Source organism: Triplophysa dalaica, chromosome 9 (genome assembly GCF_015846415.1).
Source record: "Triplophysa dalaica isolate WHDGS20190420 chromosome 9, ASM1584641v1, whole genome shotgun sequence".
Taxonomy (NCBI): domain Eukaryota; kingdom Metazoa; phylum Chordata; class Actinopteri; order Cypriniformes; family Nemacheilidae; genus Triplophysa; species Triplophysa dalaica.
In genome coordinates, this window is record NC_079550.1 from 8,114,146 (window position 1) to 8,220,861 (window position 106,716).

At 38.7% G+C, this 106,716-nt stretch overlaps 4 protein-coding genes across 5 annotated transcripts in view; 2 read left to right on the plus strand and 2 right to left on the minus strand.

Moving 5' to 3' along the window:
* The window catches only part of arhgap35a (Rho GTPase activating protein 35a), a 72,808-nt gene extending 64,632 nt beyond the window's left edge, over window positions 1-8,176 (plus strand). Inside the window, exons 5-7 of the mRNA XM_056755949.1 lie at window positions 254-385; window positions 5,102-5,207; window positions 5,290-8,176. Coding sequence (XP_056611927.1) covers window positions 254-385; window positions 5,102-5,207; window positions 5,290-5,710 — 659 coding nt within the window. The 3' untranslated portion in view covers window positions 5,711-8,176. The remainder of the gene's footprint in view (window positions 1-253; window positions 386-5,101; window positions 5,208-5,289) is intronic.
* Window positions 8,177-32,347: 24,171 nt separating this feature from the next.
* Window positions 32,348-68,230, plus strand: npas1 (neuronal PAS domain protein 1). The gene is made up of 12 exons (XM_056757772.1): window positions 32,348-32,830; window positions 39,662-39,837; window positions 42,870-43,108; window positions 52,545-52,612; window positions 55,173-55,262; window positions 60,717-60,891; window positions 60,997-61,109; window positions 61,211-61,407; window positions 62,000-62,106; window positions 62,368-62,515; window positions 64,351-64,463; window positions 64,541-68,230. The coding sequence occupies exons 2-12, from the start codon at window positions 39,743-39,745 to the stop codon at window positions 65,470-65,472; spliced, it is 2,277 nt and encodes a 758-aa protein (XP_056613750.1). The 5' UTR covers window positions 32,348-32,830; window positions 39,662-39,742; the 3' UTR covers window positions 65,473-68,230.
* A 6,674-nt stretch (window positions 68,231-74,904) lies between these two features.
* On the minus strand, window positions 74,905-78,409 carry tmem160 (transmembrane protein 160). 2 transcript variants are annotated; one of them, XM_056756931.1, is made up of 4 exons: window positions 78,168-78,409; window positions 76,411-76,435; window positions 76,062-76,154; window positions 74,905-75,616 (listed from the first exon to the last, which is right to left on the minus strand). In XM_056756931.1, exons 1-4 carry the CDS (start codon window positions 78,381-78,383, stop codon window positions 75,309-75,311), a joined length of 642 nt encoding a protein of 213 aa, XP_056612909.1. In that variant the 5' UTR covers window positions 78,384-78,409; the 3' UTR covers window positions 74,905-75,308. The 2 variants fall into 2 exon arrangements, with proteins under 2 accessions (XP_056612909.1, XP_056612910.1); XM_056756932.1 differs by lacking the exon at window positions 78,168-78,409 and adding an exon at window positions 76,798-77,091.
* A 1,390-nt stretch (window positions 78,410-79,799) lies between these two features.
* On the minus strand, window positions 79,800-102,777 carry egln2 (egl-9 family hypoxia-inducible factor 2). Its single transcript, XM_056756326.1, has 6 exons — window positions 102,565-102,777; window positions 100,732-101,906; window positions 84,797-84,916; window positions 84,463-84,599; window positions 83,260-83,327; window positions 79,800-82,356 (listed from the first exon to the last, which is right to left on the minus strand). The coding sequence occupies exons 2-6, from the start codon at window positions 101,809-101,811 to the stop codon at window positions 82,304-82,306; spliced, it is 1,458 nt and encodes a 485-aa protein (XP_056612304.1). The 5' UTR covers window positions 101,812-101,906; window positions 102,565-102,777; the 3' UTR covers window positions 79,800-82,303.
* Between the last annotated feature and the right edge of the window lie 3,939 nt (window positions 102,778-106,716).

Consider the following 106,716-nt stretch of genomic DNA (forward strand, 5'->3'; position numbering starts at 1 on the left):
ATGTTTTATAGCTTTATCTCTGTCTTGAGATCAAATTGTCGGAAACTGAGAACGAAATGGTTTGGTGGTTTTAATCAGCGCTTTGTGTTTATGTCCCGTTACCTCAATGCATCTCCAATGCACGCATTCTTCAATTAGATACACTTTTCTATGGAACACAATAGCAGGTTTTTTTCGATCATTTGTTGGGGTTTATTTCTTGGAATGCTTTCTTCCCTGAAACTCTAACTGTAATCTCTCTTTCACTTTGTAGATCCAAACATTGACCTGATCGAGAAGGATATGTCCGTGAACACAGTGGCTGGAGCCATGAAGAGTTTCTTCTCAGAGCTGCCTGATCCTCTTGTACCCTACAGCATGCAGGTGGAGCTTGTCGACGCCTTCAGTAAGTTCACAAGGAAAATCAATAAGATGAGATACAAGAAATGGGCAGATGTTTAAAGCAGTACGGCTTTGGGGTTTGTGGTGAGAGGCGAATGCGGAAAGTCGAGTAGAGTTCATAGAGGTTCCTCTGAGATCTGCTGTGGTGGACCTCCTGTGGAGAGAGAAAGAAGGAGAGTACGAAAAACAAGACATAAGCCACTGAGTCTGAAATGATCCTCTTTCAGAAACATGCTGGCAGAAATGGATTGGATTTCTGCTGTGTTTTTCTGCTGTGGAATTATAGACTCCTTTCTTGAACGCTCTCTTAGTGTGAAGTTTAGCATTGTCTGATCTGGGCATCGCTCCAAACTTGCAAAGCATCGTCGATGAGTCTAAGCCTGAGATTGTTGTTAGACGCACACTCCAGACTGTTTTCCGATAAACACCTCCTCTTCGGCACTGGGATGCTTTATATAGCTTCACAAACGGCAGGTCTGATTCAGCAGAGAGGAAGCACGCAGCTATTAAACGAGCGTTGTTGCCAATTACGAAAGAGCTGCTTTGATTGGTCCAATTATTCAATATGATCCAGTCGATGTTTCGTGTCATTGAAATGGCAAGTGCTCAAATTTTATGTGCCATAAACTTCAGTTTGCATTGCGGACCACGCATGGCTGTAAAATGCATTAATGAGTAACCAGCTCATCGCTTGTTGGAATTTGTGTGAATTAAGTCAATAAATACCGACGTAATTGGGAACAACGGGCTGTGAAATTTCAGCCTTCGTAGGCTTTTTTAAGTGCAGGAATAATTAACTCGCTACAACAATGCTAAGGGTTGACTTTAAGTATGTTGTTACGCGATCTTTAAAGCCCATTATTAAGGAGTCCACGCTCAAATCTTTTGCAGAACACAAAAGAAGATATTTTGACCAATGTTGGTAACGAGGAGTGTCAAACGATAAATCGCGATTAATCACATCCAGAATAAACGTTTGTGTCTACATAATATATGTTTGTACACAGACACATTATGTTAACACAAACATAAGATATGTGGACCGTCATATATTAGATAAAATAGGGTTCTGACGAAATATTTTGATTCACACTGTCGCTACCCGATCCGTCCCGGAAACACGATTTGTTCCGCGCATGCGCAAAAGTGCGTCTACTTCCGGCCGAAATAATTTACGGCAAACACGATTTGTTCCGCGCATGCGTGAAACTCCGTCTACTTCTGTTCGAAACAATTTACGGCAGTTTTAATAAAAAAGTTGTTTGTCCATACCGGAAATATTTTTTAAAATAAACTCTATATAAAAAAAGAGCAATTAACATCAAAAGACATCAAACATATTACAAATGATAATGGTTTGGTGAAACGTACGGAGGGATACACAAGGAATCCTGTAAAGAGTGAAAAGTAGTTTTTCTCTAATAATCTTTATGTTTCTTTTTATTATATTTTTTGATTCCAAGAAAATACAATATGACAAAATATTATATGTCAGGAGTGAGAAACTGATTTTTATATATAAAAATACTGCTTTATTTATAGAAAAACTATAAAACTTAAAATGAATATGTTTATTAGTGATTCTCTTGAAACCTTTTTTTTGGCAAAATATGTCAAGGTTAATATGTGGCACAAATTGATAACCTAATTAGATTATTGAAATCCTTACATGGTTGCCCTTGACAAGCAGGATTTTCAGAATTCATCCAATTTATTTTTACATTTGTTCCTTATTTTCTTTAGTAATTCACTAAATCTCACCCCCCCACCCAGCCTCTCTCAGTCACACAATCAAACATCTATTCATTTACTTAAATTGCTGATTAAGGAACAGGGCATTGACCTTACTTTTCTAATATTTTAACAAATGTCTGCATTTAAGAAACACACAGAAAAAGTTATTTATGTATTTATTACATTTATTTACACATTTGGTTATTCCAAACAACCACCCAAACCCCACCCACCCACCCACTCAGTCAACCTAACGACGCTCTGAAGGACTGACTAGAGAAATTTCTGAAGTCGTTCATAAAACACAAACGAATCAATAGCGCTGTCCACCATTTTTGTACTCTCCAACATCGCCACTAACAGACTGTCGTAAAACATCTAAGATAACAGGAAGTGGCGCCAATTAGAACGCATCGAGTCGACTGTCGTGAAAATGGGAATTACCGGAAGTAGACGCACTTTCGCGCATGCGCGGAACAAATCGTGTTTCCGGTACGGATCGGGTAGCGACACACACTCATAGAATATGACCAATGGCATTTCCTTGAACTACGTTTGTAAATGGTTCTTCTTGTCTGTCCCATTTTCAGAGTTTCTGCGCGAGATCGCCCTCTGGCTTTCGGATGTTGCGGCATTTAACCGTAATTCATTGAGAAACTAGGCATTAAAAAATACACAATTTAACGTCCCAGCCCTATATAAACACAAACTTTTATTCTGGACAGGATTAATCTCCATTAATGGTTTGACAGCCCTGTTGGTAACCAAACAACACAGACCCCCTTTGACTTCCACTGTATCGACACAAAACCACTTCTCACAAAACTTTTGTGTTCCACAGAAAAAGTGTAAAAAAATGATGATTTATTTTTATTTGCAGGGGAACCATCACTTAAAGACCTGTTCACACCAAGGGCAATGACTATAAAAACAAAGTTTTTAATATGGTTCTAAATTTGGGAGAATAGCGGCATCCACACTACAACTATAACAATATTGATACAGAGAAACTGTATTGTTGTGTTCAATATAAGAGCATTTTTCTCCCATCGGATGAACGATAATACAAACAGCCAATCAAAATCTTAAGTCTCTCAAGAGCTTTAAATTGAAATAACTTTTATACATCAATGTGGATGCCAATATTCTTTGTTATAGTTGTCTTTATAGTTATAGTTCCTGGTGTTTAAAGCAACAGTATGGAATATTTGCTCTAGGGTTCCCCCATGTGGTTTTTTATGCACAATTGTCTGTAACTAGTGTTGTAAATACTGTCACCTTATAAGCTTCCCTGTAGGCAGCGCAATACACGTTGTCAAAACCATTCGTCTGTCACCGGACGCCAGGGCAACATGCCAGCAGGCTTGTTTTGTTTCAGCCCCCGAAAACAAAGAAAGCACCTGCACCAATTTACCCCTTCCTAATATTCTTCGCTTTGTTGGCCTGTCCTCTCACATGGGATATTTAGATAAATGCATTTTCTGATCAGTACAGACAGCAGTAGTTTATTCTGATTGATTAGATGCCATTGAACATTCAATCTCAATCAACAAACTCCACAGGTGGGGAAACGCGTGGCCTCCTGGTGTTACAAGATGGTCGCTACAGGATAGGAATTGTTCAATTCACTCACCCTGTACTGTTTGCGTCACATATAGTGTGACTTATTGAGGGTTGTTCTTTTATTTGTCTAACCAATCAAACTTATCATTTTCACTAGGATAGGTTGTTTTAAAACCCCATAGACTTGTAATAGAACATAGAAAAAAGTCATGTGGTGGGTTCTTTTGAGCCAATACGCAACCACCCTGAAGTGCTGACACCCCCCCAGAACATGTTAGAAACCACATAGCAACAAACCACAGCATCCTGCGGCGTCAAGCATCACTCAAATCAAATCTAGTTTCTGCGGTTATTGTGCTGATGAGCATCTGGGGCCACAATGCATAATGCTGATGTCAGTGTATGTACCGCTTGGGAGGAACACATCTGCACATGTTCTTTTATCTCGCAGCGTTTGAGAGTGATGTAAGCTATTCTGACTCACCACAAACAACCTGGGTGTGTGTGTCTGCGAGAGAGCGCACCATACCATCAGTTTTGTAGATGCATGAAACTGTGTTTGTGCGACTGTGCCGTATTGAACAATCATTCTGTTATGCCGCAAGAGACTGGGAAGTGTACTACACACACTTTTCACCGTAGCCCCTGCTGTTTATTGATTTAGGTGGAGTGTGCTGCTTCCTTTGTGCATATCAGAAGTCATTATTTCTAAATGACTTCCTCAAGCGTGCCTTCCAAACAATCTGAGGTCTCTGTGCCAAATGATGTGTCTTAAGGAAAAAACTAGGTGGATCTGGAGTGATCCGGTTTTTGCACACACACATGCACATGCAAATCCAAACGTGCGTTCAGCATTCCGAACGACACAATGAGTGTTTGGTACTTTCTACAGATTCAGTACAAGGCGGGACTAGAAATTTTTCAAATGTTGTTGGGGTTTTTCACCCAAAATTGAAAATTCTGTCATCATTTACTCACCCTCGGGTTGTTTAAAATCTATATAAATGTCTTTGTTTTGTTGAACACAGAGAAAGATATTTGGAAGAATGCTTGTAACCAAACAGTTCTTGGACCCCATTGACTACCAGAGTAGGAACATTTACAATGGTTGTCGAAAGTGCCGCAGAACTGTTTGCTTTCATACATTCTTCAAAATATCTTCTGTGTTCAACAGAACAAAGAAATGTGTAAAGCAATTTATGGTAGTCAATGGGGTCCAAGAACTTTTTGGCTACAAGCATTCTTCAAAATATCTTTCTCTGTGTTCATCAGAACAAAGGAATGTAAACAGATTTGGAGGGGTAAGTAAATGATGACAGAATTTTCATTTTCGGTTGAACTATCCCTTTAACAATTTTGTGTATTGTGGCACATGTGAACATCTGTGAAGCTCTCAATCCATTTTCTCCCGTCACTCCTGCAGAAATCAATGACCGAGAGCAGCGTCTCCACGCCATGAAGGACGTTCTCCGCAGGTTCCCTCGAGAAAACTACGATGTCTTCAAATACGTCATCTCTCACCTAAACAGGTGAAAACTAGACCAGTCTCTTAGAACATATTTGACAAATTCTTGCTAACTTGCTAACTTTTTTTTCATCGTTCCCTCTCAGGGTGAGTCTAAACAGCCGTCTGAATCTGATGACCAGCGAGAACTTGTCCATCTGTTTCTGGCCCACCCTGATGCGGCCCGATTTCACCACCATGGACGCGCTGACGGCCACCCGCACCTACCAGACAATCATCGAGACCTTCATACACCAGTGTGCTTTCTTCTTCTACAATCAACCCTTGGCCGACACGCCCAGCGGCCTGCCTGGACAGCCGGCTTCCCCTTCCACCACCTTATCTTCCATTTCCCACGCAACGGTCTCCGCCTACTCGGCCTACACCACACCGCAACCCGTAATCCCTTTCAGCCCCATCCAACAGTCCCCGTCTCATTCTCCACCCCCAACCCCGCAATCCCCAATCCAAAACCTGCTGCCTCAGATACACCCCCACCACGCCCCCACGGAACAACACATGCTGTGAACCTGTTCGGGAGCACTGAAAGAGATTAATGGATGAGACTTCAGGGATTTTAAAGGAGATTGCACGGCCGTTCTTGACTTACTAGACGCGAAAGACGTAGAGGAGACGATTAGAGGGTGTTGAGAGGTCAAGACGCCACTTGAATCACGCTTCATCAACTCTTTCTAGATCGTTCTACTACTTGATGAATTGCAGAACCATGACATTCTCCGCCCTCAACCACATGTAGACGACTTTAACACGTTAAGTTTGGTAACTCGTTTTTGGCGCCCCCTTTATATTACAGGTCCAGTTTTGCTGGTTCCAAAGGCCACGCCTTCTCTTCGTCGATTGGCCAAGGATTTGACCAATGGGTGGGTGTACGGACCATCATGACCGAGTAGACCGCCCTACGTGACCTCTTAAGGATAAAGTCAAGGGTGGCTACAGGGGGGCCTATATATATTTGTTTTATAGCTTTTGACCACTGTTATAATCAAATAAAAAAATCCCATCTGCTTATTTTCAAGTACAGCAACACGGCCACATTCCTCCTTATTTATCCTGTGTCGCTCGTGACAACTATTCAAAGACGGACAAAAAAACACGGAACTTGACAAACTGGATCTGGTTTTGGGAGTATGTGGTATGCTTTTGCACAGCATCGTGGGATTTGAAGTCTTTCCTGATTGCTCAACTCTGTTGTCTTCATGAGCCTCCAGAACATGCTGGAAGACCAATGCTTCTTTTATGGCAGAATGTCCTCCCTACCACACATCCCTTGTTCTCATACATGGTTCAGAATTGACACCCGTGTAGTGTCTGTTATACTTCTGTAGAATGGTCTTATTGTACCCCCTGGTTTTGTGGATTCATTTACTCTTTGCACAGACGAATATAATGCGTGGTTATTGGAGGAGGGATGGGCTAGGTGCATTTAGATGAGGAGAGGTGTGCACCAAATGGAGAGTTTAAAGGTAAAGAAAGTACCAGTTCACATGGCATTGAATACAGAGAGTCACGTAAGCTTTGATGGCTTTGCTGGAACCTGAGGTAAATAAGACCTTTAATATGTTAAAATAAGAGTTCAGCATGTGGCGCAGATGTCTTTTTTTTGCGTAGTGGTGTTTGTGTCCTCTGTCGGGGTCAAGTCGGTTACATTTTTAGACTTTGGTGACCCAAGAAGACGAAAAACAATAAAAAAAATCAAACATAAAATCAGAGGTATCCTGTCAGACTGGTCTAGACTAGCCGTTTGTGAGCTGCAGGAGCTCAACGCCACCACCTAGTGGACTTTGATGGTATAGCACATTGCAAGTGATCGAAATTGCTGGATGCACTTAAAATCATATCAATTCACAGTGTAACAAAAGCGAGAACGACTAACTCGATTGCCATGCAACATTTTAAGTAGCAGTTTGTGCCACAGCACTTATACTTTATCTTTACCCAGGAAAGAGAATAGATCATTTTCTGTGAATTAATCTGCATTGTGTTCGGATGTAAAGTTTGTCAAGAGCCAGGATTTCTGAGTAGAGCAGACGTTCAAACTGTGAAACAATCACACCAATTCAAGTTTATGAATGTTTTCCACAGTAGCTGAACTGAGCGACTTTATTTGTGCATTTCTCTCCTCTAAAACATTTGGATAAAACCGCAACTGCCCTGCCCACTCGAAACTGTCAATCAACCCTCACTTCTGATTGGCTGTCTGATGAGCCACAACTCTTTCTCCATCATATCCATACTTGCTTATACATAATGTCATTTGCTGTTAGTTCTTCAGAGAGCAGGTTAAATGGTATATTTTGGGAACTCGGGAGCTGTGTGGTCTATACACGCCTGGTACTTGGTATGAATGCTGCAATCTCTGTGTGTATTTTCAAGTGTATTGTTTCTGAAATGAGTGACTGCGACATAAATAAAAAGGGGACGGGGAGATACTGAATAGCAACGAAAAACGTATTAAAAATAATGTGACATTGGTTCGGCGATCCTATTTGGCTGCATCACTATTATTTTTTGATTTGTTCCATTTTCGTTTTGCAACAATAGTGACAGTTTAAGTTAAAGGAGAAATGAGCAAAACTATATTCAAAATGGTTGTTTATTTGTATGTTAGGGGGTCTTACACTTTGCCCTATAGTCAATGGTGATAGAAAAAAGTTTTCTTTTATGTTTTCTTTTAATAATTAAAAAAATAAGACACATTTTTTAACAGTTCTTTTGTGAATGGTGTAAAAGGCCACAATGTAGTGCATGATTCAAGACCAGGTCCGGGAGAGGGGTCTGCCACTCTCAGTATTAATAAATGGAAAAAAATAAACAAAGAAAAAAATAGAGTGGAAATAAATGAAGTTACATCAACAAAAAATCATGTCATTGTTTGCCAAGACTTTGGTAATTAGTCTCATTGGGAATGGTGTATAAACAGTTCAAGGCCTTCTGTGACCTGTATTATAGTTAATAAATCAATCTTGTAAAATCTGTGGTTTTGTCTTTATTTAATTTCACAGCTGCACAATGTTCATCTCAAAACTAAAGTGGATTCCTTTAATATGTTGATCCACAAAAAATTGTTTTTTGTATCAGGCTCAATACTTTTGCCAAAGAGTATTGTCAAGGTTTTTAATATTGGTCTGATTCTAAGTCATTTTTTAAAGATAGAAATCTATTTTTATGAAAAAAAAGTAAACATAAGTAGAACTATACTAAAATACATGATTACTTTCATTGTAAACATCAATCTAAAGAACCAATACACATCACAAAGAACCCTTTGGGAAACAGAAAGGTTCTTCGGATGTTAAAGGTTCTTTATGGAACTATTTTGCCATAAGTGATCTTTATTATTTTTTGTGTCACCGGCCATCATTTATCACTGGCCATTATTCATATAAAATAATTCTGGATAATTTTGGTAAGTTAAGAAAGGTTTTGAAAGTTAAATATTGAAAGCAATCTTTAAATAGAAGCTCCTAAAATAGCAAATAAAAAATCTCTTCAAATTGTTATTTATTCTACTAATTAACAATTATAGGTAATACAAATTAAACTTTCCTAGGAGGCATAATAAGAGCGTTGTATGCCAAGATGTGTTTATGCAGTGTTATAACAACGCAAAAGAATATACAGTCTACTTAAGCTTGTTTTTAGAAATGCAGTTTCGTCACAACATAAATTATTATTTTCAAGGTAGTTGTTTTTCTTTTCAGATGAGGCTGTTTTATTAATGACTGTAACGTTTTGTGTTGCTAGTAATCTTGTGTGTGCTTGATACAATCAAATGCAATGACAAGCTTTGTCCGCAAGGTGTCGCGCTTGTTGAACTTTCAGTGTTGAACCTGTGACATTCGCTTATAGGTGAATCTTTTCGACATGACTCACCCCTGTCAACGTAAGTGAGTTAACGTTACTTTAATTAGAAAAACAATAGAATTAATCATTGCTCCCATTCATTTTGCCTTTTAAGAATGCTATGAACAAATAGCAATTTAGCAACGCTCAATTCAATAACGCCAATATAGGCAACTAATGAACCTCATCTGCACGTCCTGGCACGACGCTCGTTTGAGCTCATTTGTATGGGCGCGTTCATGAATCTTCGGCCGCGATAAGTCAGAAGTCTCGCCTGAAACTTTCTGAAAGTTTGAGAGTCTGAAGGTAATTCTGCTCGTCCGGCTGCTCTTATGATCAGTCGAGGCACGTATCGCTGCTCATCTGTGTCTTTCCGAGCTTTGAATTTAGATGCATCAGACTCAAACCATTCGCACCGCCACAGGTGGAGCTGCTCTTATCAATGCCAATACACCCACATCCTAAAACTGCTTCACTATTAATCCTATCAGTACTCCTACTACATACTCAAATATGACCTATCGGCCCCTCGCAGGGGAGACCGGGGCTAGTTGTCACAAAGCCAGGAACTGCACTAAACGTTTTAAATGAATGTGTTTTATTTCACCCTTTAATATATTTTTGTTTCTGAAACCTCAAAGCTTATAAAAGTAGATTTTCACTGAAAGGTTGAACTCAGAATGAGGGCCTTTGGAAAGAAGATGGAGTAAATTGTCCTCTGTATGTTTTATGTTGCTAGATTGGATTATTTTAAATAAAATAAAAACATCATTTGCATTACAAAACTGGATTCCCATAATATATTGATCCACAAAACTGAGTTATCTGTATCAGGCTCAATACTGTAGCAGAAGAATATTGTCAAGATTTAAAACAAACACGTTTTACCTAAAATAAAAATGTTTTGTTGTATGAGTTGTTGTGTGCGTGCCTGTGTGTGTCATTGGCCTGAAGGGATGTAAAACAAGATTTCACATTTTTTCAGCACCGATTTTCCATGAAAATCCCATTGGAGATTTAAAGGACTGTATGTTTTTTAACCAATAATGAAGGGGATATTTTACAGCTTTAGTAGCTACGTTACACCGTAATTGATGTTCACAAATAACCCCACCCTTAGAAGTGTGACAACTAGCCACAGTCTACCCTACAGCATGTAAGCAAGAGGTCCGTGTTTGTCCTTAGACTGGACATTGATTGTCTGGGTCACTGTGGGTGTTTCGATTCGGATACCTCGATTGATGGCGTGGCCGGGAGAATGGATGCTGTTATTGATCATGTTATGGTTGATGAATGCTGCTGTAAATGGCGCTACTGCTATCAGCCAAAAACAGTCAAATGTAGCTGCCAACACCCACATCATTTGCTTTAGTGTGAGTATTTGTCATTGTTATTTACTTCTTATTTCTTTTTCCATGTCTCTTTTTCTGTGTTTAAAAAAAAAAAAAACACTCGGGATAGTATAACTTCAAATTAAAATTCTGTCATCATTTACTCACACTGTCATTTTAAACCTGTGTGATTTTCTTTCTTTTGCAAAACAAAATGTTGGTAATCAAAATCCGGTCCCTATTCACTTTTATTGACACAACATAAATGCAAGTCAATGCGTACCAACAGTTTTCTGTTACCAACAGTAAAAAGGCCCTAAGGCCCTAAGACTCTGTCAAATATCCCATAAAACGGTAATGTTATGACAGCGGGAACGCCAGAAAATGCAGTAAAATAACAAAATATATAACGTTAAAAAAAATAAAAAATAACGTTTTTCATGTTAACTATACACCCGGCTTGCAAATTTGCATTCTATTTGCCTAATAAAAGTGTTTCAACAATACTTGAAAGTTCTGTAAAACAAAACTGTAAAATCCATAAAATTACAGCGTTACCAATGAATAATTTAAAATGGTTGAGTGGCTTAAGTGTCTTATTGTGGTGTATAGTGTAGTAACTCCAATTTAGAAAAATAACTAAAAGCTTCTTAACTTTCTAGGAATTATGGAGTTACTTTCACCTAAACTTCATTTACAAAATCAGCTTTCCCATACACAGTAGTTGCTCATGTCTGGCAGGTCACTGGTTTTTGGCGCAGAAGGCCAGGCAGACGGCTGATGCAGATGAGCTAGTCAGTTCATGGTTGAACTGATTGTATTTTCTGATGTGGAAAAGCAATGCAATTATTATTACGTTTATTAGCACCGCGTTTGTTTTTTCCCATTCTCCCCGTCTTTTTTCACTATGATTAATTATGCGGTTTAATTCTGAGATTCACCATTGCTCTCCTGTAATTTCCCCACGGCCTTCTTGTGCTCGCGTGTTTCTTTCACTCTCATTTTGAAATGCGTCGTGAATTCAGGCGTCGAGTTGGGTTTCACCCCCGGGAGCTCGAAGTGAAGATGATTGCATTGACCATTCAGAATCAATATGGATGCCTGGCATGATTCTACACCGAGTCGGAGGAAGTGAGTTCTTCTCAAAAGCTGCTTTTTTTCAAACTCTAACTTTGTGTAGCTCCGTCTTCCACGGAATATCCAATGAGTTTGCCGCGGCATTGTGAATACACGCGAGCGACCCCGTGCATTGAAGCGGGCCTGCGAATCTTCCTGCCTGGCTTTCAGAAGCCCTTCATGCGCACTTGACAGTTCCAGGTTAGATCCTCTCCACTCGCGCACCCAGCGTTCCCCTAGAGGATAACACCGAGATTCAGGTCTTTGAGCCCAAAACCCAACTGTAATCCCTACCATCGATTGCCCTGAGAACTTCCTCCAGTAGCACAGCGGCATCCCCTCGCTCCAGCCCTGCTGCGCCCCATTCAGTTTCCTTTCCCACTCAGACCGTCTTGACTCGCGGAAACATCTTGACGTTCAAAACCTGTATGTGACTCTTTCTTCTGTGAAACACGAACGGAGATATTCTGAGAAATGTCTCAGCGGTTTTTTGTCCACACAATGGAAGTCAATGGGCTCCAGTGTTGTTTGGTTATCAACATTCTTCAAAATATCTTACTTGTGTTTTATGTCATCTTTTTAGCAAAATATGACATAAGACAAAAACATAACCAATGGTGACCTTGAGCTTCATCTCACAGTCCTACTAAAAAGCATCCCAAAATGTAAGAGCTTGTTGTGTTTCAATCGTACATAATAAACCACAATAACACACTTAGCTCCATATCTCCACATTTTACTTGGAAAAACATTACATTATGAAAGCCAAATGGACTATTTCACTTTGCCTTACATCATCAACAATTTGTTTTTGTGTATGTTTTCTGTAATCATACTTACATTACGGGTGATCATATGATAGGAGACAGTCTGAGTCCACCACAACAGGCTTCTATCCAAACAGCTTCATCCAGGTATAAAAAAAACACATTGTCTATATTCCTGTATGCTAAATTATAAACAAATGTATAAATCTACAATGAATTGTAACCTAAATGATCAGTGTTCTTGAGAACGGCAGCCATGCAACTGTACCTAATTAAATGCGATCTGTATTGCAAACTTTCCTATAGCCGCCTTATTAATTTATGGTGCTGTTATTCAGGCTGCGTGGTGCTGCTAATGAAGGCTTGTATGCAGATGAGGGGCTGAGGTCGTCTCTGGAGCAACGCTGCTCAGTCTGACCCCGTGACCTTTAGCGTGGCTTTCTGACTGCTGCAGGTCAGTGGCAGCTGTCAATCATTACGAAGTAGACACACACGCAACGCCGGGGTCACGCAACAAATACGCTTCGATTTCAACTCTGTAGGGGAAACATAACTGCAGTAAGAACGATGGAAACACACACCTTGGTGAATAAAAATAACAAGATACTGTTAACAATAAACACTTTAATGTGAAGTGTGTTGTTTTCGGCACCACACAAAGGTTTTTTCTAAAGGAAAGGATGATCATTTTCCAAACGCTACCCCTGAGAAACAGAGTGTCCCTCAAGCATACCGAGACATTTTAACAATGTAATACTTGTTTTTGACATACTTCAATTGATTAGGTAACATTATTGACATCTTGATTTTGATTGGTTTACAACTCTCTGTATATATACCTTTCCAACCTGAAATAATTTATGAGGTATGCTAGTTGTATGAATTCCTACGTTGTATATCGTACCAAAAAACGTAAACGTAAAAAGGAAATACCGAAGATCCTCACCTAACCCCGCACCTTAACCTAACATCTGGCTTGTAAGCAAATCGTACTAAAATGAACAAATTAAATCGTACAATGTATTTGCCTAAATTAGCCACATCATAAAATAGTCACATTAAAATCATTTTGTGCGTAAAATTTTACATTTATAATCAAGCTTGCTTATTTCGAAGAACTATTTTACATTTTGTCTAGTGATTAGTTGCTGTTACTTATGAAAACATGTTGAAATTGCTTAACTTATTTTGATAAATTAATTTAAAAGCATTTGTCGTCTTGTCAATATGACAAGTTGAATGTATTTCTATAAATTGCTGGTTTACTTAAGTACGAAAAATTATTTTGCTAGTACTGTACAGGAATGACATTATCATGGAGTAAACTTCCAAATTCTCCTAACTTTAAAGAGATATGGAAGCATATGTGGTGCAAAATTCAATTTGCTATGTAATATGCAAAATGGCAATGCAGTATGTAAATTGACAATGCAATTGTGTATCTAAATATACATTTCATATAACGTATGTGCAAAATGAAAATAAAAAATTCAATTATATAAATTACATTTATCAGTTTCTACACTAGTTTTAATAAGTTATAAATGGATATTTTTAACGCTCTTTAAGTTGCAAAATTAAAATGAAAATGCATTCCCGGATTGATTATACATATTTAAGATAGTCAAGCAAAACTGTAGCAAAAAGAAAATTCTAATGTCATTTTCCCTTAATGCATTAACATTAACAGGTTGAACATTTGGGATTGCATTTTCATTGCATTGTCAATTTACATACTGCATTGCCATTTTGCATATTACATTGCAAATTGAATTTTGTACCACATATGCTTCCATAATAGAGATGGTTCACCCCAAAATGAAAATTCGGTCATCTTTTTCCCCTCATGTCATTCCAAACATGTTCTTTATTTCTTCTGCAGAACACAAAAGAAGATATTTTAACAATGTTGATATGAACAACACGGCCCCCCTAGACTTCAACTGCATGGACACAAAACCACTGAGACATTTCTAAAAACATCTTTTGTGTAACACAGAGCAATGACTTACACACAGATTTTGAATGACACGAGGAACAAATGATGACATCATTTTTATTTTTGGTTTGAGTGGCCCATCATGGATATTAATATTGACATTTCTGGTCTTTAATTTCTCAAATTCTCACAGTATGACGATTAAATGCTCAAGAGGTGAGTGTTTAGAAATGGTGTGTGTTTGTTCTTGCTTGTGTTCATATCGCCCTTCATATCTCTATAAGCATTGGAGTACCGCACCCCTCATCTGCTGCTCATATCTATGCAAAGCCGGGGTCCTGCCAATCAGTTGCCCCGGTGACACGGGGCTCCACCTCTCCAATTAGACCTGACAGGGCAGGATTAGGTGCTGGGCGGGCGTGCGGCGACCTGCCAGCGTGTCAATCACGCGCAAGGCATCCGCTCGGCTGTTTACTGTCAGATCCCATCTATGTCTGTCAGGCCGCGAGAGACGCCGGGGGAAGTGGAGGAGGAGAGAGATCTGATCGGAATTAACTATGCCGCTCCCTGCAGACTGTTCTTTTAATTCGTGAAAGGGGGAGTGGAGGGCGTTTAAAATCTCTGTGTTGGGTTGTTAGGTCTGATTGTGCGGTCTGTTTCTTTTCGTTTTGACAGTCGACACACAATAAACACGCAGATGTAAGCACAGTGAGGAAAATAATTATTACTGTATATACTATAGTTTATTTACAAGGTTTGTGCAGAATAAATGATGTACAAAGAAAAACGTTTATATATTGAAATATTATTAAATGATTTATTATCGATTATTATTAACGAATGATGCGCAGCTGCAAACACAAGTTGACACAAGCAACATTTCTTGGCTTAGCAACCGCCACTATTGTGTGTGTTAGTCTGTATATCCTTTCAGTCAACTTCAGATTTCCCATCTCAGCATATATTTCTTAGCTTGCTCTCACTGTGGGGGCCGCCCGGCCACCCCAGAGACTTGGTCCCTTGCCCCCCTAATCCCAGAGCAGACCGAGGCAGACCCCCATCAGCGAGGATTAGAGACTGATCACTGTGAGGGCAAACCGGGGGCAAACAACACCATCACTGTCGCCACGGAGATCCACTAGAGACCAGTGACAGTACATGCTGATACACACGTACTGTAGACCTACAAACACACACACACTCTGGATGAGTGAGATAGAATGAACTGATTATTGACAAAGAAGAATGTACTGATAGAAGAAAGTACTGATCACAATTTTTTATTGACAAATATATTTTTGTTGTGCCCCATAGATGCAAATATGCAATGCTTCTCCAATGAGGTGTTCATAAGACCATAAGAAGTACAAAAGTGTTTGAAAACTCTTTATTAAACTACTGTTACATACAGGTATTATGAATTCCTCTGTTTTCTACAGAGTTGTCGATTTGAAAAACGCTAAAGAAAGAAACTGGGATTTGGCTTATTTTACTACAAAATCTGAATATTACCAATAAATATAATGTTCCTTGTCATATTAAAATCAAAATGCAATTATTGATTATAAAAACAAACGACAAATAAACTGAAAACTGTATACTTACTATAGTAAAATCATGCTATTATTCATAAGAGTAAACAAGGCTTAAACGGTTTCGTTCTTTCAGCTCCCCGTTGCTTTTCATTATAAGCAACATAGCGACAGTTGAATGCATGGGCGCTTTCCAAACTACAGTTTCTCGCCTTTTATTGGCACATGAGGAACAGAGGTAATTTAAACTGTTACCTGGTTTTTAATTCCGTTAAAATCTGAAGAGATACAACGACGCATTCCAACAAGCGCTATCAATCCCACAATCCACCTTGAGAGTTATGTGCTCGACATCCGTGAATTGAAAACGCTTGACTTCTGCCATTCAAAGATTGGCAGGTGATACTCACTTTCGACGGAGTGTATTTTGGGTAAGAATAAATGAACATAAAGAAGTAGTTAACTTATAATTTGGGATGTTCTCAAAATGGCACCTGATATTTATACATCATCTTAAAAGTGAATAAATAAGCTTTCCATTGATGTATGGTTTATTAGGATAGGACAATATTTTGCCGCCGTAGCAGATCGTTGCTAAGAAGAAACAGGTTTATTTTAGCACTCGATTGGCTTACCGCTGTAATTATGTTTTTGGCAACAAAAAAAATCTATTATTTACCCATACAATGTTTTGTTGGTTATTGCTATAAATATTGCCATAATACTAATGACACACATCCAGCAGCACAAATATCAGTACAATAATTAAAATCCATACTGGTTGATAAAATGTAGACATTTTAATAAAATTGTTTTTATAATAAAAAAAATTAAGAAATATTTTATTCTTTTAGCACAAGAAAAACTGTCAACCCTGTGGGTTATTATTGAAGCCAGCATTTGTTTGCTAATCATTTTCGTTGTTTATATGTTTAAACATTTTAACAAATTATGTGGAGAAGGCAGATTTCAAATGAATTTTTCCATACCTTCCATGTTTTTCAGTCTTGGCATGTAACCTAGCCCGACCGGCTTCATGAATGAGTCAGAGAGCAGGAGGCAGGTTTCATCCCTCAGGATTCGCATGTTTTGTGTGCTCTAGTCTCCTGTTTGTTCACCGTTTGTTTGTCGGCCCCTTCCCTTCCCTAACTAGCAATGTGTTTTGCATGTAATTGTCGGTTCCTGCCGTGGCATATTTTCTCAGTCGTTCATTCAACCAAACAACGGTGGGTGATGTCTCATTTTCTTGCCTGGTTGTGTGATAGTGTACTCTCAAAGCCCAACCACAGAGCTGATGATTTTCAGTCATCTTCCTAAACATGCTCTACGCAGTGTCATTTTAAGGTGTCATTTTGTTGAAGTGCAATTTTTGTTAACAATCCTCTTTTCTGGGTTTAATGTGCAGAAAGGATAGCCATAAAATGACTTTCTGAGGAGCGTAAACATGTCAACTTTGGTTTCAACCAATGGCATGAGCCTGGGACACATTTCAGTTGAACCGGTAAGCAACCACCCCAGAGCACCCTAACAATTACAAAGCAACATGCTAAAAACACACACAACACTTCACTTTTAATGTTCTATATACGCAGTTCAATGCCATTTTGAATGCGTTGGGTAGACAAATTGACCCAAAGCAACTTACAACTTACTTTGCTAGCCAGCATTTATTACTAACTTTTCTTTTCAGCACACGTAGCTTTAGCACCGGCAGACGGCCTAATGCCGTATTTCTTTGCGTCTTCATTTTCCCGCACAGGCCGGCAGTGTTAGTCTGAGATACGGCAATCAAGTTAATTGCCTTGTATATTGCTGAGCAGTCAGCCATGTCAATGTAAATTCACAGCATATTACACATAACCGGCAATCACAGCTCCATTCCGCACACAATACGTACGGCAGCACTAATAATGACTGGAACTCGCTCCTATGTCCCATGCTGTCTGCACTGATAGTGTGCAAACTATGTTTTTAAGGAAGAATGTAGACGCCTGGAAAGATGAAGTATGCTTTAACTGAAGCATGATCAATGCACAGACATTTTTGTGTTTCATCAACGTGACATGTTCATTCATTGTGTTAGCTAAAGCTTGTGAGTCTGACAGAGAACACACATACTGATCAAATGTGTTGTATAGATTGAGTGCAGTGTATTTGGCTTTGGATTTAGCATCTACTAAATGTGTAAATTTACCTGCTTTCACGATATAGTTTAATTTATTGCAAATTATGTCATTGCAATTCTTTTTTATCACAAACAAGCCTCCTTTAAATAGGGGTTATTATAAATAGCACTCTTCAAAAGTCAGTGCTAGTCGCTTATCATGTTAGCACAACAAAATTTAAACCAAAACAATCGTTGAATTCAAATATAGAGGCACATTGATGACTTGAAATCTTGGTGTACTTGTCATTTGATATGTTGCCATGAGACACACAAGAATCAATGATATTTGAAGTTATCAACGTCTTGCCATGTTTTGTTTCAGATTTGCAAAATACAGCCATGGAAAATAAATGAACAGACCATTCCAAAGTTTCATTTAATCAGTATTGTGACCACAGATTGTGTCTGTTCAATTTCAACAAGATCAAACCTCAGGTGTGACAAAAGTCATCCAACAGCAATGTGAAATACTGACAACAGGACACATGACAACTGTAAAAAGATCAAGGTTATCATTAAAAAATGATTCATAATTACGTGTACAAATGTTACTGTTGCATTACTTAAAAGTGAATATGAACTTATTTTCTTTGCAGTTTTAGAGGTCTGAAAAAATACAGAGCATCTTTTCTGTTATCTTGACCTGTTTCTCCAGTTTTCATTTTCTAAAATAAATGCAAATAGAAACAAGATTTTAATTTGAAATTTGACATAAATATTTTTAGTAGCTCACACAATAAAACAAAAATTATGATTTTAGCTTAACACAAACCTATAAATAGTAAATTCAGAACAACAGAAATAAATTTTGAAAGTTTTTTCCATGGCTGTATGTTTGAAACACTCATTGTTTTCTCGCACACTTATTTTTTGCATCATCTGGATACATTTTATGATGCATGTATGTGTTTTTTTTGGAGGTTCAACATTTTGGGAGCTGTGCTGTATATGTATTTATAGTGACATATTTTTAAATACAAATTGTGTTCAAATGAAGAAAGTCATAGACATCTGGCATGGCCTGATGGTGAGCAAATATGAGAAAATTGTCAGTTTGGTACTGACCCGAAAGATCAGGAATTGCGTCGTGCAAATTGCATTTAGCACAGATTCTGTTGCGCTGGTACCCGATTTGCATAATTCCTTTAGTGAATTGGGTGTCTAAACAACGCAGACAGCACGTGCAAACCCAGTAAACCACGCAATCAGTGGCTGCGATTCATTCTTACCGAATTCCCCTGTGCGTTTGCGTGTCTATGCTTCCGTACAACCCTGCTTGTGTGTTTGAGTTTGAGGGCGATCTTTGCCATTATAATTCAGAGTGAGCACACACGCAGTCGCCCGGCGAGGGTGTGTCTGGGATGAGCGTGAGAGTGAGGAGATTCTTATTCGCCCAAGCATTTTGATGCCTTTAGTTTAATGGCTTTGGCACAGGAGGGGAAAATCTGTAGGAAGTTATCATCCATCATGGTTTCAGATGTACTCATTCTGATGATGCTGAGGCCCTGTGATTGATGTGCGTGTGCAGAGAGAGAGAGAGAGGGAGAGCGAGAGAGGATAAAGAGAAGTGAGGGAGTGTTTAACGGCTTTTATGACAGATTAAGTTGTTTTCTCTGATGTGCCGGTTCTTGTGGCATTGATCAGCAAGTTTGCTAGCAAGCGAGGGTTAGGTATTTAAACAAACAAATAGTATCACAGTTAAATGCATAACTCATCCATATCTCAAATCACACCTCTCATTGTCTTGAGTTGTGCTTACTTTTTTATACTGTAAACCTTACGTTTTTTTTGTGTCGTGACTGATATAAAAGACTGATGACAAATCAACACACAAAAACTGGCACATGGGCTCTTTTGACTTGCTGTCTTCACCATCACCGCTGATGGAAATCAATCCGAGGGGACTCACAAATCATGTCTATGGATAATGTAATTAAAAAAAGTTGTTATGCAGTTATGTTATAGAGTAAGCCAGCAGAGTGGCTTGTTTTAAACAACAATAGATTGGCATTGTTAGAAATATATGGGATAATGTAACTACACAAATGTACAAAATATAAAAACACTGGGATGTCACTACGGTGGCTGACACAGAACTATGATGTCGTCACGTTTTTTCTTCTTTTCCGAAGGAGAAAATGTATTTAGCACACAAGCTCTATAGAGCAGTTTGTCCATTTTCGACTACTGTAAACAACATGGTGAATTCCATGTAAAGGGACACGCGGTAATAAATTTAAGGTAATAAATACATAAAGCTTCATAATGTAAGGTCTTTGCACAACTCTGAACACATAGTGATGTATATTATATCGCATTTCTGTCAATAGATCAACCCAAAATTACACACAGCTCCTTTAAAGTAAAAATCTTACATATCGTGCCTTTAACATACTGTATTCAATTCATTAGGTTGTTAGTAGATGCCAAAGATATTAATATTAACAAGATGTGCACTGCAAAAGATGACTTTCTAACTTAGTCTTTTTTTCTTGTTTTCCGGTTAAAATGTCTACAAATTCTTAAATCAAGATACATTTTCTCGATCAGTAAAATGGCCTAAGAAAATAAGTCTTGTTTTTGGGGAAAATTAGAATTAGAAGAATTAGTGATTTAAACAAGCAAAAAAATCTGCCAATGGGGTAAGAAAAATAATCTTGAATTAAGGTTGACCTTTTTCTTAGTCGCTCAATTCAAGGTTATTTTTCTTACCCCATTAGCAGATTTTTTTGCTTGTTTTTAACAAAAATTCTATGAAATTTCATATATTTTTACTAAAAACAAGATTTATTTTCTTAGTTCCGTATGCTCATCAAGAAAATGCTTCTTGATTCAAGAATTTTTAGACATTTTTACTTGAAAACAAGAAAAAAAGTCTAAGCAAGAAAGTAATTTTTTGCAGTGTGCCACTGCCATTAGAATGAATAGGGAGGAATGCAACGCTCAATATTGTCGATCTAGCGAAGGAAGTCCTGCCTTCAAGTGAGCAAGCCAATAGTGAATCAATATTGACTGAATATTCTCTAGGGCGGCGCTCTCGTGAGGCACTTGCCAGCCTGTGCGCAGGCGCAGTAGATGAGGCGACCTTGAAAAAGGGGATTTTTTGCGCAATTTAAGCACACCAAAGTTATGGTTCAGTTCATGTCATGTTTTACTGATCAGAAACGTGCTGTTTAATTAGAAAAGTCAACACCGTCTCACTTGCAATTTTTAACAATTTTACATTTTAGGCTAATTTGAATGAACTCATATGATCTCGTCCCCAATAATGGTTGTGTTAGGGGGAGAGTTAGTGGTTTCATGCTATTTGTTCTATTAAAAAAAATTTGTATGACATATTTATACAAAATCATCCTCTTATAAAATAGTTATGTATTCCCGATGAGATGCACAATGAAAACGTATAATGTTGAGGGTTTGCCAGCCATATGTAATACCTTAGCAACAAGCACTGAAGTAGCACCATTCATATGCAGCTAGCAATACATTAGCAACCATTTAAACACCTTCAGAATTTGGTTTTGAACCACAGGTGTCTGTGTTCAATTTAAAGGAGTCATATGGCACGACTAAAACGAATATTATCGTTTGTTGAAGATGTAATGTAATGTGTATACATGCTTTAAGGTTCAAAAACACTGTATTTTCTCTTTGCTCCGCCTCTCTGAAACGCGCAGATTTTTTACAATGCTCATCGCGCTGAAATGCCAGGTGTGCTATGATTGGCCAGTTAACCAGTGAGTAGTGATTGGTCGAATACTGCAAGCGTGTGACGGATATGTAATACCATATTTGGAACATCAGGTTCCACAGTAATTGTACTGACAGGTACGCCCATCTCACTTGCGTATACATTTGGGCGGTCTTAGTCAAATCATACCACAAACTGACGTGAATTTGTGGGGGTGTGGTTACATGAGGCGTTTCAGGCAGGTCTGGGTGAGCATTCGTTTTTAGATAGAAGGCATCTTTTGTTCCGATAGGCTACTTTAATTTTTGAAATTTTAGGTGTCTAATACATGCATGGGCAACTTATACTTTGATATAAGTATAAGTGAGTAATGATTAGTCGAATACTGCAAGCGTGTGACACCAAAGACACATATTCACACAATATGACCCCTTTAACATTTTTTACGCAGAGAGCTCTCCGAATTGATGTATGTACTCTTCCCTCGTGTTTCTTGTGCAAGGGGTTTTTAAAAGGAAAGGTTAAGTGTTGATGAAGTCTCTATGAGCTCATGTTATGCTGTGGCATGTAGGTTTGCTCATGGGTGTGCTCTTGTGATTGTGTCTGAGTGAGTAGATTCATTTGTCTATGTCACTTCACTACCCTTAAGCAGGACGATACACACAACCCCATTCTTCAATTAACATGGTCTAGATATTCAAAAGAGATTGGAGGGCTCTGACAATCAATGTCCAATTAGAAAGGGCCTTTCTCTGTATGCCTGTGTGCAGGATGGAGTACGAATACCAGATAGAGACATTCATTTAAAGCAAAACACTGATTGTGTAGATGACTTTGGGAAGATGTTTGAGGTCCTGACCCGAGAAACATTTGTGCTTTGTTGTGTTGTGTTCTCCAGTGTAATGCGTTTTTACTTTAGCTGCGTTTTCCACCCTTCGGCTATGTATTCCTTCTTTAAAGGGATGATTCACCTTAAAATAAAGACCATTTACTTACCCTGATGTTGTTCAATAACTTGATTTCTTGTATGGAACACAAGTACAGTAAGTTGTTTAGGTAAACTTCTTCCCTGAAGATGGCGTATGTTTTACCTCGATTATCTAAAGCACTATCTTAAGACCTTTCATAATGAAAAGGTTTGAATATTTGTATGCATGAAAGAGCTTGTAGTAAACTCTCCCATAAATCACCGGAAAATATCTGTTGAACTAACATAAAGTATGTATATTGGTTGCACATATTATTACAGTTATGATAACTCGGTATTATTTATATTAGGGCTGTCAAACGATTAATCGCGATTAATCACGTCCAGAATAAAAGTGTGTCTTTACATAATATCTGTGTACTGTGCAGTATTCATTTTGCATTTATAAACACATACATGTAGCCTATATGATTAAGAAAAATATAAAAATTATTAAATATTTATTAATAATTTCAATTATTCGTAAATCTAAATACATTATTTAGATGTATGTGTATGTTTTTGTGTTTGTTAAGACAAAATGAATATGCACAGCACACAAAAATATATTATGTAAACACAAACTTTTCCGCGATTAATCACAATTAATAGTTTTTTTACAGCCCTGATATATGTTTAAATTTCCAAATGTATGACTTTAACCTTTCTTTTCCGACTGCAATTAATCTTTTCCAAGACATTATGATAACAAAAATTATAAACATCCTCAAGTCTAAGGACAAGCACCGCCGCAAAATGCTAACCACAAAACTCAAAAATATACCAAACTCTTGTAAATTTGTCTACACCGGTGTAGACAAGGTGTAAGATAAATGAACATTTAAACACTATCAAGTCTTTTAACTGAAAAACATAAAATACATCTTTAAAAACGATAGACATAAATGAGATTGATGTTACTTCAGTCCCAATTCTAAGTAAGTAGCATTGTTGTAACAGGGAACCTATCCTTCAGTAACAGGGTCAAATTGTGTGGCACATTTAGACAGTAAGATATCACTTTTAAGTGCTTTAACTTTTCATTTTAGATTGAACCTTGTTTATCCAAACAAAAAAACGAAACATGGAAGTATCAACAGGACACCAAAGAGTGTTGTATTTGTGGAATTAACATTAAAATGGACATACATTAACATTACTTTGTCTTCCTCGGCATGTTTGTGTATTCATTGTGCATGACTGACAGCAAACTTAGCATCTCCAGAAATTGTTCTTATTCATCACCATCATCCACGTAAAAAGTCAGCCTCTTGGCTAGGATGACACAGACCCGACGAGAGAGAGTAGGAGGGAGAAACAGGCAGAGTAAAGCAAGAGTAGGTGATGGTGTGGTGGAAAAAGACAGAGAGCCCCTCTCTCACCGCTGCCAGGGGGCACACAGACAACCCTTACGTTACGGGAATGCTAATTCTTTTGATTCACTTTCATTTTTTTATGGCTGTCTGGGAAGTTAAAGCGATCATTGGATATGGCACAGGCGCTCATGATGTGGTCACTGGCACATAGAACAAATGTGTGTGTGTGTGTCAGTGTGTGACCGTCCCCTCCTCCGGCAACCCCCCTTCCAAATATAATAGATGACATCACATATGTCTGTGAGTCAGTTGCCATGGTTATAGCCTTTTTGCCTAGGCAAGGTCAGAAGGGGCCAGATGGGGATGACCTCTTTGACCTTTCCTGTCTCTGTTACTGGCGTTCACCTCTGATGTTTCATCTCAACCCTTTCCTCTTCGCTGGAATTGCAAAATATCTCACATTTCGTGCCTGTATAAAAGAAATAAATGCTTTTAATCAGATGCTGTTGATCATTTTTAGCTTATACTGGATATAAAGTGTTCTCGCCCTCTCGGGTCGGGCATCCCCGGCTCTTTGGTCGTGCTGTATGGACAGAAATACCTGCAGGGTTGAAGTGTGATCTATTTAGATTATAGCGTCTGTCTCTTTCTCCTTCATCTGACTGTCAGGAACGATAAGCTTGAATGACGGTGAGTAAATATTTTATGTTAACAGTAGCCCTGGCCGAAAATGTTAGAGAAAAGCTTTGATCATAGCTCTGTTCCCCTGCTATTTTAAGGGCGAAAAAAACATGGTAAGGAAAAATATTTAAGATGTTCCAAGAGGCTTTTGAAAATCTTAATAGTCAGCGGCGTACAGTACAATGTGTAGGCACTGGACAACAAGACATCTTACTATATACTTTTTTTGTGAAAAAAGGGGGAAAATTGTAAGGTCAGTGTTCCTTTCTTTCTTATTAATTAAAGTGAACCGACTGCTTAGTGATTATACAGAAACTGTACATTGTGATTTTTCCGTTCTAATTTAATAACCATATTTGTAAAGCTTCATATTCAATTCTTCTTTATAATCCACCAAAAAGACATTTATTAGGAATTCCAGTCCTGTATACCATCTCTCTCTTTCTTTCGCCCCGTGTCTCCTTGCTCATCCCTCTCTCCTCTTATCTGTTTTCTTTTCTTCCTCTCTTTCCTAGCACCCCCTCAATCTCTCTTCCCCTCTCTCTCTCTCATTCTCTTGCGCCGCTTGCTGTCCCTCTGTGGCTCACCGTGTCGTGTTCCTAATTTATTTATAATTAGTGCTCTTTGTCAGAATGCGTGGAGAATGTTAAAGTACAAGATGCTCTGGTCTGGGTACAAATGGGCCAGTGTCTTCCACTCTCATAAATATGCTCTCTCTCTCTTCCCACATCTTTGTTCTTCCCAAATTTAGCGGTGAGCAGAAATGTTGACATTCTTTGGCCTCGCCCATTCAAATGACCAGACCTGCAAAAGGAACCTTATATTTTTTATTTATTACTAAATGAGCCATTTGCTTGTTGCCATTCAAGTGATACCATGCCATTCGATTCCAAACCTGTATGCCTTTTTTGATTCTAGAGACATCAATGATGATGTCGGGACAGGTGCACACGGGACAATTTTGGACACAATTGTGCATTCTAAAATATAACAGACTATATTATAATATTGAATATTGGCAGTACTCGAACACTTAGTGTAACATGGTCAACAAATAGTCATACTGATAAATGTTTGGACAGTTACTGCTTCTATGAGGGACAGACAGCTGTCAATGGTGCTCAGACTGGACGATTGAGATACAGTGTTTCACAAAGAGTCCGTTAAAGATAGAAAAGTTAAAGAAAAGAGATTCAATTTGCACATGATTTAAAGCATACGGTCCAAGCTGCCTTGATATATGATAAGGAAAATAGGAAATAAAAAGAGCGAAGACATGTTGATGATAGCAATGCCAAATGTATCATTGCTTCATTGGTTTTCAAATGTTTTGATTAAATCTAACACACCAGTTTTGAATATGCAGAAGCACAAATGAGATTTGAAAGCTACGGCACACTGGAACAGTTACAGTGAATTAAAACTTCATGGTCTATGGTCGCAAGGAGGAGACACAACAGGTAGTGTTCATATGTACAAGATAATTTTTATGGTATTAGGCTGTTTTTAATCATTTTATTCAACATTCTTTGTTTTTGATCTTGAATCTTTCAGATTGTTTAGCAGTTACAATTTCCACACTGAGAAAAATATTTCCAATGGGTTTCTGAGGTGTAAAACCCTGTTATCGGTCGGAGCCCTTTTTGAGCCTACACATGAAAAAGCATGTTGGATCTAAAATGGCAATAACTCATGAATTCTTGGGAATACAGACTTACGGTTGGTCTCGTTTGAAAAAGTGGCTGATTATTGCTAAAAAAAATCACACACACACACAAAAAAATAAAGCTATGTTGTTAGGTTTATTGTAAAAAATAAATAAAAAAAGTTTGTTTTTCGTTGATTAAAAAATACATTTAAAAAATTTGGGTCGCATAAGGATAACAAAAAATCTAAGCACACTCTTTATAAAAAAGAATCAATTACTCTCCCTACATATGTATTTTTTTAAATACCAAAGGAATCTGTATTCTAGAGTCTTAGACCTTTTCAATGATATATAGTTTGTCATGATTCGATTAGAAATTACATATACTATATTGACGCAAACTTAGGTGTCCCGTATACGGAACGGGTGTCAGTTAACAGGCTACACAGAGACTGTGGGAGACCGTTTGCACTAAACCAAATGTTCCCTCAAACACGTTTGGATGACCAGGCCTTGCTGTACTGTCTGACCCCATCTTGCGATCTCTCTGTCCTTGGACAGATGGACAGACATCTTTCTGTGATCTCTCCATTTCCACCCATGCGGCTTTTTTGCTGTATATCCCTCTCTTCCTCCAGCTCTTATTCTCGAATCCCTTATCCCTCTGCTGCCCAAGGCAATGCTGTCCTGCAGGCTTTGATCACAGGGCCAGGGAGGAAATAGGAAGTGGGTCGGAAAGTTGTGCTGGAGACTGCAGGGAAACAAGGCTGGAATATCGAGTAGGTGAGCAGAGAAAGAGAGAGGGAGGGACCGGAGAAAGAAGAGATCTCCGACCCTGGCAGAGCAGATAAAAGAAAACAAGGATTTGATCAACAGGAGAGATCAGAAAAGTCAACTTTGTAGTTGAAAATAAAATTTACTCTGTTTATTTAATATTCACTTGTGCACAATTCACTGGCTTACGTTGCCAATTTGCACAACATTGCAAAATTTTGTCACCCTCTTTACAAACCTGTATGACTTACTTTCTTCTGCAGAACACAAAAGAGGATATTTTAAAGATTGACCCACATTGACTTCCATATACACAAAACCACTGAGACATTTCTCAAAATATCTTCTTTTGTTTCCAAGAATAATACACATTTTAAATGACATAAGGATACATTAATAATAAAAGAATTTAAATTTTTGGGCTGAATTGTCTCTTTAAGCATGCATTCGTGTATCCATCATGTTCATTCATCATTGCTCATATAATTAGTATTCAAAACAGCTCATTAATATTCAGATATCAGTAAGCCCCCCTGACGTTGTCAGCTCACCTGGGATGAGGGACGGGAGGAGGGACGGGAGGCGGAGGTCTGGCCGGTCAGGGAGAGGCGTGGCGGAGCGTCCCACCAGGGAAACGGGGATTTGGGGCCGAGTGTAAACCAAAGAGGTTTAGAGGACGAGGAAGGGGGTCGTGCGAGTAATTGGACCAAGGGGAGGCTACACACACAAACGTTAAGACCCATATGAGCACACACATTTAAATGCACATACAAACATTTCCATATTCTTCCCACAAAACAGTATTTCTTCAACACACACACACACACACACACACACTACAACCGCTGTTGCAGTGACATTTTGCTGACACAGATTGTCTCTCATTCAAACACACACACATACATACAGACATGTTCTGTTATTGGACAGGGTAAATTAGAGAAGTAATTACTTTTTGTGCTGTCAGAGCTGCTAAAGGTTGAGAGATTTGGTTTAGGACAGAGAGAGAGAGAGAGAGAGAGACAGACAGGTAAAGAGTAAAGGAAGAATAGAGTTTATATTAATTGAAAAAGTTCAGAACACGCAGTCACATTCCTGCTGTATCAGACAGCAGATCACATGATTCTGCACTCCTATTGGCTGTCACCACATGACATCACTACGGATTTAACTAAAGTGAAACCGTCCCTGTCGATCATGTCACCTTAAATGTCAACTCTGGTTGAAAATGAATGACTTCTGGTCACTTTAATGCTGTAAATCACTGTCAGTGTAAACAGCACTTGAACAAACTATTAATTAAACAAACTCTTTGTTCTTTAGGGTTTGCTGCTCTGTTTTTTGTTTTGTGTTATTCATAAAGTACATGAGTTTTAGGAGAACTATTGATTTTTATTACATATTAAATACTATAATTGGGTAGTCCAGAGGAAAGTGTCTGCTTGAGCCCTCCACCACGATAAGATAAATCAGTTTGCTTTCATCTCAAGTTTAATTTCTTTTTGAGTAGAAGGGAATTTCATGACATTTATATAACAGTTCTGAGGCTGAATACTGATCGGATGAACCAAATTTAGCCAAAAGTCGAGCTGTAATGCAAATGCTATGGCGAAGCAAGTTCTGTATTAAAGGAATAATTCACCCCAAAATTTTTTTTTTTCATAAGTGACTCACCCTCATATCATACTAGATGTACTGTATATGACTTCCTTTCTTCAGCTATTCAGTTCTTTTAATATTTAGTTTGTTCAAATAATAGTTTGTTCAAGTGCTGTTTACACTGACAGTGAACAGCATCAAAGCGACCAGAAATCGTCCCTTTTCAACCAGAGTTGACATTTAAGGTGACATGATTGACAGGGATGGTTTTACTTTAGCTAAATGAGTAGTGATGTCATGTGGTGACAGCCAATTAATTTAAAATTTAATTTAAATGTGCTTGTTTTTGTTTATATTTCAGGAAATACTATTTTAGTATTAGTATTATATTTTTACATAGTAGAGAAAATAAATGCTTTGGGAGTCAATGGGGAAGGGATCTGACATTTTTCCAAATATCTTTCTTTTTGTTTAGCAGAACATATACATTTTTAGAGGTTTGGAAAAACATGAGGGTGAGTAAATGATGACAGAATTTTCATTTTGATATGAACTATCCATTTAAAAATCTTCTCTTAAAAATAAAGGTGCTTAAAAGTTAGAAGAATTGTTTCTGGTCCACAAAGAACCATTCAGTCAAAGGTTCTTTTAGGAACCATCTCTTTCGTACTTTTTTATAATCTAAATAACTGAATTAAATTCTGAAACGGAAAGGTTTTCAGAAGATAAAGGTTCTTCATGGGACCAAAAGGTTCTTCAATGGCCTTTTAAATAACCTTTTTTGAGAATATACTACATGTTTTATTCCGAGAAAACATTATTTTTAAACATTTAAGTAGGTTAGCTGTATATTTGTAAAAGTGCTGAAATTGTACTACACTTTTATCAGCAGGTTCAGACTAGGCTACTGTTCATTAATTTTTATAATAAATGTTTATAAAACGAAGCACAGCTGTATTGTCTCAGATTCTGATGCTAATAATGTGAATAAATGCTGTTTTTTGGAAAATTACGAATAAAAACTCAGAGGTAAAACAGTAGATATTAAAGGGACAGTTCACCCAAAAATGAAAATTCTGTCATGAATTACTCACTCTATAGTTGTTCCTAATCTGTATAAAAGTCTTTGTTTGGTTGAACAGAGATAAAGATATTCATACTTCATGGACCCCGTTGACTACCATTGAAATTAGTCATAAGTGCCCCAGAACAGTTTGCTTTCCTCCATTCTTCAAAATATCTTCTTTTGTCTTCCACAGAAAAAAGAAATGTAGGAAACTTTTCCCTACTAGCCAAGAACTGTTTGGTTACAAGCATTCTTCCAAATGTGTCTCTGTGTTCATCAAAACAAAGATATTTATATTGATTTGAAACAACTCAAAGGTGAGTAAATGATGACAGATTTTTTATTTTTGGGTGAAATGTCCCTTCAAAGTGAAAGTTCACCCGAAAATGAAGCTTTTGTTGTTATTTATTCACCCTCGTCACTTCAAATCTATATGACTGCAGAACGCAAAAAAAGATATTTAGAAGAATGTCGGTAACCAAACTATAGCGAGTTTAAAATGACAACAGGGTGAGTAAATTATTACAGAATCCCTTTTTGAGTGAACTAAAGTTATGAAAAAGGAGATAAGGTGCTTAATAAACGTGACATATAAATGATCCTAAAATGAAAAATTTGTTAAGGCTACTTTTGAATCAGTCATGTGGATGCTTTTGTGAGATATCGTATAATAGAGAATATGTTTTCCTTTGGACGGCTACGTATACATATGTGCTTGACAAGTTTGCAGTCAGCTGTTTAAACTACCAAAACCTTGCCTCTCTCATCTGGACCATCCTGCTGTCCTTTATCCCCTCTCTTTCTCTGTCTCTCTCTGTCATTCTCTCTCTATCATTGCTCCATTCCAACAATAGCAAAAGTAAGAATGAAACGGCTCTTTCTCTTCAACATTTCCCACACGCTTCTTTGTTTTCTTATTATACCGTCGTCTCGGCCGCTCGCATTCTTTTCTCCTCCTTCGTGAATGCTTAAGCCAACTTTTTAGCTCGACGTAATCTGAAATGGTACTTAACTGAATTTATGTTGCGCTCAGTGCATTAACTTCTGCCGTTTTCCCCTTTATGTTACGGAGAGCTTTTTGCGAGTGCACGGAGAGAGAGAGAGAGAATGAGAATTTGAAACCCAGACCACGGAGTAGACGGCCTATCAGTATTCAGCGGGGAAAGTGAGTGATGGAGAGAGAGAGAAAGGGAGGAGAGAAAGGAGGGGGTGATGTATCAATATTCTGAGTAGTGTTTGAGGGCAAGAAGAACGAACTGAGGAGGGGAGGGAGGAGAGGGCGCGGAACAGCGCGAGCGGGTTTATTTGCTCAGATACGTGAGTGTGTATGCATGTTTGTCAGTGTGCCTGTGCTTCAGGAGATGATATCTGTATAAAAACACTGTTTATAGATATTAATTTAAGTATGTGTTTACTGCTTGTGGAAAAACTCAATAGGCAGAGACTATAAAGCTAACCCTACTTAAACTTTCTTGAAAATTGTAAACACTGTGTTTGCATTGCTATAAAAAAATGTGTGTTTTTACTAGCAACGTTGGTCCAACCAATCACACAAGTTTGGGGCGGGGACTGTTGGTTTGAAGACCAATGGAAGGCAAGGAGAATTTTAAGGGAAACCCGTGTAAAACCAACCGCTATTTTTGCGACACTTTTTGACACAGTGTGGCAGGAATTTGCACGCATTAAGAGACCACAGCTTGCATCTTGTTTTTTCTTCTTTTTATGTTGTCGAATGTGTAAGAAAAATAATCTTAATTCAAGATGTATCAGAAAGCAAACTTTGCTTTTTATGCAGTGTTGCTTCTGAAGTGAATTCATCTTCAAGCTTTGTAATTTCCTCTGCGGTGTCACCAAACGGATTTATAAAAGCAATGACAAGCACACCCCATCTGCCAATGTTTCAAGTTTATGATTAATATGAAAAATAAAGAACAAAAGTACTTACTTTAAAAAATAAGGCTATACGTTGAAAAGAGTCAATTCGCAAATCGTAACTATTTTACGAGGAGGCTAATTTAAATAAATTTGTACCTTTAAATTGATTGATTGCTTTTGCCAGTAATGTTAGGTTTGGGGGCGGGGCTTCAATCTTCAAATTTTTATAATAATTGGATCTTTCACGTCGTACGATTCACATTGCACAAATTTATAAAAAATCGGCACCTTGTAAAATAGTATAAATTTTCTGAGACATCAAGTTGATTCTGCTTTTGCTGCAGTAATGTTAGGTTTGGGGGCGGGGCTTCATTCAGTATTTTGCATCTGATAATCATTCGTGTTTAGCATCCTATGATTTACAATATACAAATGTACACAAAATCGTCACCTTGTAAAATAGTTACATTTTTCTGTGACATCCATCCTTTTTTAGAAAATTGTACATGTAATTCTGGTTTAGAATATTTAGATATTTGTTCTGAATGTATATTTTTTGTTTATGCAATGTGTGAAGGAATTTTAGCCAAACGCTAGCCATAACACCCCCCCCCCACTCCCTGTGCTAATCAGCATTTGAAAGGCAGCTTTGACAGTGAGAAAGAAAGTGAGGGGCAGTGGGGAGGAGGGAGTGTAAACGAGAAAGAAACGAGAAAGCGAGAGAGATTGAGTGAGAGAGTGAGTGAGAGAGAGAGAGAGAGGCTGGGGCTGTACAAGCATGTCTTTTATATTTACTAGCGATTGAGGAGAGAGAGGGAGGGAGAGAGAGAGAGCTGGTGAAGAGACAACCGGTGCGCGCAGCTTTCCCAAGAGGAAATGAGAAGAATAGAAGCTCTCCGAGGAAAGAGAGCCAAAGAGGGATGCATGCCAGAGAAGGAAACAGCCTCGCATCCTCCGACTCAAGTCATATCTGAGACGATCCTGAGCCGGATGGTGGGAAAGTGAGAGAGGAGGAGAGCGTGGTCACCGCTGCCGTGAGCCCATAAACACACACGTTCATTCTCTCACACTCTATAGCGGCAGCTGTGTGTTGTGTGTCCGCCTGCTCTTTTGTGCCGGCAGTTGGGATTGTTCTTGGCCCCGTCTGACCCCCCTGTCACCCCCATAGTGTGTGTGAGTGCATGTGAAAGCGTCAGGGGTCTCGGGACGTGGAGTGAGCCGAGGGTCAGGGTTCGGGTATCCGGACGGGTCCTGCAGCATCTGAGGAAGAGGAGGAGGAGAGCATCTGCCGCTCAGCGCTGGACATGAACATCAGGTGAGTCGGCAAACAACTTCCTTCCGCTCTGGTCTGTGTTTACAAATGTGCTTCAAAGACGGTCTCTGAACTTCTCAAATCTTCTCTCAATGTCATTTGAAAAGTTACAGTAATTGACACGATAGAGTTTATAGCATGCTTCTAGGATACCCCACAAACTTGTTGATGCCCGATCATGGGATCCTGGGAAAGTTTTTCCGGGAATGTGTTGGAGACTGCTTTGACTCACAAGTGCACTTGTCCTTGCCCGTCAATGTCGGTGGTATTGGTGCGGAGGGGAGGAACCGCCTGGCTCGCTCTCAAACATCATCTCTCACTTCATTAGTGGATTTTACAAGATTAGAGCTTTTTGCATTGACAGCGTGTTCTATGCGAGCGGGTGAATGGTGGCTGGGAGACGGCTGCGCTCTCTTATCTGATGTCTTTGGATTTAACAGGCTATTTAAATGACTGCATTTGTATTAGAATTGAAGAGGGTGGGTAAATGTTAACCTTTTTCTTCATCATGGAATTTGAGCTTAGCGTGGGATTATAGGAGAAACTAAATTGTTGGTTTAATAACATTACTTGAACAGAACTGCAATTCAGTTTCTGGGTGCTTTAAAATTGTGTAAGGATGACAACTTCAAATTGACAATTACAGGAAAGAAATGTTAAGATTGATTAAAACATAATGAATCATTAAAATCACAACTATTTCTATTTTGTAATGCTTATGAAATCCTTTTCTATTGTTTCACTTTACATAACATGTTGATGTAATAAATAACAAAAACAATGGTCATTTGCAATGAACTCAAGGTATTTTCTTACAGCTTATTAGTAATATACCACACTTACCCATTTAATGGAAATATAGTGCTGTGACTAAAATAAACATTCATTTTTTTCTGATAAATTCTTTAGTGAAAAGGAAATGAATGCTGTTAATAGTCTTGCCGCCACTTCAGGCGATTGGTGTTTTTGGATAAGAATTATTTAAACACAGATGCTTCACTTTTTTCCTTAAATATAAACTTGTTCGGGACAGTGTAGTTTAGTTTCAGGACAGGAGATATCATTGGTGTTACCACACCATGATGAATGGATCTGTATAAGACGCTGTTCTGTCTTTCTGGAAGAGTAAAAAACATCTTGCGTCTTGTTTTATAGGCGTTTTATTTGAACCTAAATCATTAATAGCATCATGGCAATCTACTTGTTGCTAAAGGTTTCTCTGTTATTTTAGAATGATATGATAAATGTTCTTGCTGTCCGTTACGAGTTATCTTCTTGAGTTTGTTGTGCTCTGGATGGTCAGTTGTTGCTATTGTTACATTATCAAATTATCAATGTAACCTTCAAAACTCAAACCCTGAAATCGCCTGCCGTCCTGTTAGTAAAGCATGCACATCCAAAGTCCATATCCGCACAAGCGAGACAGATCAGGAGATTCTCAGAGAGGAACGTGAATGGAGAATTGATAGTTATGCAGGTATGTAAGATGGAGCTATAGGACCATAAAAGAACACACAAACGCACACACACACACACTCAGAATGGGACAGACAGGCCCGGTGACAGACAGTGTCAGTGGTGTGTCAGTGAGAAGCTGTTGGTGTCACACTTGGTTGACCTGATCTGTGGTCAGGCTGTCCAATGCAACCCGTTGTGACTCCTTACATAACCAATCCCTGCCACTCATACCCGGCTCTTGAGGGACACACGCGGATATTTATATACTCAACATACACACACATCGATATGCCTTTATAAACACGCACACACAAACAAACAAGAGACCCTGTCAATATAGCGACCCCTTCAGATTTCTGCACCCGGAGAGAACTTGGTGGTCTTATTAAAAGCTTATGACCAGCTTTCCTTAAAAATCTCATATCAGACCATTTTTAGGGCACATGGGCCCAATTCGCATATTACACAAAAATCAGAAAAACATCTAGAAAATGAAGCCTGCTTTTAGAGCATTAAAATATGGTCACAATATTTTTATTTGACAACTGTGCACACCCATGCTATCCAAGTTTTTAATAACTATAGTTCAAAAAACTACATTTATTGATGTTTTACCTTTGCATTTTTTGTAATTAGTTTCATTGGTGATTTACTTTAAATTTGCATGCTCTTAAACAAAGTCTGATGTTCTTTTATACGTTATTAAACCAGAGAAATTTAAAGATTGAAAGTACAAATACCATAACCACCATAACATATATTGCCAAGTTGCATAAATTAACCCAAATATATATTAAATAATTACAGTTAACATTTTAACTCAGCCTTAACATTTTGACAGCTATTATACCAAATCTTAATCCCAGAATTATCTTAACACTCGATTTTTATATATTACTGTATCTGCCGAGTATAAAGAAATCAAGACACTTACAAAAAGTAAAATTCATCCTTAAACGTAAATATAAGACATGCAGGGGACAGATAAATGTAATAATGTGACTGTGTAGCATACAGACTCTGAACTTTTCTCTGACATCTTGTGTATAATTGTGTGTGGCTGTTTGACCCTGTGTCGGTTTTTTTGTGAAGGGAATTCCGTGTGTGTTTAGCATAGATACTGTATATTTTTATGAGTATAAAACATATGCATTATTTTACTACTGTTAAAACTTTCAATTTTAAAATAGCTTATGAAACATTATTAAAACATAACTTTAACTGTTCATAGTTTTATTCGATAAAGTCTCATGCAGCATTGGAAAGATCTCTGACCTTATTTAATTGGTTAGAGGTTGCTCTATCCGTTATTTTGATTCTTATGTTTTCCTAAAATTGAATCAAAGTAAAAAAAATGAAATTGGCATACAGTTAGAGCATATAGATCTGTTAAAGTACTTACAGAATTCATAGCTTAGATCATTTTAATATTGGATGAATTAAATGTTTTTTATCTGACTTGTTTGGCTTTTGATTGTAGTCCTTTGATTCATATCTTGGCAAAGTGTGAGCAAATCTGAGCATGTGACACTGTTGACATGTCTTCTGAAACTCGAGAGCCGACATCTGGGGATTATCAAGGTCTTTTTCTCAGGCAAAGCGGGAGAAAGAGCAGGAGAAATCTCTGTTTTTCTCATAGATGTCTAGAAGCCATTTAAATATAATAAAATATCTCATTTATGTTTTTTTCCTCTTTGGCTAAGCATTACATACAGTTTCTTTCCAAGCACACTCAGGTAATCTTTATATGAAAATCCAACAACTAACCAGGCTTAATATATTCACGTCTAAGTGGATCTTGCACATCCTATACATGTAAAGCTTAAACGAATTGTAAAACTAATTCTCTATATATTCCTCTCAGTTAATCTCTCAGGTTTATTTCATTATCAAACATGCGTTTTTATAAACAATCAACACATATCCACATGTGAGAGACATGCGTAAGCCTCTGAGGCAGAGATCACTGCTGCACTGGGCGGTCGAGGAACCCCTTCCGCCATCTCTTTTACCATCTCTGTCTGTGTCGGGTCAGGGGCGGGTAGGGTCGGGTTGATCTAATCAAATGAGGTATTGATTCCATTAGATAATTAATGGGCCAGGTGAAGATGAAGGTGCAGACTCCATCTCTGTGGATCCGAAGAGAACCTTGTATTGGGAATGATGGGGAACTGCCAAGGTCAACAGCAAAGCACCAAAGCCACGTCCAGCCAGAGCAGAGAAAGAGAGCGAGGCCCAGTTAAATGTGATAGGGAGAGAAATGGTGTTGACCAGGGTTGATTTATCAGTGTTCGAAGAAAACAAGACAACATCTGACTTCCTAATGCCGGACTTCAAATGCGGAGAGATGTGAAGAGAAATTAGTATTCTGTAGAAACAGCTCCTCATATTGATGGAAAACTACATGCAGTATATGTATTGCTGAACTATTTGCACTTCAAAGGCGTCTGATTAATAATTTGGAAAGGCAACATAAATGAATGTGACGTGCGATGTGTCATATCTGCAGTTTTTCCTTGAAATGCTCTCTTTGCTGAAACACAGAATGACTCTCTTATAATGTTTTTTAAATAATATTTCTCTTTTGATTTGTAAAAAACAACAATAGGTTGTAGTAAATTCTGGCAAACATTGCCAAGTGATGGCAAATTACCAAAAGTTTTTGACGTTGTCAAACGCAGTGGTACTTTCTTTAATTCTGTCTAAAGAGGCATTGACTGCTTATAGCTGTACAAAGTTACAGAGAGAAAGCTGTGCAATGTCTCTCTCACCACAGCTGTTTGCTGTTTACATTTATTAAGAGAAAAGGAAAAGGAGGAGAGTGCCAGGAAAGTGTGTGTGTTTGTGTGGGAGAGAGAGACAGAGAGAAGGTGGCCGATGGCCACATACACAAATTGTTTTCTTTTGTCAAAGCCATTCAAAGGTCAAAGTCACGAGAGTCATCCTGCATTACAAAAAAATGAATAATCCAGAAATGTTCCCGAGGTCCTTCACGGATTCTCACACATGTGACATTTAAAATGGAATGGCAGTGTTTTATCCAGCCTTGAAAAGTGGGAGCGATAAATGTTGCACGAAATATTGCACGAATGGGAGTTTGAGCTCGCGTGTGTGTTTGTGTGAAAGTCAGTAGCAGACGTGCTGTATTGTCTGCGTGCAGATTGACTTAAATGTGTTCATTTCCCCCATTTGGTGACTCCATAGGGAGGGGCGGAGCACGCTAATGAACCTCTGACAGCTGGAGGCTCTAATTAAGCATGCCCTCTGAAAACAAACAGCCACGGGCTCGCCAAACACACACAAACATCTCTGGTGTGCCCTCGCACCCCAACCTGAGCCAATGCCCACCTCCTTCTGATGCTCTTTTAGAAATACATTATATCTATGATCAGAGGCGCAAAAACAGGGTATGCAGTATGTGCGGTGCATAGGGGCCCCGCAAGGGGGGGTAATAGTGCCAAAATATTACTTACAAAATAAAAAAAAACGTTATAAATAATAAAAATATGACGATAAAAGTCATTATCTAAAGGTTCAGTAAAAGTATGTTTAACATAAGCTATTTTATTGTTGTGTTTTTATTCAATATTAATGTATCACAAACTGAGCGTTCGTCTTAAAGTAGGCCTAACGCGAGTATGTCATGTGATATGTCTAATTTGTCTTATTCTGATAATAATAAATAGCGCTAATAATATGTTTTGTTGAAGGAAAGGGAATAATCTTAATGTCTAACATTGAAGATCAAAATAAGTTTATAATTCACTGGGAACATAAACTTCACATAAAGCTTTCTGCTCCTTTGTTTAGTTATTTTTCAGATTGTAATTTATCCTTTTAGAATTGTGTATCTGTTACACTGTGAAGCAGTTGGAAAAGTGTTTATGTTAAAGAAATAAATATTATTATAGATTTTATATATATTAAAGATACAATAGGACAGGGAAACATACGAGGTCAGAAAGACGGACACAAGTCTGGAGAAAACCATGATTCAAATCGAGTTGTCCTAGAGTCCTGTTGCATAACACAATTGCTCATGTTCTTAATTCTATCATTGGGCCAATATATGTTCATCATCCACAAAAACATACAAAATCCATGATGCATCCATAACACAACTTTACAGTAATTTACAGTAACACTCAAGTCATTCAGTTTAGCACACCGTTGAAGATGATGTGTTGTTTTTTCAAAGTTTTTGGAGGCCGTGACCTTCCCTAAAGCCGTCGTCAGTTTCTGAAGGGCATTAATTGTAACACACCTTGCAACAAGGTTGTGGAGTTAATTGAACAATTACGGCGGACAGGACCTCCATTATGTCTGTGGAGATAGTGAGGATGCAGAGCGAGATCCCATACACGATTAGATGAGAAATGATAAGCTAAAGAGCAGAAATGTCTATGTGTGTGTGGTACTGTTGTAGTTTGAGAGCTCCTATTAGTATTTGTAGTCTTCCTTCTTGTAGATGTGTATCTTGGGTGTTCTTGTCATCACTTATGTTTGCTGGAATGATATGTAATGCAATTTGATGTAATGTGTAAATGATTTGTAATGTGTAAATGAGGACATCCAAATAAGTATGCAAGAAAAATATCGCTCAGAGGTTGTTTCTTTCTAGCTCAGGAAAGGCTAAAAGGAATTCAATAAGTAAAAAAGATACAAGGAAAATCTAGTTTCTAAAACTTTGGGATTGTGCATTGTGTCGAGTCATATTTATTCCTTGATATGTGCAGGTTTATTAACTTAAAGCACATCTGATACAGTCTCTCAGCTCATGGTTAAGCCTTCTTGTGAATTATGATGATCTTGGTCATGGCTGCCCTGGGATCAGTTGAAATTAACGGCTTTAAACAAGTTCAGTGTCATGTCAGAGGTTGGATCGGGCCATATGAGTAATCCGCTGATGTAAGGTTGTGTTGTTAGTGATGTGTGTCTGTGTGTATATACAGTATGTGCAGTGCCAGGTCAGGTCAGAGGGGGATGTAAGTGTTGTGGCATGCAGCCAGTACGACAGTGTTGTGATTTACCCAAAGCTGGCCAGCAGGCATCTCACGCCTGTGGGTATGGCACCACGCAGCTGGAGGGCACGCTGGCCCTTTAAATGTCATAGAGCTGAGGCCAAGACGAAGCCAAAGATTGCTGGAAGCTCATGGAACTGGACACTGGAAACTGGAGTGTGTGCGGTTGTGTGGGTGTGTTTTATTTGGGAAGGGGTGTGTAGGCATTTAACTAAGACTATTTATTAATGGCTACAAATACAAAAACATTTAATGTACAGTATGGCATTATGGTCTATATTTTAAAGGGATGTCTGGGTTAAGGTAAACACCAAATTATGTTGCTCATCTGCTAAACTTTTTTTTATTCTTGCAGCTCTCCTGCTGGGGGTCTCGGACTGACATAGCCTCGGCCAATCACAGACTGAGTTAGAGGTGGCGGCCCATAAGGGGCGTGATGGCGGCCATGCCGTTCGTCAGCGAGGGGAAGTGTGTGAGCGTGGAGTGGGATTTCCTACAGGGGTTGCTCGCCAAACCACCAACCTTGCCCTGGTGAGGACAAACACAACTCCAACACACACCTTAATGCATTAAGCAAGAAGTACACGAGGCTGTACTTTTTGAAGTACAGTACAGTAAAACTTTTTTTTACTGTACTATGTACTTGTATACACCTATTTGGTTGTGACTGTATTTACAAAATAGACTTGAGTGCCTAACTGTAACATTACTTTTTTTATGTAACAGGTGTTTTGCGTGAAATCTATTACTATATCATAGTTTTAGTTTATTAAGAAAATTAAAATAGGACAAACTCTTAATAAAAGGATCTTTTTTTTCATAATGTGAACCACATTTCTCCCAAATTCCAAATGAAAATATTGATTTTAATTGTATTTACGTGCAGAAAGTGAGATAAGGACAAACTGTAAAAATATAATAAAAAAAGATGAGAAGTTTGCAGATCTTGAATACTGAAAACAAAAGAAGTTCATATTCATATTTAAACAACAAGGTGGTCATGTTTAATAATGTAATTGTACTATTTTCACATATTTTGAAATGCGGTAAAAATGTGACAATACACAAACAGACTGCAAATTTACAAGTTGCGTGTAAAATAATATAAGAAACCAGCTGTCGGGATATTACTGTATTTTTACAGAACTTTATACATTCGTCATTTTCTTTTTCATGCATCTTTGCATTTTCTCAGACTTTCATATTTCTGCTGGGTGATGTAATGTCATTCCTGAGGTTTGATTATGTTGAATTTCTACAGGCACTTGACTGGAATTGTCACAAAACATGTATAAATGCTGATTAACGACAAAACTGGAGTGCTCTCTTAATTTTTTCCACCTCTGAATGACTGTATCATGGTTGTTTCGCATAAAATAAAGTTGATTAGATAGCAAAACAGATTTTTGATTATACTGCCCACCCCTACCAATCAGAATGCAGGCTTGGAAATCAAATAAACAGGGCTATTCACAAACACGCAGCCAACAATTAAAATACTGTTTTATGCACCTGCAGTTAAGGCTGGTAAACCATTCGGTTCCATTAGTTTTAGCAGAATTATTAATGTCCACTCAACTGTGGCGGATATAAAAACTAAACAGAATCAATGACTGTATTGATTGAACTCTCCAGGGCCGTTTTACTACGATGGGATGTTCTAGTGTTTTGTCCTCTGAACAAAGCTGTTTACACACCAAGAAATCACACAGGGCAACAAACGCACCATGACACATCCAGTGATGTACTGTGAGGTAACACACACACAGGTCATAAAACGCTGTTAAAACGCCAAATCACATAAGTTTGCTGATTTATACACTTTGTCCATTAAAGCACAGCGCAGTCCTGTCTAAACAAATAAATTAGTCTCTTTTCAAATTGACGAACTGACTCTTTTGTGTAAGCTTTTTGGCAGTTCCCTTTCATTCACTCGGTACCCCTTTTCACACACACCCAGACACACACACATTCTTTCCGTGCCCTCCCTCACTCGCCGTGCATCTGCAGGATGAATAAGAATCAATGTCACAGACTCAGAAAGAGCGAGCGAGCGAGAAAAAAGCAACGGAGAGAGAGGGACACGTTCGCCTCCGTCTTCCAGAGCAGACGCAAATTGTGGAGTCGCCGTGACAACATAATTCCACCACTCAGGCCCCATTGAGAGCGAGTCGATATCCAATCAGAGCGACAGCTACCTAGGCCTGCCTCTGAGACAGCCCCGCCCTCCATTGATTCCTCAATCAAGACCGGGGCTCACCACCCAGGAGGGAGCCTGGGAAAGAAACGGAGCGATTGGATTTGGGGGTAGACCACGGTGCGGTTCTGATGTAAGATCAGGCCTCCCACCAGCTACAGTGAGCTATAAAAAGCTGATCACTGGTCAGCCATCATGCTCCTTGATGCTGGAGAAAAAGACTCAGAGTGACATCCCGTTGAGGGTCCTGCTGGCAAAAATCTTTAAGAGAAAAGCTTTAACAAATTGACGTGCAGTAAGAATTGGAGGGTGTAAAGGATATAATCTATATATCTAACGTCATCAATTAAAATACAAGAACAATTATAAATACTATAAACATTAAATCACAAAAATATGTAACGTGTATGAATTATATATGATTAAGGCATACAGAAGTTTGGATAACTCTTCCAGTATGTTTTTTATATTGTGTTAGTGCTGAAAGAAAATTTAGAGCAAGTATATAAATTCTTAAGCCTTAAAGGGGAAGTTCACCCAAAAATGAAAACGCTGTCATCATTTTCTGACCATGTGTCATTTCTTGTATGACATTCTTTGTTCTGCAGAACACACAAGAAGATATTTTGAAGAATGTTACCAATTAAAGGCAGTATCCATTGACTCGCATTGGTTTTGTGTCTTACAAAAGAAACGAACAAGTGCCGCTGCTTAGTTACCAACATTCTTCAAAATATCTTATAGAGGTTTGAAATGACAAGAGGTTGAGAAAATGACTGAATTTTCATTTTGAGTTACATTTACATTTACATGTATGCATTTGGCAGAATTATATCCAAAGCGATTTACATTGTGTGGTGAGGAAGGCGGGACGAGAGCCGTGAGGCGGGGCCGGTGGCATGAGTGATAGTTGGAATCAGCTGTGCGCACACCGGTCCCGCATATCTCACGGAGGAAATCGGGAGCATAGGAGGACAAGCGACGGGACTGCTGACGGGAGAGGACTGGGCCCGGACATGTGTTAAGTTTCCGGGACCTGTGTGCGCACAGCTGATTCCAACTATCACTCACGTCACCGGCCCCGCCTCACGGCTCTCGTCCCGCCTTCCTCACCAAACGTTGCATTGTACTATACATTTGTTTCTGACTATGTGTCATCCCCTAAAATCGAACCCATGATCTTGAAGTTGTTAACACCATGCTCTAACCACTGAGCCACAGGAAAACTAAGGTTATTAAAAAACTCTCTCTGTTCAAAAAGCATGTCCATTCCTCTCTGCTTTAGTAAAAACAAAACAAACGTGACACAACTCTATTGTTTTTTACCATGGTCTGATCACCGTCTTAATGTTTCATCTTTCCCCAGCCTGCAAAACTTGAGGAAGGAGAAGTCCCGCAATGCGGCTCGTTCTCGGCGGGGTAAAGAGAATTTTGAGTTCTTTGAGTTGGCCAAAATGCTCCCTCTTCCCGGAGCAATCACCAGCCAGTTGGACAAGGCCTCCATCATCCGCCTCACCATCAGCTACCTCCATATGAGACACTTCGCCAGCCAAGGAGACCCACCCTGGAGCCCTCTAATGGAGGGGCAGAACAATTGCAACAAGGGTAAGCTTGCTCAAAACACCCGTCCTATCAAAAATTAAAACATTTAAACTGGCCTAAGCTGGTCTGCTGGTCTCAGTCTAGCTGGCTTTTCCCTCTGGTTTTTCTCTTTTTACACTTCGAAGACCCATATCTTAAACATTTCGAGGCAGATTTATGCGACTCTTTTAGCATCCATCCCAGCGTCGATTTTTGAATTTGAGGTAGCATTAACTAGACGGCTTCAAGTGGACCACAGCGAAACTCAATTCAAACACGCCGGTGGCGGCCTGTCGATGAATACAAATGTGTTATTAATTTAAATGATGAATTTAAATGGAATAGGCTATTATTGTCTTATAGGTCGCGGGTGTACGTCGCTTGGGATACTCTCACGCTGAAAACCGCAAGGAAGAATGCGGAAAATAGACAGAGAGGGGGCTTAAACATGCACGCGTAGAACGCCGCACACGCAGAAAAGTAATTGAGATTGGGTCGCAAGAATAATCACTCGTAGTCATGCGGAGGTAAACGTGACTCATCTGAAATAATTTGTTCCTTTCGCACACATCTGACTCTGTCACGTTGATTGTGGGAGCGAAAACCAGTGGAAGCCATCATATTTGTTTCTCATGTCTCATTTCTGAGGGGGGCCTTGTCATTTGTGTTTAATTCGAGAGCATGGTCATTTGGCTTCTCATGTACGTACCGTCATTCATTGCATCCTCTGATAGTCTCATCTCAATTGTGAAGTGAACAATTGATCTAACGGCCAATTAGCCGCAGACCGCGCTCAGGGCTCCGCGGAAGCCGGCGGGACGAACAAAAGAGCCAGAGTCCTCGCTGAAGCTTGTTAACAAGTGGCTAGATTGAGAACGTCTGTGTCTGAGAGATGAGGCGTACGTAGACCACCTGCCAATTTCATTATACCTGCAGCATCTGAGCAATTCCGTTGGGTTAGTCAGACGAATGTCTCTTTTTGTTCTCTGTATGTCTGAATCGCTGGCTCTTTTAAAGCAAGTCAGCTGTCTTGCGGTCTACTGCCTACTACCATCATCCTAATGGAAATGAATCTCAAAAAAGGGTTCATTCTCCATAGGCACAAAAACAGTGTTCCTCATGTGGAACTTTGTGGTTTATTGTGAAAAGTATTTTATTTTTGTGATATTATGTTATTTTGACAATTTAATTCTATAAAACAGACATAGCACAGGTAAATATTGGTGAAGTACAGTAGTGTCCAAACCTGATGCCCAAATGTATTAAGATGCATTACAATTATTTCGTATGCATGTTTTAATGGTGTGTTTAGAGAATAAACTAAAGCTCAGTTTTGAGAAGAATTTAAGGAGTCTTGGCAAAAAATTGCACAAGCGGAAGGTTTACTGAAACAAGGCCGAGGAAAAATCCTCTTATCACAAAAGATCACTAAACTATCGCATTCAATGTGTGTTTTATTTTCAGCAAGCTATTTGTTTTTTATTCCTTTTCAACACACTGCCCGTACAAACAAAATCACACACTGCAATATATCGCTGGACCGCCTTTAGCTTTGATTATGGCATGCATTCACCGTGGCATCGTTTCAACAATCTACTGCAATGTCACCAAAAAAATCCTGTCCAGAGTTACATTCATTTTGTTGCAAGATCTTTTATTGATGGTGGGAGAGTCGAACCGCTAAGCAAAGTCTTCTCCAGCACATCCCAAAGATTCTCAATGGGGTTAAGGTGTGGACTCTGTGGTGGCCAATGTGTGAAAATGATGTCTCATGATCCCCGAACCACTCTTTCACAATTTGAGCCCGATGAATCCAGACATTGTCATCTTGGAATATGCCCATGTCATCACTGAAGAAAAAACTCATTAATGAAATAACCTGGTCATTCAGTATATTCAGGTAGTCAGCTGACCTTATTTTGGGCACATAACGTTGCTGAACATAGACCTGACCAACTGCAGCAAGCCCAGATCATAGCACTGCTCATGTGGTGACTTTATTGGATGGGCAGTGTATATACATAATAATAAACGTCTTAATGGATAATTGTTAAAGGAAAAATTGCTTTATATATTTCTTTGTTCTGTTGAACACAAAACAAGACATTTTGACGATGGACAGCAAACAGTTATGGGGCATCACTGACTACCACTGTAATTTTTCATACTATGGCAGTCAATGGTGATCAAGAACTGATCTTCCAAATATCGTTCTCTGTGTTCAAACAAAGACATTTATACAGGTTTGGAACCACTCGAGGGTGGGTAAATGATGACAGAATTTCCATTTTAATTGCTACGACTCTGAACATAAAGTAAAAAAAATCGTTCTAAATTCAAGAGAATTGCGGGGTTGACAACACAACTATAACGACAAAGATACAGAAGCAGAATAAGATCGGCATCCACACCCATTCAGTCAAATGTACAGCTTATCAGAAGAGAGAAGAATAGTGTAAAAGTAGACATGGGAAAGCACACATGGAGGAAATTATGTGTGTAATTTGTAATTACAGAAATTAACTATATAACGAGGAGAGCGTAATTACAAGGTTGTCTAATTGCAATTATTACAGAGGGGAAACAACTCAACTACAATTAGGTGTGTGTGAGTGTGTGTTTACTGTGTATACGTGCGACTGTTTGGATGAACACACCTGTGAGAAAGTGAATGGACGCAAAATATGATATAGACGTGTATGTTTGTGGGTAGAATAAATGATAGCTCAGAGTTGTTGAGTGTGGGAGTCTTTGATGATATCGGTGTGCATGTGTTTGTTAGAAAGAAACAAATGGATTTAGTCAGTACTCAAACCTTCTGATTGTCACACATGAGAATATAAAACATATTTGTATTGAACCAAATTGTTTGCAACTTTTATAATAGATTACCCACAACCCAACACTTAACTTCTGTAGTTATCTAGTTTGCTAAAACACTTCATATACTCAACATAAATAGCATTAAGGTCAGATCTTCAAATGTTGGGTTTAACTCATAGTTGGGTAAAATTTGGTCAAACCCAACCTTTGACTTCAAATTTACTTGTACTGTTTTCTTTCAACACAGCTTTAGTGATCACTTTAAAAATGGTAACCGGTGGTTCTCATGGCTATTGTGAGAAAATGACTGACTTTGCTTGCAAGCTTCTGTGTGAACGGGACAATTAGGAGTCACACCTGCTAGTTAAAACAGGTGTCAATCACAAACACTGACTGTGTGAGCATATCTGTGATGATATTCTATATCATGCTGGGTTGGCTGGTGCACTGGAATGAGCCTGGCGGTTACGGTAATGGCGCACTGCTGGAATGTGAACCCGGGACCGGCGCTCCGTCAGTGGGTGTGAGCGGGGGGAGGTTCTGCGCACAGGTGGGGGGATATAGCTTTTGTCTGCTTCCCACGTTTCAAAACCAGCACTGAAAAATGAATAGACAGAGGAAAATCAATTGCATGACCTTCACACGGGCGAGAGTAAAAGAGAGAGAGAAAGAGGGATCGGGAGGGGCAGTCGAAGAGACTATGAGGGACGTGAGGGTATGTGAAATGGCTGTGGCACAAAATAGGGATATTTTATCTCTCTTTATGTGCTATGCATATGCACCCGGCGCGTGTGAGTGTGCAGTTGTTCAGGCTCTGCTGCAGGAATGATAGTCTTTATGGATAATGGGGTGATTAAACCTTTTATGTCAGACCATCAGACCCATGGCCCTTTAAAGGAAACACACACATATATAAGCCCATGCAGATCATGCACAAAATGTTTTACACTTATTTCTGTTTCTGATCAAATCAGGTGGAGTTAATCAACGTTAACCAATAGTCATACAGCACATACTAGACTGCGTCCTATTTAAGTTGCCTTTCTTCACTCCTTATCAGCGTATAATTCATGCCGCATTCAAAACCCACCTCCATCCCCATTTCCACAATATCTGCCTATAACTTTCGGATCGTTTTTATTGAATCCTGTTACGCATCATGAACTGTTCTGGTCTCCCAGGTGAGAGGACATGAACGAGGTCCTGCACTGTCCATGCAAGTTTGCCAAGAACTGTTTAACTCCGCCAACCTTAAATATTGCTTTTGTTTAACTATTTGCCGACAGTGGTCCTGAGAGAACTATAAAAATCTTGGAGACTTGAGGTGAACTCCTTTTGTCTTTGAGTTGAGTTTGATCAATTCAGAATCAGGTTTTACATTTTGTATGTAAAATTCTCATGTTTAATCTACATTTATTTATTTAGATTTAATTAATTCAGTATAATTTTATTAGAGGTAATCTACAAATGAGAGACCATTCAAAATTTGTATTCAAAGTCTGTACTTTTACTTATGTTTTTATAGACATTGAGGTGTAAATGTTTGAAGTAGTGTTTGACCTTGTGTATGCGGTAGTGGCCAAAAGTGATGTCTGGTGAATATTTTTACAACATTATATTTTAGGTTAAACATAGACCTCAAAATACGAAGCACGTGGACAAAATATTAAACTTTTAAGGTACTTATTAGAAAAAATCATTTGACCAGAAGGAGGAAAATATGGGTTTTATTCAAATATACAGCTGTGTAAAAAATTAAGAGACCATTTCAAAAATGTTCCGTATTTTTCTTTTTGCACTTATTTGCAGAAAAATAAAAACTGGAGAAAGAGGTCAAAACAACAGAAAAGATCTGTATTTTTCAGACCTCTAAAACTGCAAAGAAAACATGATTATATTCACTTTCAAGTAATACAACAATAATATTTGTACATGCATTTCAAATTTATGTTTTACATGATAACCTGGATTTGTATCACAGTTTTAAAGTGTCTTCCACATTGCTGTTGGAAGACTTTACTGAATGTGATTCCTGAGGTTTGATTTTGTTGAAATGCAACAGACACTGGATTGGAATGACAACAATACATCTAGAAATGCTGATTAAACTAAAATGTGGAACGGTCTCTCAATTATATATTATATTATTATCAAATTACTATTCTATTAATATGATAAAGCCAACTCTGTCAACACTGTTGTGGTGAGCTTTGCATAGCAAGTTCACAAATAAATGAAAATGTATTAACAACAAAAAAGTAATATATTGTCCTCATACCGTGTTACTGTTATGTATATTCAATTGTAAATATTCTCTCTCTCTCTCTCTCTCTCTCTCTCTCTCTCTCTCCCTCTCTCTCCCTCTCTCTCTCTCTCTCTCTCTCTCTCTCTGTGTCAGACTGTCTTGTATTTGACTTTCACACTGTCTTTCTCTTTCTCACTCATTTCTCTTATTCTCTCTCTCCTTTCCCCTGTATGTGTCTGTCTCCCGCCCCTAATTCCAAGCATTTAAAGCACTGAGGGCTTTTAAGGGGCGTTAATTGCACTCAAATTATGTTCGACCGTACTAGAAGAGAGGTAACAGCTGAGGGAGAGAGAGAGGGAGGGATGGTAGAGTGATAGGATAATTGCGGCAGAGAGGGCCGTTACGATTGGAGACGTTTTCTTTCTCTTTTCCATCTGTCTGAGAATCATTGCTCCTGTCTCTATCCTTGAGGTTAGAGGTGGGGGGTGCGTGCCGCTGCACGTCCACCGCCCTGTAAACAAGTTGCTAGGTGATCGGCCTACGATTCCCATCAGCCAACTTGATTGAGCAAACTAATGTGGAATGAAAGGCCAACCTTGCAGTTCCCATAGTAACCTTCTAACTTGGTTAAAAGGTTGTTGGGTTGGGTGGGGGGTTGAAAGAATGAAAGGGACGAGATGTGAGGTTGCTCTGTGTGTGAAGGAGAAGAACGTTAAATTACTCCAGTCTTTTGGGCTTTATTGTGGTGGGGCGGTAACATCGGAGGGCCTCCTCAAAGCTGACCCATGTGTCAAGCTGTGATTAAAACCAACAAGACAATTTTATTGCCCGGGAGAACTGAGGAGATCTCAGTTTGTGTTCATTTTTTCTGCTTTTTCTCAGATGTTTCTCAATTGTTGACATACAATGCATGTGGAAAGTTGGGATTGGGTGAATTTGATGGGGAATATTTGAGTTAATTTTGCGGGGGGGTTTCTGAATATAAACTGAGCATGAATTTGCACATTGACTAAGTTTACATGTGCACCAATCATGTGATTATTCAAAGCAAGTTGTATTGACGGTAATGTCACGTTTACTGTAAATGTGCGCTCAAGATGTGTGACACAAACTCATTGGTCAGAGCATTGGGAGAGATGTGATTAAAGCGTTAACATGATTTCTTACTGCGTTTGAAATCGACACACACCAACAATTTTACTACAATTATGCTTGGTATGATTGTATGATTATGAGCTTAATCACATTATTCAGACTTAATCATAGTTTTTTCATGAGGTCAATTTTACTCATCATAATCGTACCATGAAGGTGCACGTAAACATAGTCATTGTTGAGATTCTTCCATAGGATCCTCATGTGAGATTTATATTCTACACCAGTGATGTCATTCCCATGCGTATTACGTTTTACCCAAAACAACACGTACTGTATATTTGATATGACAACAATGATGGAATACAGGCCTTTATTTGTGTTACTTAACATACTTAATTTTCTACTTGGAAAAAGTAGATATTCTGCATCACTAAAACCAGTGTTGTTTACCAAATAAAAATCTGAGCAGTTTTTCTTTACAAAGTGTTATCAACTAATGGCCTGCCATCAATAATGTAGCATTTTAAGTTGTTTTGCCCGTGTGAACGCACAGATAGTTTTTAAACTTTCTAAAAACTCAATTGAAAAGCTTTTTCCTTTTTACTACATCATGTCATGAAACATACTCTGCTTGCAAATCCATTTATCCAATTTGTTATTTAACTGTCATTTTGTTACAATATTTTTACATTTAACATATTTTTTTAACAAAAACTATGAAACAAATAAAACACTGTTAAGTGAAACCCATATTGAAGACCCATGAGTTGTTAAGAAATCTATGGCTAATGTTGGATGTGCTTTGTCAAATAGATCCTGTTTACTCCAAGGCTGAGAAAAAACGTTCATTATTCTCACTGTCCTCCCTATCGGGCCAGGTTCGACTTATGCATTAGCCTCTACTGTTATGGCTGACTTTGGGAAATGAGGGCCGGCCATTGTCCATCCATCAAGCGGTACAGCTGTCAGCCCTGCCCTATAGCTGGACCGCATCACTCAAAGTCTGTGGGAAGACCCTCGGTGTTTGGATGGTGGGGTGCTAAACAATTCGATCGCCCATGGCATGTGACCCCCAAAGTCGAACAAGTAGTGCTCTGTGTACTATCCCTACTTCACACACACTCTTACACACACATACTGAGCCGTGATCCCGGTCTCTGCACCAAACCCCTTTTCAGGCCTGTGAATGGGGCAGACTCATTGATATTCCTCCGAGGGGACCCCATTCCTTTAATGCCACTGGGTTTTGGGGTATGTGATCAGGGAGACATTTGTGCCGAATTTGTGTTTATGTATAAAGTGTGCACATGTGTCTCATCGCATCAAATCTGTATTATTTCCCAAAGGATCATTTTATTGCTCAGAGGTTGCTCTTTTATAAAGCTAAGAAAATTTTGTTCTCATTTATGTTTATTTAAGTATCAACTTAGTCTAAAATGAAAAACTAAAATAGAAACAAATGAGACAATTGTTGAATAGTATGATGGTTTAATTCTGGATTTGGGTAAATTTGAGTTTGAGATACTGAGATCTTCAATAATACCGATTTTTGATTGCAGACTTGACAAATCTGAGCACAGTTTGTGAAATTGTTGATATCTCTTCTGAATCTCCATTAGAGACTTTTTTGAGATTCTGTATCTTTTTCTCAAAGTGACTTAAATAATGGTTATGAAACCAAACACCTATAAATAAATAAAAAATAGTATCGGTTGATAAAAAAATTACACTATCGGCTATTAGCCGATATTCTAAAAATAGCCAATGATCATATGTCCTGTCAATCAAAAATGGACAGGAAAATTTGTGTGAGGAGTATGCTGATATTTAAGTTGTTATTTAAGTCAGCATTACAACCACATTGTTTGAATGGGGTTTGAAATCTAAAGTGTTTCATTCTGTTCTATTTGATTTCTATAAGCTGATCGGAACATTCGAGGTGAATTGGACCTGGTCGCAGTGAAGTATTTATTTTGTGCGACTTAAATAGGTGTAGAGCGCTATTGAATAAATTTGCATTATTTATAGTTGGCAGATGCTTTTATCCAAAGCAACATACAGTACAGTACATTCAAGCTATACGTTTAGTCTGTACATGCAGTCTCTGGAACTTGAACCCATGACCTCGGAGCTGTTAGCTTCCTGCCAGCCGAACAACAAGATTTGAGTTTCATCCTCATATACAGACATAATAATCACACATATGGCTTGATGCTTTATTTTTAATTCTTGAAGGAATTGATCATGTGTTTAGTTCATCACTTTTAAAGTTTGACAGTCCCGTTAAGTTTCATTTTTAGTATTGCATGGAAGTGCCCGTTTATATTCCGTTTGGAAAGCAAAAGTTAAAGGTTTGGAGAAGTGAGCTCAGAGTCTGCTCGCTGTATTCTCCACTCAAAACAGTTATTGATTTCACAGCCATCAGAGCGACAGAAGCGCACACTCGCACAGAGACAACCTGCTGTGTGCACAGCGAATCTCAACGTGGCTTCCACGGTGTAAGATCAGAGCGGGCCGTGTTTGAAATGCACAGCGATTGTCATCTGTGTGATTTGTAAATGTGTTTGTTTTGTGATGACAGGCGGCCCAGGATGCTATTTTGTGCTGACGGTGAATTAGCATGTCTGTGTGGGTGTCATCAGCCCAATAAACAGCACTGCTTCTGTTGCTCACTGTCTTTGATAATATCTGAGATAAAGGATTGAAAAGGTGTCTTAAAAGCTGTTTAAGCCTGTCGATGTTTTTTGATGTTTATTAAACTAATATTACATTTATTACGTCTTGCATTAAAATCCTTACAATGCATTTTAAATTATTTAAGTTTCTCTAAAATTTTTAAATGTATGTTAAAGAGACTGGAGTTTGTATTGTAATAATAAGAATATCCTCACACTAATACACAATCTCAGAAAAGATGTGTTAAATAATAACAGAAAAATAATTTTAACACATTATGAGTCGTTTTAATTAATCAATAATTTAATTACATTATTTAATTAGATTTTGTCTTAAATTAATAAATGGACAACACAAGGTAGAGTTAAAAGTAACAGAAAAAAGTTTTTGTTTGTACAAATCAGTTTCTAGAGTGGATTTTTATTTATATGATGTAACAGGATGCCTTTTTTTAAAACCTGATTAAAATACTTTTCGATTGGTTGTTTTAGGTTTTTGTGTGTTTTGTGGCAGAAAATAAGAAAACGTTTACATGTGTTTTTAGTTATAAAAAGGTTCAAAGCCATTTACCTAAAATTTTATGTGTTGTGAATGCTTACATGTTTTTGTTTTTTGCAGTGAGAAGAACGACTCATTCATTGGCCACTGATATATTTGAGCAGCACCTGGGAGCTCATCTTCTACAGGTACTTCAAGTCCTACATTTGTTTATTCATACAAATCATGTCAGTGTCAGTAATTCACTTTTAGTCATTTAGGAGACGCTTTTATCCAAAGCGACTTACAAAGAGTTTAGGGAGCAATATGCAATATTTTATACAGGAGCGATAATACAATAGGTGCTAAAATACAAGGTAATGGTTTCAACAAAAGCTAGACCACTGCCTGTTGAGAGAAAGAGAGAGAGTTAGTTAAGTATTCACAGAAGGTTTTAAGTAGTTTTTTGAATGTTGTGAGAGGTGTGGTTGACAGGACCAAGTTAGGAAGAATGTTCCACCAGGAAGGAGTTGTGAAGGAGAATGAGCGGGACAGTGATTTACTGCCCTTGTGAGAAGGCAATACAAGATGCCGCTGGTTTGCTGAATGCAGGGTTCTTGATGGGGTGTAGGAGGGTGTGAAAGTATGCCCGTGCAGATCCAGTGATAATCCTGTAGGCAAGCATTAGTGACTTGAATCTGATACGGGCTTCAACCAGTAGCCAGTGGAGAGAGATGAAAAGGGGTGTAACATGAGCCCTTTTGGGCTGTTGGACTATGTGCTGCTGCTGTGTTCTGAACCAGCTGGAACGGTTTGATAGCCTTTGCAGGAAGATCAGCAAGGAGAGCATTGCAGTGGTCAGTAATGATTATTAATGAAATATTTTGTAACTGTCCTCAAAAGTATGTATATAGCTACTGGTTTATCATTAGCTATTAGAAACTTATAAACTTCAACCTATTTATGTAAAACATTTGCTTTTACAGCGGATTCGTGGCCTCTTGTCATTTCAAACCGGTATGACTTTCTATCTTCTGCAGAACATGAAAAGATATTCTGAAGGATGCTGGTTTCCACAACGATTGACTTGCATTGGTTTTCTGTCTATACAGTAGAAGTCAATGGTTACCACTGTTGTTCGGTTACCGATGCTCATCAGAATATCTTTTTGTGTTCTGCAGAAGAAAGAAAGTTATGCAGGTTTGAAATGACATGAAGGTGAATCATTTCAATACCGAATTTTCGTTACGTTTTGGGGTTTACTCTCCTTTTAATATATGAATGTCATTGCTTTACTTATTTTAATATAGCACAAAGCCACTTTAAAAGCAAATATTTCACAAAACTAGGTTTAAGTTTTGAAAAAGAAACAGATGTTCATTAAGTTCAAAATACTTTTGGGGCTACATATTTATTGTACTGTATATTCTCTCTATTTACAGTCTTGTTGTTAAAAATGTTTTTATAATGACCATGTATTGTAATTTCGAATCACTGACGCAACAACAAATACTGTAAGTCTTAAAAGGGGTAACATTTTAAAAGAAAAAGACATTCATTACAGAAGGTTACCTTGAGCGAAAATGAATGTGCAGAGAGGAAAGGTGCTGATAGAAATCAAATGAACACTTTTAAAAATTCTTTGTCTCGTACTCTGTCAGTAATAACTAGATAATTGCTCTTTATTTCCAGCATACCGTCCACTCACATTTGCATAGTGAACTCCTCACTTGCATAAATTACCACTGCCACAACATCATTCAGTCTCAAACAAAGTGTCCAGTGCGTTTCTCACCCGTCCCTGTCTGTTGCTTCAATTAATATAATTGTATAAAGCCGTTCTTTAATGATACTGTATGAAATCATTCAAACACTTACAACTCTTTGGTGATTTTTGTGTTGCGTTTTTTCCTTAGAATTGTCCAAAATGCAAACACTGAACATTACACTGAATGTACAGTATTTTAAACTGAACATTAAAACGCCAAGTTACATTTTACTTTACGTGATGTCATGTATTTCTGTGCAACATTCAACAAGTAAAAGAAATCTAGGATGGCACTTATAAGTGTTTAATATCTGTGTCAAATTTATTAGATCATATAGTTTTTCATTTATAATTTTTCTGGTTTTGTTTTTTGGTTCAGCCCCCCTTTGTGCATTTTGCCAGTAATGTGACAGGTGGCTGTAAGGGAGGAACCAAAAAATAAGGCTTGATGACATCATCAAAAAAGGAAACTTGTTCAGAGGCGGAGCAAGTGATTACATTTTTAAAACAAAACAATTACTGTATGCGCACAAATGTATTGCTCAGGAAAATGTATTTAAATATTTTAAATAATTATGTTGTGACTGTGTGGTGCAGCATCTTTTCCCGTGTGGATAGACAAATTGTGCTGTCACTACACTCTTAAGTAAAAAAGTGCTTAAAAGTTTCTTCACAGCGATTCAATAGAATAATCAGTTTTGTTTCCATGAAGTACCATCCAGTCAAAGGTTCTTTAAAGAACCATTTCTTTCTTAATTTTTTTATAAGCTGAAAAACCTTTTTCGCAACATAGAACCTTTTGTGAAACAAAACGTTTCTACAGATAATTTAGTCATTTTTTTTACAGATCTAGGGACATAATAGGTTCTACTATGGCATCTTTTGAAGCACCTTTTTTAATAGTCTAGAAACATTACCATGACATATTGTGATCCACCTGTTTTTTTGTGTTGAAGTGGTCATTATGTGTGCGAGAGAGTTTCATGTCTTTCTCTTTTCAGTCTTTAGATGGATTTGTGTTTGTGGTCAGTCAAGAAGGAAGATTCCTTTATATCTCAGAGACCGTTTCCATCTACCTCGGTCTTTCACAGGTGAGATGAAAACTTATTCATATACACATTAAAAGATACAAAACAATGTGAATAATTGATACATAACATGTCCATTTTATTAACAATTTCAGATGAAGTTAAACGTATCATGCAATGTTTTAATGTATTAATTGTGCATTTTTCATCATTTTACAAATGTGTCTCATCCAATCCAAATTTCGTTTAAGATGCCATTTTGAATACAGTAACTCCCCAAGAGTACTTCATTTCATCTACCGATATGCTTTAATGCTTCATGTTTATATATTAATGGAGAAAGGTATCAAAGAGAGAGTATGAAGAGGCTATGTTAGAATTTCCCTGTGTCCCTGTGCTCATTTCTCTTTGTCTCTAGAGCCGGTGGCCTCTCCAGGTGCTTTTCTCTGTGTTGATTGCCTGTGGCCTCTTGTACAGGGGAATGTTAAGTCCTGCCATTTCACCCAGATGCATAAATAATAACAGTAATTACTCGCACAGCAATCAAAGCGTCGCTCCAGCGAGCCGGGGTCTGTCTCGGGAACAAATCGATAGACATCTTAAAAGCCACATTGATTGTGTGGCAAAAAAAAAAGTACACGTACACAAACACACTCGCAGATGCGACCGGGGGGGTCAGATAGTGAATTTAGGAAGGAAAATAGATGTGAATGGAATTGGACGTTTGAGGAAAAGAAGGGGTTGCTTTTGGATAGCGGTATTGAGCACTACAGTGACCGCCTTCTTTATGTGCTGCCATCGTTTGTAAGATTTTTCACACATCCATTTTCTCTATAAAGATTTTAAGCATTATAAGCTTTAAAGTTTACAAATGACACAACAGAAAATTACAAGATAACAAACTTATGATTTCAGAAAATTGCAATTGGTTATAAATTTTTTTACAAAGCAATGAAATACACTTAAGCATTGTGTAAAATAATGTAAAAAAAATAATGTAAAATTAAAAGAAATTGTACAAATATTTAATACGAATATGACAAGTAAAATGATCAAATAAAATAATATAAAATGATCAAATAAAATAAATAATCTTCGTCAATACGTCAAATTCTTTGAAACCTACAGCTTCTTCAGAAGCACACATTAAGTCTGAACAATCCCTTCATTCCTGTTAGATCTGTCTTTATAGGTTTAACTTTACTCTATTTAGAAAATGAATTGGATCTTACTTCCTAAACCCGACCATTGCACTTCATTGAGAGGGTGATAAAGGAATTGTGTGTTTATCAAATCTGCGTCCTTGCTGTGGGCATCCTGCTCTTGTGTTAGAAGTGTTTGGATTATGTCTTTGTAACAGATCAATCTGCAATGTCCTGGCCTGTACTGATGAGAGCCAAAAAAGCCATTGACCTGAACCCTGCATGAGCAGAAGCATATTTAAAATATGATTTATTTTGTTCTGTTTGCCCATCCTGTTAGAGAAGTAGTTTGGGAGAGCAGAGGTGAAATGCAATAGATGTGTAGGCAAAGTGGGTTCGCTGCCAGCACCACACAAAATAGCTTGAGCATACACACTCTGAGCAAACCGGACAGTGCGCTCACAGAGTTAGCATGTTGCTAAAGAAACATATTCATATGGCATTTCTTGTTAATTAAAAATAGGCCTACAAAGTCACAGGTCTATACAATAGTCCATTTTAAATGATGTTATTACCGTCACCTTTCAGTATTAAATGAGGTATAACTACAGTATATTAAAAGTCTACATTTACCATTGGTGTATGGTAAATGCAGCAATGTGCCTATGATGCTTTAAAGGTAACTAGAGAAATGTAAATAATAAGATACTTATTATTTTTATGTATGAAAGTATGAAAATTATACTTCGGCCAAAACAAATGCCAATTGGGGATACAAACTGTGCATACTCCAAATCTGGCATACCCTTAATCTGTCATTCTCCAAAACTGGAATACCTTTTATCTGAGATACTCCATATCTGTCACACTCCAAAAAAGTGATTCCTGTAATCTGGCATACTCTTTAGAACACACTCCACATCTGGAATACTCTAAATCTGAAATACTTTCAATCTGGCATACTCAAAATTTGCCATACTCTTAATCTGTCATTTGCCAAATCTGGATTGCTATCAATCTGAGATACTGTCAATCTGGCATACTCTGTCTGGCATACTCTTATTCTGAGATACTCCGAATCTGTCATACTCCAAATGATTAATTCCCAAAATCTGTTTTATTCTTAATCCAACATACTCTCAATCTGAGATACTGTCAATCTGTCATACTGTTAATCTGTCATTCTCCTAATCTGCATGCTCCAAATCTGGCATACTCCAAAAATTTAATTCTCCAAATCTGTCATACTTTTAATCTGTCAATCTCCTAATACGCATGCTCCAAATCTGGAATAAATTAATCTGAGATATTCCAAATCTGGCACACTCCAAAACTTTAATTCTCCAAATCTGTCATACTTTTAATCTGTCAATCTCCTAATCCGACATACTCCGAATCTGGAATACTCTCAATATGCTTTACTCCAATTTTGTCATTCTCAGTCTGGCATACTCCAAATCTGATATACTCTCTTTCTGGCATATTCCAAGCCTGGCATACTCCAAATGTAGAATACTTCTGCCAAACTGCATTGCTTCTTACATTTCCATGCATGCTGAAAATTTGCACCCTGTCTTTTTGCCATAGAGGAATATTACTTCCCTGTAATGTCTATAGTTTTTAGTCGCAATAGTGAACAAAACAACCAAAATAAAATTAAACTACATTTCTGTTATATTAAAAGATTCATGTTTATGCACATGTTGTATAATTCTGCAATCATTTAATTAACAAGCCAGTAAATCGAAAGATATTTCAGCCAACAGAAGAAAAAACTCATTCAAGTGTTTAAACTTTTGCTGGTGTGTTATTCCAGCCTTTTTTGGACCGTTATAAAATCAACAATTATTACATAATCGATAAACAATAGGATACAATTTAACACCCTTTGTCAGAGGTCATGACACCCCATTTTACACCCTATAGATGGACTTGTCCACCCGGTTAATATTCCCGACCTTTCGAAAGACTGTGGGGTCAAGAACTGAGGATGATATACCTGCTTTCAGGCTGCTGGCCTTCAGAACCCAAAGCTTCAGGCCTAGATCGAGGTCTTGGAGCTTAGCCTCTCATCTCCTCCCCATGGCCGAAGCCACGCCATCAGGGAAATACGGAGGGGCGTATGGGGTGGGAAATTGATCCTGGGCTATTTAGTATGCGGACCCATCATCATCCCTCCTCCCCTCCTCTTCCTCTGCTTCCTCCTCGCTCGCTCTTCGCCCATCAGTCAGAAACAGACTGAGAGAGTGTTGTGGACAACTGCCCGGACGCCTCATACATATTAAAGCCTAGCTATTATTTATATCATGTCTTTCTCTCGCTCTCACTCTTTCTCTCTTCTAAACCCTCTTCTTAACACTTACCAACAATATTTTCTAACTTCTACCAACAATAGAGCTACACATCCCTATCCGAGGCCTTGTGGACCAGATTAAGTTCTCCTAGCCGGAACACCTGTCTGTTGGATTTACCTTTACTTTTACCTCTCAATTAGCCAACACGGGCTTAAAGCGCCGGACTCTTCAAAATTCATCCCTCAACTGATCCCCAATTACACAGCCCGGCTCTTTGCTCGCCCGCTCCGTCCCTTTTCTCTCTCTGCTCTTCCCGCTGTTTGCACCCGACCCGCCTTGCGCACACACATTAGTGTCCTTGACGGCCAGCGGAAAATCCTTTAAAATCCCTCCGTAAATGGATCTAATCCCATAATAAATGGCTGTGTCCCACAGACAAGGGTGTTAGGGAGAAACCGGCCTTTTATCAAGATGGAATGAAATCTGACCCACACAGATTAGTTTTTATAGATCCAGGGGTCATGGGAATGCAAATCGCTTTTTTACTCGTTCTAGTTATAAGGTTGTAGATTTGTAAAATACCTACAAGATACTGTACTTACCCAACAAAATGCTGGAAACTAAATGTTCTTAATATGGGTTGTGGTAAGATTGAGGGCAAGACTCAGGGCTGGTACTAAGTAATCACACATTTACACAGTAAGTACAAACTGAACATGTTGAACAGGACTGTAAAATAAAGTGCTAGCCTTTTACTTCTCTGGAACGCAGAAATTGTGTGGCAGAATGTCAGAGCTGCATGTTTTTATAAAGTACAATGATAGTGCAATCTCCAATACTTGAAGTTTAAACTTTTAAGCATCTTAGGCCTGTTTCTATACTACTATAATATATTATAAGTACAGTATCGTATAGCATGGTATGATACAGTAGGGTAAAGTGTATTGTACAGTAAGGTATAATGTAGTATATGTTAGTATAGAATAGCATAGGATAGGTTAGCACGAGATGGTGCGGTATGGTTTGGTACGGTGGAGTATAGTATGGTACAGCAATGTGCATTATGTTATCATATAGCTTATGTATGGCAAGGTGCAGTTTGGCACTGTATAGTATTGTACTGCAAGGTGTGGTGTATTATAGTATAACATAACATGTCAAGGTATGACACAGTCAAGTAGTGTAGTATAGTATAATATAGTATAGTTTAGCATGTGACATTGTAGTGTAGCGTAGTATAGTTAGGACATTGTCAAATTGCCTTTACAAGTCTTTTCAACTTACTGTTAAAAAATGAATCTAGTGGTTGAGTTTATGTAACATACAAAACTAAGTTGTAATTTGGTGAAGTTAATGTAAAGGCATTTAAAATTGTTTTTTTTAATTGAAAAGTTTCAATGAACAGTAAAGCCAATATGATTCAACTTAAAAACTAAAGGCAGCAAGAAAATTAACTGTAGTTTAATATATGCAGTATGTAGCACAGCACAGTACTATATGGTGTAGTGGACAACATTTCGCGGTAATTTTGTTGATTTTACAGCTTGCCAGTGCCAGTCTGCCCACCACTTTTGTTGCAAGAAGGGAAAAGAGCTTGGACGGATTCTGCTTTTGTGTTTCAGAGAAATTAAATAGGTTTAAATGACACAAAGATGAATACATAACAAGTTTATTTTTCAGAAATCTAAAAAATTGTAGGTTTATTTTTTCATGCCCTGTGCCTTGTGTGATATGCTTACACAAGCGGTTGTTGTGTATATTTTATGAGCTTCATCTTTTCTGTAGACTCTTCTTATACATTTTGTAATGTGCAGAAGATAGAATATTTAGTGTAGGTCATGGCGTGCCGTAATTAATGTTTTATGTGTAGCGTTGCTTTTATCTCTCTCTGATGTTTGCTTTGGAATGAGCGTGTATGTGTGTGTCTATACTATGGGCTACGGAGGATTTTATCCTTTTCAAGGTCTCTCACTGGTTATTAGCCAATATGTTGTGATCTAATGTCATGTTTCTTATATGCAGTTCACTTTTTTATCTAATGACTGTTATCATATTGATGTATCATGCATGTGTATGTGCAGGTTGAGTTGACCGGCAGTAGCGTGTTCGATTACATCCACCCTGCGGACCATGTCGAGATGGCAGATCGCCTTGGCATTAGGCCACACCTCCGGGCGGAGGCAGGCTGTCAAACGTCCCATGAGAGTGCTTCAAGCTCCGCCTCCACACCTTCAATGGCGGGAACTCCAGAACCAGGTAACACAGTCGAGATCAGAAGTCAAGCTTTAATCCAGAATTGCTTTCATTATCTGTAGACATTCAAGTATTTTTAACGGGTGGGAATCTTTATGATGTATGTAGCACCATCCAGTCCCTGTTCTCCTGCCAATGAGCTGTCAGAACGTGGCTTCTTCATCCGGATGAAATCCACCCTCACCAAACGCGGCCTCCACGTTAAATCTTCTGGTTATAAAGTAAGTCCTTTACATGTGATCTGCTCCCTCATCTGATTTATTATCTCATCTAATTAAATATTAAATTTCATGAACTGAACTGCTCATTTATTTCCTTACAGGTGATTCATGTAACAGGTCGAATACGCTGTCGGCCCGCCCTGGTGCCATGCACCTCCCGCTCCTTGCATCGGCCAATGGGGTTAGTCGCTCTGGCTCACACGCTTCCGCCCTCTACGCTTAACGAAGTGCGAATGGAAAGTCACATGTTTGTGTTTAGGGTCAACATGGACTTACAAGTCACCTACTGTGAGAACAGGTAATTTCCCAGCATGCTTTATAGTCAAATAAAATACAAACATACATTACTGCTTGAAAGTTTAGGGACACTTTTTAGAGCTTTCTCAATATTTTTGCTGCAAAATATATTTTTAAATATGTAAACAAATGTTACTATGAGAATTATATGTAACGACAAAATATAAAATAATACATTTAAAACAAATATGACATGAATAATATTTTAGTATTTGAGCATATTTTTATCATTTTTATTCACTTGCCTAGAATTTGCAGAAATGTTTGCTTATTTTTTTTATAAACAGCAGCTTCTTATCTATATCAAAAACACAACATTTCTACATTTCTACTTCATATTAATATAGTATTTTGTGCCATGTTTTTACAGATTTATTTTACAGCGTAGATTTCAAGAAATTATAATATTTGCACAACTATATATATATTTTGATTAGACTAAATTTTTCTAAATGAGAAACAATTCAGTCAGGTGAACCATTCAACAGCATAGTATGTAGTCTGCAACATTGCATTGCCAAAAAATCTACCCGTGCCAATCGGACGGCAGGTGCAGACTGTTGCACTGACATGTCCTCGTGTGGCTTTTGCAGGATTTCTGAGTATATGGACCTCAGTCCAGCAGACGTGGTTGGACAAACTTGCTACCACTTCATCTATGTAGAAGATCTGGACACCATCAGGCAGAGTCATGAAGACTGTAAGTCTGTCAGGATCTAACAATGTGTGAAGTTATTCTGGGTTTGCTCTCAAGAAAATAAAAGTCATACCATTCTTCTTACAAAATAAAACCCTTTCCCAAAATACTCCAAAATGTTGCTTACATGTTGACAACAGCGCCCCCTAGCCATATGCACAAACTGTGCATCTTCAACATTTGTGTGTTAGAAATGTAATCAGAAAAGTAGTAATATGTTTTTTATCTGACCAACCCCTTACATCTTTACATTCTTCCTCGCAGTATTACGGAAGGGGCAGGTTGTGACGGGCTACTATCGCTGGCTGCAGAGGAGAGGAGGCTATCTATGGATTCAGTCCTGCGCAACCGTGTCCATCAACCACAAAGCACCCCATGAGCGGAACGTCATCTGGGTCAACTATGTGGTCAGGTCAGTCAGAACGGTCCCATGCTGATCTCATGTGTTTAAACGTTGTGCTACAGAATACTAACTACGTTCATGGTTCTCAAAAGAGGTCCCGTCAGCACTCTTGCTCTCATCCGCAAAATGATCTTCCATACACGAGCATGCGCATTTTAAAAGGAGTCAGATAGAAACAAGGAAAAGGTTGGCTGTATTTCAGTGATAATTGGACTGGTGATATATAATTACAGCAAATGGATGTCAAAATTTTCTGGCTGAATGGTGTTTTAGTTAATTAGCTTTGTAATTACGATAGCTAATTAACTTCTATAGCACCCTGCTGGAGCCACGCTCATTCACAAGAGCTTTTTGGGTGCGCGTGTGTCTGTGTGTTTGGAAAGGGTGGCACAAGTGTGTACCTCTGTCTTCACTGTCAAATCTAGAGCTCCCTTTTCAAAACTACTGCCTACATAGGCTGTTTTGTAGGCTGCATGCTGACCAAACATGGAACATATTTTAAAACTAGATGAAAAATAAGAAAGCACTTCAAATTTGCCTTTAATTACCATTTATGTATATTTGTATCGTGGTCATTCCAGTCCAGTGTTGGATGAATTCATTATTGTTCCATTTAAATATTAATTTATACATTACTTTGTTATATTTTAATTGTTTAGTTTGTTTAATTAATAACATTAATATGTTTAAAAAAACAAATAAAAACACAATATTTCTATTTGAAATATGAGATAAAGGTTATCATTAGTTCACTGAATTTAACACAACATGAATAATCGCGATTAGTCGCATCCAGAATAAAAGTTTGTGTTTACGCAATATACGTCTGTGTACTGTGCATATTAATTTTGTATTTATAAACACATACATGCATATATTTAAGAAGAAAAAAATTATAAACATCAATGTATAATTTAATTATTGGTAAATATAATATAAATAAATATGTGTAAATGTGAATCTTTTTCTAAATACAAAATTAATATGCACAGTTCACAGACATATGTGACCCTGGATGACAAAACCTTAAGGGTCATGTTTTCGAAATTTAGATTTTACATCATCTGAAAGCTGAAGAAATAAGCTTTCTATTGATATAAGAATTGTTAGGATAGGACACTATCTGGCGGAACAACAACTGTTTGCTAAGATGGAATCTGAGGGTGCATAAACAGCAAAATGTTGAGAAAATCACCTATGAAGTTGTTAACCTGAGGCACTTCAGCAGGCCATCCACTGACAAAAATAAAAATTTTATACATTTACTATAGGGAATTAAAAAAATATGTTCATGGAACATGATCTTTACTTAATATCTTAATGATTTTTTCCATAAAAGAAAAGTCTGTAATTTTTAACCATACCTTGTATTTTTGGCAATTACTAAAAATGTTCTTGTGCTACTTAAGACAGGTTTTGTTGTCCAGGGTCACATATATTATGTAAACATACGATATATAAATGGTTTGACAGCCCTGCAAAAATGTTTATTTTTCCAGAGACTTTCCTTATAGGTACTATTCTTCTACACAGACAAGCAAGAAATTACTTTTTTTTGAGAAGGCAGCATTTTTTTATTGCATTCCTTTTGAAACTCCCAGCACAACTAAGACGCCTTAAAATGCTATCTAGGTAGAAAGCTAGCTTCGGGGACTACACAAGGTAGAAACGCAACCCTATTTAATGCCGGTGGACCTCCTGTTGTTTGATTCCATCTTAATAAATCATTGAATAACATTATGTAAAACAGTGTGATGTTTGTAGTTATGGTTTAGCATTTAAATGGTCAAATGTGTGAAACTCCCCAAGGAGAAGCGCTCACTCTCTTTTATCTGGATTTTCAGTCGACTAGAGCTGGCAGACATGCCTCTGGACTTATTACAACTCCCAGAAAGCCTGAGGGCAGAACGGCTTCAAGTAAGCTCCTCCCCAGGCCACAACTCTCCAAAGGCACAAGGTATGTTCTGAGCCAGAGGCTGTCAACCTTTTTGGTCCGAAATTCTACACAATGTTACATTGAGTATCTTTTTCCAGGTTCCACAGTCACTCAGCCTATAAAAAGTAATGCGGCCAGGGCCGAACCAGACCGTAAAGGAAAGGAGACCTACGCCCATTCTGTTTCCAGCCAGTCAGAGGAGACCAGGAAGCGATCACACCATCCTAGCTCTGACAGCGGTCCTCCAGACAGCAGGAGGCGTGTGGAGGTGTTTCGTCAGAGAGAGGACAGCCCATGTACCTCATCAGACCAAGCCAGCGACAGCGAGGAGGAGGATGAGAGAGAGACTCAATGGGACCACGCCTCCAGCGGCAAACACATGAAGAATGAGGATGGGACGGCCAAACAGGACAACGGTAAGATCCATAACGGTCGCGCTGTGATTCAGCATCTAAAGTGCTTGGTGACCAGTTCAGCATCAAATATTAAAACTGAACAGGAAGTGATTGGAACAAATTCAGGGGGGCGTTGGAGCCAGCCTCCATCCGGTGGAGGAACCAACGGAAGCAGCCCGCCTTCGAAATCAAACCCAACAGAAGCTCCACCCAAGGGGCTGTTCAACCCTCCCTCCCCAACTTTGTCTCCGCCCATCTCTGCCACGCCTCTGGCCAGAGATGATCGTTCCATTCACGGAGGGCGCGCTTCAGACTTCGAGCTGCTCCAGAGACTGACCGCGAGCGGAGCTGCGGGACGGGTGCTCTTTCATCCGCTGGCGCTCGGACCACAAGGGCCACAAAGTCTCTACGCTCCCAGTACGATTCGCTACGCCCCAGCTGAGATGCCTGCGGGTCATGCAGAAGGTCATCGCTCGGACTATGTGGCTAAAACTCCGGCTTTCTTTCCACACCTGCAAAGGATCGCGTCTCTGCCACCCTTCAGTGGCTTCTCTCCGGCAGAACCCACCTTTCCTCCGACACTGCCCTTCTGTATGAATGGACTGAGAGGTGCCGCTGGAACGGAAGAGGACTGAGAGAGGGAAAAAATGAGAGAGAGAGAGAGAGAGAGAGAGAGAGAGAGAGAGAGAGAGAAAGATAGAAAGAGAGACAGAGAGAGAGAGAAACTGAAATGGAGAGCCACTAAGAAATAAGGAATAATACTACGAAAGGGACTACAGGAAAAGATTGGGCAAACAGTCTTCCCAGAATCCTCTTCTCTGTTCATTTGTACGTCTTCCTCTCTCTTAACAAGCAGTTAAAGCCATACTGAACATATGAAGGACATCATGCAATTACACTTTGAGAATATAAAGAGCCGTTGTCCCCAGAAGGGACCCACTCAAATTTTGTCTTGGGCCGTTTGAATTTAACCAATGGCTCTGGGAATATGCAAGTATCGACCGGAGCATAATGGTGGGCAAGTGCCAAAACAGACATTCCTGACAACATACATAAGAAAGCACAGTGCAGAGGTCCCCATGTGGCCCTCAGAGGGGTCAGACTGATGAAAAGTAGAACTTTGAACAATGTAGAATTTTCATTTTTGTAAAAAAAAGAAAAATGAATAATTGTCTTTAAACGTATGAAAAGAATCACTTGAAAACAAAATACCCATGTAAGGTCTTAGCCATATATAGACCACACTAGAGACTTCATACATGCAAAGCCTCCAAAAAACTCCAGAGCAGATATCACGGACTAACCTTCCTGTCAATATGTGGGGTTTGTTGGGATGGCGGGTGGGTTGGGGATGGTTGTGTGTGTTGTTTTGTCATTTATCATGTCCAAGCACTTATAGGATATTGTTGCAGACACGTAGCACTTCATCTATGATTCTGTATTCTAGTTCTCCTTCAGTAAAATCACAGGAATTTAGTTTACAACAAGTGTGAGCTTAGTGAGCTTGGTGTTATATAAAGGTGCAATCTTTAATCGTAAAATACATTTAAAATGAAACCTCTTTTAGGACCTACTTAATAAAAAAAGCATATTTCCTTTCAATTTCTCATTGACATAATATTTACAATATGAAAAACGTAGTGCTTGATATACAGCCATGAAAAAATGAAGTGACCATACCGTATTTTCATTAAATCCTAATTTCTAGATGTATTTTGGTCATGACTCAGTCCAGTCCAGTGTCTGTTAAATTTCAACAAAATCAAACCTCAGGAGTGACAAAGTCATCCAAGAGAAATGTAAAAAAGACTGACACAGCATGACAAGACACATACAAACTGATCAAAATCGAGGTCATCATTTAAAACAATATTTTGAACTTTTCCTAAATAAAATACATGTAGAACTGTCGTAGTGCTTGAAAATGAATCTGAACTTGTTTCCATTGCGCTATTTGAGGTCTGAAAAAATACAGAGCATATTTTCTGTTATTTTGACCTGTTTCTCCAATTTTATATTTTCTGCAAATAAATGCAAATAGAAAAAATATTTTAATTTGAAATTTGGAAGAAACATAGTAAATTCAGAAAAACTGAAAATAAATTTGAAATGGTCCCTTATTTTTTCAGCGGTTTTATATTTATTCCTACATTTGGGGTAGAAATGTTACCGGGACTCTTTTCGTGAGTCAAAACTAGAAATGTCTTTAGATTGAATTTTCACCCAGACTTTTGCCTTTATTTCGAGTCTCTAGAGTGAAATGAAACCTTCAGATATTGAGAAGTCAGATTTCAAGTGAATGTGATGTGCACAGACTTGGATTTTTACAGTCTTTGACTGATTCCATCGAGTTGAAGCACATCAAACATTTAGCCGACTTTGGAGGAAATCTTTTGGTGTATGTATCTGTATGATGTTCCAACAGTAAAATCTCAAGTCATATGTTAACAAGCCAATGGAAATCGAGTGTGTGGGATCCCAAAACTCCAAAAATGAAAATGGTTCGCTTCCATGTGACTGTCATTTGAACAGTTTTGTAAAATCTGTCATCTTAAAAGTCATATAAAATAATTCAGTTTTTACTCAGACGTCAAATTAAGGATTGTACCTTTTATGAAAAGTCACTAAAGGACAGAGCCAAAGTTAGTTCACTCAAATATAAAAATTATGTCATCATTTCTTTCTTGTCATGTTGAATATTTTTTTAAAGAATGTTCATGCTGCTCTTTTGTGTTTTTAGATTTCTTATAAATCTTAAATCATTCCATTTATTTTCTGGTTTTAAATACTGAATACTGTGAATACTGAATTGAAACCCAACTGTTAGTCATTTTTCAATGAGTGACATGAGATTAATGATGACAGAATTTTTATGTGATGTGAAGGTTACAAAAACTAAAATACTTAAATACAAAAAAATTGGTTATAAGTGGACTATAAAAATGTTCTTATAATGCCACACCGAGGATAACTGAATGTGGTTTGATAAGCAGTAAAAGCATTTATTATGACAAAAATCTCTTCATATCGCCACACATTTTGAGGTGTTTTGTTGTTTTTGTGTGTATATGTGTTTCTCATGCAGTATTATCATATATCAGTGGTTTTCAGTAGCACTACATGATGTGAGAAGGTCTTTTTATTCCATTTGTGATTGTGAGTGAATGTGTAAATAGTTGAGAGAGAGAGAGAGAGAGAGAGAGAGAGAGATCCAGAAAATATCAGCTCAAGAGTTGATGTCCTCTTGACTTTAATCACTGTAATTTCAACTTCTTTATGATGAGGAGATGTTTGTGAACATACTGCGCCATGAGCATTAAATGAAAATGATACATTGTAAAAATGATTATTATGATAATCCAAACATCAACAATAAACTCTATTCCAATAATGGAGCATTTGTATGTGTAAAGTTATTAATCCATGCATTTCATTCCGCACTTCTTTGTGCTTTTTAAAAAGTTTAAATTGAGAGCATTGGTATTGATGGTTGATTTCTAATTGAAAAAAAGTTTATTTGTGAAGTTCTGTCAGTTTTTTTCTAGATTCAGATTTGACAGTGTGCTGCATTCTAGCTGATGTGGTAATACCCTCTTGGAAAAGCATCCTTAGAACACACTGTACACACCAGGTACACACGTTTAGACGGACGTTCACAGATAACTAAACACTAGCACTGTTCATTTTTTAAAATAAATAAAAATAGTCCAGCCATTACAGAGACATATGTTGGTAAACATTTAATTGGGCACATATAGTTGCCCACAGACAAAAAAAATGATTTCCGTGTTTTAGTACGTGTCAGTTTTAATACCTTTTGAGTAACCTTTGAAAACTTTGCTCTAAAAAATAATGAGAGTTGTCTCGGAACCATATACCCAGTTTTTCTTTGCCGGCCACTGTATAAAATGCTGTATTTTACAAACACAGTGGTGAATCTTTACAAAACTAAACATCTTTACGCAACCAAACATACAAAATGTTGTGGAATGGGTTTGCATGCCTAAATTTAGTCTATACCTAAAGGGTTAGTACACACAAAAAGGATTTACTTATACCCAAATCTGAATTACATTCTTTCTTCTGCTGTACACAAAAGAAGATATTTTGTGGTATCCAACAACATTGGACCCCATTGACTTCAATTATATGGACACAAAACCCCTAAGACATTGGTCAAAATATCTTCTTTTGTGTTCCTCAGAAGAAAGTAACCCAACATGTTTGGAATGACATGAGTTTGTAAATAATAACCTAAAAAATATCCATATTTAATATAAAGTTAAACCGAACACATTAGTTTAAAACTGGTGCATAAGTAAAGAAAAGTCACTTCTGGATAAACTACTTTAAGAACAAACAAAGCCCCAAAAACACCAGTTGCGGGCTCTAATCTTGGCGTCAATGGCGTAAAGGGGATGGGAAGGTGACCAATCAAAAGAGATTAACAATCTGCTATTTTCCAGTGTCAATTTTGCAATCCGCACCGGTCCGTGTTAACAAGTTCAAAAGAAGAGTAAAATAAAGGAAAAGATGAAAGAAAACGGCTGGGATTGATGTGATAAGCCGCTTCTACACTGGCTCCCTCTGGGAACACATGTAAGCAACCCGAATCTGTCAACTCTTCCGCTCCACTCGCAATAAAGTCTTTTGATTGGCGTTCATCATAATCCGTGTACAGATTCATAACTCTCGGTCCGCCTCTTTGAAGCGGAGTCGGGAAGCAGTCCGCCGTCAGAGTAATAGGCCGCAGGGTCGAGACAAAGGCAGACATTGTGATTGAAACGCGAAGCGTGCTGCTAGCGGTGGTGTTGTGTTGTTTCAGGAAACCCAAGGGAGGGGCTCTGACATTGAAGACGGGTTAAAACCTGTTTTACATTCAAGTGGCAGGCCTCAGTTCATTAGTGTGAAGATCATTCCCTCTTGACGAGTAAAGGAATTGCATACTAAAGCAGTCGAGTTGTTGGGAAGAAAAAGGCAAACGGCCGGACCGTGTGCGTGCGCATACAATACCTCGACTGTGACTTCAAGTTTCTCCTCTAAAACACCCTCTGCGCAGATATTTTCTGACTTTTTTATTATTATATATATATATATATATATATGTGTGTGTGAGTGTCAGTGATCTCGTTGCGAATCATTGGAAAAAATACGTATGAAAGTATGTATGAAATGCGGGTGCATGATTAAAAACTCACTTCATGTAACGCAGGTGTGTGAAGTCTGGCTGCTGGGGAAACGTGTTTGGGCGTCGTGCCCTTTAGCTGCGTGTCGGCCTCCGCAAACGCCCTGAATGTGAAACAGAGCTACGCGCACTTAGGGAGAAACAGACAGACCGCGGGCCAACTGCACTGAGACACGCCCGGAATCAGTAACTAACAAACTGCACCAAAACACCAGAGGATGAGGAGTTTGAAAATAGGCAATAAAAGAACAAAGAACGTCTAGCTTTACTTCCTCGGCTCGCAGCTCAATAAAACAACAGCACTACTGATATTTACTGAGCGTAAAAATAAACAGATCTCTTTCAGTCACGAGCTAATTTAGTCAACGAGTAGTGCATAGGCTGCGTCAGAAATCGTTTACTGTGACAGTGCGTACTGAATTTGAACAAGTAGCTACCTATCCGCGGTTAAAACAGTACGTTTTATATATTATGGGTGGGACTTATGATACATGTATTTAACATACGTATTTTAAATACAAAAATTGTATTTTGTATTTGATTGGGTTAATGAAAATGGCTTCATATTTTGTATCTAAATACTTCAGTGTTTGTATTTTTTGTAGTTTCAAAATACTGCAAAATACTTTGTAAGAAGTCTACGTGATGACATCATAAAAATGCGGCCTCTGATTGGTGCCTTCTGGGAAGTTTGCCCAGACCTGGGTTGAGCGCAGCAAGATTTCCATCCATCTATTGCATAAATTGCTTTAATTGATTTAGTTTATGTGAAGTTTTCGTCCTTGTGTAGGTAGCCAAGGCTTAATATATTATACTGAGCAACAGCACCAAGTTAGATTGATACTTTCAGCATATGTTATGTTCTTCGGTTGTGCATTGAAAAAGATAATAATAATTGTTAACACAAAGAAAGGCCTTCTCAGCTGCCATCGTACAACTCTTGTGTCATCACATCATGGTGTTCAAAACGCACCACCGTTTTCGTTTAAAAAACATTTCCCTGCTCACGGCAGCGCGTGGCTATTGTACACCTGTTTCTTGTAAAACCAATTTTTCATAATTGAAATTATACATTTAAAAAACTTCTTTGTGGGAAAGATAAAAGGCACGCAGTCCATACATGTCATTAATGCTGTATTGATTTGGATCATCTTTTTATGCTCTGTTACAATGAATTTGCATCGTTATGCTGTTTTGTTCTCAATGGTATGTGTGATTTCACGCACAAGGGAAGATTTGTATCAAAAATAACATTGTGTTTCAAGCAAAACTACTCGACTAAAGCAAATAAAAAATAATTTCAGCTCTGGTTCAACTAATAAATGGTGGAAACGTGTTTATCATTCATATCCAGTGACATTATAATGTTTTCTCTAGAAAAGTCTTTATTGTCATATGTATGTTGAATATAAACCCATTGTAGTAATTGATGAGGAATTGATTGTTGATTGGTCAATTTTAATTTAATCAAATCAATAAAATCCTTTTACATCCGCAATAAATGTTGAAACAGTTTTTTTTTCAACAAATCACCATTATTTTGAATGTTTGATTTCCTTGGGTTCTTGACTTTCATTTAATGTAATTTTCTTTCAGTGCTTGAAATTGTGTTTAATAAAAACACTTATACATTGAGGAAGCCTAATGAAAGAGATGTTTTACTCATTTGTTTGCTTCTATAATATAAACTTTAATCTATAAACTTTTTTAAGTTATAAACTTTTTGTGGCTGTTGAAAACTGTGAGGTTTGTAAACGCACCGTGACAAAGTAAACCAAAAACCTCACTGACACACTTGGACAGAAATACTTCTCATACAAACCTCAACAATTGTGACAACGATTGATTCCACGCAAAAAGAAAATTCAGGTGCCATCAGTTATCTTCTTTTGAATGATATTTGTCATTGAGTCAGTGTTGCTGATACACAGAACACCCTTTGCTACCAAACACCAAACTAAATTAGGTTACAATTACAAGTCATTTGCAAACTGTAAAACATTCAACTTTATGTAACTTTAAAACTATCCTTCATCTGGGAGATCACAGCCATACAATGATTATTTAATCTGCTAGAGCCATTGTCAGATTTATTGCATGATTTGTGCAGTAAAAAGCTTTTGCTATTGTTTACTTAATCCACAAAATCAGTGTAGCTGTGAAGGGATAAATCAAATAGGCCAATTGATGGAGGGTTTGTAAAGAAATGTCATGCTCCCTCCCTTGTAAAAGTATTTTGTAGTATTTTTAAAATACAAAAATACAATAGTTTATTTTGATACATGGTGTGGCCTCTGTATTTTGTAGTTTATTTGGATACACTTATAAGTAAGGTATTTGGTATTTTATTTGAATATACATTTTGATGTATTTTTGCCCACCCCTGAGTGGGTGTAGAATGACAGTCATACGGGTTTGAAATGACACGAGGCTTAGTGAACGATGACAGAATTTGTATTTTTGGGTGAACTGTCCCTTCATCTCTATTTTCACTACACCTTGTAGTTATATAGCTATTTAACATGATAAGTGGCTAGGCTTAGGAAACTACAGTTTTAAAGCTGTCAGCTTAACCTCTACAGCTCACCAACGTGACACTTCTGTCAGCAGCACCACAGAATTCACGGCACCTTACACATCAAACCTGTCCTTCTCAGAAATTGTGGGAGACAAATGTGCTTGTGTAGCCCCATTTATGTACATATTCATAGACTCATTATGTACTGTAAATAGCACTGAAGGTCATGCATAAACAAATAGTCTGTAACCCCGTGATAAACGTTCACAATCAACATACAATGAATGTCATCGGTTTGGAGAGTGATGGATTCTATAGTGTAATGCATTTCATATATACATACAGTATTAATATACATCACAAAGTCAAAAATTTGTCTCCGCACATCCTGTTATAGAAATAATAATTTAAAAGCTGACAGAAGTGTTTTGAGAATTTACAAAGCAAAACCAGCAAACATTACCAAATTCATTTACATGCTGTCAGATAAGTGCTGTCATTTCTCAAAGGATTTACAGCAGATCTTTGAAAACAACAACAGTGACAAGAAATCCACAACATCTTTGATGACAATAATTAAAATATATAATCAAATAAATAAGGAGCCCTTTCAAGATGTACAAACAGACGTGTAACAACTAATAGGAGAACCGATTCACATGTACCAGAGTCCCCGCACGCTCTGAAAACACCTCACACGCATACAGATCACCAGATCACTGTCTGTTTACCATGAATATCTCCCTCTAGAGGAGCCACCTGCCCTTGATATTGGCCTCAACCTGCACTCATTTTTCATTTGACTTTCACTATCTTAACTAACTTTCTACACTTTAGTATAGTTTCACTGCTGTTATTAAAAAACATCTAATAGTTGGGGAAAAATGTACAAAATGATTCAAACCAGTGAATAGTTCATGTTAACAAAAGTTAAGATCTATACACAGCATATAGAGCGTTCTAAAAATAATAGTCCAAAATTATTAGAGTGCCAAATAAGATTCAAATAAAATGATTTTCAGTTTTCCAAAATTTTGTATTGGTGTGTTTAAGTAAAAGTATAATTTTTGTCTCATTCTGTGAAGTAGCGATAACGTTTCTACCAAACTTCAAATGACAAAAAAAAAAAAAAAGAATTTGATGGATTTTTTTCATTCATCTTTTCCATGTCTCAGTCTTTCACATTACTGTTAGATGACTTTGTCACTCATGATGTGGTTTGATTTTGTTGAAATTCAAAACTGCAATTGCCACTATACATCTAGAAGTGTTGATTAAACGCAAAACTAAACGGGTCTCTTATTTTTTCCAGAGATTATCTGATACATACGTTACATATCATGATGTTTTTAATTTGTTGAAAAACTATTTATTGAATTGCTTTTTAGGGTATAGGAAGCCATATGCTGTATTGTGATAAAGGTCACTAATAGACACAGGGCAACCTGTTAGATCACTATTCACTCAACAAACATAAGGTAATAACTATGAATTATCATGAATAAAACATCATTTGTAGTTTTAATAAAATGCTGCTATTGAGCATATTAGCATCGAGTACAATATTATATTGCTACAAATAATAATTAAGACTATGTTGCTAGAAATTATACAATTATGATTTATAAAAAATAAAGCACAAAACAAGACTAGAAAGAAAATAGAGATCAATGCTCACACAGTATTGTTACTCATAGTTCATGTTCATTTTGCGCATTCAGTAATACACTTTTAAATTAAACGTTTTAACTTGCATGAATGCATGCTTGAACTAACACGAAGAATAGTTTTGGCCTTTAACGATTGATAAATGCTGTAAAACTGTATTGTTTATTGTTATTTCAGGTTAGTTAATGCATTTATGAATAGTGTCAAGACAGGAATTTTTCATACTTCATAGATGTAGTATGTTTTGCCCCACAGAACTTGGTTTTTGTATACTGAGACTGGTCTTATCAACGGATGATGCTCTACAACTTGTTAGAAGCTTAAAGATTTTCCAAATCTACAGACAAGAAAACATAACTCTTTGACAACAGTTTAATATGGGAAATTACTCTTTCTCAAAATTTATTTCTCAAAATCCAGCACAACGCTTTGTTCAGAGAAACTATTCAGCATGCAGAAGATGATTTCACACAGAACTCAACTTGATATGCGATCTTCAAACGTTAATATACACGGGAGTAGAGACACTCCAACCAAACACTTCTGTGATCATTTACTCACTTTTTAGGTTTTCTGATACAATGAAAGCAAATGGCGACTACAGCTTGTCTGCTCTTCCACTTTTATAGTATGGAAAATATGTTTTTTTACATCGTGCAGGATATAAATTATATTTGAAATGAGTAAAAGACAACAGAACTTTAAGAAACTGTTTATTTGTGAAACATGTCACTTTAAAACAGTCTGACAAATAAACACCTGATTGTCGAAACAAGCACTCAGCTATAGCTTACAAATTAACTCTCACTTTCATATTTCAGCACTCATATCCCACAACCAGAGAATATAACAACAAAAATATACATGTATGGCACTGACCCGTAAAAAAAACCAATGGGACAGCCCGTGTTTAAGAGCTCATGTTGAATAACAGACACCACAAGTTCCTCAAATCAAGTATTAACAGTACTGCAAGTAAATACAGTATTGTTGGTAGAAGCCGCTGCTCTACGCTGACCTGAGGCCCGAATAAAGCAGTTTTAACAGACTGTGAAAATAAAGTTCTGGTCGTAGGTCAGTGTAAAATGTTCTCCTCTTTTTCACTTCTCTTGGCCTTTTTCTTCAGGACCGCGTCTTTCACGTCTGGCCCTGCAGTTGTCACACTCTCCCCCTTCATTTCTCCCATGCTCGTGCTCGTCCTCATCCTCATCGTGGATAATCTCCACCTCCAGTCGGCCAATATAGAGCGATACCGCACACAGCCAGAGAAGGGCCACGCTGGACACCACACCTGTGTGGACCAGCACGGCAGGTAAAGAAAGAAGCATTATCCTCCGTAAAGACAGAAGACTGCCCACGTATGACGCACCACCGAATGACACGCACACTCCGCCCAGGATGAAGAACGCTGCAGGAGGACAGAAAGAGAATGTTCACAAGTGCTAAGGTTGGAACAGGAATGTGTCTTGACTTGACATATTTTCGGCGTTTGGACCAAGTGGGTGTGAATAAATGAGTGTAGGACTTCATAACCTGATGTGACACACAGCAGACCACACAATTGAATCAAATGTGTCATGTTACGTTGCATCCGGTGTAGTAAGGGTCAAAGTGTCAATTATTCTATTTTTTTAGCATTTATTATTATATAGAGAGGAGCCATGCAGAATTATGCATGAACAATTAAATAAAATGATACAATCTAAAATTAAATGAAATGAAATTAAAAAGATGCTCCAATAAAATGTTTTTTGTTTATGTAACAGTCCTTCATATTAGAAAAACACATGAAAGAGATTTCAAAAGGTATGCTAGAAAATCAGAAAGGGAGAAAAAGAAAGACGATGAAGTACCATATCCAGCCTCTCTGCCCACATCACTCTGTACAAAAGCTATAACTCCAATCCCTGTCGACAACAAACCGTTTCGAAACCATGATAAAAATCCTGCAATAAAAGCAAACAATACAAAACATTACAGGAAATCTAACGAAATGTTTAAAATGAGATATGTTCTAGTTTTGATGAATACAATAATGCTTTAAACAGGTCTTACAGAAATGACAACCCACTTTATTAGTTTCGACTGTCTGCATAAGATGTTGTTGTGTCTGAATGGTACATCTTACACATTGTGTCACATCTAATCTCTAAATCTAATCATCTGTTGTCATAATCATCTCTGAAACAATGATATTCTCACCTGTTTCATGAGACTTCCGCAGCATCTTAAAATAAAAACATACAGATTCAGATCAATGGTTTAAAGACGTATCTCAAGAGAATGCATGACAGATCAGTGTCTTAAAACCATATCTGTCTACCTAGACAGCATTTAAAAAACATCATATTTCTTTATAATACACTTTCTCTCTCTACACTTCTACAAGTGCATCTTCTTTTTTAACCTTTAGCATTTTTGCAGTTCTATGAGCTTATATGGGAGAAAAACAATTGACGTTAAGCACCTGACGATGTGTGTGGGGGGATGTTTTATATCCAATTTAATATAAATGACATTTGGTTAAGTTAGATGTTAATGCATTGACAATATCTGGTGCTGAAACTGAATCTGTGTTCGTCGTTTTACCAGCGCATCTGCTTTATCCAGCTCAGTGATGTAGTGTTGCTCCGGTACTCGTGCTCGGCTCAGCGGGTTTTTCTCGGCCGAGCGGCGCACTGGCGCCCGGTGAACGGAGCGTGCTGGAGCCGGTACCGACCGCCGCAAAATCTGAGACAACGGAGAAACAAGCCGCCTACACGTTAACCAACGCATGGAGGCCATTGTTTACGAAATGAAAATAAAGCCAAACACGACCTCTCTTCGACCTATGACCTTTCACACTGCAGACGAGTGTGTTTAAAGACTCGTGAAACTGAGTGGCGCCATCTATCAATGACTTCCGGCGTGTACATCGTAATGTATATTAAATAAATATTCTTGATATATGGTGTTAGGTTTCCTTAAAATGTTGGTATTTTGTCACGCACTGTTTTATTTTTTAACAGAAAATAACGCAAGGTTAGGTTAAATGTTGGTAATAATTAAGTGTGACGTTTGACAGTTTGTCCACACGGTGGCGCCAAAACACAATAAAACTCAAACTTTTATTAGCATGTTTTTGGTAGCAAAGAAGATGAAAAAATGATAATAATGAATCTACAGCAGTGTATTTCTCATTTGCATATTAATATTCAGACATTTTGATTATTTCAAGTTATTTAATATGCATTGAAATTCTGATGACACAGACAGAACACGGACTTTTGGAGGCCAACCATTTTTTTCTGAGTAAGACTCAATTTACCATCATTTTGTCATCAGCACAACACCAAAGTGTGACACATGAAATTGCCAGACATGTCGAAAATAATGAATAAATAATTAAACAAAATGAATGCATGAAGAATGCAATACCTGCTTAACGACATTTCAAGAAAGCAATGAAATCCATTATTGTAAAACCACAGTTATGAAGCTGGGGCACAACTTATAACATGATAAAATATGTATTTTTTTAATCATTTAATAACTGTTTCAACTCTGAGACATGGTGGCAAAATGCAGACTTTGTTGCATGAAATTTTTCAAACCCAATCAAAGATGGGTTTTGAAACACATGAACGCGTTTTCAAATATGAAACTTTTATTGCATATTTTTTTCACTCTATCAAAGAGTAGACTACAGAGTACTTTTGATTCATGATTTATTATTTATTTGTTTTTATGGTTCATTATTAATTTCAAAAGTTGAAAAGCAGAGGAACAACACTTTCCACTGCAAATAAAGAATAACCTTATTGTATTATTGTACAATGTACAGTACAATGGAATTAAGTACATTTTAGAGAACAACTTATGGTTAATACTTATTTTTATAGAAATATGCTAATATTCAACATTAAACTAATAAACATGAGGAAACTTTGATTTAAATGAATTAGTTGTTTAGTACATACTGTGTGCGTGTTGCCCCCTTCCGTTGGCCTCTCTCTCACTGCAGTGATCTTTTGTTTTGATGTGATCCTGTGGGATTGTTTGTCGCCACGCCTGAGTAAACTGATGGTCATATAGCGTGAGGAGCAAGAAGAGGAAGGAGGGGTTACAGGAAAGACAGACTGTGTGTGTGTGTGTGTTTGTATGTATGTGAGGAATGTTTTAAGAGAGAGTCCCATGTGCTGTAAAGAATAAACTCTGAATCTCACCCTATATTGTCCCTTTTATAAAATATAAAAAAAACAAGAAATTAATTTAGTATTTCTGATTTTATGCACATTATACAGGTTATTGATATACAGGGGATGTGGTTACACGAGGTGTTTCAGGCAGGTCTGGGTGAGCATTTGCTTTTAGATAAAATGCATCTTTTGTTCCGACACTTACATTTTTGCTATTTTATGTCTAAAACATGCATGGGCAACTTATAACACACCAAAGACACAGAAAAACATGTGTTCCATGCCATATGACCTCTTTAATAAACACATGATTTATTTTGGTCACTTCACACATATCATTATTAAAATTGTGTTATTTACAATTTTGATTATTATATATATTCAATATATATTTTTAAATGATTTAACAGTACTGTTGTATTCAAATCTTTGGGCTGCTGGTGTATTGTGTTTCTCAGAAGACCTGGTGATATTTTAAATATGTTTTCTATTAATTTCAGTTAATGTCTGTCAAGATGTTCGGTAAATTTTGCCAGATGCCAGTTTGAGAACGGTAGATGAACCGGTCAGTTGTAAGGTCAAAGATTTAAGATCCAATTATTAAAGGCAGTACACAATACAGTTGATAAGATGAATGACCAGGGCCTTCCTCTGTCTCAGTATTTAGACTGGATAAGGAAAAACACTTCCTGTTTGTCGACACATTCCAAGACTAATATCTCCCCTCCATCTTGAAAATAAACTGATCGGGACCAGCAGATTTTTTCTAAATACAAACAACTACCATTCTGAGATCAATCACAACTCTTTTGTCAATATTATCACTCCATCAATAGGTTAACACTAGTATGTTCAATATCATGAGTTGTGATAAGTTGTTGTTTGTTTACAATTATTTAAGCGAAGAGACAAATACATGTGTTATTCTTAGAAACCTGTGCCAGATGTGTGTCATGTGTTCTCTTCATTTACTGCTGATTGAATTATATACACTACTGATGAAAAGCTGCATCATCTGGCTAACATGTTTCATATGATAATAAAAATATTATAATTTTAAATCAAGCATGTAGTTAATATCATATTTTTTTTATATTTTCATTTATCACAACATTAAAAATTTATTGAAAATGTTTTTGAAGTAGATGATAAGCTAATGCGAGCCCAGAATAGATTCATAAAAAGTCAATTGAACATTTTTATAAAAGTGTTTTTAAAATGAATTTGGTAATAATAACAGTTTTGATTGACTTTAGGTTATTTCAGACAACAATATTCTCAAAGTTATACTACATTTGAGAAATTATTGTTTTCAGCTTATACTTTTATTTAAAAATGTGGAGAAAAAAATTGATATAATGAGAAAGTGCTCCTAAATCCTATATATTAAATAATTTATAACAAGAAAGAAAACTTTGTGAAACTACCTTATTTTATTCAGTTAACTTCTCAAAATGTTAAGATGCGACAAGGTTGTAACAGATTTAGGTGTAACATTAACAGAACATCAAATCACTGCTTTTGCTTCAAGAACCAAAATTTGGTTTTGACCCCTAGTTGTAAATCATTTTCTTTCACAAATAACATAATTTCCTGAGAATGAAATTAAATACTAAAGTCTAAATAAGTGAAATGGAACAAGAACGCAGAGGTCGGCTTTACAAAATCCAACACATTTTAATGAAATACTGTAAAACTCAGAAAGGTTAAGCAAACATCTTTTTTGTTCTCAGTTGATTTAAGTCTCACACTGTTAAACAGCACGAAGCATGAGCTAGTTTCACTCGCTCATTCAAATTTCACGCATTCAATATAATAAAGTGCTTTACTTCCTCTGGCTGCCAGTGGGACTCAAACACAGCAGAGGTCCGCTCAATACTCTCTCATAGTATGCTGTGAGGAAAAAAGGTCCAGTTGTTTCCCTGGTTTAAAAAAAAAATGCTGGGACCTGATCTGTGCTGTTTTTTGCATATTTCTTCTGTCAAGAGGCTCCCAGTTTTCAGACTGTGGCTGTGTTCGGAAAAGCATACTACTAAACCATTTTTACTATATTTGCTGTAAAAAGTATGTACATTGTGCATAGTATGCCGTTCTATGGATGCAGCCACCTTTTCCAAAATGGGGAGTAAACAGAAGAGCACACTGTGGGAATTATTGTATCCCACAATGCATTGCGCTTGACTTTCCATTTCCAATGTGATGAATTGGAACTAATGTCAGTCAGTCTTTTTAAAATGCTATCATCATGTCACATGCGTGTGTTCCTTTCAAACCACTATGCAGGATTTACCGTACACTCTGCAGTATGCTAGTATTCCATTCTGAACACAGCCGAATGTAGTGCACGTGGACACCTGGTAAAGCGAGTTTCCAAACGTCGCCATCATTTGTAGAGAGCCCTCTATTCATCAGAGTTTCTTTATTTTCTGTGTAGGACCTCACTGAGGCGAGAATGAGATTGTCAGCTCTTTTTTTTTAAAGTGATTCAGTTAAGTGCATCCCTATACACAAAGAAACATAAGCTAGCCGAGCTAGCGCGCAGCAGTATATAAACTGTGTGAGAGAGAGGGATCGAGTATACAGAAACACTGTCACAGGCAAGCCTTGAAGAGATGTCCTCTTCACTACTATACATACATACAAAGATTAGAAAAGGTCACAAACACCCTGTTTTGTCATGTTATCAATTGAGGACGGGCCACCGCTGAAACTAGTGAGGATTAGAGCGATAATGCGTTAAATGATAGAGAAAAGCATCACTTGTTTATATTCAGTCAGGCTGTGTAGACATTTTCGGAGCAGCAGGTCAGCATAACACGTTAAGCAGTTGATTTTTGGTTAAATATAGGTTGAGACATCAGGCAACCTCACTTCAACGTCAAGGATTACGTCTAATAGGAACACGTGGCGCAAAATACTGAGGACAACTTGACATGAAGTCATTAAGTTGTCTGCTATATGCAATTTGATTTCCATTTCCAACCAATCTGAAATATCCCCAACGTTGTGAATGTTGAACTGAGTCCAACATCTCATTGACGTTAAACTGACACTGATGGATTGGAATGGTGGATAGAAGACTATACTGAAGGCTGGATAATTGTAGCGCATATTGGGTTCCACACTTTTGTGGGCAGGCTCGTGGCATTACCAAATTTGCATAATTGTTAAAACAAAGCAAATGCAACACTATTTAAGGGCGTCATTCCATTTTTTTTATTAATTCACCCTTTAATGTTCCCGAACGCTCAAAGCCTAAAACAGCCAATCATAGCAGTGCATTGCTGTACAATGTTATTTTATCTCAGTGCTGTAGCTTTGCTTGGAGTAAGAACTTTAAGCCAGTTACACATTCATGGAGTTGAACAGGATATGACACGTCCGCTGGTCTCACACGTTAATTTCCCGTCGATCTGAGCAAGTGCAAAGACCACCTGAAAGGTTTATGAAACCCATTCACACACAGGGATGCAATGTTGGGAAAAGCAGGGCGGGCTTTCCGATTTGACTAATTATTAGAACTAATGGTAGAAAAAAACTGTACTTATTCAAAACTCTGGTTTTGTAAATGGCCTCCATACGTTGGTTAACGTGTAGGTGGCTTGTTTCTCCATTGTAAAAGTGTGACTTTTCTTCAACTGGCGTTCCACAGGATGATGAAAGTCTGTAATTCCCATCAGCCTTTTAGAGCCGTGACCTCAGGCTGGATTGAGATTAGTTAGTGGTCTTCATTCATAAACAATTTTGTGTAAACTCAGTGGATCCATCAAATCAAAATTCTCCGGTTGGCTGTGTTTAGGCCATGGATGCAGCTATGGTTCTCAGGCTTCTTGCATCTCTTGAAACGGCCAATCGTGCAGCAGCATGTGTTGGAGGACACAAGAACAGTAGAGTTTCTGAGTTTGGCTGGCTGGTATTCAAGTCATGTTGCTCTGTGTGACAGGCACCTTAACTCCCTTTTGTCCTGTAGCTAAAAGGATGAGAGAAAAAAAAATTCAAGATGGATAAAAGTAATGTCCTCAGTTAAAGTAAAGCACAACTAGAAATTCTGCTTTTTGGGAATCCTAAACTATGTAATTTTGGATACTATTTGCGACGCACCGCTACATCGACCAAACAACCGGTATCGGGCGATAAAAGTAAAACAGCCAATGATCAGGGCCGACATATCCTGTCAATCAAAAGAGGACAGGAAATGCAATAAATGTGCGCAGTCTTAAGCGCAAGTTAGAGTCGTGCGTAGGACCTATGCCATTACCTACGGCGTAGCTTATGCAGAGCCGTGTACCCTATGCGTACCCTACGCCGTAGCCTGACGCGCACCTCTCCAAAATTGTAACAATGCGTCAACCGAACGCGGACCCTACGTGGACCGCAAGCGGGATTGGGATCATTTCCTAATGAATTATCTATGTAAAATGTTTGTGCTTCTGTATTAAACATCTCAAATCTGCAAAAAAAGTGACTGTTTACTTGCCGCTATCAATGCTAATGCTTCTCAAACGAGCTGCTTTTTCTGATGTAGATTTGTGGGGGTGTGGATACACGAGGCGTTTCAGGTCAGGCTTTTAGATGGAATGCATCTTTAGTTCCGACACTTTTAATATTTGCAATTTTAAGTGTCTAATACATGCTTGGGAAATTTATAACACAACAAAGACACAGAAAAACATGTTTTCGCACCATATTACCCCTTTAGGGAAACCGTCATTTTTATTATAAGGCTATACATTTTTGTGCTGATGTATTGTATTTCAAGAGTGTTAAAAGAGCCGAATCAAATCGAAAACCGTGACCACAGAACCATAATACGAACCTTACTGTGGATTTTGTGAACCGTTCCACACCTAGTTTTTACTGGAAAATAACTCACCAAGTCTGTATTTTTCTTTAGCTTCTGCTCGTTCTTTTGCATCGAAGTACCAAACAGTGATAGCGTAGCTGTTGGAAAACACAAATTAAAATCACAGTTGTGAGATAAAATGGTTGACTCACTACGAGTTCAGAAGTTCTGTGACACCTGCACCTGTAACAGCTACCTTCAACTAAGTAAAAGATATTTGAGGCAAAACTTTAACATCTAACAGACTACCTTTGTAAGAAAAACAAAATGGCCTTCACGATATTAAATATGCAAGATCCAATAACTTAATTATGCAATATCATACAGTTTACGATAACGCTTTATGTAAGTAAAGTAAAATATTTTAAAAATAAAATAAATGTAAAGCAACATATTTAGAATAATAAAAAAGTACGTATTTACGATATATTGTGCAGCCCTAATACCAACACATTTGAATATTTTACTGAATTTACATATATGAGTTTACACACGCAACTATTTGCGTGTGTGTGTGTTGTGCAGTGATTTTTAAGATATTTGAAAGTTATGCTCCAGAAAAAAAATCATAAAAGCAAATGGTTCATAGAAATTATCCGTCACCCTATGTTGCATTGCTGACAGCATGTCAAGATTGAGAACCTCAGGTCTGGTGCATTGTGGATTATTGTAAAGCACAAAAAGGGTTAAGGCTCGGCTCGTTTGTTTATTCCTGCATCTCTTCCCGGCACGCCATCGGCAACCATGACAGGCGCTCACATTCAGGAAGCGCGTACTTCCTGTGCCCTGCCTTGCCCCCAGCTGTGGGGCTTGAAATGCACCCACCCTCATTCGAAATGCAGAATGTAATGTAAAACATAATGTACACGTAAAATTATAATTTTTTCTTTAAGTATGAGGATATTCAAAAATATAAGGTTTAAAGTGTCATTTTATCACAGAGACCCTTCCTTAGGAAGACCAACTGCAGGTGTGGCTTATAGGGAATATAATATTGTTTGTATTGAAGTGAAAACAATGGCGATAGACATTTGGAGGGGCGGGAAGACATTAGTGCAAAAGCATACTGTATGTTTGTGTGTCTTTGAACTGACGGAGGTCTAATAGATGACAGGTTTTGAGGAGACTGTGTGTAGAGGAACTGTGTATGAATGTGGATGGCTGACGACCAAAAGCCAAGAGAAGAAGAATTTAAAGCACTGTGGCAAATAACTTTTGGCTCAGAAATCTCACCGTGTGGCAAAAGCTGGTTTGACCTCATGTGGGTTTCGCCGGTCCGACCAGAAAATGAGCAGCCGGTCAAAAGAAGGCTCGATGTTAGCCACAACATTACGCCCCTCGGGGTAGAGCTGCAATAAACCTCCCTGAACCTGCAAAACAAAAATAAAAGCATAAAATGTTTGGTTTCCGCATGTACAGAACACCCTCTAATCTGATAGGACAAGGCATGTTTCATCATGCCTTTATACTGAATATCATCACGGCTGATATTCAGCACTCTTATGTGATGTTGCTAAATTACGTCATGTCCAGCCTATCACAGAACAGAGAAAGAGTGACTTCACACCTTTACGTCCCAGTCCTTGTTCAGGTAGTAGATGCAGGTTATGCATCGCCCGTCGCTGTTGGGATTGTCCACATGCCTCACGTATCCTGTTCCGTTGCCGGGGTAACACGCCACCATGGCCTGGTAGAAGAAAAGTGGTGCATTAAGAAACACATGATCTATGACATCTATATCTTAAAAAAATTATTTTCTTTTTTTATCCTTCATTAGTTTTATCCTTCAAAGTGCTGAGAAAATCTTTTGTCTGAAGAGAAACCCAATGTGAATGCATTTAACAAGATTTCAGAACTGATCAAATAAAATAGTGCATAAAAATAAAATAAAAAAATGAAACTTGGTGAAGGTTTTACTGTGTTAGGTATTTACTGTATAATTTAGCAAAAGGACAAAATACAGTACACCGAGGAATATGGATTTTATTAAGGTCTGTCAAACGATTAATCACGATTAATCGCAACCAAAATAAAATGCTGTGTTAACATGATATTTGTCTGTGTACTGTGCATATTAATTTTGGAAATATTTAGATGCATCTATTCATATTTAACAACAATTGAAATTATATAAAAATATTTATTCATTTTTTATGTTGTTATTTTCTTAAATATATGCTTGTATGTGTATGTTTTTATAAATGCAAAATTAATATTCACAGTACACAGACATATGAAGAGTTTGGTACCAAAATGAGATAACTCTATTTAATAAAAAATGTAAATCATGTTTTTATTATGTTATCATGTTTTTACTGTTTTTTATTGTGTTAGTTAGCTGTATTTTTTTGTTATTATGGCTTAAATCAAAACTGCACTGTAACATTTCAAAACTGAGTTATCTCATTTTGGAACCAAACTACCCATATATTATTCAAACACAAACTTTCATTCAGGATGCGATTAATCATTTGACAGCCCTAGTTTTATTTTTCCATCTATATATTTGTAACTTTTTATTGAAGTGGCAGCTAAAATCAACCCACTTCTTTTAGTACTACACACCCAAGATAAAGACAAGTTATTTTACATTTCAGAAAAAAAATAAAGCAACGATAGTTTCATAAACAGAAACAGACAAGAACAAAGTTGAAGTATTATATTGTTTTCTTAGACTTTTGTGAGAGTACAAAAATTAAAATGGTCGATTAAGTGATTAAGTTTAGATATATTTTATTATTTATACTCATTTTCAGTCACAGAGTTCTTCAATTTAAGAGTTATTTGGGCAAGAGAAGATTCTGTAATTTAATGAATGTCAGAATGACAAAGCTTTTTCACACTGGCACCTGCCAAAGTGCGCGCACACTGATGCTTTAAAATAGCATGTGCTTTTTGGTGCGTCTACACACAGAGAGGCCATAATGCCTCACAACTCACAAGCTGCCATTATCTCTCTATGACAGAGCAGTTTATAAGGGCACATTCCTGTCTCACCCAGCTCTGACGTCAAATCATGCATCACCTGACCATCCATTGTAAAGTAGACGCATAAGCTTCTTTTGTGACAGAAGTGAGACAGCTTGTAATGAAAGTGACTTAATATTTAACGTTATTCAAACACTTATGAAACCATCATAAACATGGATCAAAAAATGAATATCACATTTCTAAAAATGGCACAATGAAAATCTTAATTCGTCATTATTGACTTTGTTCTTAACAGAATCCGGCTGTAGCCGTGCTGCTTCACCTTTCAGACTTCAAGGGTTTAGTGGTGTGTTTGACTTTGCGGCTGTATTCGTTGCCATGGCGATACAGTCTGGCGCACATGCTCTCACACGTCGAGCGGCCGCACCCATGCGGGTGACGCCAGTTCGAATCCAGCTCGTGTCATTTTCGGTTTGTCACGTCAGCTGCCGGATGAAGGGGAACATGCGGCCGGGTCTGTTAAAGCAGGAATGCCAGTCATCAGGGTCCGCTGTCTGTGATACGGTCAGCACTTTATCAAGCCCAGGAGAGAACACGCCCCCCTCCAGAACCGTTATCTCAGCGTTTATCACTGCAGTACAGTATCGTGGATAACACAACGTGCGTCACGTGGACAGATAGCGGAAGTGGCACGTCACATGCGCAACATTTATATAGTGCTTTTATATTGTTTATATATTGAATAATATTTATATTTTACAGTCAAAAACATAGAATATGTCTACAGTTTACATGACTATTCTTGAAGACTATTGGTTTTGTGTGGAACAGAGCTAAAATCGTAATATCATAATGGTGACCTCAATAAATGATCAACGAAGCTGTTTTATTTAATTGCACTTTTTATGTTCCTTTATCATGATGTACAACATCGTTTAACCTCAGTTGTGATTCAAATTGAACTTGACCTCAGATCCGATCTACACATTTGTCCAATTTGAATGAACAAACTAGTTTTTTAAAATATCAAGTTTAAAAGAGGAATAATTGCTTGAAATGTTATATGTTGATTTCAGGTCAAATCAACCAAATGTTGGAAAATTTCTAAAAAAGAACTTTAGATAATATTTTTTTCTGGAGAAATGATTTAAATACATATGGTAAATATTCATCCATGGCATTATATATTTTAACTTTCTTAATCAATTAAGTATTCCAGAAAAGAAATCTAAATTAAATTATTAAAATTAAATTATATTTTTAGCCAAGGGCTTCCATGCATGATTTTTTTAAGATTTTGCTATACACAAAAACTCATATTTAAGTAAACAAATTAAATGTTCAACTAAATGTTCAAATGTCTGTTTAACACAGTTCATGAACAAATGACTCCTGCAAAACAAACCGGAGATAATAATGACATAATTTTAATTTGGGGGTGTACAGTCCCTTCAACAAATAAAGCCTTTTTGTTATCTCGTAAATGTTTTAGCTAAATATAAGTTATTTCCAAATGCAACGGTTTCTTTGAAATAACCTTTAATTTGGTCTTCGCTCTTCACAGTCTTAAGGATTTCCCTCAGCATGAAAACCTGTGAGCCTTCAAGAAATGAAACAAAGTTCTGGTGACATTTGTGCAAAAAGGCGGTCAATACCACTTTGGTAGATGTCCAAACAAACATACAAAAACGTACAAAACCCACAATCAATATTAAACAAGGCTAAGCTGACAAGATATGAACATGGTTCATGGTGTTATCAACATTGTGGTGATCTGTAAAAGAACATCAGACAACACCAATGTCATGGGTTTGACTGCCAGGAATGCCTTGACATATTTAATGCGCCTGATGCTTTGGATAAAATATGCCAAAATTCAGTGTCAAACTAAATTTTAGAAGCTCAGTACTGTAGTATAGTAGGAATAACATAAAGGAATGCAATGGAAAACATTCAGACGTTCTCTGTCAGAAGCGATACATAGAACTCTTACTAACATGTTTCCACTCTCAAACTGAAATGAAGTTAACCTTATCATGTGCTGCAGTGGGCTGGGCTATAATATGCAGATAAACGAACGACGTGGGATATGCGAGTCATGGCTTAGTGTTGTCAGAAAATAAATAGATGGAATTATTTATCTGAAAAGTGGAAAAATAATAAAGTTGTCTTGATTTTATTAGTTCTGTGTAAACATTCTGCAAGTGAAGTAATGCTCTAAAGCATTCGTGTGAGAAATTTATTAAGTCCTTTGATTATGCATACCATTGTTTTACGTTTATCATGTAACCACTTCTTCAAACAATAATATTATTTTGATCACGTAACTTCCTTTCATGTCATTATATTCAGGTAGATACGAAGCACAGGCTGTGCTGCAGATAAAGCAGTGTGTAAACCTGATGATGAGACAGGAGTTGATAAGTAGGACATCAGGGTAAGATAAGGACACGCGCACAGTCTGGTGCATCAGAGGCAGAGCAACATGTTCAGAATGACAACAAGATGATTCACAGTTTACGGAATTCTGCATTGAGCTTCTCAACAACAAAGAAAGACATGAGGGTTTAAACAACATGAGAATGAATAAATATAAATAAATAAAAAAAAATGGTAAACTAAGCCTTAATGATTTATTGCGGAAAATAAATTTACATGTTAACAACTATTAGAATATTTCTGTATTCATGTAATAAGCATAATCCAAGTATATTAAGATTTAAATGACTCCTTGGAAGCACTTGAGATAAATACTTATTATACTGGACTTGACTTACTATGGACTAGTAGGTAATTTATCCATCAAGTCTCAAAGTTTATAATGAGACACATGAGTGAAAATGCAATATAAGACTTATAGATCAATTTTTCAAAATTGAGATTTTAACATAATTTGAAAGCTGAATAATTAAGCTTTCTATTGATGTATATGTTGTTAGGATATGATCATATCTGGCGGAGATATAACCGTTTAAAACTCTGGAATCTGAGCGTGCAAAATAATCAAAATATTGAGACAATTGCCTTTGAAGTTGTTAATAAGAGGCACTGTTACTGGCCATCCACTCACAAAAAGAAAGTTTTGATATATTTAGCGTAGGGAATTTACAAAATATCTTCATGGAACATGATCTTTACTTAATATCCTTATGATTTTGGGCATAAAAGAAAAATCGATAATTTTGACCCATACAATGTATTTTTTACTTTACTAAATATGTTCCCGTGCTACTTAAGACTGGTTCCCTTTCTGTCGGTCTCTCGACGTTGTGTCGAGAACGACAGATGGGGTTCGCCCTTGAGAACCAATCAACTCTGACTACTATAGAAAAGGCCAATGAAATTTGGCGAATGCAATTTGCATGCCGGGCTCCGCCCCCGGAAATCCGGTATAAAAGGAGGCCGGCGTGCAGCATTCACTTACCTTTTGTTCTTCAGAGCCATCGCTCATGAGTACAACTCAGGATTCAATCCTCTACAACTACACGCTGGTGCTACGACGTGTTACAGCGGATCGTCCCTTTCTGCAGCGACCTTCCCCTGGGCGTCTCGGCGGTTCCGGAGGTGTTAGAGATTTTTTCTAAAAGTCCTTTTCAGGACTGACTGAGCATTCTCCAGCACGGCATGTCCCGCTGTTCTCTTGGGTGCGGCACCCTCATCGAGGAGGGGGATGGACACGATCGCTGCATTAGGTGTCTGGGCGTCCAGCACACTGAAGCAGCGTTCGTTGACACATCTGCCTGCACTGCGGGCAGATTGTCATTCAGAAGTTGCGGTCACGGGTGGCTGTCTTCCTACGGGAACCAGCCACCATTTCGTCTGCTACCCGGGCTGTGACATCTGTGGCTACGGCCCCGATGACCACCCACGTTAGCAGCGTTAGTGATACGGGGAACTCTGCGAACGTAAACCCGCCAGCCAAGTGCTCACGGGCCGATCGCACCCCGATTCGCTCTTCTGAACGTTCCCCAACCGGCGGTGGCATACCGTCCTGATCCTCACGCACACACTCGGAAACGATGTGTGACGTAGATGAGATGTCGCTCGCAGCATCGGAGGGAGACTGGCATCCGACTCTGCCGAATCCAAACTCCACCCCCAGCGGTCGAGTTCAGGAGGAAGCAGAAGTGATGTCATCCGTGCTAACCCGGGGATGCGTGGTTCCCGAGGTCGGTGCGCGGTGCAAACCGCGCCCACCCCGGGTGCCATGTTTTTCCCGGAGGTGCATGAGGAGCTGTGTAAAACTTGGAACGCTCCTCTCACGGACCGTTCCAGTGAAACCAGCTCCGGCTCCCTTACTTCCCTCGATGGTGAGGCAGCCAAGGACTGCGTCGAGATCCCCCGGGTGGAACGTCCGCCTGCGGTGCACCTGTGCCGCGGACGGCTACCACCTGGGGGGGGGATCGACCACTCCTACCGTCCAAAGCACGTAAGACTTCGGCATCACTGGTGTCGAAGGCTTGCGATGTTGCGGGCCAGGCTGCCTCCTCTCTCTATGCCTTGGCCATCCTGCAGGTCCGCCAGGCCAGGGCGTTGAGAGGGCTCCACGAGGGTAAGGCCGACCCGGGTATAATGCAGGATCTCCGTGCCGCCGCTGACAGCGCTCTACGGGCGACTAAGGCGGCGGCACGGGCCCTGGGTCGGACGATGTCCACGGTAGTGGTCCAGGAGAGACACCCCCGGCTATACCTTGTGCAGAAGAGTGACAGCAAGGAAGTCCGCTTTCTTGATGCACTCATCTCGCAGGGTGGGTTGTTGGTAACACCGTCGAGGACTGCGCTCAGCAGTTTTTTGACGGCGAAGCAGACAGTGGCAATTAACCACATTTTTTTCACGCCGCGACTCGGCCGCCTACAGGCCTCCGAGATCTCACGTGACGTCTGCTTCCCTGCAACCCAGGACCCTTTCGACATCGGCTCCGGTTCCTGTGCCCCCACAGGCGGCACCCCGGAAGCAGAGGTCGAGGGGGAAACCTCCACCCCGTCAGCAACCTCCTCGTGAGAAGGGACACTGACGGGAAGACCCCAGGGAGAACAACATCGGGCCCGAACCTTCACAGCCACGGCTCTGATCGGTCGGTACGGGACGACTCCTGCCTCGTCACCAAAGCCGGGCCCTTGTTAGGGCTTGGCGCCCACTTACTCACTGAGTTTTCTGTTCTCCCCGGGTTTACTTGCAGCCGATCGCACACTCCACTGGACTGTGCTCGGCGAACCGACCTCACACCCTGGCGAGGCGTGAGGTCGTACACATATACGACAGCCGTCACCACTCTCAAACCGACAGTGCGTGCCGTTGTCCCGCCAGGGAAGTAGGCGGAGCAAAAACCTTCCCTCCGGGGACTCCCCGCGACATGGTTAGCTCCGCCAGCCGACGAACCACCCCCCGTGGGAATGATGAAGCAGACCGTCCCCTTGGTCACCCTGTCACAGTCCCTGGGAGCTCGAGAGCTGCCCACACTGTCTCGCTGGCTAATGAGGGCGGTCCGTCTTGGTTACTCGATCCAGTTCGCCAGAGACTCACCCAAGTTTCGGGGCATCATCTCTCCCTCTGTCAGAGGCAGGGACGCCTCCGTACTTCGGGTAGAGGTCACCACCCTTCTGGCAAAACAGGCATCGAGTTCGTCCCTCAAAACCAAGATGTTCAGTGGGTCACCACCCGCACTTCATCGTTCCCAAGAAAGACGGCGGGTTGCCCCCAAAGGCTGCGTACCCTGAACAGAGCACCTTTACAAGCTGCCATTCAGGGTGCTCACACAGAGGCGCGTCCTGACATCTATGAGGTGTCAGGATTGGTTCGTGGCAATCGACCTGAAGGACGCTTACTTTCATGTCTCGATCCTCCTCGACACCGGCCGTTCCCACGGTTCGCGTGCGAGAGGCGGGCATATCAGTACAGAGTCCTCCCTTTCGGTCTGTCCCTGACCGCCCTTTCTCCCTGAGAGGAGGAAGGCGAGCGGGTACTAAACTATCTCAGCGACTGGCCTATCTTGGCACACTCGCGAGATCTGTTATGTACACAAAGGGACCTGGTGCTCCGGCACCTAGGTCGATTGGGACTCCAGGTCAACCAAGAGAGGGGCAAGCTCTCCCCAGTGCAGAGCATCCTCTTTCTCGGTATGGAACTCAGCTCTGTCACCATGTCGGCACACCTGTCCGCAGTTGTGCCCAACCAGTGTTGAACTGTCTGAAATGAACATTTTAGGCAGACAGCGGTCCCCCTGAAACAATTCAGAGGCTCCTGGGACACATGGCGTCCTCGCGGGCTAATACCCCTCGAGTTGATGCACATGACACCGCTCCAACACTGGTTTCAGAGTCGAGTTCCGAGGAGAGCGTGGCACACCGGCAGCAGGCGCATGGTGATGCCGCCCTGCTGCCGACGCACCATAACCCCTAGTCTTTATGACTTTTTCGACGGACTCAGGTCCCTCTGAGCAGGTTATGAGGCAGGTCGTGGTGACGACTGAAGTCTCCCTGCAGGGGTGCGGTGTAGTGTGCAACGGGCACGCAGGTGGGGTGTTGGACGAACCCCCGCCTGCGCTGGCATATCAATTGCCAAGAGTTGTGGGCTATGCTACTTGCACTGAGCAGGCTACGGCCTCTCGTGCGAGACATGCACGTGCTGTTCCGAGGACAGCACTATAGCTGTAGCGAATACAGATCGTCAGGGTGGCGTTCGCACACAGCAGCTAAACACAACTTGCTCGACGCCTCCTCCGGTGGAGTCAACAGGTGACTCGTTCCCTGCAGGCCACACACCCCGGGCAAACTGAACTAGACAGCCGACGTGCTTTCTCGCCAGTTTATGCCTCGTGGAGAGTGGCGACTCCACCCCCGTGCAGTCCAGCTCATTTGGAGGCTGTTCGGGTAGGCCCAGGTAAAACCTGTTCACCTCCCGTAACACCACCATTTGCCCGCTTGATAGTCCCTGCCCTCGGCACGGATATCCTTGCGCACAGCTGGCCGCGGGATGGGCGGAAGCACACCTTCCCCCCCCCAGGAGCCTTCTTGTACAGACTCTGTGCAAGGTCAGGGAGCAGGAGCACCAAGTGTTATTGGTTACACCACACCGGTCTAACCGCACTTGGCCTCAGAGCCGATGCTCTGGACAGCGACTCCCCCTGAACCATTCCCCTGACAGAGGACCTGCTCTCTCAGGGGAAGGACACGTTCTGGCATCCCAGATCAGACCTCTGGAACACCCATGTCTGGTCTCTAGACGGGACGAGAAGATCCTAAGATGGCTACTCCCCCTATACGGCTGAGACCATCACCCAGGCTAGGGCCCCATCTACTAGGCGGTTACACGCCTCTAGACGGTGCCTCTTCTCGTCCTGGTGTCTTTCTCAACGAGAAAGACCCACTGAGGTGCTTGATCAGGATTGTGTTCCCCTCCTCACGAGACTGGAGACTAACATCTCCCTTCCACACTGAAAGTGTATGTAGTCGCTATTGCCACTCATCACGACTCAGCCGGCCTGGTCACCAGGTTCCTAAGCAGCGAGAGGGCGGAATCCGCCTCATCTCCGCTCCATACCCTCTTGGGACCCTAAGTGGTCCTGGGGAGCCTCAGGGCCCCCCAAAGAGCCCCTCGGAGGTTCCGATCTTCCTCATAGAGTAAGACGGCCCTCCTGACGGCGCTCACTTCTTTCAAGAGGGTAGGGGACCACCGAGCATCCTCCGTGTCCCTGGATTGCCTTAAACTCGGCCCTGGAAACTCTCACGTTATCTTGAGACCCAGGCCCGGATGCGTGCCCAAGAAGTTCCCACTACTCCCTCCGGGGCCAAGTGGTGAACTTGCAGGCGCTCCCCATAGGGGAGGAAGACCCAACCCGATTAGTGTTGTGTCCAGTACGTACTGGACCGCACGCAGAGCTCTGAAGCTCTGACCAGCTCCGTGTCTGTTGGAGGACAGCAGAAGGGGAAGGCTGTCTCCAAACAGAGGCTGGCGCACTGGGTCGTGGACGCCGTTACGACGGCATTCCGATCTCAGAATCTCCCATGCCCATTGGCAGTGAGGGCTCACTCCACACGGAGTTTAGCCACCTCCTGGACACTGGCAGAAGCGCCTCTCTAGCAGACATCTGTAGAGCTGCGGGTTGGGCTATGCCCAAACACCTTCGCAAGGGTTAACAACCTTCGCGTAAACCCGGTGTCAGCCCACGTCCTGCGTGGCGACATGTAGGACTGGCATCCGGGGGGGCGTATGCCTGCGAAAGCACCTTTCCACCCTCTAACAGGTTGGGTCAGTGTGCTATTTACCTTTTCTTCTTACCCGAACACATCGCTAAGAAACTGGTACCTCACCAGCCTCCCTTCTTACCCAGACACTGGTTAAGAATAGGCATTCCATCCATCACCAAACAAGCACCCCCTGGGGGCTGGCTGGGCAGAGCAGCCTTCCCCCTTAGGCCGGGATACCATGTGAGCTATCACAGATAGCTCTAACCGGACCTAGTGCTACCAGACGTCTGTAACACCCCCTCCGTGGGCTGTTCCGTCTGATGTATCCTCATGAGAATGGTTCCCACTCCTGGTAACCCATGAGCTTCCCCAGGTGGGCCTCCACCTCGCGGTTAACTACTCAGTCCGCACGTTCCATGCGTTCTCCTCCAAGGACGAGACCATACCTATATCCACCATATTCCTCCCCACGGGTAGGAGGTGGCCTCTGTAGCGCTTCTCTGATTAAGAGTCGCGCTTACCCGGTGTAAACTGATCTGGATGGCCTCTCGCCTATAGAGAGCTAAGGCCCCGTCCGTGAAAGTTACCGGTCAGGGCTGTACCCATCTTTCTCCAAGAAAGCTCTGGAACCCCCCGACCACCACACTGGAAGGTTACAGTCTCACGAAAGCTTCGAGATGACACGCCCAGGCTTGTTACCGTCGCTTCGCTAGAGATTGTGACGCGATACAGCGTTGTGGCGTTTTCCATAGGCAACCCCATCTGTCGTTCTCGACACAACGTCGAGAGACCGACAGAAAGGGAACGTCTTGGTTACGTATGTAACCTCAGTTCCCTGATGGAGGGAACGAGACGTTGTGTCCCTTATGCCACGAACACGTATCGTATTCTGCTGCAGTTTGAGAGGTCTCAGGCTCTTCAGAACAAAGGTAAGTGAATGCTGCACGCCGGCCTCCTTTTATACCGGATTTCCGGGGGCGGAGCCCGGCATGCAAATTGCATTCGCCAAATTTCATTGGCCTTTTCTATAGTAGTCAGAGTTGATTGGTTCTCAAGGGCGAACCCCATCTGTCGTTCTCGACACAACGTCTCGTTCCCTCCATCAGGGAACTGAGGTTACATACGTAACCAAGACGTTTTGTGATCCAGGGTCACATATGTGCCTTTTCAGTTAATTACATTTCTGAGCAGAATTACAAAAAAATCAACAAAAGCATTAACTTATTCAGTATTTTCATTATTTTTAATAATCGTACTTAGAGAATTCAGGACTTAAGTGTATCTCAATAGCTATGATGCATATATACATGCTTTTAGAGGTATACAGCAGCACCATTTCAAAATGATTTTCAGTTTTTCGGAATGTATAGTTTATAGGTATGTGTTTATGTAAAATTATCATTTTTGTTTCATTCTATGAACTACTAACAATCTTTCTTCAAGTTGTATATAAAAATATTGTTTCTATTTGCATTTTTTATAGGAAATTGAGAAACAGGTCAAAATAACAGAAAAGATGCTCTGTATTTTCGACCTCAAATATTGCAATAAAATCAAATTCATATTCACTTCTAAGTAATACAACAGTTATATTTGTACATGTACTTAGGAAAAGTTCAAAATAGTTTTTTATGGGATAACCAGGATTTATTTTTGATTCATGTGTCTTGTCATACTGTCAGTCTTTCAACAAACACTGGAAAATACAAAATACGGGCCTTAATGAAAAACTAGGAAGTCAATCAAAGATAAGAAAAACAAAGATAGCATTTGTGCACGAAGGCATCTTAGAGAGATTTGAATTATAAACTGAGTGTGACTTATAACCAATCGAATATTTAAAACTACAATACTAAATTCTCACTAGAAATGCAATCAAAAGTTTTTGAAAGTGAAAATTAAACTTACATTTATACTAAACTATGCTCCAACTGGCGTTTCGGCCACCAGACCACTCACGTTTCTTTGCATTCTTTGTTATGGAAACGACAGGTCTCTGTCATTGGTAAGCTGTGGAAAGGGTGCTTAAAGTAAAGGTGTTTTTTTTCAGAAGTTGAACCTATTTGAACCTCAAAGACACTCTGAGCTGCAGAAATAGAAGTTGACGCTTAAAAAAGTGCTCAGGACTTTTCTGAAAGACACGATTAACTCCATAGAATTCTGATGTAAAATAGACGGTAGCAGCTTAAAAAAGTCATGCGTGAACACGGCCTAAGCCAGTTGTTTGTAAATCTGCTTCCCATTTCTTCAGAATAAGAGGGTAAACAAACTCTAAACACACATAGAAATGATGGAAGGTTTACATGTTTTATGTTTTCTCAGATTAGACTTAAGTGTCATTTTTTACTTTTACTTTGCAGCTGCCTCTAAGATCTTTCCACTAACCAATTCTCAATAAAACTCACTTAAATATGCATTTGTGTGTCTGATGGAAGGAATTATGTCCAATCGAAAGTCTGTATGTGACTCTATACTCATCTACAGCATTATTGCATTCTGCTCGTTCACTGCAGAGCAAGTGGGACCAATTGTCCCGTTGCCTACTAAGCCATTGTCTAGACTTAGCTTGAAGGAAAAGATAACCAAAAATAAATATTTTGACACCATATACTATTTCTGTGAACCATAAAATAAATTATTTGAAGATTATCCTGACCATTCTTTTGCATCAAATACATTACATCCGGGCCTGTCAAGCTTTAAAACGAATTAAAAGAACAAGAAAAGTGGTTACGTTTATGCATTTGTCAGATGCTTTTATCCAAAGCGACTTACAGTGCAATAATAGTACACATTCCATCAATATGCTCTAGAGCATTTTTACATAAGAGCGCAGAAAACAGATGTAGGATGAGATCGATGACTGGACTGGACAGTATGAATCAGACTTACCGAGTACCGTCTGACTCATGCATTAGATTCTAAAACTTTAAAAAAAGTCATCCGACTTCATAAAACTGAAATATATAGTGCCCAAACCACATTTACTTTCAATTGTGCTTTTGTTGAAATTGCTTAATGGAAAAGAGTAGCCAAAATATTCTTCAAAAATGTTCTTTGGTTAGTCTAAAAATAAAGTGAATAATGACAGAATATTCACTTTCCTTGTTTATTTAAAATCTCCAGTGCTTTTTTAATCTGAGTGTGTGTGATATAAGAACAATCCTCATGCTCACGTGCTATAGTGAGACATGTGTCATCTCCTAAAGTCAGGTCTGCTGCAGATTAACGCGGCGAAGCTCTTCCCTCATTTTGAGATCCTCTTGTCTGCTTCATTTCACTCTAGTTTACTCACTTTAAAGAAGTCTATATAACACAGCTCTTTGAAATACCTGATTCGGGTCATTGTGCAGTTTTAATAATACACTGTCTAACAGAATAAAGACATCCACATTTCAATTTTGAAGATGTGCCCGCTCCGTGGGACGTGTCCGAAGTACCACTTCATCCCTCCACCTTTCCATGGCTACTACCTAACCCCGAATCTCTTTTCTCCTCTGATGCTGGACCGGTCTTAACCTCACATCTCCACAGTCTCCTACACAGTAGGGTTGTTGTCATGGTACAACGTACAAAAATGTCTTACGATACTGTACCAGCTGAAGTATCTCGATACCAATTAGTATCACGGTGTTGTGCCATGTTCATAACTCAAATCTATACAAAAAAAAAAAAAACATTTCATATCCATTATCCCCCAATCTACCCTTTCTTCTACACTCAAAAGATGTACATAATCCCTTCCGTATCTATCAATATCACACAGACTGATGCAACAATGCTCTGTTAGTCAATTGTGATGTGATGTTTTCTTTGGCTGTGTCCAGATGGTTGATGGTCGCACAAACGCATTACTCTCAGCGCACATGCTGTCCTCTGGGGGGGGGGCATGTGAGGTCTGCTGCAGAATCTACTGTGATGTGCCTGGTGCAGTTAAACGCTGGTACTCACTGTATTGTTTTTTTATCCTCTTTGTCAGCACTTCTCTCTTTTCAACGAGTTTCCATTTTATGCGTTGAATATTATTGAGATATGAGATTGAGTTACATGTATCAGGGTGACGTCCTCATGCAACGGCCCTGGTTTAAAAACCGACCACATGCACCCACACTCACTCTCTCACAGTACAGAACACGCTACATCGTCTTGTTTCCAGGGAAACAGCGGAAAAGTATTTTGGCCAGCTAGAAAGCGAGGGGTCTGATAAAGCACAGGAGAGGAAGACGAGAACAAAAGAGGCGGGTGATCAGGGACAATAACTGCACCAGAGACTCAACAAGAAACTTGCCTGAGAGTCCTGAAGAGTTATTTTCATGCGGCGGAAAAAGGTTCAACCTTCAAACTTGATCCAAGTTTGAAAAATTAAAGAACGCTATAGTATACTTTCATATGTACTACACAAGAATTTTACTGCAGTGTATTGTAGTAGTAGTAAATACTATAGTATACATCATTTTTACGGAAAAACTGTATAGTAGAGCATTGAAAATACAAAACTCAAGATAAAAAATACAAAAAACTTGAAAAAACGAATTTGTTAAAAACTTAGAATTATATTGCCCTAATTTATCCATTTGTATAACTTTAATGTCCTTTTTCAGTTACTTGTCTATTTATGTGAGGACATCTTTAAAAGATGATAGCAGACATATACTTGTGCTACAACTGTTTGGCCTGTGCTACAAACCTTTCAAACTCTGTAGCGCCGGTGCTATGTGCAAAAAAGCTCAACGTACAGTCCTGTCTATACTTTCGTAACTGTCGAAAAATGTGACTTCTGCATTTTCCCCATACTTACAGATAAAACCAGGAAACACGCAAGGATTTAAGACAGAGTGCTGTAAATCAAGGGCAACATTTGGTACAGCAGACTGACTGTTTCAACTCAACCATCAGAAGATTTCTTTGAGTTGTGGGGAGAGCCATTCAACTCTGACTAACTCTTACCAAAATGCTGACATTAACACATCACTGTAAGATTCACAGGAAGGTCATCTGGATCAAGTTTCCAGAAACGGACAACATTAAAAACAAACAGGAATGCCTATTGGGTGAGTAAACCCAAATAAACAAGTCCTACACAGCTACTTCAACTATTAAGGATACATCCGTCTGACTTGTGTCTGGTAAACGATTATAGAGGAGAACATACCACTGGGCAGGTTTGACCTGGCAAGCTCAAATAACCAGACCTGCGTCATAGGGGCAGTTTCATTCTGACACTCTTATGAGCTGACAAGCCTGTTGCGACATTCTGAACCCGAGCGCATGCAGGTCGATGTGCTCACATAAATCTTTATAAAGTATATTTTAACTCTGTGCCAGGATAATTGAGCAAAGGAACTGTTGGTTGTGTCACACAGTCAAAACCATACTTTTAGACTTTAATAAAAATTGCTTTGTCTAATTCAAAATATTAATCTTTTTTCCTAAATTAAAACACTCAAGGTTTAATTTAATGAAATTTCCATTAAAAAAAAACATTTACATTTAACCAAGGCGAGAAATAGGCAGATTATTGGAATATTTGGTGAACCGCATCCGTCCCTTTACTGACTATGGAGGCTTTTTAATACACAAGGATGTTTATGAATGGGTTAGAAAAACACTGATCTGAGATCTGATAAGAACGTTCTCCCTCAGTTTCTTTACCTTTATTAATCTAAAGATTATTTATATATTTTCTATTTTGTTTTCCTAAACAATATCCCTTAAACACAAGATATTTACCTGAGAAGCAAAATGACACACATTTTTAGAGTAATGTTTTTTTTTTATTTTACTGTTTATCAATGACGTAAGAAAACAATTCAATACAAATATATATTTTTTTGTGAAATCCAAAACATTTTTATTTGTTTTACTTCTTAAGAAAAATATACCTCACTATAAGGATGTTTAGATAATTGTGTTCGGAAACAAGATAAAAACCGAGTAAGAATACAACTTCTAAAACGAAAAGCTTTGAAGAATGTTAGCACAAATAGGTGACCCAGCCTGTGAAGACCCAGCTAAAGTCATTTTTTTGCTGTTTTCGACCTAAAATCATCCTACATAATGTACAGAACAAATGCATATTGATGCTTGTTATCTCAGAATTGGAATTTGAGACTTGAGCACACATACATTTGGAAGACGTATATTTGATGTCTGCATTTACATCTATGTAACATATTTTTTATTATTTGCTCATCTGCAATATGTCTCTGAGACGTCTGCTGTTTGTAATTTAGAATGGATTTAAAACTGCTCCTTCTAAGATTTTTTACAAAGCAGATGCTTTCTAGATCTCCAGATTCTTACAGACGTCCATATGTTATCAAACTAGCCTTTTTTTCACAGACATGGTCACATATGACCTAAATCCTGATCACGTACAACTCACCTTGGTTCGGCCGTTTATGACGCGATTTCCGAGCTGTCCATTGGCAGCACTGCGCATTATTGCCTCATCGATGTGAGCCATGAGGCAGCCGATGTTCTCGCACCCCGGTTCGTTCCCTTCAACCCATGCTATCTGGTCTCCACGGATGTTCATAGAGGGTATGCTCTTTTGGCTCACCAGCTGGCCACCTCGAAATTTCCCGCCGCGATTTAGAGTCTCCACCTCCTCCAAAACTTTATACCCCAAGCGAGGGCCCAGAAAGCTGTCTTTAACACAAATGCCGTAAAACTTCATACAGGGAACTATGTACTGCTGAGCAACTTGTTCTGGAGACAAACCCGCGCTGGAGGGCACGGGTGGCCTGGACTGCACCTCAGCCTGCTTCTCTTGTCCTGGGTGTGCGGGGTTCGCTGCAACTTTGTGCCCATTATGATGAACCCAATTAGAAGTGCAGTTATTGTGTTGGTGATTGGACGCAAGGGGTGCAATGGTCCGTGTGCTTTTGCTAGTGTCAGTTTTGGGGTCCATTTCAAGCCTCCTCCTTTTGCATTCCAGCGAAGATGTGCCCGCTCCTTGGGACGTGTCCGAAGTACCACTACATCCCTCCACCGTTCCATGGCTACTACCTAACCCCGAATCTCTGTTCTCATCTTTTCTCCTCTGATGCTGGACCGGTCTTGACCTCACATCTCCACAGGGTCTCTTCCCAGGCAATACACTCCTATCCGCATGTCCCGCAGAGACCACCTTTGGGGTCTCCACCGGTCCGTTTTGATGTGCTGGGACTTCATGAAAACTTCCTTCAGTTGTAGAGGACTCCAATCCTTCACCATTATACAAGGGCAAACCGCTTTTGCTCTCTTTCTTGAGGACTGTTATCCCAGACACATGACCGACTCGCAGGTCCTCCGGCGTGGTCGCGTTGAGACCCATTTTACTCACGGCGGGAGACTCCGGACAGCAATTCGTGACTGAACGGATACTCTCGGTCCCGCTTGCATTTATAAGGTCAGTTTTCCAGCCCCTCCATGTCATCTCGTCTACCCTCGAAGACGCACGTAGCTCACGTCCAATCCACATTTTCTGCAAGATCCTCACAGCGCATGCCTGCCGGCGGCGCTATTAGCACGAGCCTCACAAACTTTGACAGTGAAGCACAGATCCAGATATTTGACCTAAAGAAAGAACGTCATATTGGTTATGCGAGTAACTTAAGTGCGCCTCAACTTGTTAAGAACAACTCATATCATATACACACAATAAATCCTTGTCATTATAAGTAACATCAAATTCAGAATATACGCTTATACACAAATACATTATGTCGCGTATAACGTTAGAAAATTAGCAGGTGTTATGACAAATAACTCGACTAGTCATTTTTTTATTTGTCAAAAGGTAAAGAGAATCTGCACTAAATTAGTATCTAAAATGTTGTCGATTTTATTATTTTATATTCATTACTGCATTGCGCGCACATGTACCGCACAGACTATGACAAAGTTTACTACAAACGGTAATGTAGGCGAGCTTTCTAACGCAATAACTCTCATAACACAACAGCACACTCAAACTTATTTTTTGCAATTATTTAATTAACAGTTTTTCTCCAATGAATGAAATAACAACCTTAATCCGTTGGGTGATGGTTTGTTTAATCCACATTGTAAACCTCTTACGTTACGATTATATTACAATGTGTCTCTTTTTTATGTAGCTATACATACCCTCTATATATATATATATATATATATATATATATATATATTGGCAGTTTATGAAGGTTAAATATAACTAACGTCACACATATAAACAAAATATTAGTCCGCTTACCTTTACGCGATAAAGGCATTATAAATGACCAGCCCCGATCATATTGAATTTCCGGGGTTCTCTAAACCAGGTCCTTTGCCCGCTGATTTGACAAAATAACGCTATTTATAATGTTGTGTTTATGGGAACCATGATACAAAACACCGCAATATCTGCCCTTCCAATTCTTGCGGAACAAAAAGTACCCATCGTATCAGTTCCAACTGCGTGCTGGTAGCGAAATCACGTATCCTACTATGCCCAAGGCGAATCTCATGAATATTAATTCACAGTGCTCCTAATGCAACCAATCAGGGCGAATTAGTAATATGCATGAGGATAGGCGTCACTATAGTAGGATTAGTAAACTTGCTTCCGTCCCCTCCCTCTCTTTCACTCTCTCCATGAGCGCCTTTGTCACTCACACGTGCGCACATTGACGTCACGTGACCCTGGGCGCCACGACTTAACAGAATGGTCAATATTTAATCGCAAACAAAATTAAGGAAGTATCATTAAAACGTACTCATAGAATCTCCCCACACAAAACATTTCCTTATGAAATTTACAAAAAGATATATATACGAATTGCACTTTTTGTATTAATTGCTTAGAAACTGTGGTTAATTTCTACTGGTAGTCCTACGGCCCATTCGTGAAAACATTTTGGGAATTTTTATTTTATTATTACGAATGTTGATAGAGATTTTGTTTTATTTTGGAAACCTTTTCTTTTTGGTGTTTTGGAGAATCATCAAAGAATTTACCAACTAGCAATTGTATTCATATTGTTAATTTGATCCTTTTGTTAGGAAAATTTCATATATACAGTTGTGGAACAAGATTTTCTGGAGGAATTTTTTATGGAATTTTATGTTCATTTTATTCGATTTTCTTTGTAACAAGGCACTAAAAACTTTAAGGAATGCAATTTCTTTCATATCTTTTTGTAAACTCCCCCTAGTGTTTGTTTATGTCTGTCTTGATACTATATTACAGTAAAAAACATGTTAAAAGACAGAATGGTAGTATCATACACACACACACATATGGATGTCGAAAGTTAGTTTTTATAGAGAATATGTTTTGTAACTATATATGAGTTTTTACCTTTTACATAACAAAATAATTTACAGCTAGATACAAAGTAGCATACACATCTTCTAAATCATCTAAAAAGGAAATTTAAATATTCAGCCTTTCTGACCTTTAGGCTTTTTCCTTCCCTGTTTTCTTATTTTCTGATATTGTCTTGTCCTGCACATACTGATATACTGTTATTATTAGACTTGAAATTAGCTTTTTCTCCAAGTGTACACACACAAACACACACAATACATTGTGGTTAAATGAGCTAAGAGCACAAACAGTGTATACATAAACACAAAATATATTAACATTTGTATATTTAGAATTAAAACAAAAAGTAATAAACATAAGATGTAAGTAAGTGTCAGGGCTCCACATTAACGAGGTGCAGACTTAGTGATTTGGGGACTTCAGCAATTTCAGGCTTGGGTCCCAAAAACTCGTTGTTGGCTAGTAATACTCACTTTTGAAAACACCTGCCTTTTCGCCTACTATATAGTATGACAGTATGGGATTTTGGACTCAGCCCCGGTCAGCTTTACCAATCGCTTCGGAAGGAGGGACTTTATATAGACCGGAAGAAATCCAGTCGTTTTGTTAGAAGAGGGACAGCGATGAACAATAGACTTAAAATATGTGAAATATAAAGCGCTTTTTGAAATTAGAAACATAATAATACATTGTTAAACACCCAAAAAACTAAATCAAAGTCTCTAAGACAGCAAAAGACTGGGTAATAAACGCAGTTTAGGATATTGCACATTCAAATGTTTAATGTTGAGATGACCTTTAGATAAAAACAGATTCCAGTTGCCATTTTCTGATTTTTATAATTGGATGCTTTTCTAGACAAAGACATTGAAATCTTTTGTGTGACAAGGAACCTATAGCATACTCAAAAGGCTTTTTGGTCTTGAGAATTTGGGTAACTCAAATTTTAACTATTTAAAAAGCTGACTCTTACAAACAAGTAATATAGTGATAAGAGAAATCATTCAACATTTTGTAAGTGAATACATTTTCTACAAAGCAAACATCCACCCTACCACATGGAAGTCTTTTCTTATGTCCTTCAATGTAACTATGACTCATTTCTGTCCAGCAATCTAGTAGACCAGAAATTACTTACATCTTGTTGTGAGTCATCGACTTTCCAAGTATTGCTTTCTTTTGTGGAAAACACAACAATATGTTTGTGACTTTAGGCACCATTCACCTTCATTGTTTGAAAAAAGAGCAATGTCAACATCATCCGGTCTGGATTGGTCAAACGATTTTCTTTGATAGGGGAACAAAGCCACACTGCACCTTGCACAAAAGCAGAATAACTATTTGTAAAAATAAATTTGACTTAGTCGATGAACTGTACCAGACATTTGGGGATGAAATGATGATCTTGTAGAGCTACACCATGAATGCTTAGCTCAGATTGAATTGTCCTGGGATTTATTATTCATTCTATGTCTTAATCTCAATGGAGCCTTGAAACAAAGTGATATTTTTCCAATTTGAGAAGAAAATAAACATAAAAAGACATGTATAGTTTGTGAAAATCCATACTTCTTATTTTAATTTTGGCAGGCACATTTTTCCCTTTGTATCCAATGTATACATTTGATCAGTATGTTTGTTCCAAACTTAGTAAATTGGTTAGTAAAAAATAATTACATGAGTAGTAGATTTAATCAAATGTGAAGTTGATTGCTTTTTATTTGTTTTATTTTTTGTTACTTTGATATTTGTTTTTAAAACAGTTTTTTCATATAAAAATATGATTATTTTTATGGTTTGTTTATCTGCTGTCTGACCTTTATCTTCTAACAGGATAACAGACCTGGATAACCTGTGACAGGGTTATTGCTATCTTGCAGCTGGGCTGATGTTTCCTTAGCATGCATAAATAGGAAAGAGTGCCAGACTGCACGTATACATTCTATTTCCCTATAACCGGGGCTTGAAATGGTGGAATTCAGGTGACAGAGTCCAGGGAGTGAATTTCTAGGAAAATTAAAAGCCCCCAAACATTTCATTTTCTGCACCTATGGTTTAAATTGTTCTCTAGTGTGCCTGGCCCGAAGTTAAGTTCCGGTTAAGTTTGAATTTGATTATATTTAATCCATAATTAATATAACTAAATTTCAGTTTTATTGTAATTAATTGTTTTCATTATTAGTAATAAAATATAGCTTTTATGATGAAATTAAACAGTCTTCTACATGTAACCACAAACCTCCCAGATTGTCAATAATGGTAAACTTTTCAATTAAAATGATCTCTTAAGTTCAATAAATACCAGACCTACTAAAATAGGTCTGAAGTTGAAGAGATATTAATTAAACAAAAATATATACAAATACAAGACTATAGATGAATTTGCAAAGAAATGTATCATATTAAGACAAATTTAATTCACACAATTGCCTGTTTTTTAGTAAAACCCTAATCTCACAAAACAGATGTTTACTGTACATACACTTCACAAGACAAACTTCTGTTCTAGATTTCGCAACAGTACAAACACTTTAACACATTGGAACTCAGTGCTCTGGATCTCCTCAGTTTTTCTTTTTGCTCTTTTCAAATGAATGCTGCCACACCATCGAAGACATCAAATTCATTGGAGGGGGTCCTACGTCACTGGAGGGGAATCCATTTATCCAGGCTTCTGAAGATAGTAATAAAAAGTCAATTTCAATCTCACATGTTATTTATAAGATGGCACAATGTCAGATCCCAAACTGCACTAACTAGATCATCCAGTAGAGAGCAGAATAACACAGAGAGTGAATGACAAGACACCTGCAGCATTGAACAGTGGACTGTGCAAGTTTAAGCTTTTTGTAAGTGTACAGCATGGCACAAGGCAGGACACGTCAGCTTATCCAAAGTAAATGAACGATGTTTATCTGTAAATCACCTTACACCCTTACTGCATGTAATTCAGGCGTGATCAACGGTTAGTTTGTCCTATGATTTAGTTAAGCTTAGAGGAATTATAATGATATATAAATATATGATATTTATTTTATTCTTATTTAAAGAATAAAAGAATCACTTCTGTGCCAGCTGGATATTCCTTGTATG

Excerpts from the sequence above, each read along its gene's own strand:
- npas1 (XM_056757772.1), top strand. The coding sequence starts at position 39,743 with ATGGCGGCCATGCCGTTCGTCAGCGAGGGGAAGTGTGTGAGCGTGGAG. Across the intron at positions 55,263-60,716 it reads TCTACCTCGGTCTTTCACAG|GTTGAGTTGACCGGCAGTAG; the intron begins GTGAGATGAAAA and ends GTGTATGTGCAG. Across the intron at positions 64,464-64,540 it reads CAACTCTCCAAAGGCACAAG|GTTCCACAGTCACTCAGCCT; the intron begins GTATGTTCTGAG and ends ATCTTTTTCCAG.
- tmem160 (XM_056756931.1), bottom strand. The coding sequence starts at position 78,383 with ATGGGACTCTCTCTTAAAACATTCCTCACATACATACAAACACACACA. Across the intron at positions 76,436-78,167 it reads AAGGGGGCAACACGCACACA|ATGCTGCGGAAGTCTCATGA; the intron begins GTATGTACTAAA and ends TTTTATTTTAAG. Across the intron at positions 75,617-76,061 it reads GGGCAGAGAGGCTGGATATG|CGTTCTTCATCCTGGGCGGA; the intron begins GTACTTCATCGT and ends GTCCTCCTGCAG.
- egln2 (XM_056756326.1), bottom strand. The coding sequence starts at position 101,811 with ATGTGGATTGGACGTGAGCTACGTGCGTCTTCGAGGGTAGACGAGATG. Across the intron at positions 84,917-100,731 it reads TCATAAACGGCCGAACCAAG|GCCATGGTGGCGTGTTACCC; the intron begins GTGAGTTGTACG and ends TTCTTCTACCAG. Across the intron at positions 83,328-84,462 it reads AAACCAGCTTTTGCCACACG|CTACGCTATCACTGTTTGGT; the intron begins GTGAGATTTCTG and ends GTTTTCCAACAG.